Raw genomic sequence first — 144,179 nt, forward strand, 5'->3', positions numbered from 1 at the left:
AATGCTCCTTTCCAATGATGTATGATGAGTTATATACTAGATGACTTTCTTCTACCCATAAGTAATACTTCTTCAGTGATACGAGCTTCTTCCCCTCCTCTTTTGTGATTTTCTTTCTTGAGTTTAGGACAATATCTCTAGTAGTCCCCATATTCATGATAGCCATAACATTGAATTTTTGACATATTTTTTCTTTTAGGTCCAAACTTTCCTAACTTTCCTTTTCACTTATCCATGGAAACAAATGCTTGTGCTTACTCTTTTGATCCTACATCATTTTTTTCCTTGAGCCTGGTTTCTTCAATTTTGCACAATGACCAAAGTTCATTGAATGGTGTAGCTTCCTTCTTTCCATAGATGCTCGATGTAAAGTTGCCCCATTCCTTTGGTATTGCATAGAGCACTATGGTGGTCATTTCCTTATTTGACATTATTTCTCCCAACTTTTGTAGTTGGTCTCTATTTTTGACACCCTCATAAAGAATGAGGCTATTCCTTCTTTTGATATCTTCATATTGTAGATTTATTGTCTTGATGAGATCACTTCTCCTGCAGTACTTACGGAGAACAATTGTACAAGTTTGTCGTATATTACTTTTGATGTCTCCAACTTTGATACATAGGGTGTGAGGGGATATTTAATAGAATCTATGAGAATCCTTTGAGCCCTTACTTCCCCTTTTATGTACTTCGTAAGAGCTTCAGCTACTTCCTTTGGAGGTTTAGTGATTGAGCAATCCATGTTCTATGACTTCATTTTCTATGAGGATCAAATTTGCCCTCTTCTTCCATGAAAGAATGTTTTGTGACCCAACCAACTTGTTGCTTTCCTTGCCAAAATACATTTTGATATATTCATATGTGGACATACATAGACTTACTTGTGATGATGCTCATTGATGAAAATATCTTCAACCTGCTGCCTTCTTGATCTTGATGATGATATTGATAGTGTGTTATAGCTTCAAATCTCACTCTTGATATTTGTGGTGCTGCGTTTATGGCGTAGGGCAACCCCTCCTTCCGGACTTGGTCCAAATACTTAAAAAACAATGTTTTACTCCCTGTACGCAACATTGCCCTAATCTAAACGCGTGTGTATGTGGGTCTGTGTATACCCAACCCGTGTATATGTATTAAAACACTTAAAAAAATTAAATCTCCTTAATTTCGGGCGGAGATCATGGGTTTTACCTGTTGATTACCTATTAGTGCCTGTGGCCCAACTGTTCCCAACTAAAAATCTACTTTGAGAGAAGTATAAAAAGGCTTCAATGGGAAGGCCTAAGGAAGGAGAGAAGAGAGAGAATTACTCTGCTGAGATTATCCCTGATCAAGTCTGAAGATCCCTGTGCTTCCAGCACTCCCCTCACTACATGAAACCCTTGTTTCCTTGAGTTATGATGTCATTTCACTAGTTGAGATATCCTCGTGTGAGTCATGGAAGGAGCCTTTTGAAGACTTTGGATTGGACGGACCCAGAGGACGGTTTCGCTTGGAGCCAGCAAGAGGAAGATTCAGGTGATATCATTCCTTGCTTTGTTTTAGTTATCTACAATAAAGAAACATTTGTCTTGTTCCCGAAATCAATCTTCTTTATACATATGATGTTATTGTTATGGTTTACATATGAATAATTGTTTCAGTGTATAATTAACCATCTTTCAATAAGTTATGAAATTGATTTCCATATGATACTTTGTCTATATATTGCTATGCTTCTTTGAATTGGCTATTTTGTAGGTTCAAGGATCGAGAGGAACTCCAAGAGGGTTTGGACCCTAGCTGGATCTACCCGAACAAAGGACCCCCAGGTGCACCTCTCTTCGCGTAGTTTGCTTATTTAAGTATCATGGCTGTGTGGAATGCTTGTCTTTTAATGTAGATAACCCCCGCTCTACTAGGGTGTTGACCCAAAACCCTAGGGGATTTAATCCCTCAACATAGTGGAAGATGAATTCTTGATGAAAATGTCTTATTTCAAAAATGACCCTTCACTCAAGGAGAGGGAGATCACCTTGAATCCTTGATGATGATGACAACGCCTTTCTTCTTGCTTTTCTTTGATGGAGAGGCTTCACGATGCTCTATATTGTAGTTCTTTGATAGGGTCTTTGAGGTCTCCTTCTTTTCGATGTGATGGTTGAGTGAGGTTTCCAAGAATGCTTCAAGTGTAGAGTTCTTCTTTGAACGAACTAGGGGTTTTGAGGTCTTCTTTAGTAGCTTCATTCCTCAAGATGATGATGTAATCCTTGTCCTTGTGATGTCTTTGAGATGAGAGGTCCCTTTTGATGATTGATTCTATTGATGATCTTCTAGTGTTTTGACCCTTGAGTGTCCTTTTTAAAGTTGCCCTTCCTTTTCTTGTCACCTTAGCTCTGGTTCGATGTTGAGAACTGTAGGGGGCAGCAAGCATAGGTGATTTCTCTTACTTTGATAGTTGTTTGTGGTGTATTTGTACTTAACTTGATAATCTTCTTCTTTCACTTGATTATTATTCGTATTCTCTTCATTAAACAGATACCAAACCATAAAGAGCAATGAGAAAAAAGGACACAAGATATAGGTGATGATCCAGGGCCAAAACCTCTCCAAATGAGAGGAAAACCCTCTTGTAGAATCTTCAATTGACAAATTCCAAGACCTAGACCCTTGAACAAGACCCCTCCAAGACCAAGTCAATGCCTGTCCTTTATGAGTTTTTCTTTCACAAAGTCAACCTCAGTCAAATTTGCCTTCCAGCAATAATAACTTCTCTTTTGACCTATTTTTGTGTGAGAATATGGAGAAATAGTCCTCCTTTGTTCTTTGCCCCATGAGTTACTTCTTATTTAACAATTTGGCTAGCAATATGATCCCTGTGCCACCCAAGTTCAGACCTCTAGAGTGATTGTAATATTTGGTCTTCCAGCAGTAGTGAGAGCCCTAATTCTCCTTACACGTGTGAGATAATTTAGCCTAAAACATATCCCAATCTTTTCGTTCTTAATTTTATAAATTTTGATATAGTCAAAATGTTTACAAGACATTAATTACATTACAATATCTCCACTACACCTAGCGAGAAAGCATATCCCAATCTTTTCGGGTTCACCATGCTTGCATCAGATTCAACTATTTTAAAAGCTTGATCATTGGCTACATATAAAATAGGTAAAGATTTTACCTTGGCTTTGATTTCTTGGACTGCTCTGGTGTGAAGATCTGACCATTCAGGGGGGTTCTTTCCAAGTCGTTTATTGAGCACCTTCCTGTCGCTGGCACAATCCTGGTAGAAATTGCTGACATAGTTTAGGCAACCCAGAAATCTTTGCAGTTGTGTTTTGTCTTTAAGCACATCTGGGAATTTATCTGCAAATTCGATGGCATGTTGTTGCAGAGAAATTTGTCCGTTGCAAATTGTGTGTCCCAAGAATTTTATAGAAGTCTGGAATACTTCTATCTTCTTCTTGCTCAGCACCAATCCATTCTTTTGAACCAATTTCAAGAAAATATTTACATGTTTGAAATGGTCATCAATATTCTTGGAAAAAATTAAAACATCATCAATATAAACTATTAGCCAATCAAAGTATGGCTTGAAGATATCATCCATGACTTTCTGGAACTTTGAGGGAGCATTTTTGAGGCCGAATGGCATGACATTCCATTCATAATGCCCTGCTGGAATACTAAAAGCAGTCTTGAATTTATCAGCTTCATCAATGGCAACCTGCCAGAATCCTGCTTTGAGATCAAATTTTGAAAATACCTTGGCGCCTGCAATCCTTCTGATCAAGTCTCCCTTGTGTGGAATCGGATAAGTGTCATCGGCTAGAACTGAATTTAGAGGTTTATAATTTATAACAAGCCTGGGAATTCCTCTAATTTGTTCAGCTCTCTTATTCACATAGAATCCATAGCAATTCCAGGGGCTATTGGATTCTCTGATCAGTCTTCTATCAAGCAATTGCTGGATTTCTTTTTGGCAAAGATCCCTATATTCTTTGCTCATCGGGATAGCTCTACTTTTGCAGGGTTTTCCAGTGTATCCCTCTTTATATGGCAGCTTGATAGTATGCTGCTTCCTATGCCAGAAGGCATTTGGCTCTTCTGAGCAGCATGTTTCCTCCAATTTTTCTTTCAACTCTTGGATTTTTCTTTTGACTTGGGGTAATTTTAGCTGTTCCTCAACCCTTAGTGTGCCTTTCAGATCTTTGAGATCTGCTAATTGAGATTCTGCTTTTTCCAGTTTTTGCATGGCTTGGACCATTGTTGAAATCCTTGGACTTGAAACATAAGGGAGTTCAATTTTCTTTCTCCTGCCTTTTGATGTAGGAACAGAAATGAAATAACCGGCTCTCCCTCCTTTTAGCCTGGCTGAGCCATGAGGCTCTACTGCAGCTAGAAAGACATTTCCTAATATACAGTCAACAGGAATGTCTGCAATAGCAAACTTCATGTGCACACAATGAGTATCAAAACACAATGAAGCTTTGGGAATTTCATATTGGAGTTTCTTGTTCCCAAGGCCTACCACCTCCCTTTCAGCTGAAACCCAGTACTTGGCTGGAATATTTTTGATATTAAGGATGTTAATATCTGCACCAGAATCCAATAATGCAATCATTTGAAAGTTTTTTCCTTGGATGCAAATTTTTACCTTAACATGATGTTGCTGATAGGTGATTGTGAACAACCTCATATCTTTAAATCCAAAATGTGGATCTTGCATTCCTTCAGCAATCTGTACTTCTTGGTGATATGCAGTAGGATTCCAGGAATCATCTCCTTTTTCTTCTGCAGATTGTTTTCCTTTCTGTATTTCTGCAATTTGAGCTTTGATTGCAGAGATTTCTGTTTTGAGATGGTGGATTTCACCACTTACTTCCCCAAGAGTAAGTGATCTCACTTTTCCTGGCTTTTGATGATGCATTTGAAATGATTTAGTATTTCTTTCATAAGATGCATCAATAAATAAAGGCTTCTTACCTGATTCTTTGGAAGCTTTGTTCTTGAGCTGGTCAGTGAATGCTTCAATCAGGCGATTCTTCATATCTCCTTCTTCCATTGCCCTTATTTGGGATAAAATCTTCAGTTCTGCTTCTTCTTCAGTAGATGCCATAAGAACTTTTTCTTTTGGCGGCTTAAACTTTTCTTCTTCTTCACTGGAGCTGGTGTAATACTCAAGATCACTTCTGTATATAGCATGACAAGCACACTCATCTGAATCTGAGCATGGGCATTCTGATGAGTCTGATTTAAAATACTGGCCCATATAGACCTACACGTCTTCTTCTGATGTAGTGCTAAAAGAATCGAGAGAAGTGTTGGGTGTGGAGCCTGATTATCTTCTATATTCAAAGGTATCGCCACATAGGACCCTAGTTCGAAATGGGGAAGGCAACGCCGCTCGTAAAATATTCGCTGCAGGGGGGGTCCAGGGGGGGGCGGCTGCCCCTGAAGCTAAAAACAGCTGTAAAATTGCCTTGTAAAAGTATAGTAATTTCTAGTCAATCTGGGCCGTTCATTAGGCGGATGATCTGATGGTAGAACTTATGTTTAGTTTAGGGTTTTTTGCCCTAGAAGGCAACCCCTCTCTTTATATGAGGGTATTGTATTTGAGGATGTGTGATAGATGTGTATTCTGTGAGCGAGAAATAGAGAGGTGAGACTGTGAGAGAAAACAGAGGATATTACAACGGATTTGCTGTAGGTTGTGTCTCTTCATTTTGCTGGATAATAGAAAGGAAGGACTGGCTGTTCGGGGTGGACGTAGCCCAAACTGGGTGAACCACGTATATCTGTGTCTCTCTTGTTTTGTGCGTTTTCTGTGTTTATATTTCTGCAATATTTTATGTGTTCCATTGCTCCGTAATATATAATTTTCTAACAACTCGTATCAGAGCCATGGTTGAGAGTTTGGGCTTCGAATGTACGTCTTCAGTGAAGGATTTATTTTAGCCCAATGGATAAAAGGATCAGCCCAAAATTTTGTTGTTATTGCTCATGAGATCATCGTTGAAAATGGTTAAAGAGATAATTGAATTTAGATTTGGTATGAATATGGATCAATGATGTGGTCAGGGCCTGCGTTGAAGGACTAAGACGGCCCATTGGGCTTCAGATTTGATCAATTGGATTTAAACTTGGCAAGAAGGCAGCAAAGAAACAAAACAAGGATGCCCGCAATTGAGAGAAGATGGGTCAGAATAGCAGCAACAATAAACGAAAAAAATTAATGAATTCAAAATTATTGCATCTAAATGGGAATACTACTGTAAGACCTGGTAAGGCATGTGTACCCCTCGGTGATCACCGGTAAAGTCTGGGTTAGACCTAGGTGATAGGGGGATGTCAGATTAACAATACCCCGGGGGGTAAGAGCTAGAGTAAGCAGGATTGTCTCACTTAGCAGGTTTGGATGGAGTTAGTCAAGGAACCCCAAGTCAAGTTTAAGGGGGGAATTGTTAGGTAAACTTGACTCAGGATAGAGTCAAAGTTGACCAGGTTAAACAGTGATGGTTTTGGGGCACATGGTATTGTGTACTCATAGTGTTCTGCTAGTGCTATTATATGTAATGGAGCTTATAAAAGACTGGAAGGACTTCATTGTAATGCAAGACCTGGAGGTGAGCGGTGAAGGCTCATTTGGTCGGATTGGCCAGGGTTTTGGCCAAGGATAATGAAGTTTCATTATGGTTGAGTTTTTCCCCGAATTTGGGGTTTTCCCGGATAAACATTCGTGTTTATGGTTGTTGCTGGTTATTTTTATAGTTATTCCTCTCAGTGATTCTCAGTGATTATTTATATTATGCAGTAAATTTTTTAACAAGAAGATTCTTCTACCGTATATAACTTAACCGAAAGAAAAAGAGAAAAAAATATGATTAAGAAACAAATAAACAAAAACTGAAACTTAAAAGAATAAAAATATTTGAACTTTACATTTCTTGTTTGCATCCTATATAACTTAGCACACTGGAAAGAAATTGTTACAAACAAACCAACAAACATAAACTTATAAACAAACCAATAAACATAATATTACATCTAAAAAAACACACATATATATATATATATATATTTTAAATTAATTTTATTATAGTACAGAATAAAATAAAATAAATAATGAATAATTATATAAATATATATTAACATTTTGGAAAAATGTATAATTTTTAACTTAAATCTATCCATATTTAAATTTAAAATAATAAAAATCTATATCTAAATAAATATATACTAATTAACTTTTATTAATACAATAATTAACTAATTATAAAATAAATAAATTTATTTACTTATCTGTTAAACCTTATCCCCTCCTGTAAAAACAATAAAGCATTAAATCAAACTCCTTCAAATCACCCACAAATACTCGCTTCCCTTCCTGAAAATGACCAGTTTACACACAGTTCCTAAAATACCCACAAAAATATGAATTTTAACATCTTGAAATGGTTTATACGCCCACAATCTCTCTCGGGAATTCTTAAATGATGTGCCTAACCTAAGAATTCTTAAATGATGTGCCTAACCTAAGATATTCTTGAAAGAAAAGATTTTTTTTTGTTTTTTTTTTTCTCTCGCAGCAATAGGGTAAAGAGTAGTCTTCACGACTGCGACCGGAGCTTGCAATCAACAGAAGTCTGTCATCGAAGTCTGTTATCGAAGGAGGGGGGAATCGGCAGTAAGGCACCGCTTCAATGGAGGAGGAGATAGGCGGTTCGAATCCTCTTTGCGACGATGGTGAAGCAACAAACGGCGCAGTCGGCAGTGCTAATAAATTAAAGAAAAGGAAGAAAATTCGGAAGAGAAACGAAGACGGTTCAGAGGAACCCAAGAACGGCGGCGAAGTTGAAAGCAATGGAGTCAAAGGCTGTGATGAAACAAACGGTGAAGGATTTAGCGAAGCAAAAAAAGAGAAGAAAAAGAAAAACAAGAGGAAAAATGCGCCTGATGTTGTAGATGAGCAACGGGATGGCGAACAAAAACATCAGGAGAGTGAAGATATTGACGAGTTAAACAATGGTGGCGATAAAAAAGCTGAGAAGAAGAAAGCCAAAAAGATAAAATTCTCCATCGAGAAGCTCGAAGGAGGTACTGCAGAGGTTTCGGGTATCATGAGCGCTGTTTCGTTTGGCACTCTAAAGCTGTCGGAGCCGACCATTAATGCTATTAAAGATATGGGGTTTGAGAGCATGACAGAGGTACTCGCTGTAGCCTTTATCCCTATTTTTACTCCTTTCATTAGAATTAAGACTTTGATGTTCATGAAGTAGGAATGACCGCCATCAGAGTAGACTAGCAAAGAATTACAGATAGTGACGACAGACGCTAGGCTAATAATTTTTCTCCTTACAACTCTGAACTCCAAACCCTAATCCTTAAACTGATCTGACAGAGTACTAGTTTTGATATTCACAACCATAAAGCTTAATCCCCAATCCTTGAAAGCCTCTTATAATATTGCCCCCGACAAACCTGATCCCTAAATCTTAAACCCTAAACCTCAAGCGCTTTTTGGAGAGGTAAACCAAAGAGCTGAGGAGTGTCCTCCGTTCTGACAACAGTCCGGACATAACCTGCCCACCAAACGATTGGGTTCCAGGAACTGTTACCTCAGCAAACAGAACAGAGAGAGGCAAGCTTTTTTATCTCTCTGTGGTCTATACGGGGGACTTTCCTTCAAGTTTTGGATATGCTTCAGGAAACATGCTCTGAGCTCAGGGTCCGCAGTGAATAACATGGATTTTCTTTGGCTTAGGTTCCAGGTCTGTCACGAATCTATTCCATCAAAATTGCTCGGGACTTGAACCTCGTCTCTCGCCTTTTTAACTCGTTGATCAGGTGGCAGACCACAGCAAGAATTGAACCTTGATGGGCATCTTAAAATTCTTTTAGCCTCACCTCTAAATAATGTGCACTCTTCTCTCAAACTGTAGGGTAAGGTCCTAAATCTATACAAGGTATGATTCACAGCAGTAAACAGTTCTGTTGACTCGTATGTTTTGTAATGTTACTTCGAAGTAAAGAACGTTGCTCCAATGAGCTTTGCAGCTAAAGCTGTATATCAGGAGGCTGTAGTTCTTTCATCAAGAAAACGTGTTATTTTGTTCTTCACCTCTTGAGGGATAAGTTATGATTTTCAATTCAGAACCTCTATTAAATGGTAATATAAAATGTTTTGAGCATGCAGTTGACTCTATAAATCTATGAATGCAGATTCAGGCCAGATCCATTCCAGAGCTCCTGAAAGGTTCCAATGTCTTGGGAGCTGCAAGGACTGGCTCAGGGAAGACACTTGCATTTTTAATTCCAGCTGTGGAACTGTTATACCATATATGTTTTACACCCCGCAATGGTACTGGTGTGATCATTATTTCCCCAACTCGAGAGCTTGCCATGCAGGTAGTATTTCTTGAATTGATGATGTTTTAAATGTAGTTGAAATGTGAGGAAGCAAATGGCGTGTTTAGATTGCCATCAACCTTTCTGAGTTTTTGATTATCTTATGATGCTTCTTTCTACATATATATCTTCTGCAATTTTAGATTAAGATTCTTTTTGCGTTCGGAATATGCATTTAGAATGTTCAAAACCTCTGTAAAGTAACACTACTCTCCATTTAACCATGGAACTGTTATACCATATATGTTTTACACCCCACAATGGTACTGTTGTGATCATTATATCCCCAACTCGAGAGCTTTCCATGCACGTAGTATCTCTTGAATTGATGATGTTTTAAATGTAGTCGAAATTTGAGTAAGCAAAGGGGGTGTTTAGATTGCCATCAAACTTTTTGAGTTGTTATTATCTTATGATGTTACTTTCTACATATTAATCTTCTGCAGTTTTAGAATAAGGTTCTTTTTGCATTTGGAATATGCATTTTAGAATGTTCGAAAATTAACAACTTTCTCCATTTAACCATGGAGCTGTTATACCATATATGTTGTACACCCCGCAATGGTACTGATGTAATCATTATTTCCCCAACCTGAGAGCTTGCCATGCAGGTAGTATTTTCTCAAAGTGATGTTGTCTTAAATGTAGGTGAAATTTGAGTACGTAAATGGCATTTTCTGATTGCTATCAAACTTTTTGGAGTTTGTTATTTTTTTTTATGATGCAGCTTTCTATAGTTTTTTCTTATGCAATTTTAGCATAAGATTCTATTTGCATTTGGAATATGCATTTAGAATGTTCAAAACATCTGTCAACTGACAGTGGACACTGTTCTCCATTTAAATGATAGTTTTAACAATTGGAAAAAGTTATAGCTTAATGGATTCCATGTAAGTACACATGACAAGCATGTTAACATTTATGATATTTGAAAAGTGCAGCAATGTAGAAACATGGTTGAAAGTTTAAACACATATTTTTGTTTATTCCTTGCTGAAACGATCCTCTATGTATACATTCTCACATTTAATTCAATATAGATGACATGCTTCACAGTGAACAAAGTAGAGATGGATGTTAGTGTAATATCCTTTGTTTCAAAATTGCAAAATCTGGCAAGGTTGATATATTTAGTGGTTCTAGAGACAATTTATCTGCAAGTAGGCAGCCTAATGCTTCACAATTGGAAAGGAAGTTTTATTATTTATTGTCTTGCTGTTTTCACAAGATAAGATAAAATAATTTTATTAATGTCCAAAGAATGACCATAAATAGGTCAATGGCACTGAAGGATACAACCAATACGAGTACAATGTGGGAGTGCAAATGCAACTCCTAGAAAATGCCAAAGCTAAATCTAGGATAAAATGAAGTAAAGAAGGGTACAATAATAGGACAACCTCATAAACATGTATATAACTGGATCATGTAGAAGGCTAAGTGAATAAGTCCAAGTTTGGAGGTGTATCAATGGGTTTTGTAAACATACATTTTCATTTTGTTTCATCTTTGAGACCAAATGTTTGAGGTCTACCACCTTGGCTTGGAGTTCTGTCTTTTCATGCTCCAAAGCAGCACCTATGAGTTTCAACAACTCAAAGGTGTCTATCTCCCTCAAAGTTGCACACAAAATCTTGAACTTTAGAAAAGGTAGGAGCTCGATTGTGGTAAACCCGGGCGTGTTTACAAATCCTTGTTCTTGGCCATGCCACTGTGAGAGACAAAGGATGAACTGAAAAACTCTTCACAAATAGCTACTCGACCTTGGCTGGACAACAACTTGACTGTTATATAATGATGAGTGGGGGGGGGGTGTGAGTAGTATAAGCTGTTGGTAAGGTTTGGATCAAGAGTTTGATTTGGGGGCCTAACAATTGTTGGACTGTGGAAGTCGATCAAGGGGAGGATGCAAGCTAAGAAGCACAGGTTGATTGCCATCAGTCGCAAACAATCACGAGTTGTTGGCTGTGGCACAACCATGCATGCCAACCGATTGCGACACTGGCTAATGGACGTGGGAGAGGGACATGGGTTGATGGACATAATAGAGGGACATGGGTTGATGGACATAGTAGAGGGATGTGGTCTCTTCAGATCTCAAATGATGAGGCTGATGGTTGATTGACACAGGCTTTCTAGATGTCTAGACAATGAGGCCGGTTGATAATTCCATTGTCCAAAACCTGAGATATTTGATATCTCTGAAATTCATAGAGCTAGTTTCTCCTAAAAATCCAAGGCTAAGCACTGTTGATGTGGGTACCCAAAAAAGGTTAAGAGGGAGTTTTGAGACTCTGTAAAGAGGTAATAATAGTGCTGTCGAATCTCATAATAGATAGGACATTGGAAAATAAATTGATACTTTGTCTTGATCTCCACCATATGAAATAACTTGCAAATCTTGTCCTCTTGTGGAATCTGATGCTCGACCTGAACTTGCAGCCTATAAGAACCCACTCAAATTTGGCACCAAGGGATCATGAGCAATTGCACCGGTGCTAGAGCATGCAAGGAAGTTGAACAATGGGTCTGTCTTTGAGTGCTAAGAAGTGTTCTACATAGAAGGTCATCTTGGGCCTCAACCCTTATGGAGGGTTAAGTCAACTGACTTGGACATATTGCCTCTAGATGTCATCTTTGATGATGCCATTTTTCCCTCGCTTATTTCGCAAGAGATATCTAGCGTGCCTTAAGAATTCTTGAAAGGGTTGAGGAAGACTTGAAACCTCTTAAGACTCGCAAGATATGATGCAAGGCCAATTTGAAAATCGTCTCAAGTTCGAAAGGGTTGGGTTGCAAACTTTTCATGAATAATATTACGAGCAACTAACAACTAGAGCATGAGTGTTTGTGCGCTATCCATCTTGGCCCATGGCAACTTAAGCATGCTAGGTCTCCGCATCTTAGAATGATAAAGAATTGTGGGTTGATGATAGAGTTCATGAGTTTTATCATGGACAAGATGTCTCGAAAATGGTTTTGGAATCATTGTCGCTTGAGAAGAGCAAGGGATGTGTATGCCTTGTTGATATGGGGTTGGAGTGGTTGCCAACCTAAACTTGGGCCTTGAAAATTGGGCTCCCAACCAGGCATAAGTTGTGGTAATCTTAACCTCCTCCTTGCAATAAAAGTAATGGAAGTTTGTGAGGACTTTTGTTGAGCCATTGAATATCATCACCATGGTTTTACTGGGGTTGACCTTTAATTGCCGAAGATCAGAAAATATTGGATACTATCTTTGCAAACATTTTAGGGTGGAGGCCAGGAGGATCACATCATTTTCAAAAAGAAGAATGGTGATGGAGACTAGATGAAGAAGACAACAATACCCTGACTGAATATGCTTTTGAAAGGACTTTATTTCACTGTTATATATCCAAAATGAGCTTGGTGGGGAGAGGACACTCTTGCTTCACCCCAATGGTGTGTTGAATAAAAAGTGATAACATGTGAGTTCTATGGAGGTGGGCAAGGATGAACTCATAGAGATGCAAAATGGCGGTGATGAGGGCCTTTGATGTTTTAATGTCTCCAAGCTATTGAAAAAGGGACTACATAGGATTGAGTCAAATGATTTCTAGAAGTTTATAAAGCAGCAAAAGACTTTCAAAGAGCGGTGCCTTGCCTCCTCTATGATGACTCTAGGGTGAGAATGTGGCCAATAGTCTAATTACTAGGACATAGATTTGCTTTTTGTTTGGCCCTCAGGTGGGATTTCTCAAGCTCCATTGAAGCTTGATAGTTGCAGATGAAGGGCGGTAGCATAGAGCTTGTGGAATTGAATTGTCTCTGTTTTCTTGAGCCTGAGGCTTTGAGGGTTTTAAGACCCGTTTCCCTTACTAATTTCGGTGGTGAAAGATTCCACCCTAGTTGGTAAAACTTCTATTTTATCTTCTATTCTATTATGTTCTGGAAAAACAGGGAAATAACTATCTAAAGCTATCAAAGTTGGTGAGAAATCAAGTGCTGAAGCTCAATTCCCTGGACTGTTTATGATTAATTTTTGTGCTGTACTCGCTGTATTGGATGGATCATCTGGGCAGAATAACGGAAGGTCATTCTGGCAATCACAGTGACCAACTCTGAGGCATCTCGACTTCCTGAGGCACAGTTCGATCCCCCCTCTGTGGTACTGTGGCCTCTCTGAGGCAGGACTCGCCCCTCCCTGTCGCACTACAGCCTCCCTGAGGCAGAACTTAGCCCTCTCTTTGTGGCACTTCGGCCTTCCTAAGGCAATTTCAGTGGCTCTTCTCGAGGCACTTCGGGTATCTCTGCAGCTGAGTTGGGTGACTGCTTCTATAGAAGTTCCTGAGGTATTTTGTTGTTCCTGTGACAAAATGGTAGCTGAGTTAGGGAAATTCTGAGGCAGAACTCGGTCTTCTTCTTGAGCAGTTTGATCCTGCCCTGAGATAGCTTGGTTTCCTCCTTTTTCTGGAATTGGGAGTCAGAGTTCTTGATCAAATTCTATAGCAGAGCTCAGGTCGGATACCTCTGAGTTAGGGCTTCTGTTGTACTGTTACTCCAGTCTGCGTACTAGCATAAGGCAGCTCAGATTATTCTGTAAGAGACTAGGGTAATATCTGCATAGTTAAATTTGTGACTGATATTGAAGTTATTGCTAAATTCATTGTGTATTGAATTACAACGTTGTATTGGAAAGGAATATTGCATTGAATGATCTTATGTTACTTGTTTATGTACTATACTGTTGAATTAATTATTTATTTCATCACTATACAAGCAAGAAATTTTCCATGCAAATCTTTTTAATAATTTAGGATATATGATTAAATATTCAACCATGACCCACTTGATTCTTAAAAGATGGAAGTATTTAAATTTTAAACATGTAATACGGGATGAATATTAAAAAGACAGGAATACAACTTTTTTTCCTTCTAAAATTTATCTCTTATACCAATACAATTCTACTAGGTACAAAGAAATTCTCTTGATTTTAATTTATGTCCTTTAAAGTATGGACCAAAGATTTATTCTTCTCGAATCTCATCTTCGTCTAATGATTCATTTATAAATGTATGACAAGCAATTGGTAACACTTGGTGTCACTCAAAGCACCAAGGTTTCATTCTTCTTGAATCTCCTTTTCCTCTAATGATTTGTTTATAAAACTATGGGAAACAATTGATAACATTTGGTGACACTCAAACATTGCCAAATAAATAGCCCAAAGCTTATGGCTATTAAAGGGAAAACAAAGGCAACATATAGACAATATAACTTGATAAACAAGTTGTAGTTGAGGATTACTATGAATTATAGATACATGATATACTTCATCACCTTTGAAAGGCATTGAACATCAAATGTTTGAGGCGTAATTCCTTTTACCAATTTAATACAAATTATTAGTTGAGCAGAGAATCTTGTTGATTTGGACAAAACATGAAATTGGTATCATATGTACACCACACTTCAAAAATGTTATACATGGCCTTCCAACATAAGTTGAATAGGTCTAGTCCATAAGCATTACTCTAGTGGAAATAACTTGCAACATTTTTCTTTCTTTCATCAAAACCAATGTTTTTTTTTGCTGGTTTACAGAAATTGGGAAACTTTTATTCAAATATAAAAAGATGTGGCTAGGGCACAAAGGTAGTACAGAGGATGAGGCTTCATTTTTTTTCCACAGAAAAAAAGAATCCGTAATTTCATTCATTTCAAACAAAATTACATTTTGCAGATACACCCAAAAAGTGCATTTATCAGAAAAATGGGCACAAGCTACGTAGATAGTCCTTAAAAACCCCAAAAAAACCTAGAGAAATCAAACCCTAAGGGATCTGAGGAAAACCAATAGGCTAAGCATGGCCACCAAAAACCTAGAAAAAATTGAGTTGCAAGCACAAGAAGAAGCTGGCAGGAACCATGCAAGACCAAGAGCAAAACTCCTCCACAAAGTGTAGAAAGAGGCACGAAATTGGCCAGAGCAGTGGAGGAGCCTTCTTAAACACGCCCCCTCAATTCCCAACTCCACAACAATAGAAAAGAGGCACCAAAAAAGAAGCCATAAGGGGTTCTGTCAATCTGAACACACCCAAGATCAGGTGGCAAGAAACAAGGCCATGAACCCTGGACAAAATGATGACAACCCCTGCACCAACACCAGCGAAGCAGTAGAGTGGCGACACTCTAAACCCCCGACCAACAAGAAACAAGGGCAAAAGGTTGCGGTGACCCTAGATCAAGCTTGAAAAACCCATCAAGGGGTTCTAACAGTCTAGGAGAAAATACCAGAGAAGGTCGCTCCCAAAGCCACGAATACACTCCAAGAGTCTACAACAAAGACCGAGTCATAGAGCGAGAAAGAAACCAACAACCACAGACCATGGCAGTGACAAGCAAAACCTCAGATGTGAAAAAAGAGGGCCATGGAGCCCAACAAAAACTAACAACTCTAGCACCTAGCGGAACGCAACGATAGACCAGGGAAATGACAACGACGAGAAGCAGTGGAGAAGCCACACCTAGCAAGCACTGCGTGAGAACTTGCAACAAATAGTAACACTCACCAAGGAATAGAAAGATGGTTGCAAGATGCGAGGATGAGGAGGAATGAACCAAGGAGCCAGGGCCGTTAGGGTTCCAGCCGCTTGGCTCCCCACTCCCTCTTGAGGACCAAACATTTCTAAGGATGAGGCTTCATTAGCAGAGATACTTGGACATGGAGGCAATCTGAGTCAGATTGCTTTTGAATCTAAAAAACCAAAACATTTAGACTTCTTATAACCTTTGACTTTCCAAAAATATCATAGTGAAACCTAGAACAAACAAAGAAGGTTTTACATATCTAAAGCATAATACAAAAGTTCAAAACTATGATTATGCTAGAACTTGTTACTTCTAATTTTGTGGAAGTTCCAAATCCTAATTTTTGGAGTGAATTTTAGAGGGATATATTGTGTACAAGGGGCATTAGGGTGTGAGGTTGTGGATACTAGTTTGCAGGATTTCTATTAGGTTACTTCCACTATCATCATATTCAGTAGCTTACAGTTTGCTCCATTCAAAGGCTTGTTGCACACATCTCCTACAAGAAGTTTGGTCGAGAAAAGTTCATGTTTTGGGACAATTGGTTGTTTTCAATATGACCTTTATGGGAGGGTGATATTGTTAATATGTAGCAATGGTCACATATATTGTAATATGTGAAAATTCCCTGAAAAAGTAGCAAGTGGAAATTTATTCTTCCTACTGATTAATTATGTAGTTTATTTGCTACGACAAACAACGAATAAATCACAGTGTCAATTCTTCACCATAAAAATATTGTGGAAAATAAAGCAGGAACTGAGAAAAAATAGAGCACACACAATAGAATTGACACTGTTATTTTTGGACAAATATCCTCGGAAAAACCCAACATGGGAAAATAGGTGCAATAGATGAGGGTTTTATTATTATTATGCAACAATGAATTTTCTGAGTACAATTTGGATGCCCAATTGGCAATCCTCTGCAAATAATCTGACCAAAATTATTAAGGGAAAATTTAGCTTCCCCACAAGCAATCTGGCTGCAAACTAGCCACTTGAACTTGGCTATCCAAGATCCCTGCGCATATGCTACGCTTGTTGTAACTCGCATTGCTTAAATATGCCTCTGATCAAGACGTCTTTCCTGCTGCTATTGTTGGAAGTGATTCACCGACCCTCTAGAAAATTATCTCGGCCTCCGACACCTGAATTGACCTCCTCCTCAGCCAAATCGAACTGCCCTCTGAAGCTACCTGTGCAACCTCCAGTCGAATAACTCGACCTCTTGTTGTTGCCTCTCTGGAATTGGAAACTCCTCCGGAATTCACTTCTGCTGCTCCTTCTCACTCATGCGTTCCTTCTGGCTCGAATTCTTCTTCCTTGCTCAACCTCTGTAGCTGGATAACTCAATCTGCCAAGGAACTCGACCTCACAAGTGTGTCATCTCCATCCCCATCGAGATGCTCTTATAATCTCTTGTTGGTGAACCGACGACCATGAGTAGATTCCCATTAACGACTAAAATCATCTTCAAACTCAATCCGTGTGAGTTTCTAGAACATTGTCCCTTATCTCAATTAATTGCTGTTCATTAATCATTTAATTATTGATCAATTAACTTAATTGAGCTCTCTTTGGGCGTTTTCTCTCGATTTTTTTTTTTGGGTTTTGGAGATCTTGTGTTTCTTAGCATCTCTGACCAAAGTCGAGACTAGAACACTTGTCTTATGCTACAAAAACTAACACTCCCTCTTAGCGAGGAAGGTGTTCTACTGTCTCATAACATCTCCCATACGTTGTCAATTTCTGACAACCGTGACAACTTGCCACTGCCCACCAAGCCACTGCGAATACTCTGATTCATTTGCCACTCTCTAGCTGAACCACCTTACATATGTGCTGTTATAAACACTGCATTGTACCACTTGTACTGCTACCAATTCTACTCTGTGCTGCAACTAATCTCATGCTGCTGCAACTACTGCAATTGAGAACTAATCTTTGAATCAACTGTCATTGGATTAGCTCTACAACTCTCCTGAGTCTCTGACTGCAACTAGCATCTGCATTGTCCATTGAGTAACTGTCTGTGCTGCAACTGCTCTGCGCACCTTAGCATCTGACTGCAATTAGCTCTACAACTGTCCCTCAAGATCTGATTGCGTCATCTTGAACACTGATCCAACTGCTGCTGAATACTGTGGGCCCTTGTAACAAGGGTAATGATCCATATGAGGAACCCCCCAGTTTTCAGGAGGCTGTTCAACATCAAGTATGGGTGGATGCGATGGTGGAGGAATATAGCTCTATAATGGTGAATGATGTTTGGGAAGTGGTGCCTAGGCCTTAGGACAGATCAATGGTAGGATCTAGATGGATTTACAAGATCAAATATGCTACAGACGTTAATGTGGAGAAATACAAAGCCAGGTTTGTGGCTAAGGGGGGGTATGCTCAGAAGGAAGGAATAGACTACAAAGAGACCTTCGCCCCAGTAGCCAGGTATACATCTATTAGAACCGTGATGTCTCTTGCAGCACAGATGGAGTGGGAGATTCATCAGATGGATGGCAAGATGACATTCCTGAACGGGGTAATAGAAGAGGAAATATACGTTGAACAACCTGAAGGCTTTGAGACACATGAGAAAAAATCTCATGTATGCAGATTGAAGAAAGCCTTGTATGGGCTCAAACAGGCACCTAGAGCTTGGTATGGCCGACTTGAAGGCTACTTGCAGAAGATGGGATTCGTCAAGAGTGATGCAAATCCTAATCTCTACTATTTGGTTGTAGAGAATGAGCCTCTAGTATTAGTATTATATGTGGATGATCTCTTCTTGGCAGGATCATCCAGGTTCGTCAAGGGCTGCAAGAAAAATCTAGCCATAAAATTCGACATGAAGGATTTGGGACAAATGCACTATTTCCTGGGGTTGGAAGTTTGGCAATAGAAGGGTGAGATCTTCCTTGGACAAGGGAGATATGCTACAGAAATCATGAGGAGATTCAGGATGCAGGACTGTAGGCCTATGGCTACTCCAATGATCACCAACTGGAAGAAGATTGATGCATCAGAAGTACAAAGATGTTGATCCCACCTTGTACAGGTAGCTCATAGGACCCCTGATGTATCTGGTCAATACCAGGCCAAACATTTGTTACGCTGTCAACACCCTCAGTCAGTTCATGGTAGAACATAAGAGGGTGCATTGGGCAGCCGCCAAACATGTTCTCAACTTCTCAGGTATATACAAGGAACAATCGAGCATGGAATATTGTACGTCAGAGGCAATGACATTAGACTGAGTGGGTTCACTGACCCAGATTGGGTTGGAAGTTCTGTAGATCGGAAAAGTACCACTGGGTACTGTTTCAACATTGGATCAGGGACGACTTTCTTGGTGCAGTAGGAAACAGAAATTCGTAACTTTGAGCTTAGCTCAAGAAAAATAGATGGCTGTGAGCACAGCTTTGTGTGAAGCCATATGGCTCATAAAGTTGCTTGTGAACCTATTCAATAGAAGGACAAACGCGACCAGGATCATGTGTGATAATCAGAGTTGCATCAAGCCCTCAGAGAATCCAATATTTCATGATCAGTCAAAGCACATTGATATAAGGTGTCACTTTGTCAAAGACTGTGTCCAAAGAGGTGTTGTACGATTGAGCTACACTCCTACCGGAGAACATGTGGCAGACATTCTCACTAAGGCCCTAGGAAGAACAAAGTTTGTTTATTTCAGGGAGAAGATGGGGATGGTAAAGAATCCATTTCAGTAACAGAAATGGATAAGTATCAGGAGTTGCAGTGTCACAGATAGCAGTGGTAGTGCTATGGGCATCATGGGCAGCATGTTGAGAGGGAGTTGTAGTACAGATGTAGCAGTGGCAGTGGCAGAGCCATGGGCAGCAGTACAGGAAGCAACAATGCAATGGATGTTGGGCAGTAGGCCAAACATCAACACAGGTATCGGTGTGGAAGGATCAGTGTGATGTTCAGTGGTGGAACATTACTAGAGTACATTCCTCGCTAAGACAGAGTGTTGATTTGTGGTAGGATCAGATGTGCTCTAGCCATGAAAAATTGAAAATTGGTGGAGAGGCTAATGCACATGTGATCTTCAAGACCCAGAAATCGTTTTGAGAAATTCCATCGGGATGAGGATTTATTAAACTAATTAATATTTGTAATGGGTTCCTAAGTCTAAACTTAGGAAAATAAAAATATTAATGGGTATTAATAAAGATAAGGATGAGAAGTTTCTAAGGAGGAGGATCAAGTCTGTTTTAATCTTCGTCGTTGATTAGGGACTTAATCTTGGACGTTGATTCATCAACAGGAAAAGTATAAGAGAAGACTTGAGAGTCATTTGGAGACACACCAACAGATACTCAGTATATCAAGGAAAATCGATTCTCAAAGAGAAGGAGAGCGATTTCAGAAGTAGAGTTGTAGGGTGGAGGAAGAGGGGGATTAGCAGCAGTCTAAGGAGCTCAAAAGAGTGACGCAGGGAGTTCGAGAGACAACGCAGAGGGAGACGCAGATTAGTGAGACGCAAGGATGACGTAGATCAATGAGACGTAGGGATGACGTAGAGAGGGACCAGAGTTGCGCGGAGCCACACAAAGTGATGCAGGGCTGTCGCAGTAGAGAAAGGAAACTCTCCAGGGTGTCAGAAAGTCTTAGGTGTTTTCTCCTAGTGTCTATGTAAATTTTTTTGTAAAAGCGATTGCTGCTGAAGATCAATAAAATCCCTCCTCTATTGCACTGGTTTTCCTGCGTTGGGTTTTTCCAGGGACAATTGTTCAAAAATAACTGTGTTGATGTGATTGATTCTTGTGCATATGTTTATTTCTGTATAATGATGTGATATCTGTAGTAGAATTTATTTTAATATTTACTGAAGAGATTTCGTAAATAACTTATTGGGAATAATAAGTAGGTGAAATAAATCAGTTGCTACAGTAATAGAATTTCTGTTTAGAAATTTTCACACTCTTGCATATTTATGTATGTGTATGTTTAATACAACTAGCATTGCAAATTAGTTACAACAATATTTGCTCAATATTATATATTTATATATGATGTTACTGAAATTTTGTTCTCACTAGTGATTACTTATACATTTTGTCAGGAGACATAAGACAACTCATTTGAATGCTACTGCAATGTTGAATCCATAACGCATCTTGATTTAAATTTAACAAAGCCACTAACCAACAACTCAGTGGTTCATATCCTGGCTCTCAAGACATGTACACACCTAGGATCAAGATGGGCACTAACAACTTTTCTATAATTATCCTTGTTATTCATATCTCCTACTACTACACAAAAGACTCTCGCTAGTCCTTAAGAGTTGTTTTGGCAATAACAACTTCAATCTTAGAGGTGGCTTTCATATTGTTCATACAATATATTCTCTTGTGCACTCTTTATGACATTTGTTGATGTTTTATATAAGGTATTCCCTTTCGGACAACAATGTAATATATATTATATTATGTACAACAATATATATTTATATATTATATATTATATTATATATAATATATAGATATAAATAATCAATAATTAATTAATAATAAAAAAGAAAAGACATATCTTATTTCAAAGACATGTCTATTAATGGAAGACACCCCGATATGTATATATATTAGGGTCCCCAATTGTAATCAAACATCAATAAATAATATCTCGTATATCTTATATCAATCAAATAATATTTACTCAATCATAAAAACGAAATTAAGGTTGAGAATTTTTCAAGTGTGTAATTATTGATCATAAGGCAATAATTATCAAGATCTAAAAATAAGAAAAAATTCAACATGGTATCAGAGTGCTGGTAAAGAGCCCATGGTATTTGCCAAAACAACATCGTAAAAAAAAAAGAATTTATGTATTTGTAATTTTTTTTTGTTTAACAGTTGGTGGTTTATAGGTCCATGGTTTTGTTAAACCATTGGCCCATGATATTTCCTACCATATAAAATAAAACAAAAGACTTTCTTAAAGTGAAGTGCATGTTAAGACAAACACTACATAGTTGGAAATAAGTTAATTTAATTTGCCATTTACAAGATGGTGTCCAATCTCAGAGTAGAAGATTGGCTTGATGGAGCAGATAGTTTCAAATCATGGAAGCGTAAAATACTTCTCATCCTAGAAGAGAATGAGCTCTTGGATTATGTCAAGAAAGACCTCCTCGAACTGTAAGAGTAAGAGGCCAAGGCAAAGCATAAGAGAATGTGATCAAGGCCAAGTGGATGTTAGATTCAATGAAAGACCACTTAATTCCTCGTGTATCAGAATTGAAGACACCAAAGGAAATGGTTGATGCCTTATCAAGATTAAATGAAAGCAAGAATACAACCAGGAAGCTAACTCTAAGGCATCAATTCAGAAATGTAATGATGAACAAATCAAATTCGATTTTTACCTACTTCATGGGGATTTCTCAGATCAAGGATTAACTAGTAGCTATTGGAGATTCTTGGGATGCATTTGTTGAAGGAATTTGTGCAAGAAGGAAATTACCTAAATTTGATAAGCTATGGATAGATTGTGCTCAAGAAGAATCAAGATTGATATCCAAGGCACACAAGACCAATTATGAAGAAAATCAAGCTCTTGCTGCTCATGTGAAGAAAGGAAAATAAAGAAGAAACAACAATCTGAAGAAAAATAGAATATTAGTCCCAGAGCACAAGAAGGATATCTAAGATTAGGTGTTACAATTGTTAGAAGTTGGGACACTTTACTTACCAATGTTCTCAAGGGAAAGGAAAAAAGAAACATCATGCATATGTAGCAAATATGGTCAACCTCTCAGTAAAAGATAATAGTGACAAAAGATGAAGAGTATGTCCTTTTCTCAACTCTCACAGGCATTATCACTCAAGGAAGCAATAGTTGGCTAGTATACAGTGGTGCTTCCAAGCACATGACTGGGTTTCGAAATTCTCTTACAAATTTGACAAAAAGGAGTTCATCCCTTTAGGTGGAACTTGGAGATGATTCAAAGCATGCAGTAAAAGGAGTAGGAGAAACATCCTACCAACTTGATTTAGGTAACTCCATTTCAATAAAAGATGTATTGCTTGTACAAGATTTAAATAAGAATCTTCTCTCTATTTCTGCTTTAGAAGATCGAGGCTTTAGAATAGCTTTTGTTGATGGCCAAGTCCTTCTATGGTCTAAGGGTTCAAGCATAGATTCAACCGATGTGATTGGTGTTTGAGAGGGAGAATTGTATAAATTAAAGGGACACCCAACACAAGCTCTTGTAGACAATAGTATTAGCTCTAGTGAGCTATGGCACTGAAGACTTGTTCACCTCAACTACAGAGCCTTGCCAATTTTGAGCAAAATGGTCACAGGTCTACCAAATATGTAGGTGGAGCATGATGGAGTATGCAAAGGTTGTTCACTTAGCAAAGATGCTAAGGGAAGTTTTCCAAGTAGCGACAATAGATCCAAGGGGATCTTGGACATTATGCATTCAGATATGACATTTTCAATAAGTTTCAAGAATTCAAGGCTTTAGTAGAAAATCTCTCTGAAAGATTGATTAAAGTTTTGAGGTCAGATAATGGAGTTGAATACTCCTCAAATGAGTTCAAAGACTTTTGCTGAGAAGCAGGTATTAAGAGGGAGTTGGCAACTCCATACAACCCCCAACAAAATGGGGTTGTAGAGAGAAAGAACGAATCAATTGTAGAGGCAGTGAAAGCAATGATCCATGACCAGAAGTTACCCATGTATCTATGGGCAGAAGGATATTTGGCTATCCAGTGTACATACCTGTTCCTAAGGAAAAGAGAACGAATCTAGAGCCTTCAGGAAAGAAGGGCACCTTTGTTGGATATAGTGAGACTTCAAAGGCTTATAGAATATACATCTCCGAACAGAGAAAGATTGAGATTAGCAGAGATGTCACTTTTGATGAAGAAGAAACTTTCAAGAAATCTAGAGAGTCTCACATGGACGAGGATAGAGAGGAGCAAGAGGCTCCCAAGGATACAATGATGATTGACTCTACTCCAGAAGAACATATCCCAGAAGATCAGGATGAGACAATAGAGCCAGAGATACCGGTAGATCCACCCAAAGAGGTTATAGTCATCAAGAAGAGACCGGTATGGCTCCAGAGGAACATGTAGGAAGTAGAAAAACATGCAGCTATAAGAGGCTCCTTCAGAGAGAGCAAGAGATCACACAAGTTTTCCAGCTATGTGGTGTTAATGAGTGAGATCATTGACTCAAAACCTTCCGTTTATAAGGAAGCCGCAAAACAACAAGTGTGGAAGGATGCTATGATGGAAGAGTACCAATCCATATTGAAAAATGATGTGTGGGACGTGGTTTCGAGACCAAAATGGTAGTCAATGGTGACTTCAAAATGGATCTACAAGATCAAGCATGCTATAGATGGTAGCATAGAAAAGTACAAGGCTAGATTTGTGGCTAGAGGATTCTCCCAGAAAGAGGGAAAAGATCGTAATGAAACATTTGCCCCAGTAGCCAGGTACACTTATATTAGATTTATCATCTTTATTGCTTCTGTTATGGGTTGGAAATCACACTAGATGGATGTAAAGACTGCCTTCCTAAATGGTGTAATTCAAGAAGAACTTTACATAGAGAAACCACAAGGTTTTGTGATTCGTGGGAAGGAGTCCCATATTTGTAAATTGAAGAAAGCTTTGTACAGGCTTAAGCAGGCACCCGGGCCATGATATACTAGAATAGACAGTTATTTGATGAGCTTGGGGTTTACCAAGAGTAAATTAGATCCCAACCTTTACTACAAGGTTGAAGATGGTTGCCCCTTGATATTGGTACTATATGTAGATGATTTGTTTCTTACAAGGGATGAGAAGCTCATAGATGGGTGCAAGAGGGAGCTCACTTCAGAGTTCGAAATGAAGGATCTGGGTTTAATGCACTATTTCATAGGATTAGAAGTGTGGCAGAGATCAGAATAGATCTTCCTTAGCCAAGGAAAGTATACTGTTGAGATGTTGCGGAGATTCAGGATGATGGACTGCAAGTCCATGCCCACACCTATGGTTACGAATCTAAAGTTCTTGAGTGATTCTTCTTAGATTTCGTAGATCCCACGATGTACAAATAGTTGATCGGATCCTTGATGTACCTAGTTAATACCAGGCCAGATATATGCTTTGCAATGAACACATTGAGTCATTACATGAGCAAGCCTAGACATCTACATTTGGTAGCAGCAAAGCATGTACTTAGGTACTTGCACGGTATGGTTGGATATGGACTCAAATATGTCTCGGACGATGAAGTAAAGCAACAAGGTTATACAGACTCTGACTAGGTAGGGAGTGCAGTAGACATGAAAAACACATCAGGACGCTGCTTCGGTTTAGGATCGGGTATGATCTCATGGTTTAGAAAACAGTTACCAGTGGCACTTTGTACAACGAAGGCTGAATATAATGCAGCTAGTGATGCAAGCTGTGAAGCAGTGTGGCTTCGAAAATTGCTTGTAGGGTTATTTGATCTAGAGTCAGAGCCAACTTTGATATACTGTGATAATCAATGTTGTGTGAAGCTTTCAGAGAATCCAGTCTTTCACTACAAGTGAAAGCATATGGAGACCAAATACCATTTCATCTGAGACATGGTACAGAGGAGCAGTGGAAGTCTGGTACATATCCACAGATGAGCAGACATGAAATATCCTCACCAAGCCTCTATCTAAAGTGAAGTTTGAATACTTCAGAGACAAGCTTTGTGTGATGCAGAATGTCCACCCTCGTTGAGAGGGAGTTGTGATTGATTGGTTGATACAGCAAGGAGGTAGGTCAAACAGGTTTCCGTTGAGGCTTGTAAATGTTAAATTTATAAACCACATTTTGTAAGTTATGCGTCAGTTGGGTAATTGTGCTTACAATTTGTACAGGTCAGCTTATTATCAAACAACATGCATACTCATGTAAGGATTTGTTAGGACCACTGTTTTACAAACCGGCCGTTTCGAAACTGACTCGGCCGAGTCGAACCGTTTCAATAGCCTGAGGACTGACCCGGCCAAATAACGGTCCGGTTGACCGAGTCACACATGACTCGGCCGAGCCATCCATATGACTCGGCCGAGTCATGTGTGACTCGGTCAACCCGGCCAGGTCCGATATGACTCGGCCGAGTCACAAGGGGACGGCTGGGCAGCGTAAAAACATAAAAAAAATTCATTTTTTTGGTATTTTTTCAAATGTTAAATGCAATTTTCAAGTTTTCATGTTGTCTAAGGTAGGAAATCTACTCTCTAGCCATATATTTTCTTAGAAAACTGACCAGACATTGCCCAGTAAATGAATGTATGTGTGTTTGTTGCGTAATTGTTGTGAAAATGCCCGCGTGTTATTGTTCTATGTCTGAGATATTTTGAAAGATAAGGGTTTTTATGTAATGCATTGATATATGTCCAACATAACCAATCAGACAAAATTTAAGTTAGTTTGACCTAATTTCCTTTCTATATGCCCACATTTCCAATTTGGCATGTGAAAAGGGTTGTCAAAGCAATGGATATTTCCCAAAACCCAAAAGTCATTAAAACTTTATGAAAAACATGTTAGTTGGATCTATTTATCGCGCTTTCACCCCACTTCATTGTGTTATCATTTCTTTAATTGTACTGTCATTCAACCCCTTTTCCACATACCTAGTGTAGGCACAAGATCAAAGTTGAAAGGGTGTGTTGCACCTTATATAATCAGATGGAAATCCCAGGGAGAAAATGAAAAACCAAGGGAGGAGAGGTGGTTCGTTTTGAGACCAGAAGTTTAGAGATGGTAAATGCCGACCCTACAATCTAACTAGCATTCAAACATACAGGATGCATAGCTTTATGTGGAAAATTCAAACACATGGCCACCACTTTCAGCTTGCCAGTTTGTTTTCCCTCAGTTGTAAAGGTGACAAGGTCAAGGTCTCTATTTATACACAATTTGTTGCTTGATTGAAGGGACACGTCTCTGGAGGTCGCCGACTATGTATTGCCATTGGGTACCATTTTGATATAGTGGATTGGTTGATGAGCCTACTTTGATCATATGTTGTCTTCCATCTATATTATAATGCTGTGTGTTTGGAAACATGAATGAAAATCTTTAAAATTATGTTTAAAATATTTAAAATTATGTTTTTTAATAAAAAAAATAAATATTTAATGTATTTTTTACAACGACTGAGTCATTGAAATCGAGCCGGCCGGGTCATTACCTTTTCGGAGTCGGAGTCGGAGTCGATCCTCGGCCGAGTCGGAGTCGGAAATGAGTCGATCCTCGGCCGAGTCGGAGTCGGAGTCGGAGTCGATCCTCGGCCGAGTCGGAGTTTTAAAACATGGGTTAGGACTATCTACCAGAAACTACTTTTATGGTATATAATTTTGACGGTCAGATGATAATCATGGATATTGTTCTAAATGTTTATGGAATCAGACCAATAGGATATTGCAATTGAATTAGCTGAGCAACTGATACCACTCCAGTTTTTATTTGTAATAATCATAATTTTTGGATCACACTAATTTAAATAAGTGCTTGGAGAGGTTCATGCAGAATCGAGGTAAAGCAACCAATGTTTTAAAGTCCAACTTTATGTAACATCACCTCACAATTATCCAACTCATCTGTAAAATAGGTAGTGTTTTAGTTGTAAGAATCTTTGATAAGATACAGAAAGTCCAAAATTATAGCTATTATGTTATGCGCTACATCTTTTTATAATGACATATAATTGATGCAGCAAGGAGGTAGGTCAAACAGGTTCCCTTTGAGATTTGTCAACGTTAAAGTTATAAGCCACATTCTTGAGAAGCATTATTGAAGAAATGAAACAAAGCCAACAAGAAGGAAATTGATATTTTCTCCACTTCCAAAAAGCCTTTGACATAGTCCAAAAATACCTTCTGACAGATTACATACCATTGTGCGAAAGTTTCCTGTTGCAGGAGTTATGAAACTCTAGAGAAAATATTTATGGGTGGTATAATTGTTACATCTTTGCAAAATTAGAAATTTTCCAGTCCTTTTATTGGGTGAATTGTTGTCAAATTATTTGCATGGGAAATTGGGTTAGGGATACAAGTATGTGGTAATATAACTTCATTGCATACTTGCTACCTTGTAGTTGCTCTCCACTGTTCTTTCTTTCAGGCACTTTTCTATGTGTCTCTTTTTGCGGACATTTTCTTGCAGATTGAAAACATGTTTTACAGTGAATCCATTGTGTCTGGCTTTATTTCTTGATCAACTGCTGATATTTCAAGCTTTGATATTGTCTGGAGACTTGAGATTTTATTTGTAATTTTGTAGGCTATATTTTTATTTCAGATTGATTGTCTAGTGCTTTTCTTATTGATAATAAAATAAGTGATGGTTGGTAAGTTCACACAAGAGATATTGAAAATGAAAACCTATTTCTGATGCATAAATATCTAAAAAGCCACAACTTTACTTTGAGCATTTCTTTTGTAATATATGCTAAGTGTTGATTCACTTGTATTGGAGGTTAATACTAAAACTTGTCTTCCTGTACGCTTTGTATGACAGATATATGGTGTGGCAAAGGATCTCATGAAATACCATAAACAGACTCATGGTTTAGTTATAGGAGGTGCTGCACGTAGAGTTGAGGCAGAGCGACTTGCTAAAGGAGTAAACCTATTGGTTGGCACTCCTGGTAGACTTCTGGACCATCTTCAGAACACCAAAGGCTTTATATATAAGAATCTAAAGGTAAATAAAAAATCTAATGGGATATTTTTTCTGGATCCCTTTATATAAGGTATGTTTTAGGTTATGGTTTGTAAATAAAATACTTTAGCCTGTGTCAACTTACTAAGGTATGGTTCCTTGTTGGGCGGAATCTTTGCCTGAGGTTTTGTGATCCCTACGTTTCTGCTAATAGAACGGTAAAAGGGAAATGACATATGGATGAAAACAGGTCCTCCTAAGAACTAGGTCATGTGGTTTTTCTTCATGTTTGAGTTTGATGGCAATAATTTTTGAAAAAAATTGCTGGTGCAAAAAGCAAAGATAAAATTTGCAATTAAGATTGAGAAATAGAATTAAGCGTATTTTAGACTTCCTGAAAACATATAAGACCATCATATACTGTTCAGCATCAAGTCAAAAGATATATCTGCATGTTTAATGTTTTAAAATTAACTAAAAAAATATTGTAATGATTTGTATAGTTTATTTTGCACAATCATTAGAAATTTGTCAATACTTGAGGTTCAACGAATTTCAGTTTTGCTAAAAAAGTGCGGAATGCAGTGTCTAAGACTAAGAATGGTTTTGTTCATATTAGTCATTTAAAGCTTTTACCCTAAGATATTGGATTTGCAGTAGTTGTTCTTGTTAGCAATAACACTGTTCTAGGTAAACATATCTAGGTAAGCCTTTGATTCTTAGCAAAGAATTTCACTCTAGGGAGTTTTTTACACTAACAATTATTCGCGTTTTTTAATGTAACACCCCACCCAACATTTACCCACTTTAACCTACTCACCAGGGTAAACATGATATTTTACTATGCATGACCTGATTTCCAAGATGCACTTACGGAAAATGGGTCCACATGTCTAGAACTGACTGTAAACATCCAATGACACATGATCACACTATTATCAACCTAACATGACCCAACACTATTTCCTTTGAGTTTCGTTTTCGTAAACTTAACACAACCTTCTATTTTTAGCAGTTTTTTGGGTCCTAAACTTCTGAGGCTGTTTCAAGGGCCTAAACTACATTTTTAGGGAAAACGGAGAGACTGGAAAGGTTCTAAAACATGTTTCACAAATTCTTTGTTTGGTCTCTTCATCGAGATCTTGGAAACGAGTTATTATGATAACCAAACGAAGATTGTATGCCAAAGTTATGACCCCGAGAAGTTGGAGGGCCAAATTATTCATTTATACAAACACTTTGTGACTATGGTACCTGTAGGTCATGAATGCATAGTTTGTTCACTGTTTTCATTAGTTCATCAGATTTTCAGCGAGAAGGCTCACTGCCCTCTCGCACCAGCTGCATTAAAACACAGATTAGCACATGCAAAATTCATATAAATCAACCATGACCCTTCAAACCATGAATTAGATCTAGATCAAGAGCACATCATATAATAAGAAATATACCATGCATGTAACCAACATTTAACTAGAATGAAGCCATGACAAACCAGTCATATAAACAACAGTGAATCAACACTTATGCTCATTGATCATTAATAAAGAATAACACATATTAACATATGCATAGTGCCAACCAAGTCAGGGACTTCCACGTACCACCCGACCATAGATTGGTATGAACCAAATATTTCTTTCATCCAATCACCCCCGTGCCATATTCCAAGCTTGAATGTGGGATCACATGGGATAAACCGAAACAAAACCAACCAGGGAATCTAGAGGTTAAACCACCTCCACCCTCAACCACAGTGATTTCACCTAAACCGGTCTAGAAATCACCAAAACCAAAACAAGCTTGGATGCCTCAAAATTTCTTCACCATAACCAGAGGAATTTTCCTGTCTCCACCCACCTGTCAAGAGCTTTCCAGAGGAAACCATCCACACCCTCAACCCTTGGGTTTTTTCTTGAAACCACCTCAACGAGATCCAAAATTTATCGGCAATCCAAAGCTCAATCAAAGGGAACCCACTAACCCAATACATCATGGCTATGCATGAAGTGACAAAGGCAAGGCTGTACACCACTGTCAATCCAGACAAATCCCATGCCAATGACAACAAAATGATCAATAAACCAAATGCATGAACCATGCATTCGAATCCCAACAAGATAAACATACATGCAACCTGTTGCCTGCAAAATCCTCCTGCTGGCTGCTCTTTCTTTGCTTGATTTCGGCCCTTGCTTACTGCTATCCAACTTTCCTCTTGCGCTCCCTTTCTTGTTCCTTGCTCGTGTCTTCCTTGTGTCCAAGTGCTCTCTCTCTTGCTCTCCTCTTGCTCTTCTCCAAAGGTGAATCATCAATGAATGACTAAATGTTCTCTCTTCCCTTTTTCCTTTCCTTTCCTTTCCTTTTTCTTCAATTTCCCTTCCATGCATATTCTTGTCTCTTCATCTTCCTTTTCTCTTATTTTCCTTTATTTCTTGTATTAATTGCCATTTATTGCCTCATGCCTCTTGCCAATGCCAATTTCCATAGCCAATAAATAATTAACCATAAGTGGACCCCAATGTAATGTTTTTTCCTTCATTCAACTTGGAATATGTGTCCTATGTCTTTGGTTTTATCTTTGCCTTTCTAATGTCGATTTATTACATGGAACTTTAACCCGGGGTTGTTACAAACCCCTCCCCTTCGGGGGAACACCGTCCTCGGTGTTTTCTGACACTTATGACAAGCAAAACTGCTAAACCTGACAAACATATTGCTTATGGAACTTTATAACCCAACTCAATGCAATATTTACAATGACAAATTGCTGAAAACATGACTAACATATTGCTTATTGGAGCTTTATAAACACAACTGGCTGCAGTATTTACAATGACACACACACACATAGACACACATATATACCAAAAACTCATTTGCTTCATCCGGCAAATAAAAAGAATATAAGGCCTGCATTTGATCAACCGTCTCCCATGTAGCTTCATTGCATGAGCTTCTTCCGTTGTAGGATACATTGAGGCTCTTGCTAGAACTCTCCTTCTGGTTCCACCTGCAATGTAAACCAATCAATCACATGATCAACACCTCGTATATACCTTTTAAGCAATGAAACATGGGAAACATCATGGACTTTTACTGATGGAGGCAAAGCAAGCTTATATGTCATTGGTCCAATCATTTCAAAGATTTCAAAAGGCCCGCAATAGTGAGGTGCAAACTTTGCACATGACCCAATCTTCAAGGATCTCTTCTTGAGCTTGATACGCAAGTACACATTTGCTCCACCCTGAATCTCCTTGAATACCCTATGCTGATCTGTATAGCTCTTGTTAGAAAATCGGAAAGGTAGAAATATTTTCTTTATGTTGACAATTACTTGTGATGTCTTTATATTCTTATAAACTTTCTTATGTTCTCTTTTATCTTTGTTCATTAGGCAATTACCAAAACCAAAACACAAAGGTCAAGGACACCAGATGTAGGCACTCAGCCAGGGCCAAAATCCCTATATAGGGGAAATTCTAGTCAAAGAACTCTTCCTTCAGTAGTTCAAAATGAGATGGACCAAGACCTTAGACCAATAAACCTTCCTCCTCCACCAATTCAACCTTCCAAAATGATTCAACAACCTTACATAGTCTCTTGTTGTCCAACAATTACAACCCAACAACAATCCAGAAATTCGACTTCCCCTCTTCAGGACTTCGACTCCCAACAACAAAATTTTGGCCCAGCAACAGAACATAAGTTTTGACCCTTCCAAAAGCTTAGCATCTTCAAACATGAGAGAGAGGGAGAGAGAGAATTTGAATTCTTATGCTTGAGGTAGACCTCCTCCTCGCTACCCCTTTCATCTTTTTCCTCGAATTTCGCACTTTTTACTGCCCCAACAATTGTAGATCGAACTTGGTGAGTGAGTACTTCAAATGGAGTCGAGTTGCTGCCTTTATATAGTAGTTTCTGCCCCTCGGTTTAGGTCGACTTGGTGGTGGAGGCCTAGAAGACCTAATTTACATGAAAATAAATTTCTTTCTTGACAAATAAATCCCAAGAAGGGTTCTTTACATTATGACATGGACAAGGACACTTGACATAAACCCTAGAAGCCTACAATAGAGGCTTTGACCTAAAATCAATTGACCTAAGCATGAAACCCATGCTTTAATAATTCAATTTCTTTAATAATATATTTTACTTTCTTTCTTTTGACAAATACATTACATCATGACTCAATTACAATTATGAATATCTAGGGAGGTATATATTACTAGTTACATTCTTCAACACTCCCTCTTAACTAGGGAGGTATATATAATTACAAATATATAGAGGTACATGGAAGATCTCCAAAATGAACTATGAAGAGTTCTAGCACACTCAGTGCTGCAGACTAGAAACCTGATCAGGGTATTCTATCCGGGTGGGGACTCAAGCTTTTAGGTAGTTTAGGTACCATTAGGCTTGCTAACCACCATCAACCCAGGGATCTAGGTTCGTATCCAAAGCATCCACCATTAAATGCTTCATCTCTCCCTAATAAACTAGATATATCCATTTGTCCAAGCATGTTTCCCAAGTGTTCATCATTCTTTATGGAGATATTTCCCTATTCAAATACAAACCCCAATCAATAATATACTTTCAAATATACATATACAAGTAAACTCAAACCTTCGGGGTCCTTAATAATCTTGATGCTGCTTTCATCAAGTTATTCATATATAATTTGTTAGAAGCTTTCTTCTTCTATCAAATTTTTAGTAGCACCAAATACATCTTTAGATCTTCCTCAAATATTTCGTTTGCAACTTCATGAATATTTATCGATAGTACTTTTGCTTACTTCAAAGTATTCACTTTTATAATATGCTCTCCCTCTTAACGGGGGAGATATACCCCTTTTTTTTTTCCTTGGAAAAAATCGTAATTTTATTTATAAGATGAGCAAAATTACATGTTGTAGATGCTAAAGAGCATATGCATATGAGCTGATTCTGTTTTCACAGAATACATAAAAAACTAAAAAATTACAGCTAACCTATTCTTTTCCACCTTTCTTCTTTTCCACTTTTCTCCAACCTCCAGTGTTGGGAGTGGATGCTACAATGGACATTGGATTTTCATTTGTATTTATAGGATATTCTCTGCCATTTACTTCCGTTCCTGTTATTTGGGACTTCCTGATGCTGCAAGGGGTTGTTGGGCCTCAAAGTGTAGGCAATGATGTTATCTATCTCTTCCTTTTGTGTGCTGTTCTGTTCCTTCTGTAAATCCTTTTCTGCATTATTTTCTATTTCTTTTGCTTGTCTTGTTTCTTCTTCCAAAGGGTCTGTGCATTGCCACCTTTTGGTTTTTTGTGTTGTTTTTTGTTCCTTTTGGGGTCTTTTTTAGCTTGTGGGCAGGCACTGTGAAGGTGGCCTGTTTGTAAACATCCACGACATCGAAAAGCTGTGTTTTTGTAATCTAATGGTTGAGTCCAATGTATATTATTGAAAATCAATGGAATACAGTCTGGTAGTCCTTGACTAAGTTTACTTCGATGCATATCTGGCGAAAGTGAATATGCCCCTTGTAAATTTGTTCACATCAATATTTAGGAACTTTCCTGGGGAGTTCCCTATTCTTTCTAAAACTTTATGATGCCAAAAGTGTAATGGGAGATTGTGTAATCTGACCCAAACAGGCATTTTTGATACCACCATTGTATTAACATCGAAGTCTGGGAACCAAGGGGCCATGAAGAGCCTTGCATTGCCCCAAAATCATGGTCCCTTATTGAGGATATTTTTTTTTCTTGAACTGTAGTGAATTTGACTATAAAAAAACCATTGGAGTATAAATGAATTTCACAATTTGGTGTCCATGCATCAAATATCCACTGTTGCAAAAGATCAGATTTAGGCCAAAAACCATTAAATTCGCATATCACTGGTTTGGTAAGGAAATCTGAATACAACCCATTTACCTCAGGGTTTAAAACTGTGAAGGCAGGATTCTGAGATTTTTGTCACTATGTAGCACCCTGGTAGTTCAGGGGGCGATGCTGGTTTGGTTTGGTCTTTTTCTTTTCCTTTGACTGCATCTTTAAAAGTGCGCATACCCTTTGAACTGGTTCTGGAGCATCCACTTCGCAATCGCAGATTGACTATGATATTCGAGTCTGAGACAATACCATAATCCTGTAGTGTGCGATTATCTTGTAGGCTGTCGTGAGTAAATCAGGTTTTGCATGCTTGCTGGTATGCGTAGGTAAGTCTGATTTTCGTACCTTAAGTCTTCGATTCGCCTCCCCTTCCCGATTCTCCTGCAGATATTCCTTCCTTCCGGCGTTTTAATGAATATTTGGACCAGATCCGGGTCAGTATTGGGTGGATCTGTCAGAGATAGGGCTCAATTTGCTGCCAGTGTATCTGAATCTGATGGATCTGGGCAGATCGGTGCCCCAACTGTTCCTTTCTTCGTGGATCTGGGCCGTGGTAGTATTGCAGTGGGACATACCCCAGTTCTGTCCATTGCATGTGTCCATGTTCTACAGTCTACTAGAGAGCTAGGTCCTCTATGAGTTGTTATAAGCAGCGGACGATTTTGTGCTCCCCAGATTCCTGTTAATGTATCTTGTTCATGCCCTTCTCGGCCTTTTGGGGCTGAGATCCAGATTTGCTTCATGCGCTGACATGATTTACGCTCTGGATCTGACCAGTAATTATGCCCAATGGTCTTTTGGTTGCCCAGATCTATTGGATCCTTGTCAGATCTGGGAGTACAACTACCTTTCGTGGGGGAGAGGATCATATCGGAGCCGAGCCTTGACCATGTTGTGAGTACTCCAGGTTTATGGAGAGGATGCGCAGGGAGCAGTCCGTCTAGATCCATGTTGTTAGCTGCATATATGGCGTAATATTCCATGGGTTTTGTTTTGCCTTTGTTGCTGTTCCCCTGTGCGAAAGGTAGAGGGAAGCTCTGAAAAACGGCCGAGGAGGGATGATCGTGTGAGATAGAGGAAGAATCAAGACCGGATCCGTTGGCTTTGAGCGCCTCATTTACTAGCTGTTGTTGTAGATCGATGGTGGATGTAACCGAACCCTCATACTGCTTTGCATTCCATTCGTCGCTTGAAGCAGGAGGGTTACTCGCATGAGTGTATTCCCTGGTCGTGCCATCAATGGAAAACGACACGCCATTGCTCGACCGGTTTTGCCTCAAGCTGAAGCAACGAGCAAGTTTGACAGGCTCTTTGACCTGTCTAGGTGAGTGTTGCGTTAGTCGCCCTCGACAGTTCGCTGAACTTCCTGAAAACCGGAAGCCCTAAGGGCTAAATACCTCCATCCAACCCAAAACCGTCAGAGGAATTGAGTCATTGAGCCCCCATTGAGGTATGGGCAGAAGATCGTCCACAAGCAGACTCTTTTCAGATCTCAGGCACCTAGAAACTAAATGCAAAGTTGCTTCCATCTTCCGCTCCTGTTGACCATATACCCTTTCTTTTATTCAGGCTCCCTCTTAACTTAGGGAGATTGACTACTTCCTTCTTTTATAACATCGGAGAACCTTCATGGATTCTATTCCTTCTTACGATATCAAGGTTATCTTGATCATCATCATTCTTATAACTTCCTTTGATCATGCTTGTTATACGAGCATCTTCATCATCTTTGAAGATTATGTACTTGCGAACTTGAATAGCAAGCACAACCAAAATGCATATATATGAAGTTAACCATATCATAATCATATGGAAGCATTTTCACTTTAGACATTAAACACCTAAGCCTAGTTAGGTTCATAATCAACAAAGATTACATCTCTTTACATACTAGACTTCAACTTCTTGTCGGGCTTTTGTCATAAATCCTAGATTCCATAATCGACACACAAAGTCTTAAATATTAGTAATTCAATGAAATGACAATCCTACTAATATCAATAAGTCCTGATGCAAAAGCACTCCAAGATTTTGGTAGTCCTAGAAGAGCAATAATTACGAGCTCTTTTTTTGGGACAACTTCATCTATAGCTTGGAGTGATTCTAGATATCCTTATAAAGTAGGATGATACAGTATCATCTTTTATCATCTTAATAGTTCTCAACTCATTCTTAAGGCTTGCTATTTGACCAATGTTTTTGATGGTGAATAGTTTAGAGAGAGCTTCGTACATTTCATGAGTGGAATTTATGTTGGATATGTATGGGATGAGGTTATCCTTTACTCCATCCACTATTAGGTTCATGGCCAAGATTTTAGTTTCTCTGAACTTTGCTTTTTCTACTTCACTTCATTCATTTGTAGGCTTGTTGATTTTTCCTTGAACAAGATTCAAAACTTTGTTCTTTTCGAGAATAAGATCTTTCCTTTTTTTCCAGGCCTTGTCCTTGGAGGCTCCTTTTAGTTTGTTTTCTCCCTTCATTGAGTTTGACATAGATCTTGTATATAATATACTTATCTCCTTATATGATCCTTTTTCCTTAATGACTTCCCTTTGATCTCCTTTTCTTATATCTCTCTTTTCAATAGATCTTCAGCCTGCCTTTTTCCTTCTTCTTCACCTTAGCTTTGATTCCATGTTAGAAAATCAAAAAGGCAGAAAGATTTTCTTTATGTTGATAATTACTTTGATGTCTTTGTATTCTTATTAACTTTTTTATGTTCTCTTTTATCTTTGTTTATCAAGCATTCACCAAAACCAAAACATAAAGATCAAGGACACCAGGTGTAGGCACTCAGCCAGGGCTAAAACCCCTATATAGGGGAAAACCCAGTCAAAGAACTCTTCCTTCAGTAATTCAAAATGAGATGGACCAAGACCTTAGACCAATAGACCTTCCTCCTCCACCAAGTCGGCCTTCCAAAATGATTAAGCATCCTTCAATAGTCTCTTTTTGTCCAACAACTACAGCCCAACAACAATCCAGGAATTCGACTTCCTAGCTTCAGAATTTCGACCCCCAACAACAGAATTTTGGCCCAACAACAGAACAAAAGTTTCGACCCTTCCAACAACTTAGTAGCTTCACACGAGAGAGAGAGAGAGAGAGAGAGAGAGAGAGAGAGAATTTCAACTTATTATGCTTGAGATAAACCTCCTCCTCCTTCGCTATCCCTTTTCACCTTCCTTGAATTTCACACTTTTTACACTTTTTATCGCCCTAGGAATTGTAGATCGAACTTGGTAAATGAGTGCTCCAAATCAGGTCGAGTTGTTGCCTTTATATAGTAGTTTCTGCCTCTCAGATTACGCCAACTTGTCTAGTTTGAGGCCGACTTGGTGGGGGAGGCCTAGAAGACCTAATTTACATGAAAATAATTTTCTTTCTTGACAAATAAATCCCAAGAAGGGTTCTTTACATTATGACATGGATAAGGACACTTGACATAAACCCTAGAAGCCTGCAATGGAGGCTTTGACCTGAAAACAATTGACCCAAGCATGAAACCCATGCTTTAATAAGTCAATTTCTTTAATAATAATATTTCCTTTTTCTTTCTTTTGACAAGTAAATTATATCATGACTCAAATACAATTATGAAGACGAACATTAGTTACATTCTTGAACAATTCTGCTTATCTAGTGCCGCTTTCAATTTTTTTTTGATAACCTGCATCTCCTGCTCCATCTCTCTCCACCAAGTCAACCTTCCAAAATGATTAAGCAACCCTCAGTAGTCTCTTCTTGTCCAACAACTACAGCCCAACAACAATCCGGGAATTCGATTTCCCAACTTCAAAACTTCAACCCCCAACAATAGAATTTCGGCCCAACAACAGCACAAAAGTTTCGACCCTTCCAGCAACTTAGCAACTTCACATGTGTGTGTGTGTGTGTGTGAGAGAGAGAGAGAGAGAGAGAGAGAGAGAGAGAGAGAGAGAGAATTTCAACTTATTATGCTTGAGATATACCTCTTTCTCCTTCACTATCCCTTTTCACCTTCTTCCTTGAATTTCACACTTTTGACTCCACTAGGAATTGCAAATCGGACTTGGTAAATGAGTGCTCCAAATGAGGTCAAGTTGTTGCCTTTATATAGTAGTTTCTGCCCCTCAATTTAGGCCGACTTGTCTAGTTTGAGGCCGACTTGGTGGAGGAGGCCTAGAAGACCTAATTTACATGAAAATGAATTTCTTTCTTGACAAATAAATCCCAAGAAGGGTTCTTTACATTATGACATGGATAAGGACACTTGACATAAACCCTAGAAGCCTCCAACAGAGGCTTTGACTTGAAAACAATTGACCCAAGCATGAAACCCATGCTTTAATAAGTCAATTTCTTTAATAATAATATTTATTTTTCTTTCTTTTGACAAATAAATTACATCATGACTCAAATACAATTATGAATATGGACACTAGTTACATTCTTGAACACTTTTGCTTGTCCAGTGCCGACTTCAAATTCTTTTTTATAACTTGCATCTCTTGCTCCATCTCTCTTAACATATCGGGGCCAATCAACACCCTGCTCACTGGATCACTCCAATTGACAAGAGTGTTACAACTCCTCCCATAGAGAGCCTAAAATGGACTCATCTTCAAGGATTCTAGATACCCATTACTATAAGCAAACTCCACTAGTGGAAGATACTCTTCCCACTTCCTTTTCTGATGCATGACATACATCCTCAACATATCTTTAAGGATCTTGTTGAGTCTCTCTATCTTCCCATCTGTCTGCGGATGATAAGATACACTGAAAGCTAACTCTATCCCCAAGCCTGCAAACAACTCCTTCCAAAATGTAGGTTTTAACCCTATACAGAAATTACCAGCAAACGCATTCTTAAAAAATAGAGAATATACAATGGCGAGAAACACAAAACAAATACATAGAGATTTCCCCTCGATCCAAAATCTGGGACTACCAGATTGATTTTTCATTATGTTCCTCTCAATGTTACAATACATATATATACATTTCGAAGCTTTTATAAACCCTAATCCATTAACCCTGGATTATAACATAAACGTAGTTCTCTTGATCGAATCTACAAAATACCATGGAAAGAAAATCATCATGTCCAAAACCATGTGCGAAACCGATGCACAAAACCATAGGTAGGTCTGGCCACCTAATATAGGGTCCAAATTTTTTTCCTAAGGCATTGCCTTGGACCCCATACAGGGGGCTATTGCCCCCATCAAACCCGCCGACAAGAGGGGCTACGCCCTCCCTGTGATCCCCTTGCTGCGCCCGACGCAACGACGACTGCTTATCACCCACCCTGTAACCCCCCCCGCGCATGCGACTAATCATATGGAAAGAATATAACACACACTCAACACAAAACTTGGAAGTGAACTTGGCATTTGTATCTGATATAATCCTCTTGGGAACTCCATGCAACCTCACTATCTCCTTAATGAATACTTGAGACACTGCAGTTGTTGAATTAGTAGATTTCACTGCAATGAAGTGAGCTATCTCGCTGAACCTGTTAACCACAACCATGATGGAGTCATGTTGCCTTGACATCCTAGGCAAACCTGTAATGAATTCCATGGAAATGACCTCCCATTTCCATTCTGGAATGAGAATAAGCTATGACAAACTAGCTGGATGCTTGCATTCAACTTTCACTTGTTGACAATCTAAGCACTTAGCAACAAACTCAACCACCTCTTTCTTCAAATTAGGCCAATATTAGAACTTACTAATCACTGTCAAAGTCTTCTGGTATCCTAGGCGGCCTGGATATGACTTGACATGAAACTAACGTGCTCCCGAATCTAACTAGGCCATCTACTGTGAGGTGATACTCCTCATCCTTATCACCCTCACCTTGTTGCTGCAATATTTGCTTCAGCTGCTAGTACCTCTCATCATGCTGCCTTGCATGCAAGATCCACTCCTTCAAATTCGTCCCGTAAGAGCTCACAACTAAAACATGATTCACCTGTACTCTCCTACCGAGAGCATCTACAACCCAGTTCTCCTTGCCTTTAATGTACCTGATTTCAATCAAGCTCACTGAGAGTAGCTAACCATCTAGCTTGCTTTGCGTTCAGATTAGACTGGTCAAACAAATACCTCAGTCCTCTATTATCACTTACCAAGACAAACCTCCCGCGAAGGAGATAATGTGTCCACATCTTCAATGCGTGAATGATAGTTGCCAACTCAAGATCATTAGTCACATAATTCTGCTCATGCTCATTCAACTTCCATGATTCATAGCAAACCACATGCCCTTCCTGCATTAGGACTTGTTAAATTTGACAACTAGGGCCAAATTCCACCTTGGGACAACTCATATGATGGAGATGATTATTGCATTGGATTACTCTTTTCGAGAGGTCCAGGTTTGATATAAAACTCATCTCATTCGAGCACGCAGAAGTGTGATTTTGAATATATTCTCTCGCATGCACAAATTGTTAAGGTTGACCTCAGCTTAATGTAGGCTCAAGATGCCTAATAGATGTGTCTTTTCACCATCATCGAATTGTATAAATAAGAGTGACCTCTCACCTCATTTGGACATCACTCACTCAACAATTCTTCTCTCTCCAAAAACAGATTGCTTGGATGAAGGACGAGTTTCTAGGATAGATCGCAGGCCAAAAATTTCAGACTTCAGACTAGCGTTGACTGTAGGGTTCTTAACTTTGTTTGACTGTTTGTTAAGGATCAAACTTTTGATTTTGGGAGGCTGCATTGATTGGCAGTAAAACCGAGATTTTTTGGGCATGTTGACTTGCGTTGACTTTTGTTTGACAGCAGAAAATTACAACATATTTTCTCTCCTTTGATCGAGCTATTTTGGGTTGCATTTGACCTCTTGTTCAAGCCAAGTTTGACCAAGGAAGACCGAGCTGCATTGGAGAAGGGTTGCTATTGTTTTGACCAGCGTTGACTTTCTGGTTAGGGTTGAAGTTTGACCGCAGAATTTTTCAGGGTTGATTTGACTGTGTATTGGGCAAGTGGATTTGATTTTTGTACTCTCTCTTCTGAGCTATTGAATAATAATAAGAAGAATTGGTCAAAGGGTTTTCCCCACATTGGGGTTTTTCCCACATTGGGGTTTTTCCTCGGCATCTGCCAAATTTGATGTCCTCTTGTATTGGCTTGTCTTCTGCATATGTTTTTATGTTCTATCTGTATTTACTGTCGATGTGATTAATGGTTAATGTGATTGCTATTGGAAATTATTGAAATTGTCATTGAGTTGCTAAAGGAACATTGAAGTAAATTGTGCTAAGCATAGAACATACTATTGTTATCTAAAATTAACTGGACTCCACCAAGTCCTTCCTCAGATGCATCTGTACAAACTACAAAATCCTTATTAGGATTTGCAATTTTTAAAACTGGAGCATTCGTAAGCAATTGCTTCAACCGATCAAAACTAGCTGCCCACTCAATCGTCCATTCAAACTTCTTTCCTTTCCTTTGCAAAGATGTGATAGGATCATAGTTTTAAAACTTGGCCGGCTTGAACCGGAAACCGGTCAAACTGATCGGTTCATTGTGCGATTGGTTCAAACCGGACAAAAAACCTGGTTTATGGGCCTATTTCGCCAAAAAACTACAAAAAGTGGTCCAAATCAGACGGTTTATGAAGGAACCGACCGATTTACGAAGAAACCAGTCGGTTTTCCCATAAACAAATTGCTTCTTTCATAAATCGATTAGTTTATTGCCAGGCTAGCTAGGGACCCCACAAAATGTAGTTTTGTGAGTTTTGATGTTGTTTTGAGGGAAATTTGGGGTTGTTTCCCTCCAAAAACAACCCGTATAAGAAAAGTATGCCTCCCCTCTCATTTGCCTCACACATATCAACCCTAGCAACACTAGCAATCAATGCCAAATGGTAATGTTAAATTCTTAAAGTAAAAGTGACATTTCCTTTATTTTTCATTTTCATCCTTTTACTTAAATTTTTAACATTACCATGAAATGACTTAGGATGTTTGAGAGTGGTTTCGACCTCATTGGATTTCATATGGAGAAACTAGAATTTTAGAGTTCACTCAAAATTAAACAGACTTAATGGTTTTCAGGATTTCATGGTTTGGGGGTTTGCAATGGTTCCATTTGATGCTATCATGGATGAGGGTATGAGATTAGTGTTTGATCAAGAGCGTGAAGCCCTTTAAGAACCTTGATGTTGGTGACATTGATTTTTGAACTTTGTTGATGTTGGTGGTATTGATTGCTGAGCTCCTTTACCACGACCTTAACAATAACGTAACCTTCATATTATAAGTTTGAGCAATCCAAGTCTGAAGACTTTGAGTGAGATGATGTTTATGTATCTTTTGTGGATGATCCCATTTTTAGTAGCGCTGAATCAATGATGAGTTTCATGAGTGATCATGTTGATCAACGATTTGTACTTTTGATGTCTATTTTTGCTGCTTCTACTAACACTACTGCTAAGGTTGCAGAGGAGTTTTAGGAGTCTTCAAACACTCAGCCAAATTATTTATGTAGCTCATGTTGATGATCCCTTGTCTAGTAGTGGTGACGATTTTGATCATGATGATGAGTGATCATGCTAATCACTGATATGTAGACTTGTAGTAGCCTAGTGACCCCATAGCTTATAACATTGTTTTTGGACTCTAGAGGCCATTTAGAGCCTCATTGATTGTGATATGTTGCTAATATGTATTGCACTCGATGCCAATTTGATATATTTACCTTTACCTAGTATATAGATGAGCAAACTTTGCATATTTTATCTCTATTAGTTTTAGATCATGGTTTTAAATCTTAAAAATAGTTTCTTTCATTAAAAACTAATTATTTCATGTATTTTTTTAAAGACTGGTTCACTGAGATCTGACCAGTCTCGGTTTGATAGGATAGTTAATCTTAGAGAAATTCTCGATAAACCTTCTGTAATAACTTGCTAGTCGCATGAATTATCTGATCTCATCCACATTCTTCGGAGCTGGCCACTCCTTGATAGCCTTAATCTTTTCTAGATCCACTGCCATCCCCTCCTTGGAAACAACACGTCCCAAGTAATGAATCTGAGAATGAAAGCAGCTACACTTGCTGAGCTTGGCATACAACTTATGCTCTCTCAACAATCTCAATACCGCTGCCAGGTGCTCTGTAGGCTCCTCCTCATTCTTTAAATAGACCAATATGTCATCGACAAAGATTATCACAAATTTACCCAAATAATGGAACAACAAACTGTTAATCAAAGACATGAAGGTGGCTGGAGCATTGGTAAGACCAAAAGGAACTGTCACAAACTCATAGTGCCCATATCTTGTACGAAATGTAGTCTTATGGATGTCTTCTTCTTTGATGCGCACTTGATGATGTCCTGATCTCAGATCAATATTTGAGAATAATGCAACTCCCATTAGTTGATCAAACAAGTCATCAATCCGAGGCACTGGATACCTATTTTTGATAGTCACCTTGTTCAACTGCCTGTAATCAATGCACAATCTGAGAGTACCGTCCTTTTTTACAAGCAACACTATCCCAAGGAGACATAATTTTCTTTATGTATCGCTTATCAAACATTGCTTTAAGCTGCAACTTTAGTTCCACCAACTCGGGAGTGCCCATCTTTTATGGTGCCTTAGATGCTGGTGTTGCTCCTAATATCAACTCAATAGAGAAATCCACCTCTTTGTGAGGAGGTAGCTCTGGAAACTCCACAGGAAACACATCCTAAAATTGTTGCGAGAGAGGATACCTCCTCACGCCTTCGTCATCCTCATCATTTTTCCCTTTGTCACTGGAAATATGTACTGCAAACAATAAACATTCTTTTCTGCGATTGCGCTTAGCTTTCGTAGCTGTAACTATCCTTACTGATTTAGGCTTCTTATTTCCTTGCAAGACTCTCTTTTCTCCATCATCATCTAGGCACTCAATGGCCTTGTCATAGCAATCCACCTTGGTTCTGGGGATAAATAGTGAATCCATGCCCAAAAACATACTATATGAACCCAAAGTGAGCAAATTCAGATTTGTGGTTGTAGGCATGCCATTAAGCTTGAATGCACAATATCTCACCCAATGGTGAACTGAGAACTCTTCTCTTGGTCCTTATAGCCAACTGTACCAACCAAGATTTTGTATGCACTTCCTTATTTAAACGACCCCGATCCATAAGATTAAGACTAATATAGCTATAATTTGATACAGGGTCAATCAAAATAGAAACAAATTGATCACAAAGCTTGCCTTGCATGTCAATAATGGATGCCTGGTGGTCTGCCTGCGTGTTAACAACTGTTGCATAGATTCGTGAAAGCTCTAACCTACATCTCCAACTGTCTGCACCTCTTGAACAATGTAGATCTGAGGCCTGCCACCCTGTTACAGTGGACAATCCTTGCGATGGTCTCTACCACAAATCCAACACTTCAATGGTTCTCCACCACTTCCTTTATTCAACTGCTCCACATGCTGAGACCCATCTCCTTTTCTCCACTGCATTGAACTTCTTATGCGGGGCCACATTTTCCTTCTCACCTGCATCTTGAGATCTTCCTCATTTTTTTGGCCATTTTCCTTTAGTCTTCTCATTACCCTTCCAATCACGCTTGAACTCAGGCTTGCGCTTTGACTGCATAAACAATGCTTTAATTTTTTTATGGCTTCTTCCAATGACTGGGGCTCATTAAACTCATTCTGGTCTTTGAATGATAATGGCAATCCACTAATGAACCTTTGGATCTTTGCTTTCTCATCCTTGAGATAGGGCATATATCTCAACAACTCTAGAAATCTAGTTTTATACTCTTCATCTGTCATGGGACCCATCTTGAACTCATAAAATTCCTTGGCTTTTCCATCATAATACCTCTAAGATAGGTACTTCTTTCTGAAGAGTCCCTCAAATTCTTCCCAAGCCAACTTCTCTTCACTGATGCCCCTAACATGCTTGACATATCCCCAACATATATCTGCTTTTCCTTTGAGACTGAAGGTAGCTATCTTGGCATTCATATTCTTTGAGTAATCTTGAATTCTGAAGAATTTTCTCATTCCAAGCAGCCACGCTTATGTGCCTTCTGATTTAGTCATCTCTCCATCAAAGGTAGGAGGCCTGGCTTTCCTGAATTCCTCTGGCAAATATCCCTTCTCGCTCCTATAATGATGATGATGATTATGATGATGTCTTTCAGAAGTAGAGCTAGAATAAAATCCGTGTGTACTAGCCCTCCTGTGAGATGTATCCACGAGTCTGCTACTCTTCACTCTATCATCCTTGTCCATCCTGTACCTTATTTGAGACCTGCTTCCATCTGCACCATTAGTCATATTTTTGTCTCTCTCGTTGACTAATCCCCCACTATCCTTGCTTCTGCAAATTTGAAAGGCTTTGGAGGATAACCACATTACCCTTAGCTTGCTTTTCTTGAGATTTTGCAAGCCTTTCCTATGCTTCAATCAACCTCTCATTATCTACTTTACAACTTATGATATTTTCCTTCAGACTTCTTAATATATCGTCTAGATCGGGAGAGTCTCCCTCTCCCTACTGCCCGACTGACTTCTCCCATTCCACTGGTTTCTCTTTTGGCCTGTAAGGGGAGTCATATGAACTGTACTCAACCATACTCAACCATTCTACTCTTCATCTCTTGGCCTTCTATTTCTTGCAACATATCACTGTTAGATAAAAGAAGAGGCATAATCAATGAACATTACCTCAACTTAGTGCTGGTGAGGCTATTGCATCTGCCTAAGCCCATTCAGATCAACACGATACATAATAATATCAAAAACATATTAGTGTATGCATGAATCAGGATACTAGAACAACATTGACAATAAAATAACTGCCCTGCATGCATGATAAACATATAGACGTGCAGTAACCATATAGATCTGTAGAACATTTTGCATTTACCCTGAGGTTCAGTGCTGTAAACCTTGCTCTGACACCACTCTGTAACACCCCACCCCACATTTACCCACTTTACCCTGCTCACCAGGGTAAACATGAGATGAGAGTTACTATGCATGACTCGATTTCCAAGATGCAATTATGGAAAATGGGGTCGATGTGTCCAAAACTACTGCAAACACCCAACGACACATGATCACACTGTTATCAGCCTAAATTGACCTAACACTATTTCCTTTCAGTTTTGTTTCCTTAAATTTAACACAACTTTCTATTTTTGATAGTTTTTTCGGGTCCTAAACTTTCGAGGCCGTTTTGAGGGCCTAAACGACATTTTTCAGGGAAAACAGAGAGACCGGAAGAGTGCCTAAATTAGTTTCATAGATTCTCTATTTGGCCTCCTCGTTGAGATCTTCAAAATGAGGTATTATGATAGCTAAATGGAAATTGTATGCAAAGTTACCACCCCAGAAAGTTGGAGGTCCAAATTATTCATTTATACAAACACTTTGTGACTATGGTACCTGTAGGTCATGAATGCATAGTTTGTTCACTGTTTTCATTAGTTCATCAGATATCATTAAGAGGCTTGCTTTCCTCTTGCACTAGCTGCGATAAAACACAAATCAACACATGCATTGATATACATCAACCATGACCCATCAAACCATGAATTAGATCTAGATCAAAAGCACATCATATAATAAGAAATATACCATGCATGTAACCAATATTTAACTAGAATGAAGCCATGAAAAACCAGTCATATAAACAACAATGAATCAACACTTATGCTCATTGATCATTAATAAAGAATAACACATATTAACATATGCATAGTGCCAACCAAGTCAGTGACTTCCATGTACCACTGTACTGCAGATTGCGCTGAACCGATTCTTTCTTTCAACCAATCGCCCCCGTGCCATATTCCAAGCATGAATGTGGGATCACATGGGATGAAGTGAAACAAAACCAACCAGGGAATCTAGAGATTAAACAACCTCCACCCTCAACCACAGTGATTTCACCTAAATCGGTCCAGAAATCACCAAAACCAAAACAAGCTTGGATGCCTCATAATTTCTTCACAATTACCCAAATGAATTTTCCTATCTCCACCCACCTGTCAAGAGCTTCCTGGAGAAGACCATCTCCACCCTCAACCCTTGGTATTTTTCTTGAGACCTCCTCAACAGGATCCAAAATCTAGTAACAATTCAAAGCCCAACCAAAGGGAACTCACTACATCATGGTTATCCATGAAATGGCAAAGACAAGGCTGTACACCATTGTCAATCTTGACAAATCCCATGCCAATGACAACAAAATGATCAATAAACCAAATGCATGAACCATGCTTTCAAATCCCAGACATGCAACCTGTTGCCTGCGAAATCCTATTGGCTACACTTTCATTGCTTGATTTCTGCCCTTGCTTACTGTTGTCCAAGTTTCCTCTTGCGCTCCCTTGCTTGTTCCTTGCTTGCTTGTGTTTTCCTTGTGTCCAAGTGCTCTCTCCCTTGCTCTCCTCTTACTCTTCTCCAAATGTGAATCATCAATGAATGAATTAATGTTCTCTCTTCCCTTTTTTTGCAATTTCTCTTGCATGCATATTCTTGTCTCTTCATCTTCCTTTTCTCTTATTTTCCTTTATATCTTGTATTAATTTCCATTTATTGCCTTTTGCCTCTTGCCAATGCCAATTTCCATAGCCAATAAATAATTAACCACAAATGGGTCCTAATGTAATGTTTTCCCTTCATTAAGCTTGGAATACGTGTCCCATGACCTTGGTTTTATCTTTTCCTTTATAATGCCTATTTATTACATGGAACTTTAACTTGAGGCTGCTACATCTAACCTTAATAATTGATAGAGTTTTTCTACTGCACATACCCCAAAGCTAGAGTAGGGCTCGATGGTAAAGTCTTAGGTGTAGTCTTAGTGTTATCGAGTCTATGTAAATTCTCATATTAGATCATCTGTCATGTATCGCAGAATTTGGTTGTCTAGAGGTCATGTTTTAATTGTAAAATTTCTCATTCTGTATGGAATGCCTATGTAATACTTGATGTAAAAGAGTGTTGTCTAGGAATATTTTAGGTGGATGATTAATCATAATTAGACATCATCACTTAAATCTATTTTAGGCCCATTTTGAGGGTGAAAATGTGTTTAATCCCCACTAAAGTCATTTAATTTATTTTCTGGCAAAAAATTAGCCATAAAATGGTCAAAAAAATTAAATGAGAGAAAATAAAAGTTCTCTCCAAGTGGAAAAACAAAATTTTGCAAAAGATTGACTTTCCTGAGGAATATTATATTTGAAGGACTTATTTTCAAGGCAAAAAATCCCAGAAAAAATTCCTTGGACCAAGAAAAAATAAAATTTTCAAGGAAAATCGATTTTTTGGTCCAAATGATTAAATTGAATGAGGGAATTTCAAGGAAAGAAATTGGAAAGTATTTTGAGGCCCTTTATCGAAGGAAAACGATGTTTTTTTAAGAAAAATCAAACCTTTGGACCTTGGTGGTTAAGTCAAGGAGCATTTTTCAAGGAAAAAAGGTTGGGAAAAAGATTTTTTGGACCGGGACCAAAGCTTGTTTCAACAAACTCGAATTTCTTCTTCCAGATCAAGGGACAAGATTTAATTTTGGCATGGATCAAACATCAACTAGCCATTTTTCCTTGGGATCAAGTCAAATTTGTGCACTTTGTTGGACGTAGCCGTTTTCCACTTGGAGGAGGATCCATGTCTCTCACTTTTCTATTAATTGAGCTGGAGGCTCCTCATTGTAATCATCTTTGGATGGTGTAATTGGCTCTAGAAGCTCTGTAATAATTTTTCTGATCAATAAAATCAATGTCTTTTGGGGCAAAGCTTTTTTTTTTGTTAATTTGTTTATCTGATATTGTGCTAATGTTGTACTAGTGTTTTAAATTTTTTGTTTCCATTAGCTCTTGAAGATTCACTAGTGTGCAGTTATCTTGCATCGTTGTTTAGATTTGGAGAAACACACTAGGTGGAGCAAATCTATTGGTTTTTGGTTAAACCCTTAGACTCCTCTATCACTTTGTTATCCAAATCTTTGTGGATCTAACAAATATCTTTCGAGTGTGTAGAATTTTTTTATTTTGATCAGATCTCGAGTACATGGGGAAGTTTTAACTAAACCAACCAATTACTTGAGGAGCAAGGACTGAAGAACCCATAGTGGGTCATCTTAAAGGCTCATCATAAAACGATTTGAAGGGAGTTTCTTGTCTTTTGCTCTACCAAGATCATATATTTAATTTTTTTTTAATCTCATTTATGTGGAAGTACTTTTATTGAATATTTACTATTTAAAGAGCTATTATCATTGTAAATTTGTAAATAAAGTTGTGAATAGATCTTGTGCATATAAACCCTCTAACCCTTGTATATATTGTATATAACTTTTTCCTTTTGTACATATTAGCCATTTGGGGTTTTTTCAAATTTGATTTTTAATTGTAGATCTAAGAGGACCACTAGGGTTTATGGCTAGTATTGCCATCTTTTCAAGGCCGTCTACCAATCTAGCAAGGCCACAAGGACTTGAGCCTCTTTTAGGCCTCCAAGAGGGTTTGATCTACAATCTGGTGGCCTGATTCATCAATCAAAAAATCTCTAAGGAGGCCACAAAGGGTTTGGTGTCGTTCTAGGGCATCAAAAGGGTTTGATCTATCACATTCTGGCTCTATACCCTCAACAAAATATTTTTAAAGGGCTCATAGACAATTTTCGGGGGCTCAAATATGATTATAAGGCTGAGTTAGCTAGAAGTTAGGGCTATCTGTCATCCTAAGCTTGGCCGCAGGCCTATTTAGCCCCAATTACCCTAGCCGCAGGCCTAGCTAGGTCTGAAATTAATTGCATATTGATTTTTGGTGTTTAGCAGGCTTATTTTCAATTCCTAAAGGGTTTCATCTCTAAGTTTGGCCCTCTTTGGAATTTGATCACTTGGAAGGCCATTCTAGACCTAGCTGCAGACTTTTTTTTAGGCTTGTTTCCCTTGGCAGCAGACCCATTAGGGTCTCTTTGGTTACTTTTTGATTTAATGCTAATCCTTGACGCGGTTTTGTAGGCCCAATTCTCATCGTTTGCATGTATTTTTGTCACTGGTTAGGACTTGGGCTAAGCCATTTTGGATCTGATCATTGAGTATTCCTTCTAGGATTAGCCGCAAGGCCTTATCTAGCTCAGCCGGAAAGCATTCGAAGATCTGCCCAATTCTCCATTTGTTTTCAGGGCTAACACTTGTGTTTGCAGGGGTATTGCACCATTAATTTGAAGGAGTTCCTCACTGCTTTTTGGGTTAGGGCTTTGCCCTTAAGATTCTGCCTTGGCGTATCAATTTTCCAAGGGAAACCGCTAGTCATCGGAGGCCTTATCCCTCCTGGCTGTGATCTCTGAGGAGATCAAACACCTTTCTGATCTGAGGCACCATTCTTTGGAGGGTTTTTACTTTAAATTTTGATAACAAGAGGCCTGAAAAAATCATAATCAACCACATATAACTCCTAAAAAATTGAATAAACTTTCCAGCCTTTTTCTCTTTCTTGGCCGTGGATTTGTTAAGGTCTGGTGCACGCTTGTTTATCATTGAAACATTGCTAACCTTCTTGTGCGTTCATCTTTGGTATTTGGTAGCTTGTGGAGTAGTCATTGGTAATTCAATTCTTTATCACTGGTAATTCACTGGTTAGCCTGAGCCGTTGGAGACTCTGCTCAGGCTATTTATCATGCTAATCTGGATCTGTTTCTTCAACTTGTCCTGACGATGAACCACACTAGTTGGTTCGAAACGCGTCGACAAATGATACTCCATGTGATTTTCGCTGAAAAATTCTTTCACAATCTTGATATGGATCACAGAAGCCTGAACTCTATAATTCAATTCTTTATCATTCGTGCAATCTCCTCGAGGTATTTGGAGGAGCATTTTCTGTCCTTCTTCTGGTTTAGACACTAACTCTTCGCTGCTCTCTTGATTAGATCTGAATTGCACTGCACTGGTTAGGTCTATTCTTTAATTGCATCTCTTTGAAACTATCTTGTGCATTCATCTTTGGTATTTGGTAGCTTGTGGAGTAGTCATTGGTAATTCAATTCTTTATCATTCTTGCAATCTCCTCAAGGCATTTGGAGGAGCCTTTTCTGTCCTCGTTCAGGCAATAACTCTTCGCTGCTCTCTTGATTAAATTGGAATTGCACTGCACTGGTTAGATCTAGTCTTTAATTGCATATCTCATTCATCACTGTTAGCAATGTCATCTTTCAGTAGTTATTTGTGTTTCTATCATTCAACTTTCACTTGTTTCTAATTGATATATCATATAAGTGAAGAACACTTAATAAGCATTATAACGAAGGCATTTGATATTGTTGTTATTGTTTCATTGAGTAATCTTAAATTGCTCCATTGGTTCATTACTGGAATCTTGTAACCTTGTGTTTTAAAGTGGTATTTCATAACCTTGGTTAGAAGTGGTTTATATTTATCACATTGAAGCATATTTCCATTATTGTATCTCTTTGAAACCATCTAATATTATCATCATTTGCATTAGCATTCTAATTTAGTTTTTGCATTCCTAAAATCTACCTCCAAGCATAAGCTTGGTTGAATAGAAAGATAGGACCACCTACTTCATCCAATTTGCAAAGCTTGACCTTTGCCCAACGGTTAAAACAAGTGACCTTACAGTTTGCTTGTGTGACACTTGGGTTGTTAGAACTCTTGGGGGGTATCGCTAATGAGTCCTTAGCCTCCTCCCCCAACAATTCTCTCTACAACCTTGTGTAAGACTTGCTTCAAAAGAATTGAGGAGAAGGATCTCATTAAACTAAGCATTTAACTAAAAGTATCAAAGATTTTGCATTTCACCTAGATAGGCCTTGGATTCATCTTGCAATTTCTATCATTGGGTTATTGTATCTAGAATTGTGAGATTGTTCATCTATTTGCAAGTTTCATCTTTCATTCTTGTACTTGTCCACTTTATGCTTTGAATGTCATATTATCATTGATAACCTTAGTTTGAAGTACAAGTCATATTTCCTTGCAAGTTTCTCATCAAGTATTACTGCTCATCTTCTAGTTGCTTATATTCTTTTGATTCATTGTACTAACATCTTCTTGCAGCACTGCTTATCTTGTAACTTGAAGCCTTCTCCATTGTGTAAGTGATATAATGTTTATTGAGCATTGTTAGAAGGCATTGGTCTCAGATCTGTTAAATCTTATTGTTGCCATATTGATCTTAATTTGAATCTATCATACACATGGCTCATCTTATAATCACACTTGCTAATTAATCCTACTTCAAGATTCTTAGAGTAGCTGCCTTGCCCTTAGTCTCCTAGGACTTGTTCCAACAAGTTTCCTCTTTCCATCCATCTTTAGGGACTATCCCCCTTAGCTTGCCTAGGAGAGGAATTAAACAAAGTGAGTAGGGATCAGAGTGACAGCCCCTACTCTGAGTGTTGCACCTTAGATGTACACTTTAGGCGACAACACGACAGATCTACCAAGCACCGAGATGAATCAAGTCTGTTTTCACTCTAAAATAGGTTTGCATCTCAAAAGATTTGATCCCTCTCGACACTTGGTAGATCCGGAGTTAAAACGGATCTAGTCTAGTATATAATATTTTTGCCCCTAACCTATTCTTGCAAATTAGGGTGAAGCTTCTAGTTGCAATAGATACCCATACCTGTGTTTTAGATGTTCTTTCCTTTCATAAACTTGTGCAACAGAAATATATATATATATATTTGAGAAATAAAATACATGTGCTCTACTATTTCACACAAATTCAAATTTGATTATTAGGAAAGAATTTTTTTGACTGGTAGAATGGAACAATATTTACTAAAGAACATTACTATTCCTTGCCTATAATGGAAACATGTTGTTAGGCTTGATCTATGCCACAGAGCCACCCATCAATTGGAGCTCTCTTTGTACAAGAACTTCTACGTGTATGTCAAATAATAGCGTCATGTTTTAGCAGTATTACATGGAGACGTGTTCCGATTGGTGGGGGGCATGCCCCCCATGTTTCTTATGTTTCATGGTTGAGGAAATCAGCGGGGAACACTTCCCTAGGTCATTTTGGGGAAACTCGGGGGTTATTTCCCTTTTGTGGGGTATTCTGAGGTATCTCTCCTCTTAAAAAGAGGATTTTTGGGCATCTGCCTTGATTTTTGCCTAATGAGCTTGGCAAATGTCAATTTTTTAAGACAACATAAAAAGATCACACCCCTGAAGTGAATGTGAATATTTATTTGATGCTTTCATTTTCATGTTTATGACCTGTCATTGTTTTTCATATGTTGAATGTTTTTATCTTTTTTTTTTTTGGATTTTGGACTGGATGGGTATACTCATGTTTCCCTTGAAATTTCCTGAAACATGGGTGGTGTGTCATGTCCTCCAGATGCATTTCCCAATTCTTGTGCCCTCCCATCCAGGAAGCTTGGTGGAACATTGCATTTTAAGAGATATATTAAACTATATTTGCTGCTTGCTTCTTGAGTGGATGTGATGGTTAAGAATCACAGTTTCCTCCCAGGAGGTCACAGGTTCAAATCCTGAGGGGTAGGGTATATACACCTCCATAAAATTCAGTAGTCAAATCGCTGCACAGAGGGGTCTCATGTCCCACAAACAAGGGGGTCTCATGCATCAATTTGGTGTTTGGCTTGGCTGTGACCATAAAATTAGATTATTTTTAATGTTATATTTGATGCTGCAATAGTAGGATCTCTGGCTTTATTGTTAGTTTATCTGGCCATTGTTTCGGCAGGCATTTTGCAACTTTGTAAGTGGTAATATTTAAAACCACGTCAACCTTCATAAAAGGCTTGTAACTGAAATCCATTGGTGGAGGTGTTATGTAACATTATTTTCACAACTAACTCAGCTCTTCCATGGAATCGGATTTAGAAATGGCATCAGTGCTTCAAAACGTCCATTTTGCACATGCTTATATATGTGACATATGTAGCTCTATGTTCTACAAAAATTTCCAGGAAAGAGGCATATCTTTATCTCTCACTGTATTTGTATTTGTATCCATATCCTTGTAACTGACAAGATGATTGATTGTTGAAGATCATCAAAACTTGTAAAAAGGGCAACATATCCATATACCTGCAGGCATAAACAAAATAAAACTCAACCTTACAGATGGACATTAGAGATGTTTACCTTATCTGCATCAGATCAGACTCATAAATTGCGTTCCAGCTCCTGAGATGTCATATATTAGGATATTTCATTATGTATTCAAAACCTTAAGGTATATGAGTCTTTTTCTAGTAAAATTGAACGTCTTGACTCTTATGGTTAGCTTATTTTTTTGAATCCATTATTAGATTCGATTTTGTTCTTGTGGAAGTATAATGTCTTGTTTAAGGACACAATTCTATGAAGAATTCATATAAGACATTGAATCGGATTACAGGCTTTTTGTTTCTGCATGTGTAGATGCATATGTATACTTGTTCTGTAAGCAATTCCGGTCACATGAAAGCAAGTAGTCTTGGAAAAATAATTTTATTTTATTTTATTATCATATAAAAATGAGAGTCCAGGGGGGGCAGCTCAATTGGTAATTGCCGTGTTATGAAGTATTATGTAAATTGTGTGATTCAAGGTTCAATTCCCCGTGGGTGTTTACGCCACAAAAAAACATCATATAAAAATTAGAACCAATTACAATATTAAATTGGAAATTTAACCCTCTTCCCTTGATTAGAATTGAGCACAATGCTGCCATGTTCCTGATTTAATTGCCATCAAAATCAGCAAATTCTCCCCTGGTCTAGCATGCTTCCTTCCTGTCCAATTCTAGTCAACCTGGTTCCCTAAACCATATAATATATGTGATCATAGATAAGATAAGATGATTTTATTAATGTCTGATAAACGACCACAAAAGTAGGTCAATGGTACTGAAGATCACAACCAGTATGAATTCAATGTGAGAGAGCCTTTGAAAATTCCAGTGTTCCACGGGGACGCGTCTCCCAGGGTCGGGTGCGCGCACCCCTCGCACCCCACGCACCCGGGACAGGGGGACGTCTGGGGAAACGTTTCCCCACGTCCCCCTTTTGGGGAGACACGGGGAGACGCAAGGGGGGCGTTTCCCAATGTGGGGGACACGACTCCCCAAAAGGGGGACTCCTAGGCATCTCCCCTCAATATGGGCTATGTGTCCCCTATTAAATTTGCTTTTAAACAATGATTTATGACAGGGAAAACCTAATATTTGACCATATTTCCCTACTAATGCTATGCAATTCATGGTAATGTTAAATTCTTAAAGTAAAAGTGACATTCTCCTTAATCTTTCATTTTCATCAATGAAAGATTAAGGAGAATGTCACTTTTACTTAAATTTTTAACATTACCATGAAATGACTCAGGATGTTTGAGAGTGGTTCCGATCTCATTGCATTTCATATGGAGAAAGTAGAATTTTAGATCTCACTCAAAATCCAGCAGACTTAATAGTTTTTCAGGAATTCAGGATTCGATGGATTGCAATGTTTCCATTGCATTTTGTCATGTACAAGGGTATGGAATTAGTATTTAATCAAGAGCACCAAGCCCTCTTTGTAATTTAGAGTGACTTTTAGACTCATCACTCCACTGTTTTTGAGTTTTAGTTATATCAATTTACTATTCCAGTATTCAGATTTCAATATCTATTATAGTCTATTTTGCTTAGTACTAATTAGATTCTAGAATGATGAATGATGAATTCTAATTTTAAATCAATCTAGAACCTAGAATGATGAATGATGAATTTAGTTTTTAAATCAATGTAGATTCTAGAATGGTGAATAATGAATAATGAATATGGATTGGAGTATTTCATTATTGAATCTTGTGATCTATGGATGAATCATGTATGTATTAGTAAGGATGATGAGTATGGATCATTGTATTTCATTATTTAATTCAATTATGTATGTATCATTGTATTTATGCTTTCATTATTGAATATGAATTTGATATATATATATATATATATATATATATTAAAAAGGAAAAAATATATATATACCCCGACGTCCCCCCGTCCCCCCTAAATTTCCCTAAAATTTGAGGGTACTCCCACACGTCCCCCTTGTGCGTCTCCCCGCACCCACGTCTCCCCGTCCCGGAGTCTTGGTGGAACATCGGAAAATTCTTGTGTCGAGATGTTATGCCTGACCTTCCAGCTCCAGTGTAATCCTTTTCTCTTACAGAATTTGGAACCTTTCTTTAGGATAGGGCAGGCTTAAGATTTGGTGTGGAGTTTTTCCATTAATGTAGCCAAGGTTTAAATAAAGAGACATTTTTTTCCTATCCGGGCTTATGGTTGACTTTATACTTTTACCAAATATCCAGGCCTGATATATGACATTCCCGTTAAAACTGTTAAAAGACCTGAGTGCTGAAGCTACATACACATCTGCTTCTTTGACTTCATTCAGGTGGTCTCTTGCTTAGGATACATGCTCATGTTTCAAAGCACTTCTCTAAGCATAGTCTATTAATATGTAATATAACTCCGTGCTAGTACCTGGCCAATCGTCATGCTCTCTTGAAGTTAGTGATGTTGTTAAAAATAGCACAGTACCTGTTAGCAAAGTGTGTCAACTGTACATTACCAATCTCCCGACAATCTGCATGTTCAAGATGTTGGTAGAATCTGGCCCTACCCATGTTTCTGTCTGTTTGTGCATGTTAATGTCCAAGCCTTTTCTTTTCTATATAACAGTGTTCAATTGTTCTTTTGAAACTCTACAAACCTGTTTTTCCCTCCTGTCCATATTATAGTGGGCTAGACTGTATCTAGATTCTAAACCATTGTGTTCTATTTTGTATCTTTTGTAGTACCTTGTTATCGATGAAGCTGATCGTATTCTGGAGATAGGTTTTGAGGAGGAAATGAAGCAAATTATTAAACTTCTTCCAAAGGTGAGCATGGAATTCTTTTTAACAGGGTAAAGCTTGGTGCTTCATTAATATCTTTCCTGTTAAGTTTTATGAGTTCAAGCTTCAGACCTGTATGGAAATTAGCTTGAAGCGAATACGTGATTGATGAAGATTTGCTGCTTTCTGTTTGTTCAAAACTGAGGTATTTTAGATTTTTTTTGAAACAATAATGGTGCTTGGTTATGATCTATTTGCAGGATCGTCAAACTGCCCTTTTTTCTGCGACACAAACAACAAAGGTTAGCTGTGTTATATATCTGCAGTGAAACTATTCCTTGTATGAATGTTTTTCCGTTGAGCAGAATAAAAGGCTCATCTAGTTATTAGTTACTCACATTTTAAATTATATGGAATAGTAATATTGAGCAGGAATTCATGTAAACTACAGAATTCGAAACTGATTCTGGTCTATTGTTTTTTTAATGTTATATAATACAAATTTTGACTATAGGTAGAAGATCTTGCACGTGTCTCATTTAGAACAGCTCCCAAGTACATTGGAGTGGATGATGGGAGATCTAAGGTAGCTTTTATGTTTCTTTTATCATTATTTGCCGTAGTATGGATGGAATTTCTGTATTCTTCAGCTATATTATTTAAGAACATTGATTTAACTACCTTGTTTGTTCCAGGCGACAGTAGAAGGCTTAGAGCAAGGCTATTGTGTTGTGCCAAGTGCAAAGAGATTTCTTCTTTTATTCACATTTTTGAAGAAAAACAAGTCAAAAAAGGTACACGTCAATCTCACTAAATAAAGTGGATTAAAGGATTGAACCTGGTTTCTGCCTTTGTTGGGTACTTGTTTTGCAATTTGTGATAAAAGATTCTTTTAAAATTTAGTGTAGTGTCTATTTTAGCCATCTTTTATCCATCTGGTTTCTTCGCGTTGTACATATTTTAATTTAATTATCTTTCATTTCCAGTTATCTTAGTTTCTTTGACTTGGGTTTAAATTTTTTTCACTTGATGATCTTCGCAAGTTTTGTGTAATAATATTTTACTTTTTGGCATCCTAATAAACACATGGAGGGTGATAACGAAAATTTGTTGTACTTGTTGCAGATTATGGTCTTCTTTTCTTCTTGTAACTCAGTAAAATTCCACAGCGAGCTTCTCAACTACATTGACATGCCATGCCTTGATATTCATGGCAAGCAAAAGCAACAAAAACGAACAACCACTTACTTTGATTTTTGTAATGCTGAGACGGGTGTATTGCTTTGTACTGATGTTGCAGCTCGAGGACTTGACATCCCAGCGGTGGTATGTGTTCTCACCCACTTTCCTTGATTTTTAGGTCTTGTTTTCTGTTTCATACTTTTTGTTTTGTTTTGGTTACAATCATTTTTCACCCCAAGTAGTGGGTTGGTAAACTAGGAGTTAGATGTTTTCTTCATGAATTACAGAATAGCACACTGCTGGACCTTTGGGGGGGAAATATGCTCCTGTACATGAAAGGAATTACATACACTTTCACTGGATTTGGAGGACATTGATTTTTCTAATGAAGTGTAGATTGTCAAACTGAACTAAACACTTGAGGGAGCAACAGGCATTTGTTGTTGTTGTGGTGTAAAATTGTAAAATCATTATAAAGATTGAAATCTATATCCATGGCTATTATTAATCCAGTAATCATTGATCTGTCATTTTCGTACTTGGGGCAATCTGGAAGAAAATACAAAAAAAGGAAGAGGGTGTAGCTACATATTCTATGTATTTACGACTTTAAATCTAGTCCTAAAAAAGTTTGATTACATGTTTTTTTTTGCTCAACAATTTAACTCTGCTTATAAATACGGTGTATCCAAACAAACTGGCCGACAATGTAAAAAAATGATTTCTTTTCAAAGGATGCTAGGGTATTTTAACAAATTCGGTTTTGACTTGGAATCAGGTTCTCTATGCATTGAAATTTGAGGTACATCACAATTATAGGTTAAAATACTCTTTCACAATAAATGATGGCCACACAATGATAGAGGTTCTTGGGGCTGCATACTGAACATTGCCAGATAATGTCATCTAGACGCTTTAAGAATTTCTCATTCGCTAACTTTTTGCCAATTCCCTTCATTTGAATTATCTAAACCTTTTGGTAGTATTATGGTTGCTAATAATTCTGCATTTCCTGCATACTGTTATGGCAATTCAGGTTTTGAAATATCTGGCATTGAGGAAATCATGAGTAACTTTCAAAGTTTTGTTATTATCTATTTTGACAATAGATTTGGAATTACATCAGTTTTGCCTTGTTTCACAATGACTTTTGTTATGGCTTTGGAGGAAGTCCAAACAGGGTAATAGCCATATATGAGTGCAACTCTGACATTAATTAACAGTTTATTGATATTCATCACATACATCAGTTCTTGATATTCCAGCATACAAATTTCTTTGAATTCAAATTCCTTGCAGAGTGGGTAGCTGCTGTAGATAAAAATATTCAAAACATATTTGACATAGGTTATGAAACTTGCAATTACTATGTCTCACATGGCAATTGGTGCTGGAAAATTTATAAAGCTTTACACGCATAATTGATTTAGACAAATGTATCTAATAATATATACAGTGTAGAAAGCTGGCAGTGAAAAAGCTTAGATATACTTGTGTATTTATTGGTTTTAGACATTATGTAGGCTGGCCACTCACAAATGGGTAGCAGACCAGGTTGGTCAAACTGTTAGTAGTTTTAAGTGATTTCAGGTTTATATAACGGAAAAATAAGTAAAGTTTTGGGGCCATTGGTTAAATTTTAAGGGAAATCTTAAGGACACTGGTAATGCAGGGGGACACTTCTGTAAGAATTTCTTTAAACATGAGAAAAAATTTGATGCTCTTGGAATATTTCTGACTAACATCTAATTGAAAAAATGCAGCATGGCATAGACACAAAATTTCTAAAGAACTTATACATCTTGAAGGCACAAGCAGATGAATAAGAGAAATAAGAAAATTTTTAAGTGTAATGCCATTGATTGGTGGAGAGCTTAGAAATAGCAGTAGCTTTATTCATCCATACTGTTTGTCTGGTATTGGTATCTTGGAATGGAGTTTTAAGTTAAAAAAAGCTCCAGACCTCACTCATGATCATGATGCTAATGATAAAAATAATAGCTCACATTTTGAATTCTTTTTGGTCCTAGTAACAGCCAATGACCTCCATTTTTCTTTGTCTCCTTGATAGCTGGAAGTTATGCAGGAATATGAAGAGCTGGAGGACTCTGTACCATTATAGTGGTTTATCAAAGGGTTGACCAATCATGGATTAAAAAAGGGCTTTCCTTTACATATTAATTTACCTTAGTCACTGTGTTCAGCGGATTTCAATGTTCATGTTCGAAATTCATCGAGCTTCAAGAAAACCTGAATAAATTTGGTGAAGTTGGTTGAACATCGAGGTGAATTGCAAGCTGTTAAAATTGGAAACTAGGGCCAAATTCCGCCTTGGGACAGCTCATTTGATGGAGATGATGATTGTATTAAATTCCTCTTTTCGAGAGGACCAAAATTGATATAAAGATCATCTAATTTGCACAAGCAGAAGTGTGTTTTTGAATTTATGCCCATCCATGTGCAAATTGTTCAGGCCGGCCACATCATCATATAAGCTCATGAAGCCCAATGGACATGTCACTTCACCCTCAACGAACAACTTGTATAAATACAAGTGACCTCTCACCTCATTTGGCATCATCATCACTCACACATTCTTCTCTCTCCTCCTCTTGTTGGTTCGTACAGCTATTGGGCATTCTCTCTCTCACACGTGGCAAGGAGGTCGAATTTCTGGACAGAATTACAGGGTCGAAAATTTCAAGAGTTGACCAAGTTTGACCAGCGTTGACCAGGGACTGTTTAACCAGTTTTGACTGTGTGATTTTTTGAGGATTATTTCTGTTTCTCTAGGCCACATTGCTGGGCACATAAATCGAGAAAATCTGGGCACTTTGACCAGCGTTTACGTCAGGGTTGACTGCAAATTTGGCCGCAGAAAATTACAGAAGACTTTCTCTCTGCTTTGACTGAATTTGACTGGACTTTCAAGGACTGTTTTGAGCTTACTTTGACCAGCAAGGAAGACTGAATTTGACTGAACTCCAAGTGGACTGTTTGACTGCTGTGTTGACCATCTTTGACTTTTTGGTTAGGGCTGAGTTTGACTGCAGTTGACTGCAGATTTGACAGGGCTGTTTTGACTTTAATTTGGCAAGCCAATTTTGACTTTTGTACTCTCTCTCTCTTCTCTCTCTACTGAACATTTGATATAATAATAAGAAGAATTGATCAAAGGGTTTTCCCCACATTGGCGATTCTTCCCTGGCATTTTTCAAATCTGGTGTTCTCTTGTCTTGGATTGTTTTCTGTATTTTATTTTATGTTCTATCTACAGTTACTATCAATGTGATTGCTATTGGAAACTAATTTGGAAATTTTCATTGGGTTGCTTAAACTTTAAAGTACATTGAAGTAATTGTGCTAAGCATAGAACATACCATTATTAACTAAATTTAACATGGTATCAAAGCCCAGGGGAAGACAAAGCCCAAGCAAGAGAGAAAATCAATTACCAAGAAAGATTTATTGGACAAGTTTCAATGGCGTCTTCATCTTACTTCAAGACTGAGGATAAACTCAATGACAAATTTGACTATCATGCATGGAATATGACTTTGGAGGAGCATGAAGTATTGGACTATGTGTAGGGAAAAGTGGTGGAGCCTCCCTCAAATGCACCAGCTGTCACTAAGACGAAGTATAGAAAATGTGAGGTCAAAGCAAAGAAAATTTTGGTTGAATCTATTCAAAAGCATTTGGTTTTCTATACTTCTTATTTAGGAGATATATGATAAGCTGGTTGGGATGTTCAAAGTGAACAATGCAAATCAAATCTCTCTCAAAAACAAGTTGAAGGACATCAAGATAGATAAAGGGTAGTCTATCCAATCCTACTTCATGAGGATCACACAAATCAAGAATGACCTTCTATCTATTGGAGAAGTTATTGTTGACAGGGAGCTCACTCCCATTGCACTTGGGGGTCTTTCAAGAGCACGAGATGTGTTTAACACCACCATTCTCAACAATAATAGGATTTCTAGTTTTGATGAATTATTGGGTAGATGCCCTCAAGAGTAGACAACGATGATGGAGAGAGACAAACTTTCAAATGGAAATGAACCTACTATTTTCTCCGCTCATGCAAAGAAGAAAAATAACGCTGGTCCAAGGAGACAGGGTCAAGGGTTCAAGCAGGTATTCAAAGAAGGAAGAAAAGGAAGGTGCTTCAATTGTAACAGGTTTGGTCACTATGCTAAAGAGTGTCCTCACAAGAAGAATTCTCCAAATGATGTCGACAACAACAACAACAATTTCAAAGGCAATGGCAAGCAAATGTACAACAAGTTCAACAATAAAGGAAAAAGAAATGCTTCTGCTGCCTGATATGGAAATGGTCGACCTTCCAAGAGATCAAGTAACTCCAGGTATGAGGAAAGTAATGTTGGAGAAAAACAAAATGAATTTTATCTTATTTCTGCTCTACACTTTGGATCATTGGTTGATTGATAGTGGAGCCTCAAGGCACTTCACTGGGTACAAAGAGACTCTCTCAAATTTGATTGAAAAGAAGACTAATTTGGAGATCATACTTGGGGACAATGCCACTTACCCCGTGAAAGGGATAGGTACTGTCACTCTTCACTTGAATCAAGGTTAAACCATTCATCTACAAAAAGTATTGCATGTGATCGATTTGAAGAAAAACCTGGTGTTTATTTCTGTGATGGAAGATAAAGACTTCAAGGTAGCAGTCGTTGATGGAAAGGTATGTATTTGGCAAATAAATCCTATAGATGCATTCACTCTTGGATTTATGGTTGATGGTCTCTATCACGTTGGAGGAAGTCCTTTGGGACCTTGACTTGCGATGCTTGACTTTAATCTGAGCTATGGCACCGAAGGTTCGCCCACTTACATTACAAAGGCTTACCTGGGGTAAGGAAGATGGTCACAGGTATGCCCGAGTTCAACATGAATCATGAAGGAGTTTGTCAGGGTTGTGCAACTAGGAAACTTACAAGGGGAACATTCTCTTCAAGTGAAAATCAAACTACCTATATTCTTCAATTGGTCCATTCTGACCTATCTGGTATGTTGTCGGTAGCATCATTGGGAAGATACTTATACTATGTAATTTTGTGGATGACTTCTCTCGCAAAACATGGATCTACTTCTTGAAGAAGGAGGATGATGTCTTCAAATGGTTTTGTTCTTTCAAAGCCTTGGTGGAGAATCAAACAGTGAAGAAGATCAAAATATTGAGGGTCGACAACGGAATTGAATATGAATCAAATGAATTCAATGACTTTTGCATAGATGCTGGCATTAAGAGGGAGACAACCGTTCCATACACTACTGAACAAAATGGAGTTGCTGAAAGGAATAATTGAACAATTATGGAATCCACTTGTGTCATGCTCCATGATTAAGGTCTACCAAAGTTCTCATGGGGAGAAGCTGCCAACACTGTTGTGTTTGGTCAAAATAGGATCTTGCATCAAGCTCTGTATTTCAAGACACTTGAAGAAGTTTTCACTTGTAAAAAACGTGATGTTTCTCATTTTATAATTTTTTGGTTGGACCGTGTATTTTCATGTGCCTAAAGAGAAAAGAAACAAGTTGGAAGCATTTGGGAAGAAAGGTATATTTGTGGGCTACAATGAAAATTTAAAGGCATATAGAGTCTATGTGCCTGGTCAAAGAGATGTGGAAATAAGCCGTGATGTGACCTTCGATGAAGGCACTGCCCTTGGGAAAGCCAGAGATCTCCCCATTCCAAGGAAGGATAATGAATGCTGTAGAAAAACATGCTGAACCTTCGACAGATGAGCCTATGCCCGATGTTGAAGGCTCGATGGATCCCATTGATCCATTTCCAGGTGATCCCTCTATTCCAAGGAAAAGATCTTTGTGGCTCAAAGATACTTTCGAAGATGCTGGAAGACATATTGCTCCAAGAGGGACATTTCGTGAAGGTAAGTAGTGGAATAGGTATCAAGGGTACTTAGCTGCTATGGGTACTATTTATGAGTACTATTGTTCAAACTGAGCCATGTACATTTGAAGAAGCTGTAAAGCACCAAGTTTAGAAGAATGTGATGAATGAAGAGTATAAACCTATCATGAAAAATGATGTTTGGGATGTGGTGCCTAGACCAAAGGACAATTCTGTAGTCACCTCAAAATGGCTATACAAAATCAAACATGGAGTAGATGGGAGTGTTGAGAAACACAAGGTCAAGTTCGTTGCTCGAGGCTTCTCTCAAAAGGAAGGAGTGGACTATGACGAGATATTTGCATTGGTTGTCCGATATACCACTGTTCAATCTATTATTGCTCTTGTTGCCAATCAACGTTGACTTCAGGGTTGATTGCAACTTTGATCGCAGAAAATTGCAGTAGGCTTTCTCTCTCCTTCCTTTGATCGAATTTGACTGGACTTTGAAGAACTGTTTTGGGCATACTTTGACCAGCGAGGAAGGCCGAATTTGGTTGAGTTTTGTCCGATCTCCAAGTGGATTGTTTGACTGTTGCATTTACTATCTTTTATTTTCTGGTTAGGGTTGAGTTTGACTGTAGATTTGATAGGGATGTTTTGACTTTGATTTGGCAAGTCAATTTTGACTTTTCTACTCTCTCTCTGTTGCACATTTGATAATAAGAAGAGTTGATCAAAGGGTTTTCCACACATTGGGGTTTTTCCCTGGCATTCCCCAAATCTGGTGTCTTCTTGTCTTGGCTTGTCTTCTGCTTTTTACTTTATGTTCTATCTACAGTTACTGTCAATGTGATTGCTATTGGAAACTAATTTGGAAATTGTCATTGGGTTGCTTAAAGTACATGAACTAATTGTGCTAAGCATAGAACATACCATTGTTAACTAGATTTAACACAAGCCAAAACTGAATTCAAAGTGTTCATCACATATATTTTCCTGAAAATTGATTGGGTTCATTCAAAATCATTGAGGTTTTATTTTTTTGAAAATTGGAAATTTCTTTAAAAAGAAATTAAATATTAACCTCAGTTTATTTCTTCCTCCAATTAATTGATTCATTCAATCATTTGGGTTTCGAGTACTCTCTCGAGTCATGCTCCCTTTCACAATGGTAGAGCCTAACCCTCTCTAGTCCCGACCTCTCTCACAATTATAGATCCCAACCCCTCTCGCGTCTCATTGGTAACGACAACTCCTTTGATCAGTGACATCTCTCCAAGTCATGATTCAGAACCTATTGTTGTAGTTCAACAACTGTGACAACAACTACATGCTTTTTTTTAATACATTTTATTACATTGAATTGAGTTTATTATAGCGATAGCTTCAATCCTGAATCACTAAATTTTGTTATACATAATTTTTCATATTGGAAATTTCCAAATTTAAAGTATCTTGGATTTAAAATTTTAATGTCGAATTTTATCACTTAATTTTCCACTGTTGAATTTCTGTTGAACTTCAAGGTCTGAACATGAACTCGAACCAGGTGTGTTGAAATTTGATGACAAAAAAAGTTTCCTGCAATCCCGACCTGGTTTTAATTTCACCTTATCACTCCCATTCAGTTAAATGCCCTTTCTCATAAACATACATTCAACATATAGAATTCTGGAAATGAAATTTTCAAGTTAAAACACATGGGACTGTCAACACATGCTGAAAATAAATATGGACACAACCAGACCAACAACACACATAAAAATACACACAGATTTCTAGTCAACTTAGACCCAGGCAAAACCCCTAATCTTCTCCGGGGAAAACCTGTTAGAGAGCTCGTCAAATTTATTTATCTTTCAAGTTCGGGAAAAATACATTTGCAGACAAAACAAAACAACAAAATACAACTTATTTCTTCAGCCCAAAACTCCTTGAAAACTGTGCCCACTTAGCCTCGATTTCCGTGCCCACTTGAAGTTGAAAATATGTAATGTAGGAATACAATTGTACGGACTCTGTACAAGTTGTACAGATTTTTGTACCGATGTATGGATTTCCGTACTGCTGTACGAAATGTATAGATTTTTTTCATGTTTTTTTCAAAAACATCCCTTGAACGACGTGCAACTTACAACATTCAGTGCTGTTCGTAGTGTACCTTCTGTGGTCTTCTATGCCTTGATTCCCATGCCCAACTTTGCCCATAAATCACTCTTTCAACGTGCTGCAACAAATTTCTCTTTCAGAACTCTTCTGCAACTCTCATCCTCCTTTCTCCAATCTGCTCATGAAGAATGAATGCAATCTCTCTTTTCTTTTCCCCCTTTTGTTTCCCTAAATGAAATATGGACAACCCTAAGATCTATTGGCTTTCAACTCGTCACTGGTGCCCTAGATGTCGCTGACACTGAAGTACCTCCTATACTAGTCGATCCAGAACCCTGAGGTCCTACTCCCTGTACTTGACCTCCCTGCTGAGGAGAAGTTTGTGACTCTCTCTCATCATACTCCCGTGATCTCAGATAGACCCTCTCCTCCTTGAACTTCACATCCCTCCTAATCACCACTCTCCGTTTAGAAGGAATGAAGATTTGATAGGCTTTCGAAGTCACGCTATAACCCATAAAGATACCCTTCTTTGCCATGGGTTCTAGCTTGGTCCTCTGCTCCTCGGGGATATAAGAATATGTGAGACATCCAAAGATACGAAGATGTCCTACATGAGGCTTCTCTCTAGTGAAAGCCTGCTCCGGAGTCATATTCCTCAATACGCTGTGAGGACTCCTGTTCTGAAGATAAACAACAGCATTGCAGGCCTTAACCCACAAAAACAAAGGCAATCCCTGATCATGAATCATCGCTCTAGCAGCCCCAACAATAGCTCTGTTCTTCCTTTCAGACACCCCATTCTGCTGGGGGTTGTAAGCAACCGTGAACTCTCTCCTAATGCCCTCCTGTGCACAAAAGTCAGAAAAACCACCATCGGTGTACTCACCACCATTGTCTGACCTCAAGACCGAATCGTCCTACCTGTCTTATTTTCCACGAGCTTTTTTAAAGCGACTGAAGACATCACCCTTGGTCTTCAGGAAATATATCCAAGTCCTCCTAGAGTAGTCATCAATGAATATAACATAATACTCATAACAACCCAAAGACACGAGATATACGACCACTAACATCAATATGAATCAAGTCTAGTATACATGTAGATTTGTTGTCGCTCGTTGGAAATGGGAACTTGGTGTACTTGTCCAAAACACACCTTTTGCAGACCTCATAATGCTCGACACTAAAATCAGGAATTCCAATAGTGATCTCCCTCGATACTCTCAAAGGTCCATGAGGCATATGCGCCATCCTCCAGTGCGATAACTCGCACAAGTCTCTACTGCTGGTGGTACTAGTGTGAGTGCTACTAGATGTGCTACCCACCAATGCTCCTGTCGACTGAAATCCGAACATGTATAGTTTCCCAGAGTGGACTCCAATCACTTTGACCGAAGTGATGGAAGCTCCCCTGGGATGCATCAATACCTGCCCTTCTGAGAAAGTGACGTCAAACCCCTTCTCCTCCATAGCAGACACTGAAATCAAGTTCTTCTTCATCCCTGGAACATACAAAACATCCATGACCTTCAAAGGAGGCAACGACTCCCTCTCAAAGGTCACAGTCCCCACACCAACAACTCTCACAGTGTGGTCATCTCCTAGTACAATCTCAATATCAAGTGCCCTCTCTGCAAGCTCTGAAAAAGCTCCCGTGCACCTGTCATATGGAGGGAAGCCCCGCTGTCTATGTACCACACACCGGATGATGTACTCCTACTAGATGTAGAATTAATAAATGCAAAGTCCTGGTCAAACTGTGAAGCAAACTGCCCCACCTTTGCTAAAGCTAAAGTACCCTTTTTCCCCTTGTACTTCCTCTTAGGACACGTAGCAGCATAGTGTCCCATCTTCTGACATGCCCAACATTTGACTTTAGACATATTTGTATCTTTCTTCTTCTTCTTCTCCTTTCCCTTAGCCCCATCTGATGAGGCCCCTTTCTTGGCCTTTGCATTATTTTTTGTGAATTTAGCAACTTCATCTGCAGCAGTAGGAGGTACAACCACTTGCCGCAATATGTCCCAAACTACTGCCTCCTCAAACACTGTCTGAATTCTGTCTTTCCAAACGGCATAGTTGGATATCCCATCCTGTCTGTTCTCTATCCTTAAGAAACATGGCTATGAATGCTGTCCAAAATTTACAAAAGCAAGAAAATGGAGAAATGAACTTTCCAACACACCTTGCTATTCCGGAAGTTCAGTCGGTGTGAAATTTCACCTTGCTGTCCCAAAAGTTCAGTCTCTGTGAAATTTCACCTTGCTATTCAGAAATATCGGTTTGCTGTCCAAAAATTCGGTTTGTTTACCAAACCACTGTTTTCTGTTCCAAACTACTGTCTGTTGTTCAAACTGCAATTTTTAGCCTGTAGCTTTGATACCATGTTGAAATTTGATGACAAAAAAAGGTTTCGTGCAATCTCAACCCGGTTTTAATTTCACCTTATCACTCCCATTCCGTTAAATGCCCTTTCCCATAAACATATATTCAACATATAGAATTCTGGAAATGAAATTTTCAAATTAAAACACATGGCACTGTCAACACATGTTGAAAATAGATATGGGCATAACCAGACCAGCAACACACATAAAAATACACAGATTTTTGGTCAACTTAGACCTAGACAAAACCCCTTCAATTTTCTCCGGGGAAAACCTGTTAGTGAGCTCTTCAAATTTATTTATCTTTCAAGTTCAGGAAAAATACATTTGCAGAGAAAACAAAATCAACAAAATACAACTTATCTGTTCAGCCCAAACTCTTTGAAACTGGGCCCACTTTGTCTCGATTTCCATGCCCACTTGAAGCGGAAAATATGTAATGTATGGATACGACTATATGGACTGTACTGTATGGACTATATGGATTTCCATACCACTGTACATTTTTTTTAAAAAATTTCTTTTGAACGACGTGCAGCTCACAAAAGTCAATGCTGTTCGTACTGTACCTTCTGCTGTCATCTATGCCTTGATTTCCATGCCAGCGTTGCGCAAAAATCACTCCTTCAGCTTGCTGCGACAAATTTCTCCTTCAGAACTTTTTTCTAGCACTCATCCTCCTTTCTCCAATCTGCTCATGAAAAATGAATGCAGTTTCTCTTTTCTTTTCCCCTTTTTGTTTCCCTAAATGACTTTTGGGCGACCCTAAGATCTAATGACTCAGATTCATTTAGATCAAGGGATGAGAATAAATGTGCATTTAATTCTCACTTTTTATTTTTTAATTCAGCCATTAATTAAAGTACCCACATTGTACTTTATGTCTAAAGTCACTTTTTACTTTATAATTTAACATTGACTTTACCACTTATAAAGTCACTTTCACTTTATAAAGTCACACTTTGGAAAATAATTATTTTGGACACTTTTCCTTAGGTAGTGACTAACCCGTGGGAAACCACTTGTCCAAGGTACATTAAAAATCAAGAAGGTGACTTAGAAGGTGACAAATTTTTAGATTATCGTTGTAGTTTTAGATTTATCTAAATATTCTTATTCTGGAAACTTAATCCAGTAAATCACAGGACTGCAGTAATAATTATTCAGTTATCATGATGCCTTGCTCCAATGTCACTGAACTTCCCATTCTTTCCCGCATTTCAGTAAATTAAACATTTTCATACCAGAAATGTAGAGGAAATGCCTGAGAAATGTTTCCCTGCATTTCCCCTTTTTACTTTCTTTTTTAAAATTTCAATGTGGGCATTAAAGAACAATGCAGTGAATTCAAAACATGTGTTTGAAACTTCATAAACATTCTTACAGGTACTCGTAATTATCTTTTAGAAGGTGACAAATTTTTAGATTATCGTTGTAGTTTTAGATTTATCTAAATATTCTTATTCTGGAAACTTAATCCAGTAAATCACAGGACTGCAGTAATAATTATTCAGTTATCATGATGCCTTGCTCCAATGTCACAGAACTTCCCATTCTTTCCCGCATTTCAGTAAATTAAACATTTTCATACCGGAAATGTAGAGGAAATGCCTGAGAAATGTTTCCCTGCATTTCCCCTTTTTACTTTCTTTTTTAAAATTTCAATGTGGGCATTAAAGAACAATGCAGTGAATTCAAAACATGTGTTTGAAACTTCATAAACATTCTTGCAGGTACTCGTAATTATCTTTGTTTCGCTCTTCCCAAATGTATAATATCATTAATACATTATGGGTGAATCTACTAATGATACAACATAATATATCACTAATTTAAGTAATGCACTCAGGATATTACTGGCTATTAATTATGTGTATTTATGTTGCCTATTAATAATGAACTATTAATGGTATACTAAATTATAATGCATTGTTGTATAAGTGGATACAAAAATACATTATAATTTAGTATACTATTTATAGTTCATTATTAACATGCAAAGTAAATATACATATAATTAATAGCTATATTGTGAGTGCATTTTTTAAATTAGTGATAAAAAGGGAAACTATCCGATGGATGGAAAACCCAGGAACAAGGTCATGCTATTTCAATTATTTTGCCCCAGAGGCTCATTACATTGTGCTCAAAGGCTACATGAAGTCCACTTGAAGAGTTTATGCCATGTCATTTGTGAGACATCAACCCTGGTGGAGGCTTCATTAGCACCTCCCATTTACCAATAAAGCAAGCCACCGATCTCTCTCTCTTTCTCTCTCTCACACACACACACACATATATAAAGAAAATAAAACTCTGGAGATAGTCAGGAATGCTTTCCCACATGTAGCGGATGCCATCCGTAGTAAACTTTTTGGCATAGACTGGTATGCCTTGGACCCCAGAATCCAGCTATGGACTTTCTTACCCACTGCAGCCTGATATATATATGTATGTATGTATGTGTATGTACGCGCGCGCATATATGTGTGTGTACACACATATACATACTTATATGTAGACACACACATGTATATGCTGTTTCCTGAAATTCTGAATTCCCCATACCATGGTCAATCTCGTTGCTATCTATTGATCGAGTCATTTATCAGTGCCATATGACCTTACAATTTTGAGAAGTAAATGTTCAAATTCTAGATATATTAAATTCATTGTTTTACTCTTCATAAGAGAATGGACTTGTATTATGTTTTATTATTATTGTTTTTGTTTCCAGAAAATGCTAATGTATCTTCCATAGCATCATTGCACAGAAATATACAATAGATACATCAAAACCTATGCAACAATGGTCAAGGCCTGTATTATACAAAGTTCAAACTACCCTCCCCACATTGGCAAGGAATGTCAGGATATATAGTAGCTTGGCCCCGATTTCTAGCTCAAAAGATGTTGAATTACTCAAAAGTTAAGATTTTGGATCTGTTACTTATAATGTACATTTTATCTTGTAATCTGAATTTAATATCTATATCTGAACTTAATTTGACATATGAATCTCCAGTAGTTTTGAACTGTTTTATTCTCCAAATTTTCTATATCAATTTAATGCATATGTTGTGCTTTCCGATACCAAAACCATGAATTTGTGTGTTTTCATAGTTTTCTTGGTTTGTTAACTTTGTTTAACATCCCATATCTCTTATATTTTCCAATTACGAAAGAATGTGCCCTTGTGCTTTATGGTTATACTTGATTGTAAAATTCTAATGGGATTTTATATTAGCTAATCATGCTGTGAGTTTATGCAGGATTTTATTTGTTTTTTGACAAGGAAAATGTGTTAAAGAATGTAACTAGTGTCGGTCTTTATAATTGTATTGGAGTCATGATGTTGTGTATTTGTCAAAAGAAAGAAAAATAAATTTTATTATAAAAGAAATTGACTTATTAAAGCATGGGTTTCATGCTTGGGTCAATGGTTATTATGTTGAGGGGGTCAATGGTTATTATGTCAAGTGTCTTTGTCCATGTCATAATGTAAAAGACCATTCTTAGGCCTCATTTGTCAAGGAAGAAATTTATTTTAATGTAGAATAGGTCAATTAGGCCTCCACCAAGTCGACCTCAAACTGGACAAGTCAACCTAATTGAGGGGCATAATTTCCTATATAAAGACAACAACTCAACCTCATTTTGAGCACTCACTCGTTAAGTTCGATTTGAAACATCTGGGGCTAGTAAAAAGTGCGAAATTCAAGGAATAAAAAGGAAAGGGCTAGTGAAGGAGGAGGTCTCTATCAAGCACAAGAAGTCGAAATTCTCTCTCTCTCTCTCTCTCTCACACACACACACACACACATGTGAAGTTGCTAAGCTGCTGGAAGGGATGAAGTTACAATGATATAGCTGGGCCGAAATTTTGGATCTGCTGGGGGCCGAAATTTTGGGTTGTTGCCGGGCTAAAGTTGTTGGACAAGAAAAGGTTACTGAAGCTTGTTGAATCATATTGGAAGGCTGGCTTGGTGGAGGAGGAAGGTCTTTGGGTCTAGGGTCTTGGTCTATCTCTACTTGAATATGCCACTGGAAGAGTTTGACTGGGTTTTCACCTATAAAGGGATTTTAGCCCTCGCTGAGTGCCTACATTTGGTGTCTTTGATCTTCGTGTTTTGCTTTTGACAATTGCTTGATGAAACAAAGATAAAAGAACATAAGAAAGTTAATAAGAACTCAAAGGTATCACAAGCAATTATCAACATAAGACAATCATTTTGCGTTTCCGATTTTCTAACATGGTATTAGAGCTAAGGTGAAGAAGGAAGAAAAAGGCAGACTGAAGATCTATTGAAAAGAGAGATATAAGAAAAAGGGTTTCAAGGAAGGTCACAAGGAGTAGAAGATAGCAATATGACAAACTTAATGAAGGGAGAAAACAAACTAGAAGGAGCCTCCAACTACAGGGCATGGAAAAAGAGGATAGATCTTATCCTCGCTAAACACAAAGTTTTGGACCTTGTTCTAGGAAAAGTCAAGAAGCCTACAAATGAAGTAGAGAAAGAGAAGTTTAGAGAAATCAAAATATTTGCCATGAATCTAATAGTAGATGGAGTAAAGCATAACCTAATTCCATACATATCCAACATAGACTTTGCTCAAGAAATGTATGAGACTCTCCAAATTATTCACCATCAAGAATATTGGTCAAATAACAAGCCTCAAGAATGAACTAAGGACAATAAGGATATCTAGAATAAGAGATGAACTCCAAGCAATAGATGAAGTTGTACCAGAAAGGAGCTTGTAATTGCTACTCTTCTAGGACTATTAAAATCTTGGAGTGCTTTTGCATCAAGAATTAGTAGTTGGAAGGATACTCCAACATTCGAACAAATGTGGAATGCATGCAGTCAAGAAGAAGCAGAATGTTATTAGTAAACAACAAGAAGGAGAATGCAGAAGAAAATACCTCTAATGCTTATTTTGCTCATCACAATAAGAAGGGAACCTTCAAGAAGTTCAAAGGACCAAAGAAGAAAGTTGACCTATCCAAGATTGAATGCTACGACTGTCATAAGATGGGTCATTGCAAAAATCAATGTTCTGAGAATCTAAGAAATAAGAAGAGAGATAAGGAACAAACAAATATCACTGTTGAAGCTCCACCTAAGAAGAACAAGATTGAAGAATCGAAAGTCAAAGACTTATACTACTAATTCCTCTCTTACATAACCTTCTTAGTCTTCTATTCCAAGTTTTGTATTGTTTTCGTTTTTGTTTTGATTTCTAGAGTTTGTAGGCCTAACATGTTTTGTTAGAACTTTTTTGAATTATTTTGATAAGTTGTAGGTATCCCTCAAGATTGGATTAAGAGGGATCCTTCACCATTTTACCAAAAGATAAGTATCTTGTTCCTTGTTTCCTCTTTTATGTTTGGTTTCCCTTCCATATCAAGATCTATTTGTATTATAGGCCATTGACCTTTTCTTTGTATTTTCCTTGGTAGGAAAGATTGTTGAATATACAAAGGTTATGGAGGAGACTTCAAAGGATAGACTTGAAGCATGGAAGAAGTTCTGTTGCAAAGGACACTTCTCAAAAATTGATGTCCTACAAGGTTTGTTAAAGAACAACTCAAGGGATGTCTTAAACCACAAGTTTTGTTACAAGGTTCTCTTCATAGAAAAAGGTATGTTCATTCTCTTTGAAATTCGATCTACATTTTTGACATCGTTTTGTCTAGGGTTTCGAATATAAAAGATTCTTTTTAGGGTGATTAATCATTAGATTGAATCGACCTTCATTATACTATATTTTGATCATTCTTGTGAAACCCTAACCTTTAGGGTTCATTGTAAATCCCTAGCCTTTTGGTGCTTAGGGTGTGTTAACAGTAATGTTGGAACACTAGTCCTTCATGGTTTACAATTAATATCTGGGTGATATAATGAAACCTTAGATCTTCAGGGTTTGGTAAATTGGGTTTTATGAACAAAACCCTTGTAATAACTAAAGTAATATCCTATGAATAAAACCATAGGTGTATAGTCATTTGTATGATCGAAACCCTATTCTGATTAAAATTGTTGTAACTTTGATGTGTTGATGTTTGTGTCCCGGGTTTTCCTAGTAGGTATAAATATTGATATGAGATGCTAGTACATGATAATGAAATCCTAGATATGTATATGCAAGTATGCTATCTTAATAGTCGATAAAATATAGGGCATATACAAAACCCTAGTAGAGATTAATATTCTAGCTCATGATGATATTGTTTTGGATTAGTGATATGATTTAGCTTTGATGATAAAATCTAGGGGTTTGCAACAAACCCTAGTAGAGTTTGACATGCTATTCTAAAAGCACACTGTTGAAACCTTAAATGTATAGTACTATGATTGAATTGTTATTGAATTACTAATATCTAAGGCTTTATGTCTCGACGATGAAGTCGAGGGTTTATGACAAAATCCTAACAAGAAGTTGAAGTCTAGTTTATAAAAAGATACGTCTCTCGCTGATTATGAACCTAACTTGGTTTAGTTGCTTTATGTCTAAAGTTTGAATATTTTGATGCTTCCATTGTAATGACATGATAAACATATTATAATTGTCTTCATGCTTTTGTATATTTGTATTTGGTTGTACTTGTTAAAGATCTACAGGTACATAATCTTCAAGGTGTTGGAGATGTTTGTAATTGAAGATGATGATGAGCATGATGTAGGAAGCTATAAGAATGATGAAGATCAAGATGACCTTGATGCCATAAGAAAGAAATGAAGCCTTCAAAGAATGAAGTTTCTTCGAAGTTATGAAGCTGTTGATCTCCCCAATTTGAAAGGGAGTCTAGATGAAAGAAAGGGTTTATCTCTCTAGTTGAGAGGGACGACATATTATGACAATCATAATGAATACCTTGAAGTAAGAATGAAAATTGAATGAATGAAAGTACTACAGATGAATGAAGTTATAAACAAAAAACTTGAGAAGTATTGGGACTATATTTGGTGTTGCTGGAGAAATGGAAAAGGAAAATTAAAGATGACGTAAGCAGCATCAGAATGATTGAGGACCCCATAGGTTTTTTAAAATTCACTAGGGCCAAACTCCACCTTGGACAACTCATATGATGGAGATGATATTTTTATTGGATTCCTCTTTCCGAGAGGTGCAGGATTGATCTAAAGATCATCTCATTCTCACAAGTTCAAATGGAATTATGAATTTATTTCTTCTCTGGACAAATTGTCAAGATCAACCGAAAGACTAATGTAGGCTCATGAAGCCCAACAGACGTGTCTCTTCACCCTCAACGTTGTGTATATATAGAGGAGTCATTTTCCTCATTTGGTCACCAATCATCACGCATCTTTCTCTCTTCATCTGATTGGGTCGTACGAATTTCAGGCAGCCTGTTCTTCTCTACACGTGCGAGGAGTTGACTGGATATATTTCTGTTCTCTGCGTTGACCGAGTTGTAGCCAACTTTGACCAGTGTTGACTGGGCAATGTTTGACTTCTTTTGACTGCGATTTTTGTGGGAGAATTTCTGTTTGGGTAGATTGTATATTCTGGCACAGAAATCGAGATTTTCTGGGCAGTTTGACCAATGTTGACTGCAGAAGTTGACTGTGCGTTGACAGAGTTTGACCAGATTTTTCAGTACTATTTGGGCTGATTTGGACTATCATTGGAGGCCGAGTTGATTGGGTTTGACCGAGCTGAATTGGAGGAGAATTTTCACTGGGTTTACCAATGTTGACTTTCTGGTTAGGGCATCTTGTTGATTGCAGTTTGAATGGACAATTTTGATAGTGTTTGGGTAAGTAAATTTTGTATATTGTACTCTCTCTCTTCGCTGAACATTTGAAGAATAATAAGAAGATTTGATCAACGGGTTTTCCCGACATTGGGGTTTTTCCCTGGCATCTACCAAATATTGTGTCCTCTTGTCTTGGCTTTTCTTCTGCTTATTGTTTATGTTCTATCTGCATTTACTATCAATGTTAATGTGATTGCTAATCTGGAAATTGATATTGGGCTAATAAGAAAAATTGAAGTAAATTGCTCTAAAGCATAGAACATACCAATGTTATCTAAAATTAACAGTTTTAAATTGGGCCTTTTACATTATGTTACAAAGTTATGGTGAATTCAAGTTAATTATTAGGTGTTGGGTGTTATGTAACGTACATGGAACTTGCATATTCCTCATTAAAACTAGCTCCTGTATGTATTTTCATACCTTGGATTAATAATATCGTATCACAATCTCTCTTTGAATATGCAATTATCTATGCATATCAAAACTATGGCGTTGGAGTCAAGGAGAAGTCATCCATGAGAGATAATAAGGGATGAAAAGGTGTTGGGGGATCGTGTGGGAACAAAATACTAGACAAGGCCAAGGATTAGCACACATTAGGGCATATCATGGGTCAAACTACAAAGCGTAGTAGAGGCACACATGAAGAGAGAACATATTTAGTTTACTATATTTATTTCAATTGGTTATGGTGGCGTAAGTTAGGATGCGGAGCCATTAGAATTATAATTTATTGTGATAGAGAGATTCACGAAGGTGCATTAAAGTTGTGGAATATCCGATGACTAAAGGGTGCACAAATCTCAAGGTAGGCTTGTGTTGTTGATACCAAGAAGATTCACCTTGATGGTCTAACAATGAAGACATGCACTAGTGCTTGACATGAGAGTTTTTGTAATGTAGTAGTATAATTGACATAACAAGTAGGAGCATGGTTGTAGGTGTGTAGAGGTAGGAGACAACTTGAATCAACAAATGCTCATAGAAACTCAATAGTGTGGGATGTGAGGGAAGAGTGTAAGCAACATGGCAAAGGTAATATCCTCATTTTCACAACAAGCAACAAATGGAAATTGTTAGGCATGTGTAGCATATCACAGATACATGTTAGGCAAGGTGACATGCAAATCCACCGTTTCAAACAAAAGATTTCTGACATTTTTTATTGCACAAAATTTCCTACACTTCTATGGTGCTTGTTTAGTGAGTAGAGTAGGGAGAAAATATTTTTGCAGTAGGTCAGAAAGTCAGTAGAACCTAGGTGCAATCTACGTTGACTGAGTTGCAGCCAACTTTGACCAGCGTTCACCGAACAGTGTTTGACTTCATTTGATTGCGATTTTTTGTGGGAGAATTTGTGTTTGGGCATGCCACATATTTTGGCATAGAAACCGAGATTTTTTGGACAGTTTGACCAACGTTGACTGCAGAGCTTTGACCACAGAAGTTGACTATGCGTTGACCAAGTTTAACCAGATTTTTCAGGACTGTTTTCGGCTGATTTGGACTATCTTTGGAGGCTGGGTGGAAAGGGTTTGACCGAGCTGAATTGGAGGAAAATTTCTACTGGTTTGACCAACGTTGACGTTCTGGTTAGGGCATCCTGTTGATTGGGCAATTCTGACAGTGTTCGGGCAAGTAAATTTTGTATATTTCTCTCTCTCTGCTGAAATTTTGAAGAATAATAAGAAGATTTGATCAAAGGGTTTCCCCACATTGGGGTTTTTCCCTGGCATCCGCCAAATTTTGTGTCCTCTTGTCTTGGCTTGTCTTCCACTTATTGTTTATGTTCTATCTGCATTTACTATTAATGTCAATGTGATTGCTAATTTGGAAATTGATATTGGGCTAATAAGAAAAGTTGAAGTAAATTGTTCTAAAGCATAGAACATACCATTGTTATCTAAAATTAACATGGTATCATCGCTGAGGTGAAGACAAAGCCCAAGCAAGAGTGAGAAAAGCAATCACTGAGATTTGTTGGACAAGGACACGATTCAATGGCCTCCTCATCTTACTTCAAATCTGATGACAAGCTCAATGATAAGTTTGATTATCATGCATGGAAGATGCCTCTTGATTTGAATTTGGAAGAGCATGATGCTATGGATTATGTGCAGGGAAAGATTACTGAACCTCCTTCAAATGCACCGACTGCCGTACAAGAAAGGTGAAGTCAAAGCTAAGAAGATCATCAGGGATTCTATTCATAAGAATTTAGTTGCTCACATCTTCGATTTGGGGACATCTAAGGAGATGTATGACAAGTTGGTTAGCATGTTCAAAGCTAGCAATGCAAACCAAGTCCTCTTTCTCAAGAAGATATCCAATCCTACTTCATGAGGATTACCGAAATAAAAAATGATCTTCTATCAATTGGAGAAGTTATTGCTGACAGGGAGCTCACTCTCATTGCCCTTGGAGGTCTCCCTCGTGAATGTGATGAGTTCAACACTACTATCCTCAACAATGACCAGATTCTAGATTTTGATGAATTGTTGACTGGATGTACTCAAGAAGAAACAAGGATGATAGAGAGAGACATGCCTTCAAATAGGAATGATCCTACTGCATTCTCCACTCATGCTAAAAAGAAGAGCATTGTAGGTTCAAAGAAGCAATGTTAAGGAAGACCGAGATTCAAAGATGTAAGAAAGGGTAGATGCTTCATTTGTATCAAGTTTGGCCACTATGCTATGGAGTGTCCTAATAAAAGGGATACACCTCGGGATGATGACAACAACAACCGCAACAATTTCGGGGGCAACAACAATCAAAAGAATGGCAGGTTCAACAACAAAGGAAAAAGGAATGCTCTCGCCTCAACATGGAAATGGTCAACCTCCCAAAAGATCAAGAAACTCCAGGTATAATGAATCTAATGTTGTAGATATCAAGCAAAAATAATTTTATCTTATATTTTCCATCTGTACTGCATCTCCTTCAGATACCTTGGGAAATTGGTTGATTGATAGTGGTGCCCCAAGGCACTTCACTGGGTATAAGGAAGCTCTTTCAAATCTGATAGTAAATGATACGAATTTGGAAATCATTCTCGGAGACAATGCTACCTATCTCGTGAAAGGAGTTGGGAATGTTACTCTTCAATTGAATCAAGGTAACACCATTCATCTACGAGAAGTACTATATGTACCCGATCTAAAGAAGAACCTGGTATTTATCTCGGCGATGGAAGACAAAGGATTCAAGGTGGCATTCATTGATGGAATGGTACGTGTTTGGAAAAGAAATTTCAAAGAAGCATTTACTCTTAGATTTGGGGTTGATAGCCTATATCAAGTTGGAGGAAGTACATTGGGAGCTATGTCTTATGACACATCTCTTCAATCCGAATTATGGCACCGAAGGTTTGCTCATCTATATTATAAGGCTCTACCTGATGCAAGGAAGATGGTGATATGTATGCCCGAAATTAAAGTAGAACACGAAGGTGTTTGTCAAGGATGTGCTGAAGGAAAATATACAAGGGGACCATTCCCCTCAAGTGATAGGAAGACTACTGACATTTGCGATTGGTTCATTCTGATCTATCTGGTATGTTGCCCATGACATCTTTGGGAGGATATTTATATTATGCTATCCTTGAGGATGACTTCTCTCGCAAAACTTGGATTTATTTCTTGAAGAAGAAGGACGAAGTGTTCACATGGTTCTGCTCTTTCAAAGTCTTGGTTGAAAATCAAATAGGGAAGAACATCAAAATATTGAGGACCGATAATGGAACTGAATATGAATCAAATGAGTTCAATGATTATTGCAGAGAAGCTGGCATTAAGAGGGAGACTACTACCGCATATATTCCTGAGAAAAATGGTGTTGCTGAAAGGAAGAATTGTTCTATTATAGAAGCCACTTGTGCCATGCTTCATGATCAAGGCCTTCCGAAGTTCCTATGGGGAGAAGCTGCCAACACTGCCGTGTATGTTCAAAATAGATGCCCACATCAAGCATTGGACTCCAAAACTCTCGAAGAAGTTTTTACCGGTAAGCCATTCATTTGAGTAGTATCACGAAAGAAACTTCCAAATTGGAGCAAGTTGTGGGATAATTTCATCCAGGAGGAACTTTGGGACGAGAATATTCAACAAAAGAGATCTAATGAAGAGAACGTTGCCCTCGCTAGTAAGCTGAAAAAGGGTAAAGTGAAGTTCATCAATGGCAATAAGAAGAAGGACTTGAGAAAAGTGAAATTCTTTGCATGTGAAAAGTTTGGTCATTATGCGAGCAAGTGTTAGCATAGGAAGAAAGAAGGGAAAGAGAAGAAGCTTGAGATGGCTACTCTAGCTATAGTTGACAAAGATGATTTCATTAGGAGATTCAATGAGGAATTTTCTCTCATCTCTCATTTCTTCGGGAGTACCATTCGTGAGGATGCTTGGTTCCTAGATAGCGGGGCCTCGAAGCATATGACAGGAACACGAGAAGTGTTTGAGAGCTTGGCTGAGTGGGACTCTAATCTACATGTGAAAATTGGTGATGAGAGTCAGCATGCAGTCAAAGGAATTGGGATTGTACCATTTAGAATGTAGTCAAGTGGATTGTTGTGATTCCAAGATGTACTTTGAGTATCGAAGCTCAAATGCAACATGCTTTCAATCTCAACAATTGAGGGAAATGGGTTTGATGTTCTATTTCGGGATGGAAAAGTGATGGTCAAGACCGGTGGATCTAACTCCAGTCCAAGGGGGGTTCTTGGAGTCAGAGAGAATGGTTTGTACAGGGAGTTCCTTGATTTAGTGGGAGAGTAAGCAACACCAGAAGGGTACATTGTTAGAGAGAAGAAATGAGACTTCCAGAATTGACAAGGAGCCATGGAATGGGTTAAAGGCCTATCAGGAGAAGAAGAAGCAAAAGGCTTCAAGTAGCTAGGAAACTTCCAAGAAGGGTTTTGTTCTTGCATCAAGTTTTGCTTTTGTGATGAAAGATGAAGCTTATGATGAATGTTGGAGAGCATTTGTGGACGAGGATTGTGTTCGAGTATGGGAAATATAGGGACTTCCAAGGAATGGAAGTACCTTCCTCACTAAGTGGGAGTGTTGAACATGGGTAGCATTGGGAGGCACTCTCACATGCTCTTGGTGCTAGGCTTATGAGAGAGAAACACCATAAAGTGTGATTTTATGAGTGTGTGGGCTTTGCACCCAAGTATGGGCTTTGTACGTAAAGTGAGTGGGATTTTTACCCAAGGCAAGCATTTAATGTTCTAATTTAGTCTTGAGTTTGATGTTGGAGGTTTCCTGAAGGACAAGGGGGCTTCCAAACAGAGCAAGTCAAGTATAAATAAGCCGCTAATGGAAAGGCACAAGAAACAACTCATATGGACAAGAAGCGCTAGATTCTTCGTGATTAAGGTCTGAGATATTTTGAGATATGTGATTGCTAATCTATATTGATCTAACTGTGAAAATTGAAATAAATTGTTGTAAGCATAGAACATACCTAAAATTAACAACTTCCCAGTGTCTCTTCATTGTCTTATTCTCCATTATTTACAAATGTTCATCCAATCCCAATGATTAGGTGTCAACATTCCCCCCCTTAATCTGAAGGGATGTTGGTGAGTCCAAGCATTGTTTTGAATCTTTCAAACTTTTCTCTTCCAAGTGCTTTGGTGAAGATGTATGCAATCTGCTAATTAGTGGAACAATGGCGTAGATGGATTGTCTTGGCCTCATCATGATGTCAAATTAGATGGTATTTTGTATTGATGTGCTTCGTTCGATCATGGAACTTTGGGTTCTTGGCCAACTTTATTGCGGAGGTGTTGTCAATCATGAGTGGAGTTGAATGTACTTGTTTTACCTGCAAATCTTCCAGAATTTTCCTGAGCAACACAATTTCTTTTGTTGCCTCAGGAGCTGCCGCATATTCTGCCTCTGTTGTGGAATCCGCTGGAACTGATTGTTTGCGTGTTCTCCAGGAGACATCGCCTGATCCAAGACTCATAGCATAACCTAAAGTAGATGCCCTAGTTTCTTTGTCTCCATCGAAGTCTGAATCAGAGTATCCAATCAAACTGAAGTCGCCCACCTGTGTATACTTGAGTCCAAAGTCTTGGGTTCTTTTCAAGTACTTTAGAACTCTTTTTGCAGCAGACCAATGTCCCTCACAAGGCTTTTGCATAAACCTGGAGAGTATTCCAACAACAAATGAAACATTCGGTCTGGTATTAGTCAGGTAGTTGAGACTTCCTACAAGCTATCTATACCTCGTTGCATCGTCAAATTCTTTTCCTTCAATGGATGTGAGCTTTAAGTTTTGTTCAATTGGAGTAGTCAAAGGTTTCACTAAGCCATGCCAAACTTGTTTAATAGATCTCCAATGTACTTCTTTTGAGAGAGGAATATAGACTTCAGATGTTGAGTTACTTCAATACCAAGATAGTAGTGAACATAGCCCAAGTCAGTGATTTCAAAACCTTTCCTCAATTCCTTCTTTATGGATGCAATGTAGCTCTCATTGTTTGCTATCATCAAAAGGTCATCTACATATACCACAAGATATACAACTGTTTTGCCAACTTTCTTGACAAACAAAGTTGCATCATCAAAATCATAATGTTTGAAGTTGAGTTTCAGAAGATGCTCAGTTAACTTTCTATACCGGGCTCGCGGTGCTTGCTTGAGGCCATATAAGCATCTCACAAGTTTGCATACTTTATGTTCATGTCCCTTCACAACAAATCCTTCAAGCTGGGACATTTTCTTTCAGATCTCCGTTCAAGAAAGCAATTTTGACATCCATTTGATGGACTTTCCAACTGTTCTGAGCTGCTAAGGCAAAGAGCGCCTGGATGGTAGCCCATTTTGCTGTGGGGGCAAAAGTCTCCTCATAATCAACCCCTTCCTTCTGTGCGAAACCTTTTGCCACAAGCCTGGCTTTGTGCTTGTCAAATGAGCCATCAACTTTATACTTATTCTTATAGACCCACTTGCAGCCAATTGGTTTGGTTCCCAATGGAGGATCAACCAGCTTCCAAGTGCCATTCTTTATCAAGGCATCATAGTCCTTTTGATCGCTTCTTTCCATTCATCATGAGAAGCGACTTCTTTGAAGGAAGTTGGTTCAAAATCTGTAGACAAATTCAGTTCACAATCATAAGAAACATCCACATCAACAGGTGAATTAGAATAATCTATCTCACCTCCATTTTGCCTAGTTGAATTTCTTGTTCCTGTCTTTCCAACCTCATTAGGATGAACACTTTCAAGTGTCTTTGTCAGCCATTTTGGGGGACCTTTCTGAGATGGTCCACGCTGCTTAGTTGACTGAGTAAGGACTGAATCAAGACTGAGTCTCCCAATTCTTTCAATCACATCACTCAAAGTATCATCAGTGGCTAGAGCGTCATGTGGGAGAGAGAGTGCCTCAAAATAAGATTCAACAGATTGATCCAGTATAGGAATCCCCCCTTCAAGATGTGGAATCTGATTATCAAATTCTTGAAATGATTTTGCATGTCTGAATCTATCCAAGCGATCAAGTTGCTGCTCAACAACATTGTCAGCTTTGGAAGATTCAAGAAAGATTACATCTCTAGAGACAACAAACTTCCTATTAACTTCATCATAGAAACGGTATGCTTTGGAGGTATTTGAATACCCCAGGAAGATACACTTACGACTCCTTGCACCAAGTTTATCTCTTTGTACCTTTAGTATCAAGGCATAACAGGTGGAACCAAAGACCCTGAGATGCTTTACCGAAGGAATGTGGCCATACCACATTTCATAAGGAGTCTTGTTTCTAATAGCATAGATGGACACCTATTCTTTACATATAATACATCAACATAGAACTGCATCAGCCCAAAACATCAATTTTACATTCTTGAAAAACATCATGGAATGGACCATATTTAAGATTGTCCTATTCATTCTTTTAGCTACTCCGTTTTGTTGGGGATTATAAGGTTCAAATGTTTGATGTTTGATCCCATGCTGGTGAAGATAGTTTTCAAATTCATTTGAAGTGTATTCTTTTCCATTATCAGTGCAAATAGAGCCAATGTGAGATTGTGCATCATTTTCAATCCATGTATGAAAGTTCTTGAATGTTTGAAAAGTATCAAATTTTTTCTTCAATAAATAAACCCAACAGATTGTCATCATATATTTATTTCCATTTGCAAAAGGAACAGGCATTGGACCACATAAATTTGAATGAATGAGTTCAAGTTTTGTATGTTCTCTGGAATGTGAATTATGAAAAGACTGTCTGCTATGCTTTCCTTGAATACAAGCATCACATTGCTCAAGTTTCCTAGGAATTGGAGGCAAACCAGTGACACCATTTTTTTTCAACAAGCAAAGGCTATCATAGTTCAACTGTCCAAATCTAGCATGCCAAATAATCTATCCCTGCAACATCATGCCTATCCACTCCGTTATATAATGTTGTTCTCAAAATATTACGTTGTCTGCTGTCCCTAAACCGCCCTCCATGGGCTCCTTACCAAACCACTCCAGCGTACCATTCCTTAAATAATACCTCCCTCATATACAGTTAATACCTCCCCAGTTAATACTTTCCCCAAATACTCCCTCATCCATATACACCTTCCCGAAATATACCTCTGATATATATATATCAGAATTATATTTTCACAGTATTGCTACTACAATGCAATCTTTTTTACACAACAAGTGCAATTTTTTTTCAGTAGAAGAGCAATCTTTTTTACACAGTACACATTTTTTAAATGCATTCATTGATCTCTATAGTTGGAGTAGTTCTCTATGGGAAAGAGAACTATCCAGAATGGTTGCGGAAGATAAAACACACTCTCATTTTCAATGAGTTGTGGAAAGGAGTTTGTGTAGGAGAAAGAGATAATGAACCTGCAAAGCTTACCTCAGACAAGGAATTCACCATTTGGATAAACAAGAACAACAAGGCCTATACCTTGATTGAAACATCTATAAATGGAGAGGTGAGTCACCATATTTCACTATTTTCAAATGCTTTTGAAGCCTTACAGAAGTTGAAGGAACTCTATGACTCACACTCTGAACTTGAAGTTGTCCAATTGATGATTAAATTGTTCATCCTGGAATTGAAAAATGATGATCCTCTTTCTTTAACATCAGAAGTAAGATCTATTATGCATGATATCAAAATCACTAATGTTGAACTAGACATTCCTTTGAGAGATTTTGTCAAGGCACTTTATCCCACTTATTCAAATTATCTTGAGTCATTGCATGCAAATGGAAACCTCAAAGAGCTTACCTTTGACTCCCTTGTGAAAAAGTTTGCTGAGAGAGAGAAGGGTTTTGGAGGCCGAGGGATTAACATATTTATTAGGAGGGCCGCCAATGCAGTGGGAAGGGGACTGCAATGACCAAAGGAATGGGAGCACCATTGAGCGTGGGCCGACTGTATACCAAGGAAGGGTGCCACAGTGCGTACGAACTGTGCAGGTGTATAGGAAGGGTCGACTGTGTAGGGGTATGGGCCGACTGTGTATCCCATATGGGAGAGTCAGCTCTGCACTGTTTAAGACAGTGGACAGGCCACAGAGGGGTTGAGATATACCATGAACTTGACCGAGAGACACCGGTGGTAAAAACTTGGGGTTTTTTTTTAAAGAAATTAACACAAGTTACAATTATGCTTCTGCCATTCCATCGACTATCAAAAAATTTTGCACATCCACAATATACGCCATCGACCATCAAACTTCTTCTATGTTAAGGGATTTCAGTCGTGAAAAAGGACTTACAAAACACCTTCAACGCAGAATGAACATTGCAATCTCACCATCCAATGCAACACCTCCAAGTTTTGACGAAGCTCACCGTCTTCAACGATCTCACAGAGTATTTGCAGATCTGCTCCACAATATTTTAACTAGCGTTCCAACATTTCCACACCGGGGAAACACAGATCTTCTATGAGAGTTATTCAACCAGAGTTTAACTCTTAAAACCTTGCAATTATCACACAAATAATTCGATTGTGTGTTGAATGCAGAGGATGGTCTGTCCAAATGTAGAGATTTGACAGAGAGTAGAGGTGTCAGACCTGCGAAATAGGCAAAACATAGGCAGGAGGGAGTTACAAGGCAGAAAGGAAGCAAAAAATGGGGCTGGCTCTAATACCATGCTAGGTCAGGAGGTAACTCCTCAAATCGAATTGTATTTCTTCATTAAGACTGCTCATGGTTATAAACTTATATACAAGCAGGGAGAAACTCTTGGGTTTCACCTCCCAGTGTCTTCATTTTCTTATTCTCCATTATTTACTATTTACATTATTTACAAATGTTCACCCAAACAATGATTAGGTGTCAACATTCATCATCAATATCATCATCTAAGCATTAAAATAAGATAGAAAAAGCTTAACATGTCAAATCGAGATTTTGTTTGAGTGATGGGTACATTTTTAGTAAGATCATGACAAAGGAGTTCAACAATCAATGGCACCAATATTGAGGTATACATGGACGGCTTGGTGCTCTTGATTAAGTGCTAGTTCCATACCCTCATACATGATAGAGTCCAATGGAAATGTTGCGATGGCCCAATTCTGAAATCTTGACAACTGTTAAGTCTGCTGGATTTTGAGTGGGATCTCAAATTCGACTTTCTCCATATGAAATCCAATTAGGTTGGACCTGATCTCAAACTTCATGAAACAAGTAATAGTAATGAAAAAGATTTAAGCACGTGGCATTAGCAGGGCCCTAGGGTTGAATATTGGATTTCCACACTTATAAATGATTGGTTTTAGGTAAAATTCAGGGAGGAATGCCCGACCTTTTTGAGGGAGGATGCTCACAAGCACCACTTTTGGGGAAACATGTCCCCCAAATTAGAAAAATGTTCCCCTGTGTTTCCCTGAGTTTCCCCTGGTGGCCCCCCATCTCAGCAGCATGGGAAATGTGGGGGAGCGCAGCCTCAACCCTAGGGGATGCATCCCCATGGAACACTGGTGTATACCAAGTTAAGTCCATAAGATATGCACCATGGAGGCTTTCTTGATGAATCGTATAAATATGAGAAGAAAATCCTTTGTCAGGCACACTATGTTCTTGTTTTTCCATTTACACTCAGAATCAGCATTGTTGGTTAGTTTAGTATTATTTGAAAAAAAAAACCGAATGGTTCTCGAATCTTAACTTCTCTACTCTCTGAACTTGTTTTGCAATTGAATTGGAAGTAGGTATTTATAATTTTATAGGACTAATTTTGTTTACAAATTCTTTCTGATGAATTTTACTTTTTCATGCAGGATTGGATTATCCAGTATGATCCTCCTGATGATCCAAGGGTATCACAGCCAACCTCTTTGTATTTTTTTGTCTCAATTTCTGTTTCCTAATGTGTAGAAATTGAATTTTTAAATGTCAAATCTGGGAAAATTTCAGGAGTACATCCACAGGGTGGGTCGAACTGCCCGAGGTGAAGGTGGGAGAGGCAAAGCTTTGTTATTTCTCATTCCTGAGGAGTTACAGTTTCTTCGATACCTGAAGGTTTGCTCCTTTCTCATTGATCTATGTTGGTGCCTCGATGAAGTATAACTTGCAATTAATTTACTCTATGTCACTTGCAGGGTGCTAAAGTGCCATTGCAGGAGTATCAATATGATGAAAAGAAGACTGCTAATGTGCAATCACAACTGGTATGCTTTCTTTATGTCTGTCAGAGCATATGCCATTGTGACCTTTTGAGTAGACTCTTAGTTGTTTACCATTTTGACATGATGGGTATATTCTTTCTTTACTTAATGATTATGGCTATGTTGCATGACTGCAGGAGAAAGTGATTGAAAAGAATTATTATCTTCATCAATCTGCTCGTGATGCTTATAGATCTTACCTATTAGCATACAATTCTCATTCTATGAAGGATATTTTCAATGTACATCGTCTTGATCTTCAGGTAAAATTTTGTGATAACTATACGACAGGATACCTAGTTTGAAATTTTGTACGTTCTCATAGAGAAGTGCTGCTGACATTTTTATGGCCATTGAATTATTCTTTATGATAGGCGGTGGCTACATCTTTTGGATTTAGTTGTCCTCCTAAGGTGAACCTCAACATTGATAGCAATGCAGCAAAATTTAGAAAGAATGCAGGGAAACCTGGACAAGGTGGCAAAGTAGCTGGTAAGAAGAGTGGCCATAATTTTAGTTCAAGCAACCCTTACGGAAAACGTTCTGAAGGGGACAAGAGGCAATTTGTGCGATATTAAGAACAGTAACTTCAGTTCTAAAGCTCTGAGAGAAGTTTTCGGTATATAAATTTAACAATGGAAAAAATTTTGTTCTCGAAGAGGCTTCAGGCCTTTGTCATTATTAATTGCTAATTTTTATCCTCCACTACAGTTGTGTAATTTTATTTGTGGAGTGCATTAATTATTTTTTAGCCCATGAGAGTGGTTATCATTAACAATTAGCGCATACGGTTATCAAGGCTATAGTGCAGCATATCTTACACATAGGACCTATTTCGGCAGCATAAAAATCAACGGATGTCCATGAAAGTCTTTCAGATCAGTGTGCGGTGACATGTCTGACATGACACACCACAGATTTTCTGCTGGTACTTGAGCTAAATTCCATTAGTGTTGGTATATGTATTATTAATATTACATCTAGCAATCAGAAAGATCACCGCACATAGTTGGGTGTGATAATTGCACGGTTCTGTATCTTAGCGTAATTGGACATCTATAAACATTTGAGTTGGAAGTTATCATCATGGTTGAGCTATTTGGACCAAGATGCTGTTGTAGTCTTCTGGGACACATGAATCATTGCATTAAAACAAATTTGTAGATCGATGTTATGTATGTGCATTATTCAAGAAATTAAGAGATATATCCAAATAAGCTGAACCCAACAACAACAATGTTAAAGGGCATTTCAACAAAACACATCGCTTTATTCATTTGATGCCAATTTAAATATTGTTTTTTTGTGTGAAAATCAATATCAAAACTCCTATCCCACGTACATAATGATCGCAAAAAGAGTCACAATGATAGACAACTCGGTCATTGTTCAACTTCACTAGTTGTGTATCTCTTAGGTCTGGTACTTTACTGAATGGTCATTGGCTTTTCATTTCCTGCTGTGTTAGCATACTTGTAAAGCAAAGCATGTGTTGTTTTTCATATATTTGAGCATTTGACAATTTAAATCATTTCAACATTAGTATTTGCTTGCTCTTTTCAGTCTGTTTAATTAATCAAGATGCATAATTTTTTGTTTTTCCAATTCTTATCCTATTGACTTTTATCATATTGACTTTTATGCTCATACTTGTATAAGTGAAAACTGGCATGTATTTGAAAGAGACTTTTTGTTAAGGAAAAAAATACAACAAAAAATTTAAGAGGCAATCGTCTGAAGACGGAATGAGTTTTGGTGTTTGGAATCGATTTGCAGTAGTCCCACCTGTGTTCAAATCTCTACTATAGGCATCACCCATATGCCCGTAGTGTAGGAGGATATAAGCAATATGAAAGCAAGTCCTATCACCAACTCCGGCCTCTGGAGTTTTGGCGTTTGGGATCGATTTGTAGTAGTCCCACCCTTCTTGTTCATTTACATACCTGCCTTGATATGGAACTCAAACTCTTATAAAAAATCAAAATTTACTATATTCTGCCGAGCCAACTTGGTCTTGAATTTTTGAAAAATTACCTCTAATTTTCACATTAACAAAAACAAAACTTACACAATTGTCCAAAATTTCCAATGAATGTGTAATAAATATTGTCCAAATCTAGAATTATAAATCTGTTAGGCTTGTAAGGGGGAGGCTCTTTAAGCCCTAAACATGATTTGGTTTGCTTATTACATGTTTTAGTGTAAAAGAAGACATCCTTGAGAGTGGAGCCTATATTTCTTGAATGAAATCTGGGCAATACAACACCTGGACTTGCTCAATGCGAGGATCTATACGGGTTGAGATTATGAACATTAACTATTGCACAAAACATAGGACTTGCTCAATGCGGGGATCTATATAGGTTGAGATTATAAACATTAACTATGTCATGGACCTGCTCAGAGCAAGGATCTATACAGTTTGAGATTAGTAACATGTCATGGATGTGAAGATGGTGTTAGTAGCTTCAAATAAAATGCAGTCCCATATAAAATAGAATGATGTATGCCTAAAACAAATGGGTTTGAGCTTATGATGGTGGTGTTCTCGAATCACAACTTTACCTAGATGAAGCGAAATTGTGTGAAATCCAATGGTAATGCTACTTGGAATGTGTTAAAGAGAATATTTTCAACATTGGTATGGATTTTTGGTAATTGCTATAGGTTGTAGGGCACCCAATGTGTTAGAAGAGGTTAGTGGTTTACCATGCATCAAGAGTGTGTAGTGGATGACAATAACTATTTTTGAAAAAACAATTAAGAATAAGAAAATGTAATGTTTTCTTTGTGTTGTAGAGATGCCAATAATAAAGTTCATGGAAACGGATCCAGGGCTTAGGCAACATTGGTAGAGGTTGGTATTCATCAAAGTTTTGCATGGATGACAAATAGAATTATGGTGTATTCTTTTGTGTGAACCAAAATGATTATGACACTTGAACTAGTTAATTTTGTGTAATAAACCTGAGCATGTACTCAATAAGATGTGCCTTGTTAATTGTAGTGAATTATTGAGGCAACTATAATGGGGCCAACATAGGGATCGGGATAGGGTTTATGCGCTACCTTTTATTCTTTGTAATTGAGTACTATGCATCAAAGAAAGTGAATATTGTATGGGTGGCTAAGGAAATCCACTACTTTATTGGGAGTGTTTTTTCCGTACGTAATGAGATGAAATGACTGCAAGTATGTTGCTCATATCATCTGTAGCTGCACTTGCACTTTTAATTGTGGAGTATGAAACTTTATTGATTGGTGATTTATATAAATGATTGTTTCATTTATAAAAAGTGCCCTCAATGTATAAGTGGTTGTATTAAAGCATATAATATTGTCATGCCTCATTCAACAAAAAAACTGTGAATATTTATCAATTGGTTGGATTCCTTGCTTGAAAATAACATTAACAACATTTTGAGAAGCAAAAGATGCAAATTTAGGAGACTATTTGAGTTTATGCAGTTTGAGTTTTGGTTTGTGGAACCTCTCAAGTACATTTGAATCTATAAAATTAGTAGGTGTAGGTTAATTTTTTAATAGTTCTTCCTTCTCATTCTCAATTTGGAGCCCAGTGGAATGGAATCTATAGCAGATCCTAAAGAGAAAATGGATGGTCACCCTAAAATTAGGGTTTTCAGTGTTGGCTTTATTTGGTTTGTGTTAGGAAGTAAACAATGGCCCAGACATGCTACAGATGTTCATCCCATTTTTTGTTGTATACAAGGATATCATCTAGACAATTGACAATTTGTTAATACATTGGCAAAGTATGTCATTAATGAGACACTTAAACATGGGTAAGCCATTGAGAAGTTCATAAGGCACGAATAGCCATTTAAAAAGTCCAAATTTGAAGGGTGCATGTGAACTTTGTGATATATGGGATTGAGGTCCAACCTGAGAAAATAATTGGGTTCTTGAAGCAAATTAAATTCAATGAAGTGCTCTTGATGGCATGCTCATAGTGTAACATGTAGGATAACAAGGAAATTATGTGGCATATATATTATTTTGATTGCTAAGTTGCATTATCATAAAGACATTTTTAATTCACTTATAGTGAACGCGAGGCCAAGGCACCACTAATGAAAGTGTCTTTACCCATGACTCTAATGCGTAAAGATAGGTTTGATTTCATAATCATGTGGGAGGTCTATACTACCATTATAATAATGAAAAAAGAACATGATCAAGGAGAATATTTGTGGCCACTTGATTATTCCACTTGGACCCTAACCATTATTTTTTTGTTTTAAATTTATTTATTTATTTCATCCCTCAATTTCCATAATTGTAGCATAGTTTACTATTTCTGGCAATTTTTCGGGTCTTGAACTTTTGGAGCCGTTTTGAGCTATGTTTTTTTGGCAAAATGCATCCGGTGATTTCGATGGAAATTGCGTTAGCAACTGTAGTCCTCGGAAGCACGTGGTTGTTTCGCCTGCGTGGTTGGGACGACCGGCTTATGGCCTCCCCCCCGGGTTCGACTCACATTGCATGAAGCGCTGCTCCGCAGTACATTGTAACCATTTCGTCTCGCTGCTCCGCCGGATATGTTGAGTTCCCTGAGCGTAACAGATGTGTGTCTCATGCTGGGTTGCTGTCAAGTGTGACACAACAGATGTACGGACTCAGATGTACAAATTGTATATAATGTAATATGTTGCTTCTTCAGCAGGGATGCCCTTCCCCCCCTGAAACTGTAGTCCTCAGAGAGATCTTTCCAATGAGGTATCATACCTGTCAAACAGAGATAATATGACCAAGTTACGACCCCGGGAAGTTAGCTGCCCAACGAACCCCAATGGGGCCCATAAACTCTTGGTGTTACATCTCTTCGGGTTAGGGTTTTGGTTGTTCATGGTTTTCTCTGATTATTCAATAATAAATAAGTCATTGAGCCTCATTGTAACTCAATTCAGAGGCCCGTAGCCGCCACATCTCCTTAGAGATAAGCTACCATCGCTCGAACTAGTCTTATTTCCATTTTGTTTGTAAGCATATTTCAGTGTTTGATATGAATGAAATGAAGTGTTATTTTTTTGCTGCGTTTTTGTATTCATGGTTATATATATAATTTATTGTGTTCTTGTTTAAATCCGGATTAGAACATGTGTAATGGAACCTTAAAGTTAACAACGTATATTGTAAGCATTTTGAAATTTAGGGTTGATTTGATAGGCATGTTGGAGGTACATACTACTGAAAAAATATAATATACAAAAGTAGTTGCAATGAGACATGTAAATGGACCTTAAAGTTAACAATGTATATTGTAAGCATTTTGAAATTTAGTGTTGATGTGATAGGCATGTTGGTGATACATACTCCCGAAATTTTTTAATTTACAAAAATATTTGCAATGAGACTTAAGGTGGGGTATTGTCATGCCAAGTATAAAACAAGTAATAAGATTCATCATAATAAATGACAAGGTAAATGGTGAGACATGGAAATCAAGCGGTAACTATTTAAGCATCCATAAGACATGCTCTGGTGCAACATAATCCATCTTTTGTTTTTGAGAAAGATTTCTGGTAGAATTTTAATTGTTATGTTGTTATGCTTTGCTATCAAAGTCACTTTGGGATTTTCACCTAGCCTCTTCTAAAACATGGGGGTTTTGAATTTAGTTTCCATATTAATATATTTGTGATCATTTCGTTGCTTGTTGCTAGACCATGCTCGTTTTGAAAGTTAATGTATCTTTCAAAAAGGGAACAAGAAGAAAAAAGGAAACTAAATATATTCACCCAACAAAGTAGATACCAACTTGACCATAACCCTTTAGTTTTTGTCTTTGTTATATGTTGCATTTAGTCATTTTTACTCTTGTTTTAAAAAGTGGAGTGGTGCTACGAATACCTATATTTCATTTTTTGGGTTAAAATTATAACCTTTTGTAAGCGTGGCCTTAAGAAACTTATACTGTTGTCAATAAAAAAAACTTAAAATTGACCTTCAAATGAAAAATGGTGCTACTATAACATCATTTTCCCTTTGAGATTGCTTTTTACTACAATTGAAAACATATATATTTGAAACAAAAAATTATTATTATTATTACTATTTGAAAATAGATTTTGAATTTTAAAAAAGAAAACCAAAAAGAAAAAAATAGTAGAAAATAAAAAAGAAATTAAAAACACACCCTCTCTTTATTTTTATATTCTTAAAGTTTCTATTTTTTAAAAAAAAAGAAAAAGGGAAGAGACATTTTTTAAACAATTAAAAAACTTGAACAAAAGATCAATTTCATTTTTTTGGCAGTGATTAATGCCCATTGAGACCATAACTGATCATCAATGACATTAAGGGAAGTTTTCCAAGATTACCATAGCTTTTATGACTTAAAAGGCTAGGAAGATCACTGTTGTAATAATTTAAAATTGAGTTATAATTTGAGTATATGTAGGGCATTTTAGTAGAATGTGCCTTCTGTCTACAACCCTTTTAGTGTTGCTAAGATTACAGATTCTTGCATTCCATAGCGTTTTGGGATTGTCCAATGCCCAATTTCATAATGAAGCTCATGGGAGTTGGTTCATAATTAATGTTGATTTTCATCTTTGTGCTAGTCAGAATTGAAAGTTACTTTTTGTTTTTTAGATAACGATTGACTACCACCTTTTAGTATCTTAACTTCCTTTCACTTTCTAACTCTTTATTGTACCACAAGTTCTCTTTAAATTTAGATGTAATAATACTTTTAATGTTATTTGTTTTCTGCAAGATGACAACTTCATGTATTCCCCAATGATTTTAGCCAAGATGATGTTTTGATGTCATCTTTGTTTGAGCCATTAATCATTATGGTTGGAGTGGGAAGCAATTATGGGGAGCCTTTTATTATTGATGTTGTTTATCTTGTTCTTGCACATTAAGTACCTACCTATGGTCGTACACTCAATGGCACATAAGCTTGCTTCTATGAGGATAGAATAAGGTGTATTATATGTAATATTAAGATTATACGTTATAAGATTCTCTTGGATTTTCTTTAGCCTTCTCCAAGAATGTCTAGAGATACCACATCCCTAGTCTTCACATTTGTATAAGATTACAGGAGTGACGATATCAAAAAGGAGTTTTTTCTTATCCACAATAGAAGGTCTACTAATTTACACTTGTTCTTTGGCTTATAATAAGATTTCCACTCCCCATTTATTCTTTTTTCAACATTATAGTTCCAATTGAGCTTATGATGAATATCGATTCTAAGATATTTGTATGAAGATAACTCCTCCAAACTATGTTTGTCATATCGAAAATGTCACAAGTGATCTTATGGGATTTGATTATCATAACTTTTGTTTTGTCCATGTTCATAGCCATGTCCATACTAGAGTAGAAATCATGGAGTGTTCTTAGATGGTTATTGAGGTCATAGAGATTCCATGCCATAAGAATAATATGAACATGAAGGAGGAGGATGATGACTATACTAGTGAGAGTTTGGGCGGTAGAACCAACTTTTCTAACCGACATTCTAAATTATTATTGTAAAGGCCAAAGATAGTAGAGGACAAGACACAACCTTGCTTGACTCCTATATTTCAATTAATTTCTTTTGACCACTCCTTAGTGTTCATAAACTTGGTAACAACACTTTCATATTTCCTTACAACAACAACTCTCAACTCACAAGGAACTTTTAGCTCTTCTAATAACCTATTCAAAATGTTAGTTCTAGGCATAGTGTCAATTTTTTTAAAACAAACGAAATAAAAAAGGAGATTAGTTTTATTATTGCGCCACTTTTCCATAATGATCCACAATGTAACAAGATGGTCCATAGTCGAATGATACCCCCTAAAACCATCTTATTATTTAGCTTTTTTTCTATGGCTTTCAAGCCAAATGTTTCCTTTCTTTTTTCCAAACTACTTTCATAAAGATTGGCTAAGATGAGACTAATCATAATGGTCCTATAATTAGAGGGATTACTTTTATCCCCACTTTTAAAAGTTGGAACAATGAGTCTTCGAGTCTAGGGTTTAGGGATTCCGTGTTTGATTGCTCAATTGAAAAGCTTGTGTATGTGAGGGAGGATGATGGAACCTCAAATTTCCATTTTTCTAAAATCATTTATTTATTTTTATTAAAAGTGAATTAAAAAAAGCGTTTTTCTAAAATCAATAATTTTTTTATTATTAAAATTGAATTAAAAAAAACAAGGTAACCTTATAAATTAAATAGATGGTAATTAGGCACCAAAACACTTACATCATGATATATTTCACATTACCAAGATTAAGAAAAATCATAAAAATTAACTAAATTATAACTTTATTTTAAATTACTAGTAGCACAACCATATATATTAAAGTGCTGGTTAGTATTGATAGACATCAATCTATGATAAACATCTAAGTACTTACTCCATGATAGATCTCACGATGCTAAAATTAAAAAATTCATAAAAATTAACCAAATTATAACTTTATTTAAATCATTATTGTTATTCTTAATTATATAAAGAATTAATATAAAGTCAAACATATATACATTAAAAAAAATGTAACAAAAAACCACAACTCATTTCATATGACATTTTTTAATTAATTTAATTATCAATTAATTGTAAAGGGAAAAAAGACATAACTAATATGGAGGTTAAATCCCTACCATCCATTTATATAGTAGTTCTTGTTATTAATTGTAACAAGAACTACTATATAAATTAAATATATATACATCTAAAAAAATTAACAAGATTAGTAACCATGGAGATTCACCCCACTTTACCATGTAAATAGGCTTTGTTACAATGCCATGGGCCAATACCATGGTTAACTAATACCGCATTGCCCAAAAAGCCATAACTCATATCATATGCAATTTTTTTTATAATTAGTCAATTTAATTAAAATGACTTGAAGAATTAACTACTTTTGAAAAAAATATTTTAAAATATTTCATGGAGATTAAATCCCTACCTGCCACATAATAATTATTAATAACTAGTGTAGATCCATCTTAACTTCAGATCTATCAAGGGTTGAGAGGGATCAAATCTCTTTTCACTCTAAAATAGGTTTGCCCCTTAAGAGATTTGATCCCTCTAGGCACTTGGTATATATTCTTTGGGCACATGGAATTAATAATCCATGGTATTGGCCCATGAGGGAGTCAGATGAACTACAATTGTTTGGGCACAACGTAGAATTTTTATTTTAACATAGTGTTATTTTTATTTTTATTTTTATGTATTTTGACCGATTCAAAATGTTTACAGGACATGACATTACAACATCTCTTGCATACTAGGTTGGGGAGCGCCTCTTGATGCAATTAAATCAAAATTTTGGAAGCCCTATTCTAAAATAAATAGATCGGTGTAATAAAACCATCCTAGATCCATCTCAATTTTGGATTTCCCAAGTGTTGAGAGGGATCAAATCTCTTTTGACTTTAAAAGAGGTTTGCACCTCAAGAGTTTTGATCGCTCTCGACGCTTCGTAGAGATGGATCTAGATTGGTTTAATTATTAATAATTAATAATTATAATTAGTAATTTATTTTATTTTTATGTAATCTGACAAAGTCAAATTGTTTTAATTAATGATTATAATTATTAATTTTATTTTTATATTTTAATTTTTTAATTGTATTTTATTTTAATTTTTTTGTTAGGTAATTTGATAGAGTCAAAATAATCTCATAAAATAACCTTACAACATCTCTTCCATACTAGGTTGGAGAGCGCTCCTCGGCATAATAAAAAAATATTATAACATATACACAAGTACAACTTTGATGGGGAAGTGACTCTTCGAATCATTGTACGACGTAGTCTAACTTATAGACGAAATGACCTTTTCATCGGAATCTGGGAATACAATCTTAAGCAAGATTGTGATTTTTTGTTGTTTAAAATACATTTTTGAATGTATAAATGGATTCAACACCTTGAAAAACCCCTGGGCCACTTGAATTCTATAGATTAAACAACTTTGTCGGATTTTGATTAAAATAAACCTGAAATGATTAAAATAGGTCATTTCGTCTAAAAGTTATACTACACCCCCTTCATCCTCCCATACCATTGGCTGCTCCCTACAACCTATTACCATTGACCTACCCTTTGGAAACACTGCTCTTTAAAGTGGTGGACTGGGATAGGGGCTAAGGGGTGACAAAGGCGTCGAGGTAACTCCAAGAATCACCTCTACCGTAATTGATTTTTTATTTTCTCTTTTTCATGTTAAATTTTTATTTATAATTTTTATTTTATTTTATTTTTTAATTTTATTTTAAATAGATATTTATTTACTTTTTAAAGGATATAAATATGTTTTTTTAAATCTTAATTGAAAAAAATACTAAAATATTTTTTTTCGCATCTAAAAAACAGACATGTAAAAAGAGAGTTGGGTATTTTCTTTTAAAGATTTAAAATGTGTTTATTTATTTATTGGTTTTTTATTTTGTTTAAAATATATGCTTTTTTTTAACATGGTTGTAAAATGTAACTCACAAGGTAAGGTTGTTATTAGTATCATTGATTTGGGGCCAATTTGAAAATTTTGGTTTACAACATTATGAAGGTTTTAATATTACAGTTACAAAATGTTATAATTTTAATTTTAAAAGTTAAATGGTGTTATTGATAGCAACATTTTTTATTTTATTTTGGGGTTGATTATGGTGTTTTTGATCTAAAAATATAGTTTTTTAATGCTTGAGATTTTGTTTTGAGGTCACAATTTTCGTCAAGTTGGTAATTGTGCTCCAACTTGATCAAGTTTCCCTCCAAAAGATAAATGCCATTATGAGTTACATTTTCACATTAAGAAGCTTCTATAAGTAAAACAAGGAGGAAAAACATTGGATTTTAGTGATTTCTCATATCTTTGTATAAATTATGTACATCATCCCAACCTTTGATTGTGACAAATTTGTGATGTTTACCTTCATAATGGTTAACTCTTCTCATGAGGGGATGATTGCCTTAAAGGTTGGTTACTTTTTGTTGCACAACTATGACATTTTTCTTGCATCAGTGAGTATGTTGAGAATGAGTATTGATCCCTTCTATCAATGCAAATGTTAATGAGGAGGCCTTGTCCTAGCGAGTAATCTAGCTAAACTTCAGATGTTGTGATGATCACATCCCCTTAGTTGATAATTATGTTGTTTGGATTCTTGTCCTACTTAGTAATTAGGTTAATAAAGAGTGTTGGGCGAGAGACGATCCAAAGACTTTCATATTATATGTGAACTTCCTTAGTTAGCTAGAGTTCAAGTCTCAAATTTTCCTTCGCAATATCAAGTGATCTCCACATTTATGAGGGAATGCATTTCCATTCATTTGAGTAATTTTTAATCATTTGAAGGAGCGACTTATAATTTCAACGCTTTTGTTGAGGTTGACATTCACACAAAAGGATAAATATCCTATTATAATAATTTTTTTGATAGTTTTTTAAAAGATCAGTATTGAGTTACTTTCTTGGTTAATTGTTTGTATGTTTCAACTTCCATTAGTATATGAGTTATAATGTTTCAATTTGTAGCAACTGCATTCTATTTATGAGCTTATCCATGAAGGCCCCTTGAATTAGCTTAGTGGTAATGTTGTAATCATAGCAACGAATGATAATCATGTAATGAAATATGTTGACTTCACATTTTGAAGGTATGTTTTCAATTGATCGCATATGGGGATCCTTATCTAAGAAAATATAGATACCTTTTTTTTTGAGAAACCTCATTGAATCTGTGTGCAAGGACACCACAGATGAAAGACTAGGAACATATTACCAAGTTCTACAATATATAAACTCCTATGGAAAGCATCAAACAAGTACAAATATATCTATCAAATAATAGAGAGGAAACTAGAAATTTTACATGGTAAATCCATAAGGTGGGAAAGAATCCATAGAAGCAAGGCCTTCTTATTCTTCATATAGCGCTCTCAATTACAATAGCTAGAGCACACACATCAACGGAGTTCAAATGGGATCCATACATCTCTTAGGCATATGGATGATCTAGCCTAAGGACCCATAGGTTCTAGGCTAATGATCAATACCATAAGTTTCCTTCCACTTTTTCTTGATTCAAGACCAATTCCCTTAATTGTAGTAACTAGGAGAAACTTCGACCATTGATCACAAGGCACAATCAAGAATGGATATCAACCAATTCATAAAGGGTGATGATAAGCTCATCATGTGATAAGGAAGTAGTGAATAAGAATGACCTATAAATGATGGTCACCATTAATTAAGAGACAAGTTTCCATTAAATAACTCCCAAAACTATCTCCATTTGCACATTTGGATTATTCCAAGATTCTACTAAGGCCATATTGCATGGATAAGTGCCCCACAAATGATGGTATTATGATCACCATTATGATGCTAAGTACAAAATTACGCCACTAGACAAAATAAAAACAAATGCTAACAATCCCTCACAATGTTGACTAGAGGAATGAGCAATTGAGTTGAGGGAGGAGTCATATTACATAAGAATAATGGGTTAATAACGTGAAGTATTTGCGATCTCACAATTCTAATGATGCCTCATTGCATCTACAAATCCATCAGAATGATGTTCTTGTAGCCATCATAGTGATAGGCTACACAATGGTAAATGTGTCCACTAGACAATTATTACATTAAGGGTTGTAATGAACACATTTGGAAGAAAATTAAATTAATTTACATTATCCCATAATGATAATTGCAAACATCTCGGATAATTGGTAAATATAACATTAAAAAATTTGGTCAAGGATAAACACTAAGTGGAAAAATGTTAGAAACTATTAATAAGATGCAAACAGATCCTCAATAAGACACAGGGGGAAGATATGTGTTTCCATCATGAATCGATCTAGAATAAATAAAAATGACAACATCAATATGCTTATGATGAAGTGCCAAGAAACTCAATATAGAGTAGTAATCTTTATAAAGAATATGTTTCCAAATTATTCACATAGATTTTATTTTAGGAACATATGAAGTGAAGAAAGAGCTAACTACAAGAAAGGTACTTCAAAAACAAATGCATGAATCATCATGGCAAGTCCACGATGTGTCAAATAACAATATCTCCAAGAAGACATGAATAATAGCAAAGATGAATTTAAATGTGATCCAATAGGCTAGAAGTGTTGACGACCAACAAGTGTGCTTCATAATACTTGAACATGATCTTACAATGATCATCAACTTCAACAAGTATCAAATATGCACTAGTCTCCCCATCACAAATGAATCGTGCCAAGAAAATAGAAAAATTTCTACCATCAAGAAATTGCCTCAAATAGATTGTTAGCACAATAAACCAATGGAGAAATATGTGGCCATTGCCGTCCTCAATAATCATATGGACAAACAAATAGAAATTGATCACCATCCAATATAGTATTAAATTTTATGCATTTTGAAAAAAAATCACTCAAAATGATGTCCATATCAACAAGTTATGACCATTTTAAGTTCTGAAAATGAGGTATAGCCTTGGGTTTCTGGGAACAAATGAAAATATTCAACATCAAATAGAACACTTCTTTAGATCCATATATATCACTATGTAGAGAACTCATTTTAAAGCATATTATAGTGAATGGATGGATCATGTTTGTTAGAAGAAATTCTTAATATCCGAGGTAAATGAGGGTTTATTGTGGTAAAAACATGTTTGATCTTGACTAATTAGAGTACTCTAGACACATCTATATGATTATATTAGTTCAAAAATATGCCAATTTGTATAGATGTAGAGTGCACTCATAAATCTTCAATATTAAATCTAACCAAAATAATGATCAAATTTAGAAAAATGAACACTAATTTTGACTAAGTATACATGCTTGAAATGTAGCAATGATGATGAATCTAGAAAAAACAACTTATAATTTGAAAAAAAAAGTGCTCTAGGTCTCGATTTGCATATCCATAAAAAAAATTGGGTAAAAAAATCAAATTTGAAAAATTAGACTAGCACATCCAGAAAATCAATTAGATTTCATTGTAAGTTGATACCAAAAAAAGAAATTTCAATCATTATTGTTGAATGTTCATGGAAGGCAATAGTAGATCTACTATCCAATATTTTAACAAATAAAGAAGTTCATCCAACGAGTGAGATGCATGGCTCCGATAGCATGAAAGACCAAGAACATGCATAAATATTTAAGCAATATCTATCATATCTAAACTCATATGGAAATCATCAACCCAATAAAAGCAGATCTATCAAATAGGTGAGATGAGACAATACATTATGTGGTAAAGCCCCAAGGCGTGGAAGCATCCATGAATGTAAGGCCTTCTTCATATAACTCCCACTTACAATAACTAGAGCGCACACATGTATGGAATTTAAATGGGATCCATACATATCTCAAGCATATGTATGATCTAGCCTAAGGACACATAGGGTCTAATATAATGATCAATACCATAAGCCACCCTCCAATTTTTCTTAATTCAAAATTAATTTCCTTAATTATAGAAACCAAGAGAAACTTGGACCATTAATCATATGGTACAATTAAGGTGGAGATAAAACAATCCATAAAGGTTGATTATAATTTCATCAAAAGATAATGAAGAAGTAGTGCATAAGAATGACCCATGAGTGTAGGTCACCATTACCTGAGAGATAGGTCACCACCAATAATTCTCGAAACTATATTTATGTTCTCATGTGTAATATTAGAATAGTCTAATGAGGTCATGTTACATATATAAGTTCCCCAAAAATGATGTTATAATTATCATCATTATGACCAAGTACAAAATTACATCAAGCCACTAGACAACATTAAAACACATTCTAGCAACATAGTGGTATCATTGCCAATCTAAGTGACCTTTGGAACAAAGGGATTAAAATGACAGACATGAGAAAAGGAGGAAACATTATGTTGGTTTACGAAATATCACATTAATCATTGACATATAAACCTATATCTCCTTTCTTCAGTATAAAGTTGCTTCTACATACTCAATAAGGAAAATGAAGCCTTTGAAAATATTTACATGTTGAAGACCAAGTTGAAGGGGCACACTGCAATTTGATTGGATTTCTTTCAATGTAAAATAATTTGAAAGTGTAAGGAGAGGATACATGTTGGCGCAAGATGGTCATGCATTTTTGCAAAAAAATCACCCATTGATTATAAGTAGATGTTATTTAGACATTTGTAGAACCTTAGATAAAATAAGCAACATGTATAAGAAGGCAAAGAAAAATTCTATAAAATTTCAATCCAAGATAGACATAAAGAGGAAAAAGAACAAGTTTCAATCTATGTAAATGGTTTAGAGTTTAAACTTGAAGATAAGTTTACACAGTTTTTCTTTAGTAGAATAAGAGTATTAATTAGTACTAAAGGTAGAGGGGAAGTTACTCTACAAGAAAAATAAGAAGATCTTAGGTAGAGGAAGAGATTATAATTCTACACAAAATATTGAAGATGCACACAACGAGTTGTATAATATGATATGAAAATATTGTGTCACTAAGAGTCTATGGTAGAGTGAAGAACTCAATATAAGAGGAATAGGATTTGGTGGTTACATGTGATAGACTCATCATTATGCTTGTGGAGAAGAGGGAAATAAGTCAACTGAGTGGTCACACAAGGATAATGTGTGGAAATGAAGTGTTAGAGGATTTCTGAAAATCACAACATAAATAAAACATGGAGAAAACTTGATGATGCTTAGAACCATGGTTGTCTTAGAGAAGTAACAAAATGTGCTAAAATATTATAGGTGATTGAGAAAGAATATTGGTAGAGCTAAAAGCAATATTGAAGGTATATGTTGTGGTAATATACATGATTCTAATAGAACAAAAATATGGTTGTTATGAAAATGGTCTATAATCTAAATTTAGCATGACAAAAGCACCTTGTCAAAGAGAATAATTTGGTTTCAACATGGATATGAAGAGATGGTGAAAAATCAATGTAAGGTGCCATTTAATATAGAAGAGTGTAAGAATAGGATTTTGTGCAATATCATTCCCATGGGATCTTTGCACTTACTAGTGAGAAGATCATGGTGATATGATAGATTTGGAATACATAATTGGAAGAATAATACTTACACCATCACTAGTATAGAAGGAGGGTTAAGTTGTTTCCAATCAAAGATGAAGAATCAATAATTGTTATTGTTTTCAACAAATATGTTCTTGAATGCAATAGTGGAGACAAAGGAGTGTTGTGCAATTATGTCAACAAAAGTGGTAGAACACACCATTAAGATCCTTATAGACGTAAATGCATTTTTGGATGAGTAGAACATAACACATGCAGAATTCGTAAAATTATTACCGTTAAAGATGAATATAACAAATGAAATAGACTTGATTCTAGGCATATTGTTGTTGATTCAGTCGATATATAAGATGATTTAATGGGAAAACTTATTTTTAGATTTAGTTACTGGAGTCCACAGTAAAAACCATTTTTCGTCAACGTTTCAAATCCCAACCAGGATCCATCATCAGGACCTTTTGAATGTTGATAGTAGAAGAGCTTAAATGAGGTTGTAGCTCCTCTTGCTATCTTCACTCTAAATTTTTCGAGTAAAATGATTTCACTCCATGTATCCCCTTCATATAGGGAAATGATTATGGATTTAAGACATTTGTGGTTTACATTTTTAGATTTAGTTACCAGAGAATCCATAGTAAAAACCATTTTTCGTCAACGTTTCAAATCCCAACCGGGATCCATCATCAGGACCTTTTGAATGTTGATAGTAGAAGAGCTTAAATGAGGTTGCAACTCTTCTTGCTATCTTCACTCTAAATTTTTCAAGTAAAATGATTTCACTCCATGTATCCCCTCCGTATAGGGGAATGATTCTGGATTTAAGAAATCAATGGTTTATATTTTTAGATTTAGTTACCAGAGAATCCATAGTAAAAACCATTTTTCATCAACGTTTCAAATCCCAACCGGGATCCATCATCAGGACCTTTTGAATGTTGATAGTAGAAGAGCTTAAATGAGGTTGCAGCTCTTCTTGCTATCTTCACTCTAATTTTTTCTAGTTAAATGATTTCACCCCATGTATCCCCTCCATATAGGGAAATGATTATGGATTTAAGACATCTGTGGTTTATATTTTTAGATTTAGTTACCGGAGAATCCGTAGTAAAAACCATTTTTCGTCAACATTTCAAATCCCAACTGGGATCCATCATCAGGACCTTTTCAATGCTGATAGTAGAAGAGCTTAAATGAGGTTGCAGATCTTCTTGCTATCTTCAGCCTAAATTTTTCGAGTAAAATGATTTCACTCCATGTATCCCCTCCATATAGGGAAATGATTTTGGATTTAAGACATCTATGATTTACATTTTTAGATTTCGTTACCGGAGAATCCACAGTCAAAACCATTTTTCGTCAACGTTTCAAATCCCAACCGGGATCCATCCTCAGGACCTTTTGAATGTTGATAGTAGAAGAGCTTAAATGAGGTTGCAGCTCTTCTTGCTATCTTCACTCTATTTTTTTCGAGTAAAATGATTTCACTCCATGTATCCCCTATGTATAGGGAAATGATTCTGGATTTAAGACATTTGTGGTTTATATTTTTAGATTTAGTTACCAGAGAATCCATAGTAAAAACCATTTTTTGTCAACGTTTCAAATCCCAACCAGGATCCATCATGAGGACCTTTTGAATGTTGATAGTAGAAGAGCTTAAATGAGGTCGCAACTCTTCGTGGTATCTTCACTCTAAATTTTTCGAGTAAAATGATTTCACTCCATGTATACCCTCCATATAGGGAAATGACTATGGATTTAAGACATTTGTGGTTTATATTTTTAGATTTAGTTACCGGAGAATCCACAGTAAAAACCATTTTTCATCAACGTTTCAAATCCCAACCGGGATCCATCATAAGGACCTTCTGAATGTTGATAGTAGAAGAGCTTAAATGAGGTTGCATCTCTTTTTGCTATCTTCACTCTAAATTTTTTGAGTAAAATGATTTCACTCCATGTATCCCCTCCGTATAGGGAAATGATTATGGATTTAGACATCTGTGGTTTATATTTTATAGATTTAGTTACCTGAGAATCCTTAGTAAAAACCATTTTTCGTCAACGTTTCAAATCCCAACCGGGATCCATCATAAGGACCATTTGAATGTTGATAGTAGAAGAGCTTAAATGAGGTTGCAACTCTTCTTACTATCTTCACTCTAAATTTTTCGAGTAAAATGATTTCACTCCTTGTTTCCCCTTCATATAGGGAAATGATTCTAGATTTAAGACATCTGTGGTTTATATTTTTAGATTTAGTTACCGGAGGATCCACAATAAAAACTATTTTTCGTCAACGTTTCAAATCCCAACCGGGATCCATCATCAGGACCTTTTGAATGTTGATAGTAGAAGAGCTTAAATGAGGCTGCAACTCTTCTTTCTATCTTCACTCTAAATTTTTCAAGTAAAATGATTTCACTCCATGTATCCCCTTCGTATAGGGAAATGATTCTGGATTTAAGACATCTGTGGTTTATATTTTAAGTTTAGTTACCGAGAATCCACAGTAAAAACTATTTTTCATCAACGTTTCAAATCCCAACCGGGATCCATCATCAGGACCTTTTGAATGTTGATAGTAGAAGAGCTTAAATGAGGTTGCAACTCTTCTTTCTATCTTCACTCTAAATTTTTCGAGTAAAATGATTTCACACCATGTATCCCCTCCATATAGGGAAATGATTCTGGATTTAAGACATCTGTGGTTTATATTTTTAGATTTAGTTACCGGAGAATCCACGGTAAAAACCATTTTTCGTCAACGTTTCAAATCCCAACCGGGATCCATCATCAGGACCTTTTGAACCAACACGTAGGTGAGATTTTGTTGAAGGACCTAAATAGAGAGAGCATGATTTCATGCACAATTCCAACATTAATAATATCGAATAAAGATGGACCATGGAAGATGTGTACATATTAGAAAGAAATGAACAAGGTCACAATCATATACATGTTCGCATTACCTAGAATGTATGATCTTATTGAATAGTTTGAGTGGTGGCATATACTTCACCAAAATTGATTTGAAGATGAGTTAAGGAAATAAGTGGATATTGTGTTAAAGGCCAAAGGTACTTTGTGAGAGTGGTTGGTTATGGAATTTTGATTGACTAACATGCCAAACACTTCCATTAGACTAGATATAGAGGTATTGTGACCATACATTAATGATTTTGTAGTAGTATACTTGGATGATAAATTGATTTTAGTAGGAGTATATTTAATATTTTACATTGATGTTTGAACCATTTATTATTCGTTTAAACACTTAAAGAAGTGCAAATTATTTGAGGAGTTGGAGTGCCTTTTGTTTATGTTGTCCAAGGATGGATTCTAATGGACCAAGGATGTTAAAATTATTTTGAAAATTGTTTTTGCAATGTCATGTCATAGAGGTGATAAGTTTTCATGGAGTTGTTATTTCTATAGAAATTATTTAGGGAAAGCATGAACCCATGCACACTTAAATGTTAATAGTGTTGAAGATTAATGAAAAATGTGTATATACTTTAAAGAACTAAACAAGACCACCAATCAAATGTAAATTCCCATTACTTAAGATGGATAATCTAGGGGGTATTTTGAGTGGCATCATACACTTCACCAAATTGACTTGAAGCAAAGTGATCACAAATTCAATTAAGATTAGTCTAAAAGACAATAAGTTAAATATTGCCTTATGTTGGAATTGTAACTAGGTTCAGTCTTCATAATTGTCATTATTTATTTTATGTAAAAAGAAAAAAAGAAAAATTATTATTGTTTTCTAGCATGTTCGTTATGCTTTGTTTTGGTCAAAATAAAATGTTCTTTGTGACCCTTGTGAAAAGAAGAAAATTTAAATTTTTGTAAGTGTCATTTGTCCTTCCAAGTTGCCAAGTCGACCCTCCATAAAGGCAAGTCGGTCTGCCGAAAGGACATGCCTCTTCACATGAGCGAACAACTATATATTAGCACATATCCTCCACCATTTTCCATCTAATTTAGGTATCTTCTATGAAAAATGATTCGGGTCTATGGCGTGGAATCTGAGGCACATAAAATGAGTTTTCTATGACACCATTATCTTTTTGATGCGAGCTACAAGAAGACATTGTTATATTTGTGAATGCGAGTTACAAGAAGACACCATTATCTCTGTGATGTGAGCTATATGAAGACACAATTATCTCTATGATGCAAGCTACAAGAAGGCACCATTCTCTGTGTCATGCGAGCTACGTGGAGACATCCATTAGAGGAAATTTCAGCCAAAAAGTGTCTAGGAAAATTTCATGTAATTTCCATGTCATAATATGTAAACCAATCAAAATTCTTTAAATTTAAAAAGAGGTACATGTAAATAGTTTGGAGGGAAAAGAGGAAAACTACTTTTTTTAATTGTATTTTTGTTTTATCTCCTTATAGGTTTACTCAAATTTCAATTGTAGACACTCGTTGGATGCAAAATTAAATTCCACATCCAACGAGTATCCATTATGCATACTTTTGAGAAGATACATTAAAAAGGTGTGTTATGTATCTTCAATTTTTATCAATGTGGGTCTTCTCAAAAGTATGCATAATGGGTACTCGTTCGATGTTGAATTTAATTCTGCATCTAATGAGTGTCTACACCTGAAATTTGAGTAAACTTGTAAGGAGATAAGCCAAAAATACAATTAAAAAAAACAAATTTTTTCCCCTCCAAAATTCATCTCTTATTTTATTATTTTTCCTTATGAGGCCACTTTTACGCTGAAATTTCCTCTAATGAATATCTGTGTGATGTAAGTTACTATCTCTGTGTAATGCGGGCTACAGGAAGGTCATCATCTTTGTAATACGAGGCATATAAAGGATAGTCAAGGAGAAGATTGGTTAACTACCTTGTGAACAGAACATGGCAAAGTTTGGAGGGTTAACTTGGATTTCTCTTGTTGACGAAGAATCTATAAGGAAAGGATTGCTGGATTTTCCCCTTGTGGGTTTTGCCTTGTCCTCTGGCCTAATCGCTAGTGTCTCTTGTGCATTTTATTTATATCTTTGAATGTATAATTGCTTGATGACATAAGTAAATGATGTAAAAGCTAAAAAAACATCAATAAACGTCACAAGTAATTATCATGATTAGAAAGTCAATCTTTCAATTAAATTTTAAAACATTCAACACCAAAGATAAATTGTACGAGTGGTTGGTTATGCCATTTATATGAAATAATACACCAACTGCTTTGATGAGACTATTTATAGAGGTATTTTGTGACCACACATTGATAAGTTTGGGGTAATTTAGTTGGATATCATATTGACTTTTGGTAGTAGTAAAGAGAAGCATATGTAGTGTTTGATGTTGTTGTTTAAAGCATTGAACAAGGAATGGTTTCACATAAACTCAGAAGAATTGTAAAATATTTAAGAAGAGTTGGTGTATTTTGGATTTGTGGTGTCCAATAATATATTGCACATGAATTTAGTTGAGATAAAGACAATTTTGGATTGGCCCATGCCTCATAATTTTATAACGCTGAGAAGCTTTAATTGCATTGCTAATTTTATACAAAGTTTATCAATAGAGTCAATATGATATATGCATTGATTAAAGTGCATGAAATTGTGAAATCAATATATTAAAGGAGAAGATCATAGAAGCATTGGTGTTGGCACTTTTGATTTCAATGAAATATTTTAGGTGGATATTGATGTAACCACAGTTGGTATTGAAGCAATGTTGAGTTAGGAAAGAAGTTTAATAACATTCTTTAATGGATTTGAACCAAAGGCATGTGAAATGGGTTGAGCTTTTTACAACTACACATTTGTGGTGAAGCACAAATCTAAGAATAAGAGCAAGGTCAAAGATGAATTATTAAGACAACATTGGTATTAACAACAACCAAGAATGATATAGTTGGTTTTGAGCAAATTAAGTAGTTTTATGAGCGTGATACAGGTTTTAGGAGTTAGAAGAGATGTGTAGTGACAAAACGATGTAAGACAAGCATAAAGTTAGATTATTTCATCTAGGACGAATACACGTTCAAGGGAAAGCATTTATGCATACCTTAAAAGGTTTAACATGCAATAATTTGATAAGAGGTAATTTTGGGTGCAATAAGACATTGGGTTTCTTTGAGGAAGGATATATTCTCCAACCATGGAGGAGGTCAAGAGATTGGTGACATAACAAAACATTTATAAAATGAACAAAGTGAGTTAGAAAACAAGTTTATATACACTTTATCAATGTTAAATATTCTTTTCAAGAATATATCCATGGATTTTAATATGCTTTCACTATTAGGCCCTTTGAGGATTTGAAGTAATGTTTGTTGCAAACAATGTTACCAACTTAATGAGAACTTTACCGAGTTCTCATTTTTTTGGAGGTCACATCAAATCATGATTTTCACACTGATTTTGAAAAGTGGTGTTGCAACATCACCATTTTTTCATTTCAAGGTTAAAACTTCAACATTTTCAACCATGCTATTAAAATCCAAATATCATGATTACAAAAGACATGAAAAACCATTCTGAAATGTAAAAGTGGTGATGCAAATCACCCCTTTTTTTTCATGGTTTAAATTCATTTTTTTTTTTTTTTTCAAACAGGCCATTGAAGGCCAAATATGATGACTATGAAAGATATGAAAAAACACACTAAAATACAAAAGTAGTGATGCAACATCACCCACCCTTTTTTGGATTAAAATATAAACCTTTTTCAACCATTACATTAAAGACCAAATATCATGATTACGAAAAATCCTAAACACCAACATTTAAAATTTGTCTACCTTTGTGTCCTTTCTTTTTTCATTTTTAAATGCTTGTTGTTAAGTGTTTTTCAAAATTGTCTAACTTTTATTTTATTTTGGTAGTTAAAATTAACAATTAATTGGCATTTAAAAAAAACTATAAAATTGACTATAAATCTAAAAGTAATGTTACATCATTTTTATTTAATTATTAGTTTTTTTTTTTAATATATATTTTACATTAAAAAATGGACAATATATAAATTTAAGGGATAAAAATAAATAAAAAAATGACATTTTTGTTCTAAAAAATACCGACTCTCCTCTTAAAAATAAGAGGAAAAACAATTAAGAAAAAGAAGAAAACATAAAAAAAAAATGCCCTAAAAAATTTAAAAACTACTCATGAAAACCTTTAAAATTATAAACAGTAACAAAAAAACAAGATTAAAAAAAAAAAATATTTTAAAAAAATTAAAAAACATTAAAAATTTATTAATATTTAAAAAAATTAAAAAAAATGAAAAATTACAAAAATGAAATGATATTTAAATTTTAAAAAATTTAAAATAAATTAAAAATTTAAAAACAAATTTTTTTCTTAAATTATATATAATTATATATATATATATATAAATAATACATTTTGTAAGACGATTTTTTAGAAAAGAATTGTGTTTTCGAATTTAGTTTACTTTATGTTTTGGGTTGACACTCCATCCATCATCAAGACAAAATAAATTTTTAAAACTATATAATAAATTTAATTAAAAAATAAAAATAAAAAACATAGAAAAAACCAAAAAAACAAACACGAAATGCTCATGGGGCATGTGAGGTGGGGGAGCGTGATGTCGGGCATCATTGCTCCACCCATGCAGGTGGCCTGCCAGTCGCCGCTCGTGCTGAGTGGTGGCTGGAAAGCCACCCGCATGGGCGGAGGGGTGATGTCTAGGATCACCCTCCCCCTCAAATGATTCCTTGGCTCCTTTTTTTAATGTTTTTGTTTATTTTTTAAACATTTTTAAAAAAAATTAATTAAATTTTAATTTTATTTAGTGTGTATGTGTGTGCATGTGTGTTTTTTTTGAACCGTGATGAGAATATTTTATTAAATCAAAATCTACTTCTAGATCACAACCTATACAACATATGAGTACAATGAAAATCCTTCAATGCCAACTATACTTGTACTCTTACGATGATCTTTATTCTCAATATTTATTAGTCGTTTTAAAGGACATAGGGTATTTGGAGGTGTAGATTCTAATTTTTTTTTATAGTTACAAACAAAATTTACACTGCATAGCAAACTCATTGTTAAGGAATAGTTATGAGGGAAGGAGTACCATTTCTCATTAAGACTCTTGCATCCAAGTTTACACGGTTATTAGCGAGATTGTTTGCAACATAATTGTTCATTATCAACACGTGAAAGAAGCTAATAGTAGAGAAGGCTAGTTTTAGATTCCTGATTCAATTAATTATGCTTCACAAATTGTAATCCTTAGGCAAAAATCCATAAACAAGATGATGGATAACTATATACAAATCTCCCAACACCACCAAATATTTGATGTTTTCTTCTTTGACCATAAGAAGCGCTTGTAGTAATCCATATGTCTCTGCCACATTGTTTGTACAATTACCTAACCCCCAACCATACTCAATTTCATTTTTTCCATCGGAGTTGAGAATAACCCCTCCCCTCCTACCACACCCAATTTTATTTAGTGTGTTTTTTCAATGTTGCCTTCCAGATGTCCTAATTGCAATCTTAACGCAAAGACCATCTTGAATCTCCTGGACACCTACCCATTAGCAGCACAATTTTGGGAGAGAATTGAACAATGCAACAGAAGAATTGGCAGACATGTGGGAGACATCATAAACACTATCAGAAACTAGCCTCGGCATCCTTTCCAAAGCCTTCTTCTCAACTCCCTTTGGCTCCTCCTACCGGGCTTTGTCTATTGGAGTATATGGAAGGAGAGAAATAACAGGATCTTCAATAATATTAGTAAGCCAATTGACACCTTGTGGTTACTTCTCAAACAAAACTTGCAAGAAACTCTAGCTCTAAGACAGTGGCAAGACTCGAACTTGCCAGCTTCACCTCAGGAATGCCTCATCCTAAAAAATTGGAATTTGGATCTCAATTTTTTAGCTCAAGTCAAGACCAACTCCCCAATCCGTTCTGCTTCTCCCTAAAACTGGTCTCCTCCTGCCTCCCATTCTTACAAACTGAACTTCGACGGGGCTGCTAAGGGAAATCCTGGGCTGGCTGGATATGGTGGTATTTTCAGAAACGATGTTGGCTCAGCACTGCACATATATCATGGTTTGCTTGGGAAAGATACCAACAACGTTGCAGAACTTGAAGGCTTATGGAAAGGCATATGTATAGAAGAAAAGGAAAATTACTTCCCTTTAGAGGTAGAAGGGGACTCCCAAATCTTAATCGAAGCAGCTACTCGGATTCACTCAGGCTCCTCAGCAGCAAAGATTGCTTCGAGCTAGCGGCTTCTAAGCAGATTGGAACAAATTGAAGAATGGCTCAGAACTCCCCGTAGCATTACCTTCAAGCACATTCAGCGTACATCCAATAAGGTAGCAGACAGATTGGATAATCAAGGTGTCAATCAGCAGCTCCCATTCTTCTCTGGTCCAATAGGCGATTCTAATGATGCACAACTTAAACAAGACTGCACTTTCTTGGTGCAACAAGATATATCTCTCCCGGATGCGGGTGTGTAGCATGGCAAGATATACGAAGGCAGCAGGGAGGGTGGGCGCGTGCCTTCATGCTACCGCCATCCGGCCTTGCATGCAACAAGGTTTAATGTCTCCAGCAAACAAATTAAATGTCGCATTTATGCAGCTCCTTCCCCCTCTCCAGTATGTGAGTTTACTTGTTATGGTGCCCATCTTATTTTACATGTTTGCTCCTCCCTTAGCGCTCTGGTTGTTTCAGTATAGCGACAACTCCTTGCTCTAAAGACAGCCTTGGGAATCGTCTGGCTCTAGATTGCTGTGCTGATTCTACATAGTGTTTTCATGCTCCTCATAGTCCCTTCGGCCATTTCCGCTGTCGCCCCTTCTCAGTCTTTTCCACAGCTGTCTGCTCTGCTCCTTCTTCACATTTCAGCATGCCCAAAGTGAACTCAAGAATGAGCTGCAAAAGAGGAAGTTCCAGAGGCCGCATCACCCGCCAGCCCTCCTCCACTTCCTCGGACCCTTCGTCTGAAGCCTCAGACTTTTTCCTTGACAGTTATCTAGTGACCAGGAGCGGCCGAGGCCAGGGTCGAGGGTAGCTTAATATAGAAGCGAGCTCTCAACACTCCCAATCTCACATGGCTCACTTTCGGTTCCCCTGCACTCTCAACAATTCCTCCTTCATCGCTTCAATTACCATTGAGCTACGAGAGGACACTTTTGTTTAGGCTGTTGTTGCTCCAGGGGTATCTCCAGAGCCGAGGACGGAGGACAAGCATGATAATTCTCAGATTGTCAACATGCAGAGAAAGGACCCTGGTGGCTCTGCAACTCAGGACATGAACACCCAGGCCGGTCCGAGCGTTCCTACAGGTGGCGGTTCTTCAAGCAAAGAGGGCCATCCCTCTGAGGAAGAAGACCCCTACCAATATGGATGTCGGATTGTTGAAGAGTCGCCTCCAACCTCTCATGAAGCTTAATCAGGTCTGCGCTTTCTGGTTTTTGTTTTTCGGCTGTAAGAAGATGCTCAATTCCCTCCGGGTTCACAGTCATTACATGTTTTACAGTTCTCAGGATCAAACCGTTTCCTCCAATGTTAAATTGCCGGTTTCCCCTGCGTGGGCGGCATTCTCCTGTCTTTGGGTCTCAGTTTCGTATCAAACTGTTTTTGGGTCAGATTCCAGTTTTGGAAGGGCAGCGCTTTACTGATTACTTGAATGGGCTCAATCATTTTGTCTTGGTATAGATATATCTCTGGTCAGTCTTCCGCTACAGTCTCTAGATTTATCTTTGTTTCTGGGTCAGTCATTAAGCAAGTCCTCTTTGTCAGTGTTCAAGCGAGGTTTGGTAAGAATGCCACTTCTCTGGGCTAGTCCTCTCGAGGCCTTTGCCTCTCTGTAATATTATTTTTGTATCAATATAGGAGTAGACAAATTCAGGAAAAAAATGTTGCTTTTTTTTCGAATGTTTATTGATTTTTTTAGTTTTTAATTTGTTTTTCGTTTGCATTTGTATTTTTTTAAATTAAATATATATTATATATTTTTAAAAAATTTAACATATATTTTTAAAATTATTTAATATATTTGTTTATTTTTTCCCATGCTTGTTTAACATATTTTTAACTTTTTTTATTATATAAATTTTATTCTCATCCATTCATGTATATACTTTTTATTTTCCAAATGTTTTTTATTTTTTTATTTTTTCATATATATATATATATATATATATATATATATATATATATCTACTTTATTTGCTTTATTATTATTGTTTTATATAGAGTTTTTATTGTCAATTTTTTTTGGTAAATATTGTATTGTCTTCTAAACAAGAGCATACATGGATATGCTAGATATTTTAGGTAAACTTTTCATTGGGAAGATCAAATCGTAGCCAAAAGTGTTATCTTCACATAGATACATAAGATAGTTTAATGTTCAAAAGAACAAAAGATTATGCATATGTTGAAAAGCGGACTAGATTTTCCACTGCGTTATCAAAAAACCAAATAATTCAGAGCATAGCATAAGGCTACATAGAAAGATAAGAGTTTGTGGCTGCGACCTGAGTGGGGTCCTCATTGTTGCCGAGGATGTTGCTTACCGTGGGAGGAATACCAAGGTGCCACTCAATGTGATTGACGTGCTGATCTAGGTTCCTCCTATGACGATGCAAATGTTCTAGAGTGTGTAGGATGTTTACTTGATGCTTGAATCGGTCCATTAGGATTTTGTCAAGGAGAAACTTCAAATGCCAATATAAGGCAATGGTGTGCATGTACTAGTTGAAACAAACATGTGTGTGTCCAATATTTGGCACCCAATTGCCAATTCAACAAGAACCTTTGTGTCTGAAAGTTGATGTCTTTGAAAGGCTCCTTCACGTTCCATATGGGGGAGCTCCTCCTGGATGGGGCCTGTGGTAAGATCCTGAAACCTTGATGTTATTTCCTCCAAGCAATGGTGGGTACGTGAGTGTCCCAAGAAGCTCGCTCTTGGCAATAAGCTACCCCTCAATGAATACATGCATGCAGATGGGGCATTGCAAGAGGCCCACAAATGATTCGAGAGAAAGATGTTAGCGAGGGAAGGGTACAAGCGATATGAACAAAGAGAGGGTCCACATGTAGATGGAAAAGGTTTGGAAGATTGGGAGATAGAGGAAGTTAGGAATCAAAAAAGGAGAAAACAACCACGAACCAAAAAAAGGCCAATTCAGCTTAGGAGGGAGTGAAGAAAAAGACATAGCGCCTGCCAAAGAAACCAACAGGAGAAAGCAAATAATTGTAGGAGATAAACCAATGAGAGAGCATAAAGACTCAAGAGCAGGAAGATAAGCATAAGGAGAGCACCAAACAAGAATGTTGGTTAGGGAGATACCAAAAATGAATTCAATTGTAAAGACAAAAATTAGGTAAGGGGAGGAATTCAAACTAGAAATGATTGATAGAGATCCCGCTGAAGTTGTCGTACACCCATATTGATCATCATCCAGCATGCATGGGAAGCTAAGTCAGAGGAAACAACATGAGCATCAATCCTACGAGGATAAGAAAATAGCTAGGACAACCCAATGCTCCATATTACCAATTGGAAATTGCCACTAAAAATCCAAATGGAGGGGGAGGACCTTTTAATTTTAGAGCAAGAAATGTATACCAAGAACCAAAGAGAGCCATGGCCAAGGCTTGGGGAGTTAGGTTGGCTAGTGACCCCAAATCAAATTAGCTAGAGTTGAGATAAAAGTTGCATATGGGAGCTTCTGGTGCCCAACGACACCAATTTAAAATTACACCATGAAGGAGAGCATTATAAGCTACATTAGAGTGAGAATGATCAACACATGAGTAGAGAACTAATAAGTAGCTTGACAGGATGATAAATATTCAATGTGGTGATAGTGTTTAGGCATGAGTTCAAGTGTATTCCAGTCAACTCACATGAGATGAGGTCTCAAGATTGGAAATTCCATAAAAAGCTTTATGGGAGTGTGTTTCCAAGTCCCCCATCCACTTGGATAGGTTGGGTGGTGGAAGCACCACCGCCTCCCCCCCTCCCCCTCCTTTTTCATCATAAACACCCCATCTAGGAATTCTTAAACTATATATATATATATATATATATATATATATATATATATATATATATATATATATATATATATATATAGATCTATAATTTAAATTTCATTACGTCAAAATTCCTTCATACATAAACAAAAATACCACAAGTTGTGCAATGTTCGGTCTCAATTTACCTCAAGGGAAACTATATCTATTGACCATAGATAAAAGTTCACATATTATATCCATATTCCCTTGTTAAGGCCAGGGTTAGAAACCCAATTGGCTACCTCAACTTGAATTTCTGAGTCAAAGTAGGCTTTTCGGTCACTAGTGGTCAAGGCTTTAAGTTGGAAGATTTCCTCTTGAATTTCAATGGTGGTGTTGTTGGAAACTAGGAAAATAATGCGAGAGGAGGGGGGTGAAACAATATTTTATAACTTTTAACAACATTTTTCAAATTTCTTTAACAATGAGTAGAGCTATTTAGATATTCATCAATTAACCATGAATCAATACACATCAATAATATCAACATCACACATATAATTAGGACATAGAGACACCATATATACGTGGAAACCCATGAAGGGATCAAACCAAAAATATTTTTGTTTTGATGTAAATGCAAGCACCAACTTATTTTCACATCATATTATCTAAGAACCAATCTACAGGAGGCTCTAACCTCTTTTTTTTGTGAGAACCCACTTGCTAGAAGCACCAACTCCTATTGTTCACAAGCACCAACTTGTTGATCTTTTTCAGGAACCTACCTGAAGGAGACTCGAATATCATGATAAACTGAGTTAAATATTTTCTCTAACATGTTTTTAAGATCTTGTTTCAACAACACTCTTTGTTTTTGATCCTTTCTGCTCTCCTTTACAACAGATTCAACTTTAACCCAATCTCCTTCAACAGTCTTTGTTTTTGTCTCGTTCTTTGTATGCTTCAAACTTTCAACAATTAACAATTTTTTTGATATCTTTTCATGTCATCTCTCTCTCTCTCTCTCTCTCTCTCTTATGTTGTTTATTTTACCATAACAAGAGAACACAATCACATTTCAATTCCAAGGATTTGTTTATATCAATATCCTCTTATCCTTGTGTATTTTCGCATTCACGGTTTTTTAGGAATTAAAGCACTTCAACTTCATGTTGTTTGAGAGTAATTAGTTTGTTCATTTAAAATTCATGTCTTTTTTAATTCTCGGTCTTTGAAATGCCACATTTGGTTCCCCATATTCCTGTAGCGTGAACAATTCATTTTGGCAATTTAAATGTGTTGCACCCTTATAATTTAACCCTTCACTTCGAATGAAAACATGGCCTTACTATGGTCTTCGAGTGATTTAACGAATGGATCCTTGCACTATATGCCCAACGACTTAGAACTGTGCCTTAAGTCTAAAGATGCACCGAGTTCCCGTTATTTACCTTTGTTGGAGATTTCTCTGTCTAATGCCTTCTATTAGTCACGCCAAAGTGCCATTGTATATCAATTAATAACCAGTGAATCATTTGCATTGTGGCGTGAATTTGTCTACTAGTTGACATAGAATTTCCTATCTCCCAGAGTCCTTTAACCACACCATGCTCCTTTATATCGTGTTCACACCAATTTCATTAAAATCCAATTTTATACTATGCTAAAAAAATCCTCCTTTGTCATTGCCTAGTCATACTTTAAGTGACTCAATTTTTTTCTTTTCTTAACCTATTCTGTGACCAAAGGAGGAGGACAACATATAAGAAAGTTTTATATTTCATTAGTACATGTTATGTGAGATATACTGCTATTTCATAAACATGAAATGTGGATGTGAATGATGACTAATGTTGATATGCTTATTATGTTTTTCAACTTATATCTATAGATTCCATTCAAGTCAAATGCATGAATACAAATGGATTAAGAATAATTTTATTAAATAAAAAATTCAAAGGATTAAAGGGAAGATATATATGTTTTTTCCATACACCTTAATTGCAAAAATTGGAGTTGATGATATGATAGATACATGTTATGTGAAGGATTTACATTTTATGGGGTTAAACATTAAATATTATACATATTATATAATTTGTACATTGTGCATATGATACGATATCCCATTATGTTGGTGGCTAAGCTATAATCCTTCTTGTGGCTCGGAATTTAGTGTATGGATATTACAATGGTTTTTGCATCGTTGTTTGTTTATTATGGTGTGATGTGTTGCTACAGGAATGTTGAGAAATTTTCAATGAAATTTAATACACCCACCCACGTATTTGATCCACATAGTGAATGCATGTGTCTTGAGTCATTTTGATGGTTCGAAGTGTTGTTGTTTTATGAATTCCAAGGATGACTCATATGTTGAGTTACTCCCGAGCAAGTTTAGATTACAATTTTTAACCCGATTAATGAGTTGTTTTCATGCCACTCCTAAATTCATCAAGTGTGATGTGCCTTAGGGCCACTCTCAGTCTTAAATGCAAGTCATTGAAGTGGGTAATTCTAGCAGAGGTAATGAATGCACTTTTTTGTAACACTAATCGAGGGATGGAAATGGTCCACGCTAGAAAATCAACAGTTGCTCGCAATAAGGGTTTTTGGCATGGAAATCGTGCATTTTAAAATTGGGAATTTTGGGTTAATTTTGGAAAATTTTATTTGCTATTAAGTACTTTGTTACCCAACTTATGATATAAATGTTGAATTTGTCAATGCTAAATAGTGGGTTTGTGTGTTGAGACTGTGGAACAACTGTTGTACCTCCTTGTAGGCTGTGTGTTGATTGAGAAGGGCATAATTCAAGTAAGTTGATATGTATATGGTTAATTACATAGTTGAATTGTATTTTTTATATTGGCTAATGGCTCTTTGTTCCCTGCCATTTCACTAGTTTTTTTCCCCTTTTGTTTGTCCATACTGCTAGACGCCATTGTATATTTCCTCATTTATATCACGATAGTCATGTTCACTCTACAAAATTTCTTTGATTGTAAATAAAATTTTACTAGAAACCTATGAAACCAATCATCGAGTTCTTAGTAGCATGAAGCCCTATTTCGACCTAGGGTTTTATAATAAAAGTTATAGTTATGAGCATTATACAATACAATTTTACAAATACTTCTAATTCATGGAAATTGTTAGAAGCCCTCATGCAAATAATTGCTTAATTCATTCCCAAACCCTCATTCTAATTATACATCTCTTTCATTATGTGATTTTCCCCTGTCTTCACTCATAGTTATGATGCATGACCTCAAACCCTCATTTTTATATTAAAAAACCCTAACCCTAGTAATACATGCATTATGCCATTTGTTGTTACTCTGTGTAGTTACAACTATATTTTGGAAATTATATTCAATTCCTATTAACTTTTCTATAAGCAACGAGATTCATAAAAAGGTCGAAGCTATGACAAAAAATAAATTAAAAAAAGAAGGAAAAGCAAATGACCTGAATGGCATGTGTCTGCAATTGAAAAGGCATGTTCTCATATGGTCTACAAGGGTTTTTATTTATTCACTTTACCCTTTTATTTTACCTCCTCACAAACCCTCATTTTCCTTATATGAGAGATCATTAGTTTATGTCTTTGATGCAAGCTTTCTATAGTGATTTTAAAGGGAAACATGTTGTTTTTTTTATCAACCTTCTTTTGTTATTTGTTGTTATTAATGTTGTGGCTAACTTGCATATATGAGTTGTAATTCACATAGACCATGTAGGATCTTCGAAGGCATAGGAAATAAACTTGTTGATATTTGGGATAGGGGAAGAAACAATAAAATACATTTCTCTATTCACTTTAATGCTGAATCAAAATAATTTCACCAATTTTCTACCACGAGCACTTGTTTTTAGGCTCTCCTAATATCACTTGTCAACCTCCAGTCTTCCAACTAAGTGCCTCTTCTCCTTAAGAACCCATTTGAATCTTCATGAAATTCTTGTGTAGAACCCTACCAACAATGCCTAGGATAATGTTCATGATGACGACCAGAACCTATCAATAGACTCATATCGTGCAATAGACAAAGGTTTGGAACAAATCCTCACCAATTTTGTTCGCCATATATCTTCTCATTTTCGTTCTTCACTCACCCATTCATAGTCTTCTCCATTTAAGGCATGCATCCATAATTGTAGTCTCAAACACATTGTGTTTATTAATAAAAGTACTAATACTATCCCTACTAATGCTATTGCTACAAAATTTGTTGATATTGTTCGCCCTACTTATAAATTTGTTGATTTTGGTCCTCTGCCAATCCTAATCATGAGAATTCTACTCCTTGCCCTAAATGCTCTAATCTTAATCTTGTTTCTATAGTTGCATCCGCGAAGGAAGGAGATAAAATAAATGAAGTTGTGTGCAATGAGAATCCTATAGAGTTGTCCACACAACAATTAGTATTTTCAATTGAGAAAATCTTTTATGAAACAATTCCTAACTCAATTGTGTTCTCTTACAAGTTTTGACTTATTAAACTATTGATACAATTTTGGATCTTATGAGGTTTTGATGTCCATGCACTTATTCTATGGACACATTATGTATATTTTGTTATTATTCAATGAGATTCAATTCATATAATTTACTATTATGTGATGCATGCTTATGTGGAAGGCATAAAGGATTTTCATGCATGTTTTGAATTTTATTTAAAAGAGTTTATGAAATATGATGGTATAATATGGTTATGGATGTGGGTCCTCCCTCCCTCTTGAGTCACTAGATGTTTCCTATTTTTAGAAATCCAACCTCAAAATTGTTTTCCTCCTTACCTATCCAAGTTATTACATTATTAACCCAAGTAAATGTAAAATAAAATGGTTGCATAACCCTCTCAAAGGAAGCTTGACTACAAATAATTGCTTGGAGAAGGAAAACAAGACCAAATTTTACATAGATTATGGTATGACCTAGTTTAGTTATTTTAGTTTGAAGATAATTTGCTATGTTGGTTAGGTATTTGGATCTCATAAAACTCTTGTTTTCGGGCTTCTTTTAAATAGTAGCAATGAATTGAGGTATGAAAGTCTCACTTGTTGAGTAAGGTATTATTTACTTTGGTCATTGATGATATTATAATTATTGTATATTTTTCATACTGATAATTGGCATTATGTGCAGTAGTATACCAATGTTCAAAATGTCTCACTGAGCTAGTTACAACAAGGCCAAGGCTTATTATTGTTCTTTGTTACCTGCATTGATTTATATGGTTCATAGACGTAGTTATTTGTAAACGATATTGTTGTCACAAATTATCTTAATTTTTTGAGTTTGAGTTTATTATATCTTAACAATATTTTCAAATATATTCAATGAAGGATCTATTTATTATCCTACCATGTTGTGTTTTAATTATATTGTTTATTTTCTTTACTTTCCTTATTACAATTCTTTTGTGATATATATAGCATCTCTTCTACTAATTTTTTTATATTTTAAACACAGATAATGAGATTTATGTTGAATTTTATTCTACATGGTTGTGATTACATATTTTGATTACTCATCATACATATTGTGTTTGATAATTGTAAATTTACCTTCTGTGAATTATGTTGATTTTGTTAATTTTCTTTGATTTGTGATAGTTATTTCTAGTTGACATAGATATATAGACAAGACAACTATATTAATGTTAGTTGTATTTCTCAGAGAAACCTCCATTCAAATACTATGAAGTTACTTCGAAGTCGTAACCTATTCTAAGAAGGCTATAAATTCAGGGTAACATTCCCATCTTTCTTGGCCTAGCCCACCAAGGATTTGAAAAATATTGAGCGAATATTGTTTCTATTTCTTCCATCAACATTTATTTGGCGATCATACTAGGGACGTAAAGTGATCACTCTGTTTTCTTTTGTTTTCTTTGATTTGATTTATTTTCTTATTTCTTTTGTTTTCTTTCTTGATTTTGCTTAATTTTTTGTTTGTTGTTTTCTTTTTCATTATTTTTTTTGTTTTTCTCTAATCCATTTTAGAGGTTATGACCATAGATGCTCCATTTCAGTCAAGTATTGTGCAAGAGGACATTGTTGCATCATTATTGGTTATCACTAAATAATATGCAAGAAAAAGCTTTAACGAAGGTAATTTACTCGCTTTTTCAATATTACTTGCTAGATATATTTATGATATCATTGCCTGAATTAGAAAATTTCGATTGAGATTGCATCCCCTCTCTTGTAATTAATGACATTACCATCCCTCTTTCAACCTAAAATATTCCCAAATTTTAACAACCAAAATAGTATTTCAGCAGTTTTGTTTAATGTCATGTTAGATACTGTTAAGACTAGGGAAGAAATTGAAAGATATTGGTTGGAAATATTAAGAGATATTGAAATTAATAATGCACAATTTAGAGAGAGGTTGGCCATAATACAACCCAATTTATTAATCCTTGTCAATTAAATGCATACACCCTCTCGTCAATCACATTCTTCTTATCATACATTTGATACTCCTCGCGAGTTATGAAGAATTAGAGGGAAATCTCCTTAATTTGATTCCTTATCAACAGTTAAAAGAGAAAGGAAGACTTAAACAACTTAAGAATTCTCTTGAATAATCTCTTTCTGAGTGCATTTCTAAGCTTATACAACAGATACCTGTGTTTAATATACCGCCATTCAAGATGGTTTCACGTCCTCTTGGTAGTGTCCATAGGAATTATAGACTTTTTGTCTCAATTACCAACCTTAATAATTTATTAAGAAATACAGTTTATTTGAGTATGAAGAGGATTTGAATGCAACCCCGTGGCATGTACCCTCTCCTCTAGATTTACCTCTAACCATTCCTCATTTACCAAAGTTTAAGGATTATTTTCCTAAGTTTTCATGTAATGGAGCTTGTATTGTGAAAGAACATTTAAATGCCTTTTCTAATGCTTGTAATAACATAGGAGCTAATGCCAAGGATGTATGTATGAGTTTGTTTGTAAATACATTGGAAGGGAAGACTACATCTGGTTTCTTTTTCCAATGAATTCATCTCTTCCTTCATCCTCTCAACCTATTCTTGTGACATCCCCACTTGGAAATTTTCTTGTAAATTTTCCATTGTGTGATTTCTATGAGGATTACCACGATGAAATAACATGTGAAGGTATGAAAGTGAGTAAGGAGAGGAATTTTGGAAATAAGCTTGTACCTCCAGTAAACAATGCTTCTGTAAATAGTTTAGATTGGTTAGAAGAATATTTCCACTTTGTGAATACTTGTGCACATAATTATAATAAAAAAAATTCAAAATAATTCTTACAATCGTAATCCTACTCCTAAGCAGTCTACCCCTGAAAATACCACTAAGGATGTAATTAACCCTAATACAAAATCAACTCTGATTCCTCCGAAGGTTACTGAAAAATATAATATAATTGAGGATTTAGCTAAATTCAAATTTAATGCTACATTATTAAACTTAGCTAGAACCCTTGAGAAAATTGCAAACCTTAAAAAGTTTCTTGAAAAACAAGCTAAACACCCAACTTCCTTTGTAACTATTACTGAAATGGAAAATGAATTGAAACCCTCTATGAATGAAGTGGTTGGAACCGTAGCTAATTATAAACAGCTTGAGAATCCACCCTTTTATGTTTCTATAAAAATATTTGAAAAAATTGCTCATAATTTTTTAATTGATGGAGGGTCGAGCCCCAATGTTATGTCAAAGGCTATAATGGATGACTTAGGGTTATCTTGTACCAATGAAGTGTCCAGGAACATGTTGGAATTTAATCAACAAAATTACTCGACCATTTGGGAGGTAAAGGATGTTACATTGGTTATGTGTTCCCATCCCAAAATCCATTCCACTTACAACTTACAACTTATTGATATGGTTTTTAGCAATTATTCTATCAACCTAGGGAGACATTGGAAACATCTAACTGGGGGATATTACTCAATGAATGGAACTCATATCATTATACCTAGAGCCCCTGGAAATATCATAGTCTAGATAGAGGAAAACATAATTACTTACATTAAAAATCTTCCTCAATCTTCGGTTAAATATGTAAAATATGATCTTGGAGTTTATTCCATTTTCAATGAAAAGGAAGTTGAAAGAAAAAATAATTTTGATGATCCTTCAATTTCTCATCAAGTTTGGAAAATGTTTTTTGATGGAGCATCATCCCAAGGAGGAAATGGTGCTAGAATCATTTTGCAAAACCATTTAGGTAAGATGCATCCATTTTCTTATAGATTAATTTTTTTCTTGTATTAACAATGTAGCAAAGTTTGAAGCCCTACAACTTGGTTTAAACAACTCTCTTAAGCTTGATTATCGATATCTAACTTTTTTTGGAGATTCATAATTCATCATGAATTTGATTAAAAAGGTTTACACACTTTCAAATAAGCTTATGAGACGTTATGCTAGCTTCGCTTCAGACATAATCTTGAAATTTGATAGTTTCAATATTGCTCATATTAACCGAAGCGTGAGCACTATTGTAGATGGCCTAGCCACATGTTGCAAGACCTTAAATAATCAACATGTATAATAAACTTGATTGCCCTATGGTATCCTTATATAGGCCACACCTTCCCGATAATAATGAATCTTGGAAAATTTTCGAAGATGATAATGCTCACCATGATTTTCTTGTTAACGAAATCCAAGAATCCTCCTAAACAAATACCCCAAGGGTATTATTCCTTTAGAATATAAATTCTCACCTAGCGATGCTACAAAGATTGAAATTCAAAATAAAACTTTCATCAAAACAGCTGATGGAACTATTCAAGTTAATATAGGAGCTGAAAAAGAACCTAAAATGTTACCTGTTTTAAAAACTTGTTTAGCTAAAGAAATTGGTTTTTTTAAAACCTTTTTTGTGAATTTTCAAGATATATTTGCTTTGTCTTACAAGGACCTTAAGGGCTTTGATCCTTCTGTTATGAGTCACACAATACCCATAAATAAAGAACATTTTCATGGAAGACAAAAGCAAAGACCAATAAATCTTACCCTTAAGGCAACCATAAGAGTTGAATAAGATAAACTACTCTCTTCATACATCATTTTTCCAATTGGATATTTTAAGTGGGTAGCTAATATGGTTCGTGTGAGCAAAAATACTGGTAAAATTTGTTTGTGCGTTGATTTTCATTCCCTTAATAAAGCTAGTGTGAAAGATAAATATCCAGTCCCTAACATGGAGTTGATTTTACAACAGGTAGTTGGTTCTAATATGATGTCTCTCTTAGATGGATTCTCTGGCTATAACCAAATTTATCTTAAGAAAAATGATAGACATAAGACTACCTTTACCACTAAATGGGGAAATTTTTCTTTTAATCAAATTCCTTTTTGGCTGATAGATGTGAGGGTTACTTTTCAAAGTGCAATGGATATAACATTGGACAATCTAAATGTAGTCATTATTCAAGTATACTTAGATGATCTTACTGTATATTTGAAACAATGAAGCGATCATTTTGATCACTTGAGAAAAGTGTTTATACATTGTCGATAATATGGAGTATCTTTAAATCCTTCAAAATCCATCTTTGGAGTTAAATCTAGAAATTTACTTGGACATATAGTCTCCAATAATAAAATCAATATAGATCTTGAAAGAATAGAAACCATTCAGGCCCTACCTCCTCCTAAATCTAAAAAGGATATTCAATCTTTCATGGGAAATATTAATTTCATAAGGAGATTCATACCTAATTTTGCAAGGACTCTCAAACCTAAACATCATATGTTAAAAAATGATCAAATATTTTAGTTGAATTCATTAGCTCAAAAATATTTTCAACAAATTAAAAATTTCATTTCATCTAACCCTGTTTTGACTACCCCATAATTTACCAAATGCATCATCATTTACAATAATGCTACTAAAGAAGTTATCTCTATTATTTTAATGCAAAAAAATCGTGAAGGGCTTGAACAACACGTGGAATTCATGAGTCAAAATATTTCTAATGAAGCTATGAAGTATGTTTTGATACAAAACATGTTATTCTTTGGTAAAATATATTAAAAAATTCAGGCACTTAATTATTGGTAAATAGAGAGAAGTCAAAAAATCCTTTACCGGTTGTTAAATTCTGGTTATCTCATGGTTATCTCAGAACCTCATGTAAGGAAAATTACCTCATTGGTTGACCAAAATTCAAGAACATGATTTAATAATTTCTACCACACATGCAATCAAAGGGTGAGATCTAGATTTACATTTAACACAAATTCTAAGGTATAATGAAGAAGATAAAGTGATAAATGAATATTTTCTCTGAATTACTCTATATTCATAGTGAAGAAATTGAGTTGCATGAACACCCTTGGTATCGTGATATCATTTTTTATTTAATTCATCAAAAATACATTGACAACATACATAAGATATAGAGGAGAAGGCTAAGATTAGATGCTTCAAAATATGTATTCATATGGAACATTTTATTTAGAAAATATCCTAAAGGTATATTGTTGAGATGTGTAGTTGATAAATCTGAAAAATAAGTTTTAAAATCATTGCATGGTTCTTATCAATGATCTGATCATGTAGGTGGTCATTTTTTTGCAAAAGCCACTACTTTCAAGATTCTAAGGAATAGATACTTTTGGCCTCATGTCTTTTATGATACTTTTAAATTTGTGAAATTTTGTGACGAATGTCAGTGAGTAGTAGGTAGATTACAATATTTGGCTATGCATTTGAAACCGATTATTTCTACTTGTTCCTTTTTTAAGTGGGGATTAGATTTTATCAGACCCATAAATCCACCATCCTCAATTGGACACATTTTCATCCTAACAATAACATATTACTTTACTAAGTGGTCTAAAGCAATTCCTCTTAAAAAAGTAACTGAGGATCAAGTCATTAAATTCTTTGAAGAAAATTTTCTCTCTAAGTTTGGAACACTTGTTCACATTCTCTTTGATAACAAACTTGCATTTGTTTCCAACAATTTTCTCTTTTCTACAACAAATTTGGTATTAAGCACTCATTTTCTTCATCTTATTATCCTCAAGGAAATGGACTTGCAAAGTCCACACATAAAAACTTAATTAAAATACTTAAAAGGATTATAAATGATAATCCAAGACAATGTCATATTTTGCTTTCATATGCTTTATGGGAAGATAGAACCACAAAAAAAGTCAGTACTAGCATAACCCCTTTTTAACTAGTATATGGCCAAGAAGCCATTATGTATGTTGAATTGTAGTTAGATTCTTTTCACTTAACATTTCAAATTGAAGAATTTAAAGAATTTGATATGATCAACAAATATTATACTTTATTGGCCCTAGATGAATATAGGACTTCAACCTTGAATCGAATCGAGAAGAGGCAAGGTATCGTCAAAAAGTATTTTGATGAGAAAGCTAAAGTTGCTACTTATGAAGTTGGTCAAAAAGTGTTATTGTGGGATTCCACACATGCAGATAAAGGGGGTCATACAAAGTTTTAGAAGCTATGGATTGGTCCTTATGAAATAACAATATAAATGGGTATTCATACATACTAACGGATTATGATGATAGGTTTATGTCTTATCCTACAAATGAAGCATATATTAAACATCATGTCGATCTTGCTTCAGGATCAATTCAACCTTGATCATTTCTCTACTCCGTCTCTTTGTTTTCTTTTACTTTTCTTCTTTATTGTTGCTTGCTTTTATTTTCTTTATTTCTTTATTATTATTATTTAATTATGTTGTTGCAGTTTATGATCATTTTGAGAGTTTTAGTTGAAATGTAAAATATACATCTATTTAAGATATTTATTCAAAAGAAAAATACAATTGGCTTGGTTGAAGTTCACATAGAAGATGAGGGCAAATGAATGCTACAATTAAGTACCCATTTTCTTAATGAATTTTAGACATGTTATTGACCTATTCTATTAATTCTAGCAAGATGTGAAACTCATGACTCTTGTATTGATTTTGGAAAAAGTTGCTCCTAAATACTTTTGTTTTGTGAAGATTTCGAATGAATAGTTGAGTTATGGGAAGATTTTTTTGGTTGGTTTTATAATTTTTACCTTATATTATGCAAAACCAGAAATCCCAAGTTCAATATTGTCACCTATATTTCCCTGTGGAGTTGCTAGTTGTTGACACCAGTTTCACTAAAATACAATTTTGTACTATGCTACAAAATTCCTCCTCCATGATTTCCTTGTCATACTTTAAGTGACTCAATTTTTTTCTTTTCTTAACCTATTATATGACCAAAGGAGGGAGGACACCATATAAGAAAGTTTGATAGTTCATAAGTACATGTTATGTGAGATATATCAATGTGTTAGAAACATGAAATGTGGATGTGTATGATGGCTAATGTTGACATGCTTATTATAATTTTCAACTTATATCAACGGATGTCATTAAATCCAAATGCATGAATACAAATGGCTTAAGAATAAATTTATTAAAAATTCAAAGGCTTAAAGGGGAGAGATATATGTTTTTTCCTTGCACCTTGATTGCAAAACTTGAAATTGGTGCTATGATAAATACATGTTATGTGAAGGATTTACATTTTATGGGTTTAAATGTTAAATACTATACACATTATATAAGTCTTGCATTGTGCATATGATATGATAGCCTGTTATGTTGGTGGCTAAGATATAATCCTCCCCGCAACTTGGACTTTGGTATATGGATATTACAAGGGTTTTGTTACCGTTGTTTTTCTATTCTAGTGTGATGTGTTGCTATAGGCATATTGTGAAATTTTCAATGCATTTAAATACACTCTCCCATGTATCTGAAGCACATGGTGAATGCATGTGTCTTGAGTCATTTCAATGGTTTGAAGTGTTGTTATTTTATGAATGCAAGGATGACTCAGATGTTGAGTGACTCTCGAGCAAGGTTAGGTTACATTTTTAAACCCAGTTAACCTGTTGTTTACATGCTACTCATGAACTCACCGAGTGTGATATGGCTTGGTCCCACTCTCAGCCTTAACTACAAAGCATTGAAGTGTGGAATTTTGGCACAGGTAATGAATTCACCTGCCATTAATGTTGATCAAGGGATGGAAATGGTTTACGCTAGGAAATCAACGATCAATCCTGATAAGTATTTTTGGCATGGAAATCATGCCTTTGTAAATTGGGAATTTTGGGTTCATTTTGGAAAATTTTATTTGTTTTTAAGTACTATGTTACTCGGCTTGTTGATATAGCATTTGAATTTGTCAATGGTAAATAGTGAGATTGTGTGTTGAGACTGTGGAATGTCTGTTGTAACTCCTTACAAGTTGTGTGTTGAATGAGAAATGCATAATTTAGGTAAGTTGATATTTATATGGTTAATTACACAGTTGACTTGTATTTTTTATAATGGTTGATGGCTCTTTGTTTTATACCATTTAAATAGTTTTTTCCCTTATCTCTGTCCATACTTCTAGTCACCATTGTATATTTCCTCATTTTTATCATGCCAACCATGTTCACTCTGCAAAATTCCTTCAATTGTAAACAAAAGTTTACTAGAAACCCATGCAATTAGTTATCAATCTCTCAGTAGAAAGAAGCCTTATTTCAACTTAGGATTTTATAATAAAAGTTGTGGTTATGAACATTATAAAGGTCAATTTTACAAATAATTCTAGTCCATGGCAATTTTTAAAATCCCTTATGAAAATAATGGCTCAACTCATTCCCAAACCCTCATTCCAAGTGTAAATTTATTTCATTATGGGCTTCTACATTGTCTTCACTCATAATTATGATCCATCACCTCAGACCCTCATTGTATATATTAGAAAACCCAATCCCTAGTAATACATGTGTCATGTTATTTGCTGTTACTTTGAGTAGTTACAACTATGTTTTGGAAATTATATTCAATTCCTAGCAAATTTTCTATATGCAACGAGATTCATAAAAAGGTCGAACCTGTGATAAAAAATGAATAAAAAATGAAAATCAAATAACCCAAATGGCATGTGTCCAAAATTGAAAAGGCACGTCTTAGATGGTTTACAAGGGTTTTTCTCTATTCACTATACCCCTTTATTTTACCTCCTTGCAAACCCTCATTTTCCTTTGTATGAGAGTTCATTGGTCTATTTCTTGGATGCAAGATCACTGTAGTAATTTTAAAGGGAAATTTGTTGGTGTTTTTTATCTACTTGTTTTTGTTATTTATTGATGTTAATGTTGTGGCTCACTTGCTAATGTGAGTTCTAATTCACGTATACCAAGAAGGATCCACTAAGGCAAAGGAAGTAAACTCGTTGATATTTGGGATAGTAGGAGAAACAAGAAAATATGTTTCTTTGTTCACTTTAATGGCGACTTGGAAGAATTCACCAATTGACTACCATTGCGCACATGTTTTTAGGCTATCATAATGTCACCTATCAACCTCCAGTATTCAATTGAAGTACCTCTTATCCTCTGAGACCTCATCCAAATATTCACGAAATTCCTGTGCAAAACCCTGCCAACAATTCCTAGGACATTTTTCACGATGACGTTTGGAACGCATCACTAGACCCTTCTTATACAGTAGACAAAGGTTGGGGAAAACTCCTTACTAGTAATGTTCGTTATATAGCTGCTCATTCTTGTTCTTCAACCACTCATTCACAATATTCTCCATATTAGGCATTCATCCCTAATTGCAATCTCAAACAAATTGTGCATGTTACTGAAAGTATTCATACTAGCTCTACTAATGCTATTGCTGCAAAAGTTGTTGATATTGTTCACCATGCTTCTAAATTTGTTCATTATGGTCCAATTCCAATAAACCCTACCTATCCTAATCATGAGCATTCTACTCCTGAACCTAAATGCTCTAATCCTGATCTTGTTTCTATAGTTGCATCCTTGAAGGAAGGAGATGAAAGAAAGGAAGTTGTGTGTAATGAGAATCCTACAGAGTTGTCCACGCAATAATCAATAATTTCGATAAAATTTTGACTCATTAAACTGTTCATAAAATTTTGGACTCTTATGAGGTTGTGGTGACAATTTTGTGATGATTTTGGTGATTAGTGTTCATGGACATTCTTTATGCACTTATTCTATGGATGTATTATACATATTCTAATATTATTCAATTAGAGGCAGTTCAGATAATTGACTATTATGTGATGCATGCTTATCTGGAGAGCATACAGGATTATCATGCATATTTTGAATTTTCTTTAAAATATTTTATGAAATATGATGGTATAATATGGTTATGGATGTGGGTCCTCCCTCCCTCTTGAGTCATCGGATGTTTCCTATTTATTAGAAGTCCAACTTTAAAAAAAAAATTCTTCCTTACCTATGTGAGTTATTACATTATTAACTCAAGTAAATGTAAAATAAAACTATTTCATAACCATCTTAAAGGAAGCTTGACTACAAATACTTGCTTTGAGAAAGAAAACACGACCGAACTTTACACAAAATATGGTATGACCTAGTTTGATTACTTTAGTTTTGGGATAATTTGTTGTGTTTTTTAGGTATTTGAATCTCATAAAAATCTTGTTTTTGGGCTTCTTTTAAATTGTATCACTGATTTGAGGTCTAAAAGTCTCACTTGTTGAGTAAGGTATTATTTACTTTGGTCATTGATGATATTATAATTGTTGTATATTTGTCATATTGATAATTGGCATTTTGTGCAGTAGTATACCAATGTCCAAAAGGTCTCATTGAGCCAGCTACAACAAGGCCAAGGCTTATTTATTGTTCTTTGTTACTTGCATTTGACTTATACGGTTCATAGACATAGTCATTTGTAAAATAGATTCTTGTCATGGATTATTTTAATATGTTGAGTTTGAGTTTATTATATCTAAACAATATTTTCAAATATACTCAATGAAGGATCTATTTCTTATCCTACCATCCTGTGTTTTATTTCTATTGTTTATTTTCTTCACTTTCTTGATTATGATATGTTTAGTGTTGTTTACAACATCTCTTCTATTGATTTATTTCTATTTTAAACATAGACAATGAACTTTTTGTTGAAGTTTATTCTACATGACTATGATTACATGTTTTGATTACTCGTCATACATATTCTATGTTTGACAATTGTAAATTTATCTTTTGCGAATTATGTTGATTTTGTTATTTTCATTTGATTTGTGATTGTTATTTCTGGCTAATACATATATATAAATAGGACAACTATATTAATTTTAGTTGTATTTAACTACTAGGAATTTACTTTGAAGTTGTAACATATTCTAAGTAGGCTATAAATTTTGGGTAATGCTCCCATATTTCTTGGTCTAGCCCACCAAGAATTTGAAAAATGTTTCTGGATTTAAGACCTCTGTGGTTTATTTCTTTTGACTTAGTTACTGGAGAATCCCGGTTGGGATTTGAAACGTTGGCAAAAAATGGTTCTTACTGTGGATTCTCCGGCAACTAAGTAAAAAAAATAAAAAATAAAAAATAAAAATAAAAGAAAATTGAAAAACGTTGAGTGAAGAGTGTTTCTATTTCATCCATCGACATATCTCAGCTTGAAATTCTGTGATGGGATGTGAATTCATCAGTTAGTTGGTGGAGAAGTTCCCATGTCACGAATTTCATCAATCGTGGCAGTACACCACTATTATTCCTCTTGCAATGGGACATGTATGTTCATGTCGTCTAATAGAGGCATTTACATCTCCCAAAGTTTGTCTATTGCAACTTTCTCCAATACTATTTCCTCCACAAAACTTTTTTCTCTCGTGCTATGATGACATGTCATCTAATAGAGGCATTTAAATTTCCCGGAGTTTGCCTATTGCAACTTTCTCCAATACTATTTCCTCCACAAACCTTTTTGCTCTCGTGCTATGATGACATGTCATGCAACATGCCATATGTCACTATGCTCACATGTCTTGCTAATATTCCATCCCATGTCATTACATTTCCAGGTGTCATCCTATGATTGGTGTCATGTGTTACCCAACAGAAGACCACTTGGGTACCCTAAAATGCCAAATCAACATGCCATATATCCTTGCCATGTCATGCCACATCATCACCATGTTGATGTCACTGCCATTTAGATGCCACATCATTTTGTAGCTCATCACTGTCCTTCAATGACATTTGGCGATTTATCACTTGCCACATGATATGAAATGGAGCAGATTAGTAATGTTGTGCTAATTCCCCATTCAGAATAAAAATGTGCTCGAGGTTTGTACTCCAAAATAACAAGTAAAAAAACATGAATTTTATGTGTGTTTCACTTAATTTAGTTTCATGAATAAAACTTAAAACATGAAACCAAAACACTGAATGGAAGCATGTATCAATCAATAATACACAATCCATTGATAAAGGAGTTCACCCCTCCAGGGCTACATCTCCTTGGATCATCTCTAAAGGCATGACCCCTTCTCATTATGCTCAAAATTCTTCAGTAATATAGAGTACATAAGTGTGCTAACAAAAAGAGTGGTTAGTTTCCCCTTCAAGGAAACATTCTTCTACAAATAATTCTCACTCTAAACACATGACAACCTACAGTTAGTCATGAAACAATCAACAAGCTAAGGGATCTCAAATCAAGACCCCGTAATCCAACTTCCAAGAGAATAAATAGTACTACAATCCACTTGAAGTACTTAAACAAGTCTCTTTATCCAAACACCTATAGAGAAAGAAGAAATAAAGCTACATCACTAATGTATTGGCTATTGCAGAAAGCACATGGAGGCTAGAAGACCCTTGCAAGATCATTTCCATCTTGGAACTCTTCCATAAACTGAATCAACACTCTAGTTGACCATGGCACCCAGAGGCTTCACTTTTTAAAAATCCTATCCAGAAGTGCTCCTTTGATCCCGAAACCTATTCCAATGAGTTTAGAATATCCAAAAATGGCCATCTAGCCTATTTTTGCATCCCATTTAGTCGAAAATTTCCTTAGTTATGACTTATGTCAGTCTTTCCACAATTTTCTCCTCCAAATCTAGCTTATTGCCAATTAAATTCATTATCTGTAGTTAAAACTGGTGGTTCCGCTGAAATTGGCGATCCCTCCATCTTTCCTGCCTAACTCGCAGTTAAGGCAGAGCGTTCACATGAAAAGTGGTGGTCCAACGGAAAAGGCTACGGTTCGGCAAATCTATCAGATATCACAAACACAATCAGTGTTGTTGGAGGTGATTCTTATACACAGGACTTAACGCATTGCGACATGTGATCTGGCAATGTGACGGACCCGATGATTTATAAACTACAACTCCAAAAACATATCGCGTTCGAGACTTATCACTCATCGCAATCGGCGGGTTAACCTTGAACCCAAACAACATGCACTCTGAGATACACAAACCTGTCAAGATTATAAAACACAATATATAACATATTGCATCTGGAAGTCCCATTGCAATCGGCACCTTCCCTTGGCAGATATCAAAGTCCATACACTGTGATAGCAGCGGACCCACTAGGGTTATAAATTGCAACCCATACTTTATCACATTCACGCCCTATCGCAGATCGCAATCGACGAATGTCCTGGGGTTTTGTTTATGCAGGACTTTATTTTCCTGCAAGTTATGATTGTGATTTGCGATTGGAATCGCATCGCAACCTGTCTGCGTCAGGGGTCGATTCTGTAATGCTCGTCCACCTCTGATTTGCGATATCGTTAGTTGCAAATCGGCATTGCTTAGGGGTTGATTCTTAACCCACGACCTATGTTTTCCCCGATATGTGATATAAAAGACCCAATGGAAAAATGACACTTGGTGCTTTCCCATTCACTGGGACCTTTGTCATGTCATCCAATCCTTCCATGTGTCCAATTTAAACATTAACTTTGACTTGCTCTAAATTCTGCATACGAGCTCGGATTTGAGTGTCATTCACACCATTGAATTCAGAATACGAGCTCTTCGATATGAAGCTAAGCTTATTAAGGTTCTGACACTTTCATCTTTTGGAAAATTTTGAGCTCCTGACACTCTTCCCCATTGAAAAACTTCTGGTCTCCAAAATTTTACTTTCAATTTGTTCAACATTTCAAGGTACAGTTCCTTCATTTTTCCAAACTCGATCCAATCGATGTTTGAAGTGCCCTAACTTGTACTTGTCTTGGATTTTTCTCAAGTTGAACGTAAAATATAACTTGAGCAAAGAATTCAAGTTCGATGTTCTTCTCGGCTTGTCCATGTCACTATGGCCATTCATAGCAACATCCTTCCCAAGAAGAATTACAAGGTTCTCATCTACGAAATCCTTATCGAGGATAAGATCCTTAAAAATACTTTGCCAAATGAACCAAAACAAGCCTCACATAGTGAATACTTGTATAACTTGAGTGTTAAACACATTTGGAACATACTAAATGTGTTGCAACTACTCATACAACAGTTTTAAAATCGACAGTTTGAGAAAGCATTTTACAAAATGGAATAAACTTGAATCCCAAATTTTCCATTCAAATTGACTATCAACAAGCCAAACTAGCATTGTAATGCTTAAAGAAAACATTGTTGTGTATAAGTGACTTATTTATGAACATCACTTTTACAAGTTACCTAACTATGGGGATATGCAACTAGTGCAAAATAGAAATTTACAAACTTTAGCTCGACAAATAGTCCGCCCATTTCTTACCCAACCAGGTAAATGAACCCTCTATTTGAACTTTCTATTATTCTAAAGTTGCTTCAGGGATGGTCGCATCTTGAGCCACTTTTTATTTTGTCACTTCCTCTTTTGGTGCTTGCATCCAATGCCTTTACTATGTTTTTCAAAGGCTGCAAATGAATTTACTCAACACTTTCGCATAAGGAAGAAGCATGTAAATTCTTACCATTTTCCTCATCTTTTGATTGAAATACAAAGATGTTTTCAAACTTCCTTTTGATTCTGGATGTGTCCTCTTGAACTCTTTGGCTCTCTTCTTTCAGTGCCTAGAATTTAGGTGTTGATAGAACCTCATCTTCCACATCATTTGGAAAAAAGGTACAAACTTGTCCATATATATTATCTGAAGGACTTTCTACACTAGCAACTTGCACAAGAGTTGTAGAAAAACATGAAGATTATCTAGAAGATGGTGGTTTATCACCATTCTTGTTACTTTCTTCCGTTGGAGAACATTCTCCTCTTGGAGGTCTAGAGCTTTCACCTTGAAATTTGGTATTTAGAGGACTTTCACCATTTCTGCCATGTCTAAGAAAGCCTTTCTAAAATCCTTCACATCCTCTGACAATCTTGTAGGGTCTCCTGCTTAAGACATGCTTTTCTTGAAGGTTCTACTGCAATTTGAGGTAGAACTTAGTGGTAGAGATTGTAACAATCTTGCTCTCCTTTCCAAAACATTTTCCTCACTTGAGCTTCAAACACATTCACTTACAAACAATAGTCAATTCCTCCTTGCACAAAGCAAACCAAAGTTATGATACCAACCTAATATGAAATGGAGCAAATTAGTAATGTTGTGCTAATTCCCCATTCAAAATATAAAAATGTGCTTGAGGTTTGTACTCCAAAATAGCAAGTAAAAAAACATGAATTTTATATGTGTTTCACTTAAGTTAGTTTCATGAATAAAACTTAAAACATGAAACCAAAACACTGAATGGAAGCATGTATCAATCAATAATACACCAGCCATTGATAAAGGAGTTCATCCCTCCTGGGCTACATCTCTTTGGATCAGCTCTAAAGGCATGACCCCTTCTCATTATGCTCAAAATTATTTAGTAATAAAGAGTACATAAGTGTGCTGACAAAAAGAATGGCTAATTTCCCCTTCAAGGAAACATTCCTCTGCAAAGAACTCTCACTCTAAACACATGACAACCTACAGTTAGTCATGAAACAATCAGCAAGCTAAGGGCTCTCAAATGAAGACCCCATGCTCCAACTTCCAAGAGCATAAACAGTACTACAATCCACTTGAAGTACTTAAACAAGTCTCTTTCTCCAAATGCCTATAGAGAAAAGAAGAAATAAAGCTATAGTACTGTTGTATTGGCTACTACATAAAGCACATGGAGGATGGAAGACCCCTGTAAGGTCATTTCCATCTTGGAACTCCTCCATAAACTGAATCAACAATCTGGTTGACCATGGCACCCATTAGCTTCACTTTTCAAAAATCATATCCATAAGTGCTCCTTTGATCCTGAAACCTATTCCAATGAGTTCAGAATATCCAAAAATGACCATCTAACCTCTTTTTGCATCCCAGTTGTTTGAAAATTACCTTAGTTATGACTTCTGTTAGTCTTTCTACAATATTCTCCTCCAAATTTGGCTCACTGCCAATTAAATTCATTATCTATAGTTAAAACTGGCAGTTCCGCCAAAATCAGCGGTCCCTCCATCTTTCCCACCTATCTCGTAGTTAAGGCTGAGTGTTCACATGCAAAGTGGTGGTCTGGCGAAAAAGGCTACGGTTCCGCAGCTCTATCGGATATCACAATCACAATTAGTTTTGTCGGGGGTGATTCTTATACACAAGACTTAACGCATTGCGACGTGTGATCTTGCGATGTGGCAGACCCGATGATTTATAAACTATAACTCCAAAAACATATCGCGTCCGGGACTTATCGCTCATCGCAATCAGCGGTTAACCTTGAACCCAAACAATAGGCACTCTGTGATACACAGACTCACCTAGATTATAAAACAAATTATATAACATATAGTATCCGGCAGTCCTATCACAATCGGCACCTTCCCTCGGTAGATATCAAAGTCCATACACTACGATAACAGCGGACTCGTCGGGGTTATAAATTGCAACCCATACTTTATTGCATCCGCACCCTATCGCAGATTGTAATCGGTGGATTTCTTGGGGTTTGTTTATGTGGGACTTTGTTTTTCTGCGAGTTGAAATTGTGGTTTCCAATTGCAATCGCATCGCAACTTATCTACGCTGGGGGTTGATTCTGTAACGCTCTTCCACCTTCGATTTTCGATATGTGATATCCCTAATCGCAAATTGGCACTGCTTAGGGGCCGATTCTTAACCCACGACCTCTGTTTTCCCCGATATGTGATATGCGGGACCCAATGGAAACCTGACACTTGGTGCTTCCCCATTCGGTGAGACCTTTTCCATGTCATCCAATCCCGCCACATATCCAAGTCAAACATGAACTTTGACTTGCTCTAACTTCTGCATACGATCTCGGATTTGAGTGTCATTCACACCATTGGATTTAGAATGACGAGATCTTCGATTTGAAGTTAAGCTTATCAAGGTTACAACACTTTGATATTTTGGCAAATTTTGAGCTTCTGGTCACTACGTCACTACCTGTACGAAGGAAATGCCTTGAGTTTTATAGATTTTCGTCAAAATCCTTTGTTAAATTTAACATGGCCTAGGAATTTTATTTTCTTTAATACTTTATGAATCGGGGATATTCTCTATTTAGCATAATTTATCAACTGTGAGACTACACCCATCGTTAAATTCTATGCCTCATCTAGAACCTTTGTGATGTGATGGTCATTAGTTTATGGTAAAGTTATTGTATTGCACATTCTATCAACCATGGGACCATGAGCCTTTGTGCCAAAGTCTCCCAACCAAATTCTTCTATGGCACACTATCAAATTTATCATTATATAATAGGAAAACTACCCATCATGTGTCTTTTGTTAGCCTGTAAATATCATCTCATACCTTCTGTCAACCTATGTGGAAGCATGAGTCTGGGAACCCTGCCAAACTTAAAATTATAGTAAATTCTTATCCATTGGGAGTTTTTCATAGTGTCATACATTCTTGGAAAGGTCTTTTTGTGGAATATTCAACCATGCAATCAATAAAACACCAAATACACATCAACAATAATTACTTGATTTCAATGATGACTCCTTTGACATCAATGACTACTCATTTGACATCAATGACAACACTTTTCTGAATAATCTCCCCCATTGGCGTTGATGGCAACGCTAAACATTATAGGTCATTAATGGAAATATTGCTTAGTAGCACTCCTCCTAGCATGCTACTACTCATGCTCCCCCTTATTTACCAATGTTTTCTAATATATCCCCCTTCGATATCAATGGAAAAGGGTATGGATACTCTATATCTAACTATTCTCTCCCCTGAGTAAATAGAATAAGTTTTTGATGATTATTGTTGTCAGTACATGCTCCCCCTGAAATTTTGAGAGGATAGTTCATTTCTTACGTTTCAATGTTTACTCATTCTCCATCTATATATGATATCAAGATTCAATTTCTAAGGAATCTCCCCCTTTGATCATGCTCCCTCTAAAAATATTGTTCATAATACTTAGGATGCTCACTCTTTCTAATTGCAGATGACTACTCACTTTAACAACTACTCATGGTTTTCTCCCCTGTGAATGTTCCCATTTAATTTTGTTGTAACCATTATCCATTATTGCTATTTGCTTTTGAGAAATCACATTCTAATCACTCTCTCCACTAGACGTAACCATATGCCACTCTTATTAATTGTGTACTGCTCTTGTTGGTCTTGAGTTTCTAGATTTGCTTTCTTTGATTATCTTTGTCATTTTAATCATACAACTATCCTTGACTATTATGGACCAACTTCCCTCTTTCAAACGATATTAGTGACGAGATGAGGAAGACACCACTCCCAAATTGTATCTTAAGTATTCAAATGGATATCTTTGATCCAGGTGGCTTTAGAAATAGAAGTGGCCTTGAAATAGCTCAAAAATCAAAGTCATCGTATTGAAGTGAAACTAGGACCATATTGTAGTGCTCATTGTAATGATTCCAACGGTGTGAACGACACTCAAATTCAAGTTTGTATGCTGAAGTTATAACTAGTCAAAGTAATGGGTGGGTGGGCCACCCGCCCTACCCGACACCTGTCACCATATGATGGGGTCGGCGGGGTTTGAATCCGCCCTTCCCACGTGAGTCGGCCTGCCAATGGGCATCCCCGTATTACATTCAAACAAAAAAACAATTGCGTGCCATATTGAAATGGAGTCTGAGCCATAACTGGGGTGTGTCGAGTTTGAACTCGGTTCGCCCCCAACCAACACACTAAATTTTCCACCATTTTCCAATGAGTCAACGAATCGTTTGGTAAAATTTGCCCGTAATATTATATTTAACCCTCACTCATGCCATTCGACCAACCAGGGGAGAGTGGAGCAGGGTCCGACCAGCAGAACCCTGATTGGCTAGGAGGGTGGAACATTAAACAAGGAGTCTTTGTTGATGCTGAGAAGATTCCCTTGGGTCCAGAAGTGCCAGTGTCAAAACGGGACAAGTTTATAGTTGTTTTCACATGATTTCTCGCCCGGAATCTAACAGTGTAGCCCGTTTCTCCAACCGAGGTCTCCATTTTTAGGCCATCACCAAAAATGGAGGTATAAGGTGTCATTTTTTAAAAGTTGCTTGTAATTCCTTTTTGTTTCCATTTAATGAAAGAAGGCTCCCCCACTTTAAGTAGGGTTTGGAGACGTAGACTACATTGGGTGAACTCCGTAATAAAATCATTTTTGTGTCTTTGATCTCATGGTTTCTTTATGATTTCCACTTCTTTTTCATTTGTTTAAGTTACTTGGTTAGCATGCTCTTTTGTATGCATCCTTGAAGTTAAAAGATCTGGATCAAGTTTGGTATCAGATCAAGTCTTCTTGATGCGATTTACATGAGTGAATGCTAATCAGGAACAAGCTCCAAAGAGGAGAAGAAAAACTTAAATCCTTTGACCCTGAAGCGGGGTGTCCACCACGAAGATGAAACATGGCAGATGAGGAAGTGGGGAAGAGTGAAATTATCGCAAGATCTTCTTCACCATGGCAGAGAAAGTTGACAAGTTGTTTGCAGAATATGAGAAGAAAATCAAGCATGAGATGAAAGAACCAGATGGTCATGCCTTGGTAAACCATGAAGGTGGAGGAGAAGATCCTCCTCCCTCTCTATCCTCAAATGAAAGTTCTTCTTCTTCCTCTTCTCATAATTCTAACAGGAATCATAGGAATGCATCTAAAAATCCATTTTTCAAGTTGGATGTCAAGTTTGATTTACCTATATTTAGTGGAGAATCTAATGTAGAAAATCTAGACAATTGGATTAGATAGGTTGAGGTATATTTCCGCATACAAAGAATCAAAGAGGATGAAGCCAAGATCTAGCTAGCATCCCTTCGAATGAGTGATACTTCTCTCGTCTAGCGGGAAGGAAAACTGCAAAAAGGTGGTAAGACTAGTCATAAAGTTCTTTCATCTTGGTCTAAGTTCATTTATGCTTTAAGAGGAAAAGTTAATCCATTAGGTTATAGACAGAAGGCCATATGGAATGGAAACATTTGAAACAAAGTAAAGGTCAAATTTTCATAATTTTATAGAGGAGTTTAGAAAACAAGCATTAGCATTGAATGTTCCACAAGACACTTCTGAGACGTTGATGAAATATTTTGGCTCTGTGCATAATTATTTACGTCATTCATTGTTATTATTTGAACCTAAGTCTCTTGATGAATCTAGTGTGAAGGTTGTACATCTTGAAAGCAGGGGGGAGTATGAGAAAGATGACCGCCCGAAGAGGGCATCAACAACTAAGAGAAGAGAAGCAAAGCCCTCTTGTACTCATTATGAGAAAAAAGGGCATGATGGGGAGAATTTTTGGAAACTTCATCCAAAATCAATGCCTAGGAGGAACAACATAAAAGAGAAGCAAAAGGCAGTTGCTACTGTGCAACAAGACCAAGAATATAAATAAGAGGATGATGAGAAGATCACAATTGTAGGATTTATAGGTGTTGGACCAATTGACCTGGGATTGGACTCAGGTGATGAAATGAAGATTGAAACTCTTGGGATTGCAGAAGATGGACCTATCGACTTAGTTTCTGAGTCAAGCAAGGAGACAAAGATTTCAGCAGATGTTGTGCCAAAAATGTAAAGGGCACCAAATGCAGCATGGATCCAAGGACTCGAAGAAATCAACCAAAGCATTCAGGTGGAGAATGCAGAACTAAAGAGATCCTACAAGAAGCAGAGAAGGAGAAGAAAAGGTTGCAGTATCAGTTACAATCCAAGGTGAAGGCCTAGGGAAATTTGCAACATAACAAGCCTAACGTAAAAAGTGATTCTCCAATTTCATATACTTTTTATGATGATGATTCCGCTGCTTTTGAGAAACACACTACATGAATTGGATCAAAATTGTTGAAGAATATGGGGTATCAAGGGAAAGGCATTGACATTAATGGCCAGGGCATTGTGAATCCCATCAAAGTGGAGGAATTGCCTCGTTATGCAGGACTTGGATATGTCATAAAAGATGTTGGAGAATTCTCCCAACCAGTGACCAATCAATGATGGATGATGGGAGCAACTCATCACATTCTAGTGATAGTGAGGATTCCACGGGCACCTATCAGAGGTGCACCAGGAATAAGAATTCCATGATGATTCAGAAAGTTTGGAGGAGAAAGAATCATTGTAGTCACTGCAACGAGGTTGGACACCAGAGAGCCACGTGTCAGATGCTCCATGCCCAGAAAGCACCTCCAAAGAAACCAACAGGAAAAGTTGTTCATCAAGCGAATCAACTCCAGGATGATGAGCCCTTCACTTTATTGAGTAAGAGATGGTTTTAATAGATATAGTAGCTTTTCATGAGTTGCAATATAATTGTAAAAGTGATGATGTGTTTTCCATCGCTTATTAAGAAAAATGATGTTTTGGCCTTTTATTGATAGCTGGGGTATTGGTTTCCATTATGATGT

General features: G+C 36.5%; 1 protein-coding gene across 2 annotated transcripts; it reads left to right on the forward strand.

Moving 5' to 3' along the window:
• Positions 1–7,421: 7,421 nt before the first annotated feature.
• Positions 7,422–89,495, forward strand: LOC149170269 (P-loop containing nucleoside triphosphate hydrolases superfamily protein). Of its 2 annotated transcripts, XM_089428973.1 has the most exons (13): positions 7,448–8,192; positions 9,208–9,393; positions 28,490–28,675; positions 57,349–57,432; positions 57,648–57,689; positions 57,902–57,973; positions 58,083–58,181; positions 58,513–58,713; positions 88,001–88,039; positions 88,137–88,241; positions 88,322–88,390; positions 88,525–88,650; positions 88,762–89,495. In XM_089428973.1, the coding sequence occupies exons 1-13, from the start codon at positions 7,689–7,691 to the stop codon at positions 88,963–88,965; spliced, it is 1,917 nt and encodes a 638-aa protein (XP_089285099.1). In that variant the 5' UTR covers positions 7,448–7,688; the 3' UTR covers positions 88,966–89,495. The 2 variants fall into 2 exon arrangements, 1 of the variants encoding a protein (XP_089285099.1); XR_016259857.1 differs by lacking the exons at positions 88,525–88,650; positions 88,762–89,495 and adding an exon at positions 74,422–74,599 and having other exon boundaries at positions 7,422–8,192; positions 88,322–88,391.
• The last annotated feature ends 54,684 nt before the right edge of the window (positions 89,496–144,179 follow it).

This window comes from Pinus tabuliformis, chromosome 4_2 (genome assembly GCF_031772625.1).
Source record: "Pinus tabuliformis cultivar Carrire ecotype Pingquan chromosome 4_2, CPIR1, whole genome shotgun sequence".
NCBI classification, from domain to species: Eukaryota; Viridiplantae; Streptophyta; class Pinopsida; order Pinales; family Pinaceae; genus Pinus; species Pinus tabuliformis.

What these genes read in the sequence shown, in the direction of transcription:
- LOC149170269 (XM_089428973.1), top strand. Translation starts at nt 7,689, where the DNA reads ATGGAGGAGGAGATAGGCGGTTCGAATCCTCTTTGCGACGATGGTGAA. An exon ending in GGTTTGAGAGCATGACAGAG is followed by an intron (nt 8,193 to 9,207) that starts GTACTCGCTGTA and finishes CTATGAATGCAG; the next exon opens with ATTCAGGCCAGATCCATTCC. An exon ending in GACTTGACATCCCAGCGGTG is followed by an intron (nt 58,714 to 88,000) that starts GTATGTGTTCTC and finishes TTTTTCATGCAG; the next exon opens with GATTGGATTATCCAGTATGA.